Source organism: Rana temporaria, chromosome 10, assembly GCF_905171775.1.
Source record: "Rana temporaria chromosome 10, aRanTem1.1, whole genome shotgun sequence".
NCBI lineage: Eukaryota > Metazoa > Chordata > Amphibia > Anura > Ranidae > Rana > Rana temporaria.
The window spans coordinates 11,404,836-11,512,618 of record NC_053498.1 but is presented as its reverse complement, the minus strand read 5'-3'; the positions used below and the strand labels follow the sequence as shown (position 1 = coordinate 11,512,618).

Here is a 107,783-nt window from a genome sequence, read left to right as displayed (position 1 = left end):
AGAGTATCTATGCGACTGATTCATAGAATCAGTTACGCATAGTTAGCCCTTAGATCCGACAGGTGTAATTGTTTTACACTGTCAGATCTTAGGATGAAATACCGCGGCCGCCGCTGGGGGGAGTTTGCGTCGTAAACCAGCGTTGGGTATGCAAATTAGTAGTTACGGCGATCCACAACGGTTTATCGCGTTCGCTACGTCGCTGCTAGTCTAGTTTCCCGTCGCAAAGTTAGTCGTCGTTTTAGGTGCCCTAACTTTACACAGCACACGTATGTGCTGTATAAAGTATGGCTGTCGTTCCCGCGTCGAAATGTAAAAATGTTTCCTTCTTGCGTAAGACGTCCGGGAATACGGAAGTACGCTACGCACGTCGCCGTTCGAAAAAATGACGTCACTTCGCGCAAAGCACGGCGGGAAATTCAAAAGGGAGCATGCGCAGTAGGTCCGGCGCGGGAGCACGCCTAATTTAAATGGCACACGCCCCTTTGAATTACGCATAAGTTTTCACGCAAGTGCTTGGTGAATCAGGCACTTGTGCTGAAAACTTGCGGCGATACGTTACGCCGCCGCACTTCTACGTGAATCTGGCCCACAGTTAGTCAGGACAAAAACAAGACACAAGTCCACCTAGTTTAACCATAAAGTAAATAAAATAAATCGTACAATCCAATATACCCAATTTTATACCCACAGTTGATCCAGAGGAAGGCGAAAAACCCCATCAGAGCCATGATCCAATTTGCTATAGCAGGAAAAAAATTCCTTTCTGATCATTACTTTTCTTTAGATGCGGCATTCGTTATTTCGGATAATTCGTAACTTCAAATAAATTTGTATTCATTCCGTTCACCAACAGCCACATTTGAAAGGAAATTCCAATACCTACAATTTATTATTTAGTTATTATTAGTTAGTTATTATTTCGAATTTTCGAATTTTCCTTTCTTATTTTCAGATTTAGAATTTAAAAATTTACAAATTCCAAATTTCTGAATTCCAAATTTTAGAAGTTCCGAATTCCAAATTTACGAATATCAAAATTTTGAATTTTGGAAATTTTAGAATTCCGAATTTTGGGATTCTGAATTTACGAATGAAACGAAAACTAAAACAAACACATTTTTCGGCAGTGCACATGTCTACTCTCTAGCAATACACACCAAAACTGAGCATGTGCAGCTTGTCCCCAAGGCTCCGTTCTATCAGCAGGTAATTTGGGGACAGTGGAAGAAGGGGAGGTTAAGAGAATGACAGGATCAAACAGCCTCTTTACACAATACAGACGATTAACCCCTTAGGTTCCACAGTGAGAACAACAAGCATGCTTTTCTGCATATACAGACTGATTTTACTCTTGTGGGTTTGGTAACACTTTAACAGTCCCAGAAATGGGGTTGGCAGAAATTCTTATTGGCAGCCGTCATCCTAAACAACCACCTTAAAGCCTAAATATAAAAGGCACACATTATTGCTGTTCTGTATTCATAAATAAATCATTAAAGTGATCGTAAAGCTTTACATTTTTGTTTTTTTTTAAATAAAATAACAAACATGTTATACTTACCTGCTCTGTACATGTTTTTTTTCTTTTTGTTGTTTTTAATCTCTTTTTATTAACATTTTTTCCTCCATTACAATCACATCGTGAAACACACATAAAAATACCAAATACATACAACAATATCATTTTACAAAAAAAAAAAAAAAAAAGTAGCAAATTTCTCTTTCTCTTTCCTTTTCCTTTCTCCATCCCTTGGGCCAAACAAAATGTTTTTGCCCAGAGCAGCACCGATCCTCCGCTTCTTAATGCTCCTGGCTCCTCCCCTCCACCAAGTGCCCCAATAGAAAAGCCGCTTTCTATGGGGGAACTCTGCTGGCTCGACCCAAGCTGCCCAATCAGACAGTGTGGCCCAGCCCCGCCCCCCCCGGCACTCCCTTATCACAGATATTGATTGACAGCAGCGGGAGCCAATGGCTCCCTCTGCCATCAATCTGCCCAGTGAGGAGGGAGAGAGCGGAGAGTGTCACTGCTCTCATGCATAACGCTGGAGCAAAATCGGCTCATAACGCTGGAGCAAAACACAGAAGGATTTTTAACCACTTGCCGACTGCCTAACGTAGATATATGTCGGCAGAATGACACAGGCAAGCAAAGCGACGTACAGGTACGTTGCTTTGAATCTGCCGCCTAGCGTTCACGCGCCCGCTGCAAGTTCTGTGACCGTGCCCGCGGGACCCGTGGACTCGATGTCCGCCGGGTGTCCCGCGAACGTGTCACGGAGCGGCAGGACGGGGGGGATGCCTATGTAAACAAGGCATTTCCCTGTTTTGCCTAGTGACAGGACAGTGAACCACTGCTGCCTGTGATCGGGAGCAGTGATCGCTGTCATGTCATCCATCGGTAGCCCATCCCCACCACAGTTAGACTCACTCCCTAGGACACACTTAACCCCTTCTTCGCCCCCTAGTAGTATAAACCCCTTCCCTGCCAGTGTCATTTACACAATAAATCAGGGCATTTTTATAGCACTGATCGCTATATAAATGACAATGGTCGCAAAATAGTGTCAAAAGTGTCCGATGTGTCCATCGCAATATCGCAGTCATGATTAAAAAAAAAACGCTGATCACCGCCATTACTAGTAAAAAAATAAAATATTAATAATAATAATAATGCCATAAAACTATCCTCAATTTTGTAGACGCTATAACTTTTATTACCAAAAACAAGTAGAAGAATATGTATCGGCCTAAACTGAGGAAAAAAAATATATTTTTTTATATATATATTTTGGGGATATTTATTATAGCAAAAGGTAAAAAATATTGCTTTTTTATTCAAAATTGTCGCACTATTTTTGTTTATAGTACAAAAAATAAAAACCGCAGAGGTGATCAAATACCACCAAAAGAAAGCTCTATTTGTGGGGAAAAAAAGGACGCCAATTTTGTTTGGGTGTAACGTTGCACGAACGCACAATTGTCAGTTAAAGCGACGCAATCCCTGAATCGCAAAAAATGTCTTGGTCATTGGGCAGCCAATTCTTCTTGGGCTGAAGTGGTTAACTTAATACATAGAATGCATTAAAGGGGCTGTAAAGGTACAATTTTTTTTCCTAAATAGCTTCCTTTACCTTAGTGCATTCCTCCTTCACTTACCTCATCCTTCCATTTTGCTTTTAAATGTCCTTATTTCTTCTGAGAAATCCTCACTTCCTGTTCTTCTGTCTGTAACTCCACACAGTAATGCGAGGCTTTCTCCCTGGTGTGGAGAGTCGTACTCGCCCCCTCCCTTGGACCACTGGAGAGTCAGGACGCTCTCTACGTTGCAGATAGAGAAAGGAGCTGTGTGTTAGTGGGCGTCCTGACTCTCCTCACTATTTAGGAAAAAAAAAAATGTACCTCTGTACTAGACCCTTATCCTAAATAAGGGTCTTATATAAAAAGTACATACATTTTCAGCGCTCACAATAATACAAAACAATCAAATTAATACTTCAAAATAAACAAATTGATGAGTGAAAATAAATAAAACGTCCATGTAATGGTGAATGATGTGCTCCAATCAATAAAGTGCAATTGTGCTCCAAAATTGAAAGTGCGCCACACCCCCTCCTGTGTCCCCACTCACTGAGTAGAATGGACCCCTAGCTTTCCAGTGTAGGGGTCATTCAGGCTTAAAATGCTGGCCAGGTAAGGTAATTCACACCAGGATCAAGTGAAGATCTCCCTCAATCATAACGGTCATGAGTAGATGGTTTTACCAAAAATGAAATGAAAGAAGGGGACTGATAGTGAATTATAGTTTGGCAAGACTTTATTGCACAAACTTGGGGACACACAGAATAAAAGATTAAATCACGCATGGATTAGCAAAGAAAAGCAACAGGAAACGCTAGTGTGCATTCCACGACAACCGGATGTGACGTCGCTTGGACTTGAAACCGGAAATTACATCAACGCGTTTCGCCCTCCCACATAGCATCATCAAGGACCTAATTTCCGATTGGAAGAGCCGACTTTATATACAAGAAGACAGTCACCTCCCCCTTGTTTAGCCAATAGAAAGGATCATGGAAGCCATTTTGTCGGTTAGACAAGCATGTCTCCTACGCTGTATGGCTGATTCCCATAAGGGAAAATAGCGGCCATTGTAAAGGTTGGAAATCAATGTCTCTCACAATATAGCTATTTCCCATAGGTAAATGATGTTCAATGCAAAGGACGTCAATCCATATACAATACCAAATTACATAATTTATATCAATATCAAAAATGATTTAAACAAATATTATATATATATAAATAAATAAATATATGTGGTACCTTCCTACCCTTAAACTATATTAAAATAAAAAAAATAAAAATAATATATGTATATATATATATATATATATATATATATATATATATATATATATATATATATATATATATATATATATATATATATATACATATACACACACATATATATATATATATATATATATATATATATATATATATATATATATATATATATATAGGTTTTTTCACTGTTTTTCTCTCATTGAGTGCACTCAGCAGCTAAGGAAGTATTTGATTTTGTCAGTAATAGGATCATTGATGCAGATTAATTCTTTTCAATGGGAATTTAGATGTAAATCAAGAATTTAAGGTTTTGAAAAATGCCTTAGATAAGCAAATCAGAAACTGGTGGGATGTTTTAAACATTGGCCAAATATGTGAAGGATGGTATTACTCCCCAGGAAAATTAGATGGTCTATAGCTCCCAATGATGGCATGACAATCAAGGAATTGGAGGTTGAATGGTTCTCTTTTTTTAACCTCACTGAAAAAAGATTACTAGAATTTCTGATATTTCGGAAAGAAAATAAACTAAAGTTATTGGTAACCAATTTCAATACTATCAAAGCCAAAATAGCAGTTGATAGAAGAATAGAAGGATTATTTAAATACAAAGATACAATTAAGCATCTCCAAGATTTTGTGGAAAAAGTAGATAAGTAGATAAAGATAAAGAAACTCAAAAGAAAACGAGAAAAAAAATTACTACAAGGTCAATAAGGTGTACAAATGGTAGGGCGCCATTAAAATGGAAGGGTTTTCTCAAGCTTCCATGGAAGAATAAGAATCCACTTACCCCATCCCTAACCCAATCCCCAACCTGGCACCAGTGGGTCAAGGCCACAACAAAATCACTATGAGAAAAACAATGGTAGGCCCCAGGGCGACTCAAAATCTTATGGAGCACCCACCCACAATAGGTATGAATCCCTGTATCAAGAAGATTATTCTTCTCCTAGAGGTTACCATCATCGAGGTGGATATGGGGACAATAGAGGATGGGGAAATCCTGCTTGGACGCCACCCCAATCCTGACGGGGTTCCTCACTAGATGACAAAGAGGGTACCCAGGATACAACAACCATAGAGGGGATTTTCAGGGGAGGGGGGCATGGAGGCCCCCCACCGAGGGGGAAAGGAGCAACTTTCTTCAGGGGGAGAGGGAAAGGCCAATATCCCCAGGAGAATGGGGGAGGGGGATGAAGACCGGGGCACCCCCCAGACCATATGGGGAGGAAGCAAGAAAAGAAAGCCCAGAGGATGCAGAGGAAGGAAAAGGAAAAATAAAGCAAGAGACTTAATGCAAGGGATCTTTAACCTTAGTGACACCACGTTTACAGGAGATGAATTAAAAGTTTTAGAATTGGGCCTTAAGTATGCCCCAGACAAAAACCTCAATAGATTTTACGTTTTTATTGATCTCAGCATTTCAACAAGATCAGATTTCCTTTAGCACAGGAGCCTTCCTAATATGATCAGAACAATTTGAGGAACAATTGTATTTTTAATCCGAAAAATACCAACAATCATTTCTCAAAAGTCTTCAAAACCTTAGTTGAACAGGATCTTGAGAATTTACAAACAAAAACCTATGCTATTAGAGGGGCTGATAAAGGGTGTGGCTTGATTATTCTTAACAAATCAGATTATTTAGCTGAGTTAAAGAGATTAGTGGGTGATGTGGCAACATATGAAAAAATAAAAGGTGACCCAACAGTTAAATACAAGGCCAAGTTAAAATGATTGGTAAAAAAGATGAAGGTATTGTTAACAAAGGGGAAGCCAGATATTTAGTGCCCGATGCCCCTAGGGTTCCTGTTATTTACCAATTGCCCAAGGTTCACAAGAATCACTCCAACCCTCCCAACAGACCCATTGTTAGTGGAGTTGATTCTCTTTTTGCTAGAATAGGGGAGTACTTGGATCGTTTCTTACAGCCTTTGGCTCAAAAATGTCTGAAGGATAGTAGAAATCTAATGGAACTAATACAGGGATTTGAGGTTGATGAGGAGCATATGCTGGCCAGTATTGACGTCAACTCTTTATATACCAACATCAAACAGCAACATGCAATTGAAGCAGTTGTGTGGGCTCTTAACAGTACTAATATAAAGAAGAAACAAAAAGACTTTCCGGTCCAGTCTTTGGATTTGGCCATGAGCCACAATTTCTTCTGGCATGATAAACAGTTTTTTATACAAAAGAAAGGTGTGGCCATGGGGTCTAAATATGCCCCCTCAGTGGCAAATCTGTTTATGAGCCACTGGGAGAAGGAAGCTATTTTTTAATGATGCCATACCTCAACATTTTGATCATCTGTGTGGGCACACTGGATTCACTCTCACAATTTCTGGATGAAATTGGGAAAAATAGTTATGGGATTTCCTTTACAGCAACGTATGACCAGCAATGTATTCATTTTTTGGACCTTGTAATATTTAAAGAGAATCACCAATTGTTTACTAAAACCTATTTCAAGGAAGTTGACAGGGATGGCTACATCCCATTGGGAAGTTGTAGTGCAATTCCAAAAAGTCAACTGATAAGAGTAAGACGCAATTGTGTCAGGAAAGAGGATTATGATGTACAGGCCAATATTCTACTAGATAGATTTAAAGAAAAAGGTTACAACTCCAAAGATCTAGTAAAAACCAAGTTACCAGTTGGAGAAATGAGGAGAGAGGGCCTGTTTAAGAAGAAAGAGGTTAACAACAAAAAGGACTATGAAGTTGCTTTCATAACTAGTTTTACGCGTCAGCATAAACAAATGGAGAAAATCATTCACAGACATTGGCCCTCATTATTAAAAGAGAGTGATCTAAATAAAATGTTACCAGCAAGACCACAATTTATTTATACTAAGCCCCCTACTTTGCGGTTAAAATTATAGACCCACCCAAGCAGGTTTGTGCCTTCTTGGACCCAAGTGGGTTTTTATAGTTGTGGGAGGTGTGTGATGTGTAAAACTTCCAGACATAGGACAAGGAAGACCACACATTTCACCTCTCATACTTCTGGTGAGTACCACAAAATTAGGAAGTTTATCACTTGTGGGACCACGCATGTCACCTACCTTTTAACATGCCCATGTGGGTTACAGTATGTGGGCAGAACCAATAGAACATTAGGAGTCAGACTTTGTGAACAGGATTAGGAAAGGCTACAAGCACCACAGTTTGTCTAACCACTTTAGACTTCACCATGGGAGGGATCCGAGTGGATTGACATTCTGTGGTATAGAAGACAAAGTTGAAGGCAACTGGAGAGGAGGCAACCTGAAGAGGTCCATCTCTCAAAATGAGACTTGATGGATCCATCATCTAAGAACGATGAGTCCATTGGGATTAAATATTGAATTGGACCTAAATTGTTTTCTGTCTAATTGGTAAACCTACATGAAGATACATTTTATTTATTCATTTCATATTTTGATTTTCATTTATTTTAATTTTTATTTATATTTTGAGTTTATATTATTTTTTATTATTTTCTGTTGTATTTATGTCATTTTTTTATGTTTACGTTTTTTTTATATTTCACATTTAATATTTTTTTTTCACATATAATCATTTCATTGCGCTGAATTAAATTCTTATTGTATTTTTAATTTTAATATAGTTTAAGGGTAGGAAGGTACTACATATATTCATTTATACAATAATATTTTTTTAAATAATGTTTGATATTGATGTTAATGATGTAATTTAGTATTGTATATGGATTGCCATCCTTTGGATTGAACATCATTTACATATGGGAATTAGCTATATTGTGTGAGGCAATGGCCGCTAGCGTAGGAGACAGGTTTGTCTAATCGACAAAATGGCTGTCATTGATCCTTTCTATTGGCTGAACAAGAGGGAGGTGACTGTGTTCTTGTATATAAAGTCAGCTCTTCTAACCAGAAATTAGGTCCTTGATGGCGCCTTGTGGGAGGACGAAACGCGTTGACGTAATTTCCGGTTTCGAGTCCAAATGACGTCACTTCCGGTTGTCGGTGGAATGCACACTAGCTGCAACGTTTTCTGTTGCATTTCCTTGCTAATCCATGCGTGATTTTATCCTTTATTCATTAAGTACCTATTTAAGTTTGCGCAATAAAGTCTTGCCAAACTATACTTCCTTATCAGTCCCTTTCTTTCATTAAACTTTTGGTAAAACCATCTACACATGACCATTATGATTCAGGGAGATCTTCACTGGATCCTGGTGTAAATATATATATATATATATATATATATATATATATATATATATATATATATATATATATATAATATTTTTTTTCAAGGCTCTTATATAGATATTAATGGGGGACCCAGTGGCGGAATTATAGGGGCCCCTGTAGCCCCATTCACCTAGGGGTATACTTCAAGGGTGCCCTGGCTGGAAAAATATTGAGAAATACTGGCATAGAGAAACCGATCTCTCCATTTTTCTCCTGTAGCTGCTGAATGCCTGCAGGAGGGAGAGGGAGAGGAGGAGAAGCAGGGGAAATAGAGAAATCAGTTCCTTTATATGCAGCCACCCACTTGCGACCGGGTCCTGTTGTTCCACCACCGGGCTCGGAGAAAAGAGCACTGTCTGGGGGGTTAGGGGAGCCCTTCATGGTTTCTTGCATCTGGGCCCTAAAGGTTCTAGTTACACCACTGTTACAACAAAATTTAAAAAAAATTGTACTGTTTTTTTACCCCTAATTCATACCAGGCTCTTTAGATTTGGTATGAATTTTAAGGGGGGCAGAAAAAAAATGGTCTCCATTATTTAAAATCCATGGGCATCATGCCACTATGGTTCCCCTTCAGGCACTTGCTGTTATGGAGTGATAATGCTCCATCTCGGTCTCTTAATAGTGCCTTTATATAGTCACCCTTTCACATGGACTTCCATTGGAGACTAGGGATTAGATTTGAGTTTGTGGTGACACGTTGAGTCGGTGAGCTAAAGGGCCCGATCATTTAAAATTCACAGAAAATTCTGAAACATAAAACAAAATTCTGAATACGAATTGAACGAATTTAACGAAACAAAATGAAACAAAACAAATGCACGTGTCTAGTTATCATTTTATCCTCAATTTAAGTAATTGTAAAGTCTTGTTTTTTCCCCTATAAAAATAACAAAACATGTTACACTTATCTCCTCTGTGTAGTGGATTTGCTCAGAGCAGCCCGGATCCTCCTCTTCTCGGGTTCCTCTTCTGTGCTCCTGGCCCCTCCCTCCTGTTGAGTGCCCCCACAGCAAGCAGCTTGCTATGGGGGCACCCGAGCCGAGTCACAGCTCCCTGTGTCTTTTCAGACACGGAGCCCCTACCCGGCCCCCGCCTCCTCTCTCTTCTGATTGGCTAGCTGACTTTTATTGACAGCAGCGGCAGCCAATATCCGAGATTGCTAATTTAGGAATCAATATGATCACCTTAGGGCATGGGTCCTCAAACTACGGCCCTCCAGTTGTTCAGGAACTACAATTCCCATCATGCCTAGTCATGTCTGTGAATGTCAGAGTTTTACAATGCCTCATGTGACTTGTAGTTCCGCAAAAGCTGGAGGGCCGTAGTTTGAAAATCCCTGCCTTAGGGGATCACAAACTATTTTGTTCCCTATTGGAGCAAATTGGACCATGTTTTATGAGGGTTTTTTTGTTGTTGTCCTTATAATCATTTGTAAGTACAAAGGGCCAGATTCACAAAAGAGATACGATGGCGTATCTCCTGATACGCCGTCGTATCTCTGTGATCCGCCCGTCCTAACTATGCGGCTGATTCATAGAATCAGTTACGCATAGATAGCCCTATGATTCGACAGGTGTAATTGACTTACACTGTCGGATCTTAGGAATGCAATTCTATGCCGGCCGCTAGGTGGCGAGGCCATTGCGGTCGGAGTAGAATATGCAAATGACTACTTACGGCGATCCACGAACATCCGCGTTACCCGTCGCTCTAACTTTACATCGTTTCCGTCGGGATACGCGTCGTAAAATTAGGGCTGAGCCCTAGGTGTTCTAAGCCATGTTAAGTATGGCCGTCGTTCCCGCGTCGAAATTTAAAAAATCACGTCATTTGCGTAAGTCGTCTGTGAATGGCGCTGGACGCCATTAACGTTAACGTCTAAACAAATTACGTCCGTGCGACATCATTTAGCGCAATGCACGTCGGGTAATTTTCCCGACGGAGCATGCGCAGTACATTCGGCCCGCCCCATTTGAATTAGGCGGGCTTGCGCCGAGCGGATTTACGTTACACCGCTGCAAGTTTACAGGTAAGAGCTTTGTGAATCAGGCACTTACGCTGTAAACCTGCGGCGGTGTAACGTAAATGGGATACGTTACGTTGCCGTGTAGCAACGTAAATGTATCAGAATCTGGCCCAGAGTCCTCTATTTTTTTTTCAAATTTTTATTTATCTAATTATTTACTTCAATTGGTTGAACTTAATTGACTTGTGTATTTTTTTAAGCTGTCTAACCATGTAAATATTTAATTACAAGGCTCATAAATCAAGGGCATGCATGGGAGTTTTCTCATACTGTATATGGCTTAATTTATGTTATGTTATGTCATGTTAATAATGTGCATTACGTAAAGATTTGCATGGACAGAGGTGTGATGCTCATTTCCCTCCTTCCTTGTTCCACAGAGATGATAATTAATACTATTATTATATTAAGTGCTCTTTAGGACTACCTTTCCTGGAGGCAGCTTTGTTTTCAAACATACCTGTTTTAATTTCTGCCCTTTGCCGAAGGCAATAACTTATACATTTGACCTAAGTAATGAACGTCAACCCTTTTTATAGCACATAGCATAAAGGACAGCACATTCCCACTTTGGAGGCAACTGTGTCTTCCAAATATCAATTCATTTGCGCAAGCACAGTTGATAAGGATGAGACCCCTGACACAATTCTCAGGGCGAACCCCATTTCTGCCGTTTGACCCAAATCATGAAAGCGAAACACGCAGACCAGAGAAACAGTCTACATTCTTCACCCTTCCAACGTTCAGCAGAGAGAGCAAGGGGATAAGCATACTCATTGGTCAGTTCATATAGTTCAGTCCCTTATTACACGCCCCTGTGACGTCTATTCTTGTCATACTGCACACGTTTCAAAACTCTTTAACCACTTAACCCCCGGACCATATTGCTGCCCAAAGACCAGAGTACTTTTTGCGATTCGGGACTGCGTCGCTTTAACAGACAATTGCGCGGTCGTGCGACGTGGCTCCCGAACAAAATTGGCATCCTTTTTTTCCCACAAATAGAGCTTTCTTTTGGTGGTATTTGATCACCTCTGCGGTTTTTATTTTTTGCGCTATAAACAAAAATAGAGCGACAATTTTGAAAAAAATGAATATTTTTTACTTTTTGCCATAATAAATATCCCCCAAAAATATATAAAAAAACATATTTTTTCCTCAGTTTAGGCCGATACTTATTCTTCTACCTATTTTTCGTAAAAAAAAAACGCAATAAGCGTTTATTGATTGGTTTGCGCAAAAGTTATAGCGTTTACAAAATAGGGGGTATTTTTATGTCATTTTTATTAATATATTTTTTTTACTAGTAATGGCGGCGATCATCGATTTTTTCCGGTATTGCGACATTATGGCGGACACTTCGGACACTTTTGACACATTTTTGGGACCATTGGCATTTTTATAGCGATCAGTGCTATAAAAATGCATTGGATTACTATAAAAATGCCACTGGCAGTGAAGGGGTTAACACTAGGGGGCGGGGAAGGGGTTAAGTATGTCCCTTGTGTGTTCTTACTGTGGGGGGGGGGGGTGGATTCACTAGGGGAAACACTGATCCGGTGTTCATACGTTGTTTACACACACAGCTCCCGGTCCCCGCTCTGTAACGAGCGATCGCGTGTGCCCGGCGGCGATCGCGGCCGCCGGGCACACGCACGGAAGTCGGGGGCTGAAAGAGCCGACGTAGTATGACGTGCTCTCGCCCTGGAGAGCCAGCTTGCCAACGTAGAATGGCGGTGCGCGGTCGGCAAGCAGTTAATTAGCACAAATGTCCTCATGTCATACAGGCATCCATACTCAAGTTTTCAGGGGCTTTCTCTTCAAAGTCATATATGGACATTGGTGAAACAAGGAAGAAGGGGGAGGAGGGGTGGTTTGGAAGTGACGAGCTTGAGGAAGAATGACACCTGAATAGCTCTTTGTCTTCTTTCAAGCTGATATGTACTGTGTCTTTAAAACATTATCTGTTTCTTCATGTAAGGATAATAACAGTATTTTAGTATATACCCAAACAAAATAACTCTATATATATCTTATATAGATCAAGCAATAAAAGGAAATAAAACAAATAAACAATATAATGAAAGAAAGGCAACATTTGAGTAGCTCAGGAGAAAAGTAACCTAACACAAAAATATTAATTTTAGTACTTCCATCACACAGTCACTTTGATACTATATTAGTATTAGTATTACCAATCACAGCGCTGGAGTGGCGATATTTGGAAGACACGCCGAGGCAAGATGACATCTAGCTTGGCGTGGACCAGGTAAGTTCCATACACCCCGTTTTAAGGTAAGTATTTAATAATGAGCTAGTATGCAGTGCATACTAGCTCATTATGGCTTTTGCCTTATGCCCCGTACACACCATCACTTTATGTGATGAAAAAAAACGACGTTTTTAAAAACGTCACTTTAATTGACCGTGTGTGGGGGAAAACGTTGTTTTATGTCTTGTAAAAAACGACCAAAAAAAATTGAAGCATGCTTCAATTTTATGTGTCGTTTTACAAAACGTCGTTTTTTACTTCACAGAAATTGACCGTGTGTAGCAAAAAATGTCGTTTAAAAAGACGTTTTTACACCCGCACATGCCCAGAAGCGAGCTTCAATGGAAAAAGTGGTGAGAACGTAACCTCGCTTTGCTAGAACATTGTGAGAAAAACGATGGTGTGTAGGCAACTTCGTCTTTGAAAATTGAAGTTTCAAAAACGTAATTTTTTACTTCACAGAAAATGTCGTTTTTTTCATCACATAAAGTGATGGTGTGTACGGGGCATAAGAGGTGTAAAAAAAACGAAATAAAAAATTGCGGGTATGCAACTGCTTTAAGCCTCGGATTATTTTGCTGGTCAAAGACCAGGCCACTTTTTGCGATTCTGCACTGCGTCGCTTTAACTGACAATTGCGCGGTCGTACGACGTGGCTCCCAAACAAATTTGGCGTCCTTTTTTTCCCACAAATAGAGATTTCTTTTGGTGGTATTTGATCGCCTCTGCAGTTTTTAGTTTTTGCGCTATAAACAAAAATAGAGCGACAATTTTGAAAAAAAAACAATATTTTTTACTTTTTGATATAATAAATATCCCCCCAAAAAATATATATAAAAAAAAAATTTCCTCAGTTTAGGCCGATACGTATTCTTCTACATATTTGTGGTAAAAAAAAAAAAACGCAATAAGCGTATATTGATTGGTTTGCGCAAAAGTTATAGCGTCTACAAAATAGGGGAAAGAATTATGGCATTTTTATTATTTTTTTTTCCACTAGTAATGGCGGCGATCTGCGATTTTTATCGTGACTGCGACGTTATGGCGGACACACCGGACACTTTGACACATTTTTGGGACCATTGTCATTTTCACAGCGAACAGTGCTATAAAAATGCACTGATTACTGTGAAAATTACACTGGTGGCGAAGGGGTTAACCACTAGGGGGCGCTAAAGGGGTTAAGTGTGCCCTATGGAGTGATTCTAACTGTCTGGGGGATGGGCAATGTGTGACACGACACTGATCACCGTTCCCGATTACAGGAAGCTGTGTACACTGTCTTGTCACTAGGAAGACTGGGGAAATGCTTGTTTACATTAGCATTTCCCCCTTCTTCCTCACCGTGACACGATCGCAAACCTGGACCCGTGGTCGGAGTCACGGAGCTCCCGGCGGGCGGGCGAGCGCGCGGCCACAATGCCGGCTTCTTAAAGGGGACGTATATTTACGTCCTTCTGCCTTTTTTTTTGTCCTTACAATCATTTGTGAGTACAGAGTTATCCATATTGGGCCGGATTCAGATACGAGATACGACGGCGCAGTGCGGGCCGTCGTATCTATGCGACTGATTCAGAGAATCAGTTACGCATAGATTTCCCTAAGATCCGACCGGTGTAAGTGTCTTACACCGTCGTATCTTAGGCTGCATATTTACGCTGGCCGCTAGGTGGCGCTTCCGTATATTTCCGCGAGGAATATGCTAATTAGGTATATACGCCGATTCAGAAACGTACGTCCGGCCGGCGCATTTTTTTACGCCGTTTACGTTAGGCTTTTTTCGGCGTATAGTTACCCCTGCTATATGAGGCGTAGCTAATGTTAAGTATGGACGTCGTTCCCGCGCCGAGTTTTGAAAATTTTACGTCGTTCGCGAATAGGGCTGGACGTCATTTACGTTCACGTCGAAACCAATACGTCCTTGCGGCGTACTTTGGAGCACACTGCGCCGTTTGTGAAATACGTCAAATACGCGGGGTCACAGTTAATATGCATAAAACACGCCCACTTCATCCCCATTTGAATTAGGCGGGCTTACGCCGTACCAAATACGTTACCCCTCCGTAACTAAGGGCGCAAGTTCTTTCTGAATACGGAACTTGCGCCCACATTTACGGCGGCGTAATGTATCTGAGATACGTTACGCCGTCACATAGATAGACCATTCTATCTGAATCTGGCCCATTATGTTTTTTTTTTTTTTTTTTTTTTTTATTATTTACTTCTATTAGTTGAACTTAATGGACTTGTGTATTGTTTTTATTTTTAGGCTGTCTAACCATGTAAATATTTAATTACAAGGCTCATAAATCAAGGGCATGCATGGGAGTTTTCTCATTTATGGCTTAATTTATGTTACGTTATGATGTTAATAATGTGCATTAGGTCAAGATTTGCATGGACAAAGGCGTGATGCTCATTTCGCTCCTTCCTTGTTCCACAGAGATGATAATTAATACTATTATTATATTAAAGTTCTATTTAGGACTACATTTCCTGGAGGCAGCTTTGTTTACAAACATACCTGTTTTAATTTCTGCCCTTGCCGAAGGCAATAACTTATACATTTGACCTAAGTCATGAACATCAACCCTTTTTATAGCACATAGCATAAAGGACACCACATTCCCACTTTGGAGGCAACTGTGTCTTCCAAATATCAATTAATTTCCGCAAGCACAGTCACTTTGATACTATATTATCATAGACACCACAATAGCAAATATGTGTTGCTTTATATGTATATTGTTATACAAGAGCCCGGGGGCCATACTAAAATAATTTTATAAAACAAAATTCTGATTATAGTTTCAGTGTTCTGCATTTAAAAGTCAGAATTCTGAGGTTCAAAGTCAGATTTATGAGATTATATCTGTATATTAAAGGCAGGATTGCACTATCAGAGTTTCGAGAATAAAGTCAGAATTCTGAATTTCAAAGTCAGAGTTCTGAGAATAAAAATCAGAACAAAAAAAAATCAGGATTCTGAAAATCAAAAGTCAGAATTGTAAATTTCAAGATCAGAATTCTGAGATTAAAATCATAGATTATCATCATAGGTATATCATAAAATCGTAGATTAAAATCTCATTAAAATCACAAAAAATCTTTAAGATCTACAGTATATATTAAAGGCAGGATTGCAAGATCAACAACCAGAGTTCCAAGAATAAAGTCAGAATTCGGAATTTCAAAGTCAGAGTTCTGAGAATTAAAATCAGAACTAGAAAAAAAAAAAAACAGGATTCTGAAATCAAAAGTCAGAATTGTAAATTTCAAGATCAGAATTCTGATAGGTTCATAGATTATCATCATAGGTATATCATAAAATCGTAGATTAAAATCTCATTAAAATCACAAAAAATCTTTAAGATCTACAGTATATATTAAAGGCAGGATTGCAAGATCAACAACCAGAGTTCCAAGAATAAAGTCAGAATTCTGAATTTCAAAGTCAGGGTTCTGAGAATAAAAATCAGAACTCAAAAAATCAGGATTCTGAAATCAAAAGTCAGAATTGTAAATTTCAAGATCAGCATTCTGAGATTAAAAGTCGGATTTCTTAGATTAAAATCATAGCTTTATATCTATATATTAAAGTCAGGATTGCAAGATCAACAACTAGAGTTTCAAGAATAAAGTTAGAATTCTAAATTTCAAAGCCAGATTTCTGAGAATAAAAATCAGAAGTAAAAAAATAAATCAGGATTCCCAAATCAAAAGTCAGAATTGTAAATTTCAAGGTCAGATTTCTGAGATTAAAGTCATAGCTTTATATCTGTATATTAAGCCCTGGTTCACACTGGGCTGCGGGAGTGAAGCCGTGCGAGTTAAGCTGAACTCGCACGATTTCACTCCCGCCGGCAGTCCCGATTTCGGCCGCGATTTAAGAGACATCTGTGCAGGTTTCTGCACAGATGTCTATGTAAATCGCGGTCCGAAATCGCAAAAAGTAGTACAGGAACTACTTTTTGAAATCGGTACAGCGCCGCAGATGCGGCTTCGCACCGATTAGGACGATGTCATTGCCGACAATTGGCGGCAAATTCCGCCGATTTGAGATGCGATTTCACATGTGAAATCGCATCTCAAATCGAAGGAAATCGCACCCAGTGTGAACCTGGGCTCAAGGCAGGATTGCAAGATCAACAACCAGAGTTTCGAGAATAAAGTCAGAATTCTGAATTTCAAAGTCAGAGTTCTGAGAATAAAAATCAGAACTCAAAAAATCAGGATTCCCAAATCAAAAGTCAGAATTGTAAATTTCAAGGTCAGATTTCTGAAATTCAAATCATAGCTTTATATCTGTATATTAAAGGCAGGATTGCAAGATCAACAACCAGCGTTTTGAGAATAAAGTCAGAATTCTGAATAAAAATCAGAACTCAAAAAAAATCAGGATTCCGAAATCAAAAGTAGTGCCCCATACACGCAAGCGGAATTTCCGTCCAGCAAAAGTCTGACGTGAGCTTTTCATCTTAAATTCCAACCGTGTGTAGGCTCCATCAGACTTTTGCTGTCGGAATTTCCGCCAGCAAAAGTTTGAGAGAAGGTTCTCAATTTTTCCGATCGAAAAATCAGTTCGTCTGTATGGAATTCCGACAGGAGAAAAAAAATATGCATGCTCGGAAACAATTTGACGCATGCTCGGAAGCATTGAACTTCTTTTTCTCACCTCGTCATAGTGTTGTACGTCACTGCCTTCTTAACGCTTGAAAGTTCAGAGAACTTTTGTGTGACCGTGTGTATGCAGGCCAAGCTTGAGCGGAATTCCGTCAGAAAAACCATCCAACTTTTTTCCCAACGGAAATTCTGCTCATGTGTACAGTGCATAAGAATTGTAAATTTCAAGATCAGATTTCTGAGATTAAAAGACAGATTTCTGAGATTAAAATCATAGTTTTATATCTATATATTAAAAGCAGGATTGCAAGATCAACAACCAGCGTTTTGAGAATAAAGTCAGAATTCAGAATTCAGAGTTCAGAGTTCTGAGAATAAAAATCAGAAGTAAAAAAAAATCAGGGGGCCAGATTCACGAACAATTACGGCGGCGTAACGTATCCCCTTTACGTTACTCCGCCGCAAGTTTTCATCGTAAGTGCTTGATTGACAAAGCACTTGCGTGTAAACTTGCGGCGGCGTAGCGTAAAGCCGTCCGGCGCAAGCCCGCCTAATTCAAATGGGGCGTGTACCATTTAAATTAGGCGCGCTCCCGTGCCAGATACATAAACGGGTTGATTTAGTAAAGGCAAATACCGTATATACTCGAGTATAAGCCGAGTTTTTCAGCACATTTTTTGTGTGCTGAAAATGCCCCCCTCGGCTTATACTCGAGTCACTTTCCCAGAATTTGGGGACCCGGTACCAGCCGGCCATAGGTCCCCAAACTTGCCGCACATGTAGCCTCACTCTTCCTCTACAAGTGTGCAAAGTTTGTTGTCCGGGGGACCTACTGATGGGGAGCACCGATTTTTCAAACCCGGGCACCCCTTCTATAGACTCCCATGTTAAACAGTAATTTCTCCTGTGAATTTGGGGACCCGATATCGGCCGGTTGTAGGACCCCTGGACCCGGAACTTAGCACATATGTAGCCCCATTTCTCCGCTACAAGTATGCAAAGTTTGTTGTCTGGGGGACCTACGGCTGGTGAGCACCGGTTTTTCAAATCTGGGTACCCCTTCTATAGACTCCCATGTTAAGTCTAGTCATGGGCACAGTGAGGCATGGGCACAGTGAGGCATGGGCACAGTGAGGCATGGGCAAAGTAAGGCATGCGCATGAACACAGTGAGGCATGGACACAGTGAGACATGCAGATGGACACCCTAGGCTAAGGCCTCATACACACGACCGAACATGTCTGCTGAAACTGGTCCGCGGACCAGTTTCAGCGGACATGTTCGGTCATGTGTATGGCCGACCGGACAAATGTCCGGCGGATCGGACAGGTTTCCAGGGGACAAATGTTTCTTAGCATGCTAAGAAACATGTCCGCTGGAAGCCTGTCCGTCGGACATGTTCGGTCGTCTGTACGACTTACCGGACATGTCCGCTCGGCCGAAAGCCCCCTCGCATGCGTGGAAGCATTGACCTTCCAGGGTCGCGCACGTCGCTGCGTCATCGCCGCGGCCACGTCACCGCGTTTGTTTTCCGCTGGGATTTTGGTCTGATGGTGTGTACAGCCATCAGACCAAAATCCGGCAGCGGACATGTCCGATGAAAACGGTCCGCGGACCGTTTTCATCGGACAGATCCGCTGGTGTGTACGGGGCCTTAGACTCGAGTCAATACGTTTCCCCAGTTTTATGTGGTAAAATTAGGTGCCTCGGCTTATATTCGGGTCGGCTTATATTCGGGTATATACGGTAGACTGTACATTTTGCAAGTGAAGTTGTCCCAGAGCTTAGTAAATGAGGGGAAGCTCTGCTGACTTCCATCATCCAATCATGTGCAAAAGAAAACACCTTTTTTGTTGTTGTTTTTTGTTGTTTTCTTTGTAGATGATTGGGTATTTTTCACAAAGTGAAGCCTTTCTTCACTTACTAAGCTCTCGAATAACTGAAATTGCAGAGTATATCTATCGCAATTCATCTCGTACAAAAATAAAAACTTTGATTTCTCGTCTGGGAGGTTTTGGACGCTCCCAACTCTTATATATTCATTTATACGGTGTGCATAATTCATTATAGGTTGGAAAAATAAAGGGATGGTTTCAACTTCCTTGTTGTCTTCTTAAACCTGACGGATATTTGCATCTGTACCCTCACCCACCAGTGTCTAAACTCATATAATCAGGGCTTTTTTTCAGCGGGAACGCGGCGGAAACGCAGTTCCGGCACCTCCAGCACTGAATGTATGCAGTGGCAAGGGCTAGTGGGGTGTGCTGAAGGGTCCAATGGGGGGATCTATTGTTGCTGGTGGGGTTCTTATGTTGCTAGTGGGTCAATTGTTGCTGGGAGGGATCTACTGTTGAGGGAGGGGTCTATTGTTCCTGGCTGCTGGTGGGTCAACTGTTGCTAGGGGATCTATAGTTGAGGGAGGGGTCTTTTGTTGCTGGTGGGGGGTCTATTGTTCCTGGGGTAGATCTGTTGTTTCAAGGCAGTAATTTGTTGCAAGCAGTCTATCATTGCTGGGGGGATCTGTTATTGTTGGGGGGGGGGGAGTCTATTATTGCGGGGGGTCTATTTTTGCTTGTGAGGGGGGGGCGTTGCTGGGCTCCATTTTACTGCTTTTCTTATTATAATTGCCAAATTTCATACAGATTTTATACACAAAATGATACGTGGTTCTGTTATCTCAAAAATAGGTGGTACTGGGAGGTGGGATATGGGTGGAAACATCTGACGGTGCTTGGAGGTGGGTAGGGGGCAGAGACATCTGATGGTCCTTGGAGGAGGGTAGGGGCGGAGACATCTAATGGTCCTTGAAGGTGGGTAGGGGCAGAGACATCTGATGGTCCTTGGAGGTGGGTAGGGGCGGAGACATCTGATGGTCCTTGGAGGTGGGTAGGGGCGGAGACATCTGATGGTCCTTGGAGGTGGGTAGGGGCAGAGACATCTGATGGTCCTTGGAGGTGGGTAGGGGGCGGAGACATCTGATGGTCCTTGGAGGTGGGTAGGGGCAGAGACATCTGATGGTCCTTGGAGGTGGGTAGGGGCGGAGACATCTGATGGTCCTTGGAGGTGGGTAGGGGCAGAGACATCTGATGGTCCTTGGAGGTGGGTAGGGGGCGGAGACATCTGATGGTCCTTGGAGGTGGGTAGGGGCAGAGACATCTGATGGTCCTTGGAGGTGGGTAGGGGCGGAGACATCTGATGGTCCTTGGAGGTGGGTAGGGGCAGAGACATCTGATGGTCCTTGGGGGTGGGTAGGGGCAGAGACATCTGATGGTCCTTGGAGGTGGGTAGGGGCGGAGACATCTGATGGTCCTTGGAGGTGGGTAGGGGCAGAGACATCTGATGGTCCTTGGAGGTGGGTAGGGGCAGAGACATCTGATGGTCCTTGGAGGTGGGTAGGGGCGGAGACATCTGATGGTCCTTGGAGGTGGGTAGGGGCAGAGACATCTGATGGTCCTTGGAGGTGGGTAGGGGGCGGAGACATCTGATGGTCCTTGGAGGTGGGTAGGGGGCAGAGACATCTGATGGTCCTTGGAGGTGGGCAGAGGCGGAGACATCCAATGGTCCTTGGAGGTGGAAGGGGGAGGAGACAAGGGGTGGCTTGGGAGAGGGGAGTTCCTGTACCTATTCTGTGAGAAAAAAAGCCCTGCATATAATAGAAGCTCAACAGCCGATTTCGGGGAGTAGTGATGAAACGGACACACGTTGGACACACGTTGGACGGGATGATGGAGGATTTTCGAAGAGTCCTCTTCCTCCTTTGTTCTTTGGTGGTACCGGGTATATCTGAACTCTATGGGGAGACTTTAATAAAGCTTCTGCACCACTTTTCTGGCATCAATTGCTAATTAATACAATCCAAGAAACATCTGCAAAAGTTTTGGTTCTCGCAGTGACTTGTGCAACAAATTCAGGTAGTTCTAACTTCTTCCACTGCTACATTGTGCACATAGGGCCAGATTCACAAAAGAGATACGACGGCGTATCTCCTGATACGCCGTCGTATCTCTGAGATACGATTGTCGTATCTATGCGGCTGATTCATAGAATAAGGTTACGCATAGATAGCCCTAAGATCCAACAGGTGTAACTGTGTTACACCGTCGGATCTTAGGCTGCAATTCTAGGCCGGCCGCTAGGTGGGCGATTCCATTTCGGTCGGCGTAGAATATGCAAATGACTAGTTACGCCGATTCACGAACGTACGCTTTGCCCGTCCATCTAAATTTACGTAGTTTCCGTAGAGATGCGTCGCGTAAAACTAAGGGTGCCCTCTAGGTGGTGTAACCAATGTTAAGAATGGCCGTCGTTCCCGCGTGGAAATTTTAAATTTCACGTCGTTTGCCTAAGTCGTCCGTGAATGGCGCTAACGTCGAAACCAATGACCTCCTTGCGACGTCATTTAGCGCAATGCACGTCGGTAATTTTACGGACGGAGCATGCACAGTGGTGCCCGCCCCATTTGAATTAGTTTACAGGTAAGTGCTTTGTGAATCAGGCACTTACGCTGTAAACTTGCGGCGGTGTAACGTAAATGGGATACGTTACGCCGCCGCAGCACTAAATTCAAAATAAAATATAGACATGATGATAATGATAAGGCTGCACTGATAAGGTGGCACCAATGAGGTGGCATTGATGGGCACTGATATGCAGCTCTGATAGGTGGCGCTAATGGGCACTAATATGCAGCACTGATGGGCACTGAAAGGCAGCACTGATGGACACTCATAGGTGGCACTGCTGGGCATTGATAGGTGGTACTAATGGACACTGATAGATGGCACTGATAGGCATCACTGATGAGGAGGCACTGGCAGACATTACTGATAGACACTGAATGGCATAATTTGAGCACTACCTGGCATCGTTTATGGGCACTGATTGGCATCCCTGGTGGTCCTGGGTGGTATACCTGGTGGTCATCATTGGTGGGCATCCCTGGTGGTCCTGGTGGCATCCCTGGTGGTCCTGGGTGGCATACCTGGTGGTCATCATTGGTGGGCATCCCTGGTGGTCCTGGTGGCATCCCTGGTGGTCCTGGGTGGCATACCTGGTGGTCATCATTGGTGGTCATGCCTGGTGGTCCTGGTGGCATCCCTGGTGGTCCTGGTGGCATACCTGGTGGTCATCATTGATGGGCATGCCTGGTGGTCCTGGGTGGCACACCTGTTGGCCATCATTGGTGGTCATGCCTGGTGGTCCTGGGTGGGCATCCTTGGGGGGGGGGGCTGTGCAGATAAACAATCAGCACAGACCCCCCCTGTCAGGAGAGCAGCCGATTGGCTTTCCTCTACTCACTTCTGTCAGACGCGGAAGAGGAAAAAACGATGCACAGCTTTTCCTGTTTACACTGTGATCAGCTGTGATTGGACACAGCTGATCATGTGGTAAAAAGCCACCGATCGGTACGCCCCGCGCACCTGCGGGCACGCGATTGCGGCTCATCCTGCTGGATGTCATATATAACCCCCCGGCCAAAATGTAAAGAAAAATGTGTGTGAGGTTCCCCCCAAACGCTAGCCCTTTCCCCCCTTTCCTGACCTGCCGGGCTGCGTGCTCGGATAAGGGTCTGGTATGGATCTTGGGGAGACCCCCCCAAGTCATTTGTTTTTTGCGTGGGGGGTTTCCCTTAAGATCCATACCAGACCGAAGGGTCTGGTATCGTCTTTGGGGGGAATGACCATTGACACTGACAGAGTGTGTGGCTAGGAGAACCGATCAGCGGCATCTCCTCAAAGGGGGACATCTAGAAATGTAATCAGGGCATTGATCACCAGTGCCCTGATTACTGTATAGCAATTTAGTATCACCAATCAGTGCCCACCATTGCCCACCAGTGGCAGCAATCAGTGCCCACCACTGCCCACAAGTGCCACCAATCAGTGCCCATTAGCAATGCCAGTCAGTGCTGGCTGTCAGTGCTGCCTATCAGTGCTGCCCATCACTGCTGTCGATCATTGCCCATCAGTGTCGCCCATCAATGCCTATCAGTGCCTAACAGGGCCGTCTATCAGTGCCGCCTATCAGTGCTGCCTATCAATGCCCATCACTGCTGTTGATCATTGCCCATCAGTGTTGCCCATCAATGCCCATCAGTGCCGCCTATCAGTGCCCACCAGTGCTGCCTTTCAGTACTGCCTATCAGTGCCGCCTATCAGTCCCCACCTATCAGTGCCGCCGCTCATCAGTGCCGCCTATCAGTGCTCATCAGTGCCACCTATCAGTGCCCATAAGTGTGGCATATTAGTGCCTCCTCATCAGTGCCACCTAATCAGTGCCCATAAGTGCTCATCAGTGCCTAATCAGTGCCCATTAGTGCTCATCAGTGTCACCTATCAGTGCCCATAAGTGTGGCATATTAGTGCCTCCTCATCAGTGCCACCTAATCAGTGCCCATAAGTGCTCATCAGTGCCTAATCAGTGCCAATTAGTGCTCATCAGTGTCACCTATCAGTGCCCATAAGTGTGGCATATTAGTGCCTCCTCATCAGTGCCACCTAATCAGTGCCCATAAGTGCCACCTATTAGTGCTCATCAGTGCCACCTATCAGTGCCCATAAGTGTGGCATATTAGTGCCTCCTCATCAGTGCCACCTAATCAGTGTCCATAAGTGCTGCCTCTTAAGTGCCACCTCATTAATGCCCACCAGTTCAGCCTATCAGTGCCCATCAGTGCCACCTCATCAGCACACATCAGTGAAGGCGAAAATCTACTTAGTTTATTTAAATAATAAACATTAATTTTTCTTTTTTTTGTAAAAAATAAAAAACCCAGCAGTGAATTGATACCACCAAAAGAAAGCTCTATTTGTATGAAGAAAATGATCAAAAGTGTGTTTAGGTACAGTGTAGCACGACCGCGCAACTGTCATTCAAAGTGTGACAGCGCTGAAAAAATGGCCTGGGCAGGAAGTGTAAGTGCCCGGTAGACAAGCGGTTAATTAAAATCCATAAAGTCTTATCAGTGCTTATCACCATATTTGCAAAGTGTATTAAATGTTCTCCAAACTGTTTGGAACCAGAATACTCTCTGAGTAAGACACTTACTATTTGACTAATGATCGGCACAGATCGTGACGCCTTCCTGCTGCACTCCGCCCCTTGGTGTGGTACATAAATAGAGGACTTGGGAAATGAGTCGGCACTGGATGAAGATCTGGATCCTGGCATCATGGCAATGACTTTGGCAGCCCTGCTGGTGCTCTATGCACTAATACCTTCCGGTGAGTAAACTTTTCATCATCTAACCATTATTAATTTTGTCCAATGTATACTTTTTATTAATCGTACTTTAAAATGGCGATGTGAGACATAAACCATAATATACATGACATCTTTATTAAATACTGTATATGCTGTAAACATGTATTTATTTATTTATACATTTATTTAATGTCCTTTTATGCATTTTAAGATCACAGATTCAACATTGGTGATAATGTATGTTTAGATATTATTACTTTCTTTTTTTTTTTTTCGAATTTTTTAATTGTGTAATTCTTTAGTGCATCGGTGCATTTTTTTTTATTTAATATATTTTTTTAAATTTATGTATTTGTTTAAATAATTTTCATTATAAAGCCCAGTTTACATTAACTGATATGTATTCATTGGGTAGCTAATGAAAAACAATGACTGGGTATGTGGAGCATGCTGTTTAGTCCAGTGACTGAACGTACAATGTAGTTGTTTCTCAAAAAAAAAATGTTTTTTATTAAAACTAAGCTTCATAATTTGAGCAAAAAAAAAAAAAAAACGAACAATTTAACCTGTTGTTGGTGATCAATTTTAGGCACATTAAAGGAAATTAATAGTGGTTATGTTCATATTTTACTTATATATGATCAAGTCTAAGGCCCCGTACACACGGCCGAGGAACTCGACGTGCCAAACACATCGAGTTCCTCGGCCAGTTCAGCCCTGAAGCCGCCGAGGAGCTCGGCGGGCCGAGAGCTCCCATAGAACAACGAGGAAATAGAGAACATGTTCTCTATTTCCTCGTCGAGCTCCTCGTCGGCTTCCTCGGCCAAAAGTGTGCACACGGCCGGGTTTCTCGGCAGAATTCAGCCAGAAACTCGGTCGGAAGCTGAATTCTGCCGAGGAAACTGGTCGTGTGTACTGGGCCTAAGAGATTTCAGTTTTTTTTTTTTTAGATAAATATAATATATATATAATATATATATAAATATTAACAAAATAGAATAAATATTTCTATATTTAAGATTTTTTTTAATGATTTTTTATTTTAATTTTTTTTACTCTTTAGTACATCAGTGTATTTTTTATTTTTTATTCATGTATTTGTTTAGATGATTTTTATTATAAAGCCCGGTTTACATTAACTGATATTTATTCATTAGGTAACTAATGTAAAACAATGCTGTTTAGTGACTGAATGTAGTTGTTTCTCAAAAATATTTTGAAGTAAAACTAAGCTTCAAAATTTGAGCAAAAAAAAAAAAACAACAATTTAACCTGTTGTTGGTCATCAACTTATTTTAGGAAATGAATAGTGGTTATGTTCATATTTTACTTATATATGATCAAGGCTACGAAATTTCAGTTTATTTATTTTTTAGATAAATATAAAATATTATCTATCTAATCTATCTATCTATCTATCTATCTATCTATCTATCTATCTCTCTCTCTATCTATCTATCTATCTATCTCTCTCTCTCTCTCTCTCTCTCTCTCTCTCTCTCTCTCTCTCTCTCTCTCTCTCTCTATCTATCTATCTATCTATCTATCTATCTATCTATCTATCTATCTAATATTTTTGTTTATGACAAAAATAGTAACAAAATAAATATTTCTATATTTAAGTCTTTTTTTTTTACTACGATTTTTTTTTTAACTCTTTAGTACATCTTTTTTTTTAATTTATGTATTTGTTTAGATAATTTTCATTATAAAGCCCAATTTACATTAACTGATATGTATTCATTGGGCAGCTAATGAAAAACAATGACTGGGTATGTGGAGCATGCTGTTTAGTCCAGTGACTGAATGTACAATGTAGTTGTTTCTCAAAAATTATTTTTTTTTATTAAAACTAAGCTTCATAATTTGAGCAAAAAAAAAACAAAAAACAATTTAACCTGTTGCTGGTCATCAATTTATTTTAGGCACATTAAAGGAAATGAATAGTGGTTATGTTCATATTTTACTTATATATGATCAAGGCTACGAAATTTCAGTTGATTTTTTTTTTAGATAAATATAAAATATTATCTATCTAATCTATCTATCTATCCTATCTATCTATCTATCCTATCTATCTATCTATCTATCTATCTATCTATCTATCTATCTATCTATCTATCTATCTATCTAATCTATCTATCTATCCTATCTATCTATCTATCTATCTATCTATCTATCTATCTATCTATCTATCTATCTATCTAATATTTTTTGTTTATGACAAAAATAGTAACAAAATAAATGTTTCTATAATTGAGTAATTTTTTTTACTACGATTTTTTTTTAACTCTTTAGTACATCAGTGCATTTTTTTTTATTTGTGTATTTGTTTAGATAATTGTCATTATAAAGCCCAATTTACATTAACTGATATGTATTCATTGGTTAACTAATGAAAAACAATGACTGGGTATGTGGAGCATGCTGTTTTGTCCAGTGACTGAATGTAGTGGTTTCTCAAAAAAAAAAAATAAAAAAAAAAATTTAAAACTAAGGCCCTTTTCACACTACAAAATAAATCCGTTTTAATAATCCGTATTAAAATCCGTCAGATAATGTTAAAAAACTGAAGTTATACGTCCTTTATAAAATATCATTAAAATCTATGGGATTTTTTTATGTTCCGTAAAGATCCGTAATAGTCCATTATAACGTACGGACGTTAGTTATAACGGAATATGTGACGGGTCTTGCACTATTTTTTGTCCATTTTTTGTCCGTTGCAAGTAACGGATATATTAACGTCCGTTATATTTTAACATTGAAGTCTATGGCACATGGACGTTAGTAAATGTCTCCGTAAATGTCCGTTATGTTAACGGACGTTAATTTTACTGAGCATGCTCAGTAAAGACTTCTTGAGCTGGACTTCAAGAAAGGGTGAAATGGTTTTTATTAACGGACGTTAGAAAGGAATGATATAACGGATGTATACGGATATATACGGATAAACATTATCCGTTTTCAATAAAGGAAGAATGGTAAAATATTTATCCGTATGTATCCGTTATTAAATCCGTTAATAAATGTCCGTTAATAGGTGTAATACAGATATTATAAAACGGACATACAATCCATAGTGTGAAAGAAGCCTAAGCTTCATAATTTGAGCAAAAAAAAACAAAAAACAATTTAACCTGTTGTTGGTCATCAACTTATTTTAGGCACATTAAAGGAAATGAATAGTGGTTATGTTCATATTTTACTTATATATGATCAAGGCTACGAAATTTCAGTTGATTTTTTTTTTTAGATAAATATAAAATATTATCTATCTATCTATATAATAGTTTTGTTTATGACACAAATAGTAACAAAATAAATATTTCTATATTTAAGTCTTTTTTTTTACTACGATTTTTTTTTAACTCTTTAGTACATCTTTTTTTTTTATTTATGTATTTGTTTAGATAATTTTCGTTATAAAGCCCAATTTACATTAACTGATACTGTATGTATTCATTGGGTAGCCAATGTAAAACAATGACTGGGTATGTGAAGCATGCTGTTTAGTCCAGTGACTGAATGTACAATGTAGTTGTTTCTCAAAAAAAAATGTTTTTATTAAAACTATGCTTCATAATTTGATCAAAAAAAAAAAAGAACAACAATTTAACCTGATGTTTGTCATCAATTTTAGGCACATTAAAGGAAATGAATAGTGGTTATGTTCATATTTTACTTATATATGATCAAGGCTACGAAATTTCAGTTGATTTTTTTTTTTAGATAAATATAAAATATTATCTATCTATCTATCTATCTATCTATCTATCTATCTATCTATCTATCTATCTATCTATCTATCTATCTATCTATCTATCTATCTAATATTTTTGTTTATGACAAAAATAGTAACAAAATAAATATTTCTATATTTAAGTCTTTTTTTTTACTACAATTTTTTTTTTTAACTCTTTAGTACATCTTTTTTTTTTAATTTATGTATTTGTTTAGATAATTTTCATTATAAAGCCCAATTTACATTAACTGATATGTATTTATTGGGTAGCTAATGTAAAACAATGACTGGGTATGTGGAGCATGCTGTTTAGTCCAGTGACAGAATGTAGTGGTTTCTAAAAAAAATAATATATATATATATTAAATTAAAACTAAGCTTCATAATTTGAGCAAAAAAAAAAACAATTTAACCTGTTGCTGGTCATCAACTTATTTTAGGCACATTAAAGGAAATGAATAGTGGTTATGTTCATATTTTACTTATATATGATCAAGGCTACGAAATTTCAGTTGATTTTTTTTTTTAGATAAATATAAAATATTATCTATCTAATCTATCTATCTATCTATCTATCTATCTATCTATCTATCTATCTATCTATCTATATCTCTATCTACTATCTATCTATCTATCTATCTATCTATCTATCTATCTATCTATCTATCTATCTATCTATCTATATCTATCTATCTATCTCTATCTATCTATCTATCTATCTATCTATCTATCTATCTATCTATCTATCTATCTATCTATCTAATATTTTTGTTTATGACAAAAATAGTAACAAAATAAATATTTCTATATTTAAGTCTTTTTTTTTAACTCTTTAGTACATCTTTTTTTTTAATGTATGTATTTGTTTAGATAATTTTCATTATAAAGCCCAGTTTACATTAACTGATATGTATTTATTGGGTAGCTAATGTAAAACAATGACTGGGTATGTGGAGCATGCTGTTTAGTCCAGCGACTGAATGTACAATGTAGTTGTTTCTCAAAAATTATTTTTTTTTTATTAAAATTAAGCTTCATAATTTGTGCAAAAAAAAAAACAATTTAACCTGTTGTTGGTCATCAACTTATTTTAGGCACATTAAAGGAAATGAATAGTGGTTCATATTTTACTTATATATGATCAAGACTAAGACATTTCAGTTGATATATTTTTTTTCTTTTGTGTCAAATAAATATAAAATATTATATATTTTTTTTTATGCCAAACATAATATATAATTGTATATTAACAAAATAAAAAGAAATAGTTCTATATTTAAGTCATTTTTTTTTTACTACAATTATTTAGTTATTTTATTTATTTTTTACTCTTTAGTGCATCAGTAATATTCATTATAAAGCCCAGTTTACATTAACTGATATGTATTCATTGGGTAGCTAATGTAAAACAATGACTGGGTATGTGAAGCATGCTGTTTAGTCCAGTGACTGAATGTAGTTGTTTCTCAAAAATGTTTTTTTTTTTTAACTAAAACTAAGCTTCCTAATCTGAGCAAAAAAAAAAATAACAACAATTTAACCTGTGTGGTTTTTTTTTGTTTTGTTTTTTTAGATATTGTATATTTTTTTTTATGCCAAAATTATTAACAAAATCAAATACATAATTCTATATCTCAGTCTCTTTTTTTTTAACTACAATTTTTTATTTATTTTTTACTCTTTAGTAGGGTTGAGCGAACTCGAACTGTAATATATACACACACACACACAATTTTTTAGGAGTTCCATTTGGGGTTTTGGTGAGAGAGTAAAAAATAAATAAAAAATTGTAGTTAAAAAAAAGAGATTTAAATATAGAATTATGTATTTGATTTTGTTAATAATTTTGGCATAAAAAAAAATATATACAATATAAAAAAAAAAAAAAAAACACAGGTTAAATTGTTATTTTTTTTTTTGCTCAGATTAGGAAGCTTAGTTTTAGTTTTAAAAAAAAACATTTTTGAGAAACAACTACATTCAGTCACTGGACTAAACAAAAAGTAGAGGTCTAAACTGTCCCCTAATATCTCACTTTTAAAGGGGAGTTCCACCCACAATTTCACTTTTTAAATATAAATACCCCTGTAATACACAAGCTTAATGTATTCTAGTAAAGTTAGTCTGTAAACTAAGGTCTGTTTTGTTTGGTTGTTACAGCATTTAAATAGTTTATAATCTAGAAATAGACCGTGGCCATCTTAAGTGTGGGCATCATGAAGCCAGACTGTATGACTTCCTGGATTTCAGCTTTGCATATCTCGCACATGCTCAGTGCACAAGCAATGTAATAGGTTTCAGTCAGGTTTGCAAGGACTACTGGGAAACATGATGCCTATCCCAGAAACCCTTGCAAATAGCCTAGGCAAATAAGGAGGAGGAAGTAATGAAGGACTACAAAATAAAGGTATTTACAAGCAACAAATTAAATAAAAATTGTCCATTCTGAACACTATGAGATTAGGGCATGCAGCACAGACAAACATAAAAAAATGGGTGGAACTCCACTTTAAGACAGAGATTCCCCAGTCCCTTCTTGTGCAGCCAAACAGGGGGAATCTGTGCAGCACAGGGGGAATCTGTGCAGCACAGCGTGATTAGGGTGTGCCCAGGCACACCTGGCACACCCTGTGCGCAGCACACCTATGCTCCTGGAAGGTTTCATATTCAACAAAATCTTCAGCAGATGTTTTCTCTCATTACTAACAGTATAAATATACCTTTGACGTTCACAAATATTACAATCAGGGTTTGCTGGACTATTTTCAATAGACTGGACCTAATTGTGTCTACTTTTTGTTTTTCTTTTTTTTAGGGTTTTCAATCTCCTGCATCAAATGTATCGATTTGAGGGGAAACTACTGCTCAGGAGAAACGGTGACCTGCCCTTCAGGATATAGTTGTGCCACGGCACTGACTGAATCAACGCTAAGTACGGGAATTCTACTTATATTAAACCACGGGATTATTTTCTTTTACTTTTTTCTCATGCCATTCATTTCTTCCTCTTACCGAATGTTTTTAACCACTTCAGTACCGAGCATTTTCACCCCCTTCCTGCCCAGACCAATGTTTAGTTTTCAGCGCTGTCACACTTTAAATGACAATTGCGCGGTCGTGCGACGTGGCTCCCGAACAAAATTTACATCTTCCCCCCCCCCCAACAATAGAGCTTTCCTGATCACCTCTGCGGTTTTTATTTTTGCGCTGTAAACAAAGAAGAGCGACAATTTTGAAAAAAAAAACACAATGGGGCAGATCCACGTACAGCGGCGCATTATTCCGCCGGGCGTAGCGTACCTAAGATACACTACGCCGCCGTAACTTACTTTTTTTTTGAATCCTCAAAAAATCTGCGCCGTAAGTTATGGCGGCGTAGTGTATCTTTGGCGGCGTAAGGGCGCGCAATTCATATCGATGTGATGGGGGCGTGTTTTGTGTAAATACGTCGTGACCCAACGTAAACAACGGCCTTTTTTAACGGCTCGGAGGTGGGTAGGGGGTGGAATCAAGGAATGGTGCTCAGCGGTGGATAGGGGTGGAATGGTGCTCAGAGGTGGGTAGGGGGTGGAACCAAGGAATGGTGCTCAGAGGTGGGTAGGGGGTTAAACCAACGAATGGTGCTCAGAGGTGGGTAGGGGGTGGAACCAAGGAATGGTGCTCAGAGGTGGAACCAAGGAATGGTGCTCGGAAGTGGGTAGGGGGTGGAACCAAGGAATGGTGCTCGGAAGTGGGTAGGGGGTGGAACCAAGGAATGGTGCTTAGAGGTGGGTAGGGGATGGAACCAAGGAATGGTGCTTAGAGGTGGGTAGGGGATGGAACCAAGGAATGGTGCTCAGAGGTGGGTAGGGGTGGAACCAAGGAATGGTGCTCAGAGGTGGGTAGGGGGTGGAACCAAGGAATGGTGCTCAGAGGTGGGTAGGGGGTGGAACCAAGGAATGGTGCTCAGCGGTGGATAGGGGGTGCAACCAAGGAATGGCACTCGGAGGTGGGTAGGGGGTGGAATCAAGGAATGGTGCTCAGAGGTGGGTAGGGGTGGAATGGTGCTCAGAGGTGGGTAGGGGGTGGAACCAAGGAATGGTGCTCAGAGGTGGAACCAAGGAATGGTGCTCGGAAGTGGGTAGGGGGTGGAACCAAGGAATGGTGCTCAGAGGTGGGTAGGGGTGGAACCAAGGAATGGTGCTCAGAGGTGGGTAGGGGGTGGAACCAAGGAATGGTGCTCAGAGGTGGGTAGGGGGTGGAATCAAGGAATGGTGCTCAGCGGTGGATAGGGGTGGAATGGTGCTCAGAGGTGGGTAGGGGGTGGAACCAAGGAATGGTGCTCAGAGGTGGGTAGGGGGTTAAACCAACGAATGGTGCTCAGAGGTGGGTAGGGGTGGAACCAAGGAATGGTGCTCAGAGGTGGAACCAAGGAATGGTGCTCGGAAGTGGGTAGGGGGTGGAACCAAGGAATGGTGCTCGGAAGTGGGTAGGGGGTGGAACCAAGGAATGGTGCTTAGAGGTGGGTAGGGGATGGAACCAAGGAATGGTGCTTAGAGGTGGGTAGGGGATGGAACCAAGGAATGGTGCTCAGAGGTGGGTAGGGGGTGGAACCAAGGAATGGTGCTCAGAGGTGGGTAGGGGGTGGAACCAAGGAATGGTGCTCAGAGGTGGGTAGGGGGTGGAACCAAGGAATGGTGCTCAGAGGTGGGTAGGGGGTGGAACCAAGGAATGGTGCTCAGCGGTGGATAGGGGGTGCAACCAAGGAATGGCACTCGGAGGTGGGTAGGGGGTGGAATCAAGGAATGGTGCTCAGAGGTGGGTAGGGGTGGAATGGTGCTCAGAGGTGGGTAGGGGGTGGAACCAAGGAATGGTGCTCAGAGGTGGAACCAAGGAATGGTGCTCGGAAGTGGGTAGGGGGTGGAACCAAGGAATGGTGCTCAGAGGTGGGTAGGGGGTGGAACCAAGGAATGGTGCTCAGAGGTGGGTAGAGGGTGGAACCAAGGAATGGTGCTCAGAGGTGGAACCAAGGAATGGTGCTCGGAAGTGGGTAGGGGGTGGAACCAAGGAATGGTGCTCAGAGGTGGGTAGGGGGTGGAACCAAGGAATGGTGCTCAGCGGTGGATAGGGGGTGCAACCAAGGAATGGCGCTCGGAGGTGGGTAGGGGGTGGAATCAAGGAATGGTGCTCAGAGGTGGGTAGGGGGTGGAATGGTGCTCAGAGGTGGGTAGGGGGTGGAACCAAGGAATGGTGCTCAGAGGTGGAACCAAGGAATGGTGCTCGGAAGTGGGTAGGGGTGGAACCAAGGAATGGTGCTCAGAGGTGGGTAGGGGTGGAACCAAGGAATGGTGCTCAGAGGTGGGTAGAGGGTGGAACCAAGAAATGGTGCTCAGAGGTGGAACCAAGGAATGGTGCTCGGAAGTGGGTAGGGGGTGGAACCAAGGAATGGTGCTCGGAAGTGGGTAGGGGGTGGAACCAAAGAATGGTGCTCAGCGGTGGATAGGGGGTGCAACCAAGGAATGGCGCTCGGAGGTGGGTAGGGGGTGGAACCAAGGAATGGTGCTCAGAGGTGGGTAGGGGGTGGAACCAAGGAATGGTGCTCAGAGGTGGGTAGGGGGTGGAACCAAGGAATGGTGCTCAGAGGTGGGTAGGGGGTGGAACCAAGGAATGGTGCTCAGATGTGGGTAGGGGGTGGAACCAAGGAATGGTGCTCAGATGTGGGTAGGGGGTGGAACCAAGGAATGGTGCTCAGCGGTGGATAGGGGGTGCAACCAAGGAATGGCGCTCGGAGGTGGGTAGGGGGTGGACTCAAGGAATGGTGCTCAGAGGTGGGTAGGAGGTGGAATGGTGCTCAGAGGTGGGTAGGGGGTGGAACCAAGGAATGGTGCTCAGAGGTGGAACCAAGGAATGGTGCTCGGAAGTGGGTAGGGGTGGAACCAAGGAATGGTGCTCAGAGGTGGGTAGGGGTGGAACCAAGGAATGGTGCTCAGAGGTGGGTAGGGGGTGGAACCAAGGAATGGTGCTCAGAGGTGGGTAGAGGGTGGAACCAAGAAATGGTGCTCAGAGGTGGAACCAAGGAATGGTGCTCGGAAGTGGGTAGGGGGTGGAACCAAGGAATGGTGCTCGGAAGTGGGTAGGGGGTGGAACCAAAGAATGGTGCTCAGCGGTGGATAGGGGGTGCAACCAAGGAATGGCGCTCGGAGGTGGGTAGGGGGTGGAACCAAGGAATGGTGCTCAGAGGTGGGTAGGGGGTGGAACCAAGGAATGGTGCTCAGAGGTGGGTAGGGGGTGGAACCAAGGAATGGTGCTCAGAGGTGGGTAGGGGGTGGAACCAAGGAATGGTGCTCAGATGTGGGTAGGGGGTGGAACCAAGGAATGGTGCTCAGATGTGGGTAGGGGGTGGAACCAAGGAATGGTGCTCGGAGGTGGGTAGGGGGTGGAACCAAGGCATGGTGCTCAGAGGTGGGTAGGGGGTGCAACCAAGGAATGGCGCTCGGAAGTGGGTAGGGGTGGAACCAAGGAATGGTGCTCAGAGGTGGGTAGGGGGTGGAACCAAGGAATGGTGTTTAGAGGTGGACACAACAGGAGACTTGGAAGTAGGGAGTTCCTGAAACTAGAGAAAAAAAGCCCTGGGTAAACCCATTATAAAACCAACTTGTTAGAGGGAAAACGGCCCTTACATCGGTGGTCGAAGAGTAGAATGCCCCCTTACAGATAGCTAAAATTATTGTTTGTATCGTGCCAGTGACTCGTCAAGTAGGATGCCAGTTACCCACAGCTCAAGAAACCCCTAGATACCTCTGGAGGGACCTACGTTTCTATAGAACCCTAGTTGAGAACGGTTGCTGTAGAGAGTATTACTCTATGCGCCTTTCCTGGCAGATATATAAAAGGTTATTTAAAGGAAGTGTGGGGGATGGGTGGAGGAGCTGGGCGAGCTCATACAGTAATTAGATACTCCCAGAAAAAGGAGAGAGCTGTAATGTGTGAGGAGGGAGGGGACAGTGATTCGAATATTAGCCTTTTAAATTAGTCAGAAAGGAGTTTAGAGGATCATTGCAAGTCAATTAAAATCAAAATAAATCACTAAAATGTATACAGTAACATTTATAAACTATTTGTATGCAGCTTCCCCCGGAGTCACTGGGATGTCCATATTTGCGCGAGGATGTGTCCCCAATAACCAATGCGAGAAAACTGGAAGCGTAACATCTACAGACGCCAACGTCAGAACCGCAACTTTGTGCTGCGACTACGACAACTGTGAGACTCGCGTACCCACATGTAAGTACGTTTGTAGATGTCCTTTCTCATAGAAATGATTCATGTTTGTTAAAGTGGTTGTAAACCCCCCCACATACCATATGCCCAGTGGCGTGACTGGCCTCGGGTAATACACAGAGACTAAATAAATCATCCTACATAAGTTGTACCTGTTTATCTGCGGTCTTCTCTTCTCTACATCCGTTCAAAGTGCAGAATTTATAAGGCTTGTCTGAGCTGTTAAAAAAAACAGGGGGCGGAGAGCTGAAATGACAAACTGCAGAGCTCAGTGAGAGCCGATTGGAGGGAAAGGACACACCCACTTCACACAGAGCTAAAGCTGCAAATCAGCTGGAGGTCCCTCCGCTGTCACCTTTTTTTCTCTTGGCGTCAGGAAAACTTGTCAGCAGTGATGCCTCCTGATAGCAGAGGAAGGAGGCAGCAGGCAGATATTACACTGAGGCTCGGTTCACACCAGGGGCGGACTGACAACTCATGGGGCCCCCGGGCAAAAGGAGATTATGGGGCTACACAGTATAAACACACACACAGGGCCAGATTCACAAAGAGATACGACGGTGTATCTACAGATATCTACAGATACACCATCGTATCTCTGACTTACACTGGTCCTATCTATGCGCCTGATTCATAGAATCAGATACGCATAGATAGGGCTAGATCCGACAGTGTTACACTGTGTTACACTGTCGGATCTTTTTTTCAATTTAAAAATGGCGCCGGGGGCGTTCCCGCTGATTTACGATAAATAATATGTAAATCAGCGAGATACGCAAATTCACGAACGTACGCGGACCCGTCGCAGTGTTCTTACGTCGTTTCCGTAGCGGTTTTCCGTCGTATACTTACCCTTTCTTTTATCAGGCGCAGCCAATGTTAAGTATAGCCGACGTTCCCGCGTCGAATTTAAATTTTTTAACGTCGTTTGCGTAAGTCGTTCTCGAATACGGACGGACGTCGTTTACGTAAGCGTCGCAACCACTGACGTCCTAGCGACGTCAGTGGGAGCAATGCACGCCGGGAAATTTCGCGGACGGCGCCTGCGCATTTAAATCGACGCGGGAACGCGCCTGATTTAAATATGACACTCCCCCTAGCCGCGGAATTTGAATTCCGCTGGGGGATTTAGGATCCGCCGTCGCAAGTTTGGAGGTAAGTTGTTTGTGAATTAGCCACTTGCCTCCTAAACTTGCGGGAGCGGATCTTAAATCAGGTAGATCGAGCGGATCTATAGATCCGCTGAGCTACGTGAATCTGGCCCACAGAGTACACAGTATACATACACACATACAGTATACACACACACACATAGTATACATACACAGTATACACACACACTGTTATATCCTCTGTGTTGAGAGGGACACAAGACTCTGGGCTGGAACAATGGATGTTTATTCAGTACAGGCCGTACACTGGAACATGCATCTCAGGACATTACAGGTTATCTCTTTCTACATGTGCTCTCTCCAAGATGGCTACTATACCCCTTGACCCTTGTCATCACTGCTGGGTGGAGCCAGCCTTAAAGTGCCAGTACATGTGAAACCCTTCAGGTATAACACCTTCCATCCATCCCTAAAAAAACAAAAAAAAAACACAACAAAACAATAACAGGCACAAAACATTAACTGCTAACTGTCCAATAACAGTCCTCCAAACACAGGAGAATTACGGAACTTCAAGCTTGCGGGGTAAATATGTCATCGGATCACTTCCGTCGGCCCCGTCGAAAGTCTCGTAACCGCTCTTGCAACTGAAACCGGTCAGGAGGGCGACAGTGTCGCTGAGGCCGGGCATCCAGTGATTCGGGACCAGAGGATACAGGGCTGGCCGGAATGGGTACCGGCGGGGCCAAGAAGGGATCCCCCAGCTCAGAGGGTAAACAGACCTCCGGACCAGAGCTGGAGGGCTCTGTTGGAGTTGAGTTCAAAAGTTCAGAGTCCCCACAATCATCAGTCTCTGTGCATCCTGATTCGCTGGGAGCAGATCCTTGAGACACTGGTGGTTCAGCCGGCATCAGGGATTCGGGCAGTCGAGAACGAGGACGCAGTTGGTCCGCATGACGTCTGCAAATGGAACCATCTTCCAGGCGGACCTTGTACATCTTGGGTCCCAAGGTCTCTGCAATGACAGCAGGAAGCCAACGGGTGTTGGAAGCCCCATAAGATCGGGCCCATACCTTTTGTTGGGCTGTGAATCGGGGGAGCTCATTGTGTTTGACCATCTTGTCTTGGGACTGTAGTACATATTCCTGGACTGTTTGAGGGCGGAGCATATCCAAAACAGTCCATGGCTGCCGCCCCAGAAGGAGTTCTGCTGGAGTTTTCCCAGTGGTTGCATGTGGTGTGTTTCTGTAAGCAGAAAGGAAGGAGTCCAGCTGTTGGGGTGACAGGGACTGTTGTTTACTTGCAGCCACTGTAGCTTTGAAGTAGCGTTTAAAAGTCTGCACAAAGCGCTCTGCTTGACCATTTGTAGCCGGGTGGTAAGGTGCGGTCAACTTGTGCTTGATTCTGTGGGCAGTCAGGAAACGCTGAAACTCCTGACTGGTGAATTGTGCACCGTTGTCTGTGACGATTTCTCTGGGGTATCCAAACGTAGCAGCGAGATGTAACAGTATGGAAACCGTTGCCTTAGTCGTTGGCTGAGTAACAGGAATGACCTCAGGCCACTTTGAATGGGCGTCCACTATGATCAAGAAGGTGTGTCCTCTGATCGGGCCTGCAAAGTCCAAGTGTAGGCGAAACCAAGGAACCGTGGGCCAAGTCCAGGGCTGGATGCACCCTCGAGGAGGGTCTCTTGCCGTTTGTGCACATCCAGCACAAGCATTCACATATGTTGTGATATCTGAGTCTAGGTTTGGCCACCACACATAGCCTCTGGCCTTTTGTTTCATACGTGTGCTCCCGGGATGACCAGTATGTAGCAAGTCCAGAATGTGTCTCCGGAGGGTCTGTGGAATGATCACTCGGTCTCCCCATAAAACACAGTTGCCAGCCACAGTTAATTCCATACGCCTACGGAAAAAAGGTTCATACTCCTGTGTGACAGTTGCAGGCCAACCGGAACGTACCCAGGAGAGTATGGTTTTCAGAAAGGTATCCTTGGTTGTATGGGCTGCTATCTCCCCAGAAGACAAGAAGGACAGGCTGGTGTAACGACAACTCTTGACCGGTGGAGAAGAGTCCATGGACCTCCCTGTCAGTCGGGACATAGCGTCCGCATTAGCATTGGCATCATGACCACGATACTGAATTTTGTAGCTGTATGCCCCCAAGAATAGGGCATAGCGTTGGAGGCGGGCCGCAGTAGTCTGGGAGATGCCTTTGTCAGGGCTAAAGATCTGCAGGAGTGGTTTATGGTCCGTCAGTATGGTGAATTCCCTACCATATAGGTAAAGATGAAACTTCTTAATTGCCCATATCAGCGCAAGAGCCTCTTTGTCAATGTGTGAGTAATTGCTTTCTGCTTTTGTCAAAGACCTGGAGGCAAATGCCACTGGTTTTTCTGACCCATCTGGTAAGATGTGAGATAGTACCGCCCCCAGACCATAGGGTGAGGCATCACAAGCCAAGGTGAGAGGCTTCTGGAGGTCATAGTGCACGAGCATGCGTGACGCCAACAGCTTCCGCTTAGAAACTTCAAAAGCACGTTGGCATGCAGCCGACCAGTCCCATCTGGAGTGTTTCTCCAAAAGCTTGTTCAACGGAAACAAGGTGTGTGCCAGATCTGGCAGGAATTTGTGGTAATAGTTCAGCAAGCCAAGGTATGATCGCAGCTGCTGGACGTTGGTTGGGGCTGGAGCTTTGACTAAAGCATCAACCTTGGCTTCCGTGGTGTGTATACCTTCTGCATCCACAAGGTGGCCACAAAACTCCAATTTAGGCACCATGAATTGGCATTTTGCTAAGTTCACTTTCAGACCCTGTTCTTGGAGTCTCGCCAACACAAGCTCCACATTCTGCTTGTGTTCCTGGTCGGTCCGACCTGTAATGAGCATGTCATCTAGCAGGCACTGAGTAAAAGGAATGTCCGCCAAAATCTCGTCCATTTTTCGTTGCCAAATGGCTGGGGCAGAGGCTACCCCAAACACCATCCGATTATATTGATACAGTTCCTTGTGGGTGTTGATGGTCAGAAACTTGCGGGAAGAAGGATGGACCTCAAACTGTAAATATGCTTGTTTGAGATCAAGCTTGGTGAACTTTTGACCTCCTGCAAGAGAGGCAAAAATGTCATCTACTCTGGGTAGGGGATACTGGTCTATTTCCAGTTGAGAGTTCAGTGCCATGCGGAAATCGCCACAAATGCGCAAGTCCCCATTCGATTTCTTTACCGGTACAACTGGTGATGCCCACTCGCTGTGCTCTACCTTTGAGATGACACCTTGTTCCTCCAGCCGACTTAGTTCTGCTTCCACACCTGCTCGGAGTGCAAAAGGTACTGTCCGAGCTTTGAAGAACTTAGGCTGAGCGTTGGGTTTCAGCTTGAGTCTCACACAGTCATGCTTTATTTTTCCCAACTGGTCATCAAAAATCTTTGGGAACTGCTGCTTCAGGGACACCACCCATCCCTCATTATCTCCTAATGGAATTGTAACGGTGTTACAGGGACTTATGGCGATGTCTGGCATCCCAAAGTGAGCAATCCAGTCTCTCCCGAATAGAGGGGGTCCCCCATTTTCTAGGATATATAATGGCAGTCTCTTTATCTGACCCTTGTACAATACCTGTACTTTTGCGTAACCCAGTGGGTGGAGTATCTGCTTTGAGTATGTCTGCAGTTTGATTGGTGTTGGGCGGACAGTTTTTCGGGTCTGAAGTTGTCTCCATTGTTTCTGGGTGATAACTGAAACTGCTGCTCCTGTGTCTACATCCATCCTGAGTTTCTTTCCCTCAATGGTTACATCTACAGTCATTGCGGAGGGTGCTGAATGCATATGATGTATGTCTAACCTGTGGAGCACAGCCTCATCCTCTGACTCAGATGATGATGTATATCTTCCCACCATATATGTCTTAGTCTTCGGGTTCAGAGGTTGTTTATCTCGCACCTTCTTGCTACGGCAAACTCGTTTCAGATGGCCGGTCCTACCGCAATTATGACAGGTCTGATCCTTAAACCGGCAGACTTTGTAATCATGGTCTGTATTCCCACAATGGTAGCAAGCTGACCCCCGGCTTGGTGGGGGTCTGTATTTCCAGTTTGCAGCAGTTGGTTTGACTGCTGTTCTGAAAACTTCCTGCTTCACCTCTTCCCTTCTGCTCTGGGGGTTCAATTCCTCTGTATCTTTCACAGCCATTTCCATCACTGAAGCTATCTCAATTGCCTTTGTCAGGGTAAGGTCTTTCTCTGTTAACAGTCTCTTTTGTGTTGACTCACAATTCAGTCCCATGACAAACTTATCTCTCAGTGCAATAGGTAGGTAGTCCCCAAAAGAACAGGTCGAGGCTAGTCTGCGAAGGGCGAGCACATAAACTTTAATCTCTTCACCTGTCTGCTGCTGCCGCTGATAGAAGCGAAATCTTTCTGCAATCTCTAATGGTTTAGGCTGGAAGTGATCCTCTAGCAGTGTCAGCAGCTCTGCCAATGTCTTAGCTGCTGGTTTTACAGGGGAAAGCAGATCCCTCAGAGTGTCATATGTCTTGGCCCCAACCACTGTCAGAAACACTGCTACTTGCCTGTTGTCTGGGATGGCATTTGCACTGAAATACTGTTCCAGTCTCTCAACCCAGGAACTCCAGGATGTCTGTTCTCCATCAAACTCACTTAATGTCCCGATTAATGACATTTTCCTGCTGGGATCTGTGATTGCTTTAATCCAGGTGACAATCCACAATGTCTTTGTCTCTCTCTCAGACTGATAGACACTTTGTAAATCCCATCCTCGTCGCCACTGTTATATCCTCTGTGTTGAGAGAGACACAAGACTCTGGGCTGGAACAATGGATGTTTATTCAGTACAGGCTGTACACTGCAACATGCATCTCAGGACATTACAGGTTATCTCTTTCTACATGTGCTCTCTCCAAGATGGCTACTATACCCCTTGACCCTTGTCATCACTGCTGGGTGGAGCCAGCCTTAAAGTGCCAGTACATGTGAAACCCTTCAGGTATAACACACACATACAGTATACATACACAGTATACACACACACACACACATAGTATACATACACAGTATACACACACACACACATACAGTATACACACAAACACACACACACAGTATACACACACACACACAGTATACATACACAGTATACACACATACACCATACAGTATACATACACACACATATACAGTATACACACACAGCATACATACACACACACTGAAAAGGTACTGGAGAGACGGGGCAGCTATAATCTTGGGATTATGGGGCCACACTGTATAACCACACACACATACAGTATACATACACAGTATACACACACAGTATACAGACACAGTATACACACACACACAGTGTACACACACACAGTATACATACACAGTATATACACACACACATACAGTATACATACACAGTATACACACACACACACATAGTATACATACACAGTATACACACACACACACATACAGTATACACACAAACACACACACACAGTATACACACACACACACAGTATACATACACAGTATACACACATACACCATACAGTATACATACACACACATATACAGTATACACACACAGCATACATACACACACACTGAAAAGGTACTGGAGAGACGGGGCAGCTATAATCTTGGGATTATGGGGCCACACTGTATAACCACACACACATACAGTATACATACACAGTATACACACACAGTATACAGACACAGTATACACACACACACAGTGTACACACACACAGTATACATACACAGTATATACACACACACATACAGTATACACACACAGTATACACACACACACACAGTGTACACACACATACAGTATACATACACAGTATACACACACATACAGTATACATACACAGTATACACACACACATACAGTATACATGCACAGTATACACACACACATACAGTATACATGCACAGTATACACACACACATACAGTATACATACACAGTATACACACACACAGTATACATACACACACATACACAGTATACATACACAGTATACATACACACACACACACACACACACACACACACATACAGTATACATACACAGTTTACATACATAGTATACACACACATACAGTATACATACACAGTTTACATACACAGTATACACACACAGTATACACACACATACAGTATACATACACAGTATACATACACAGTTTACATACACAGTATACATACACCGTTTACATACACAGTATACATACACAGTTTACATACACAGTATACACACACAGTATACACACACACACACACACACACACACAATATACACACACAGCATACATACACACAGAATACACATACGCTGAAAAGGTACTGGAGAGGCGGGGCAGCTGTAATCTTGGGATTTTTGTAAAAACACAGATTTTTACATACTGTCCCTGGTTTTACTGAGGCTGGCAACCCTGATGGGGCCCCCTAGTGGCATGGGGACCTCGGGCAGTGCCTGAGTGCCCGAATGGTCAGTCCACCCCGGTTCACGTCCCGTGCATCCTGGTTTACCGTTTCAGGACCGATTTCAGCCGAAATTTTGGGCTGAATTCAGACCTGAAACGGACCAAAAGACGCACAGGGTTCCTTCGCAAATTCGCATCGGAGTGGCATCAGAGATATGTGAACCAGCTCCATAGGGTGACATTCTCCTGCAATTGCGTGTTTAATGCCGTGGATCCGCATCCAATTCGCAATAGTGTGAACCTGGCTTGAGTGCTCTGGATTGAGACAAGTAGACACTATAGGGGGGATGTGCTTTATTCATATTTCATGTCTGAGGATTACACAACCACTTTAAGTGTCGGTATATAACCCTTTCTACGGAATCCTTTTTCATTCTACAGAAGTTTCCAGCACTAATATATATATATAGAGAGAGAGAGAGAGAGAGAGAGAGAGAGAGAGAGGTGGAGAGGGAGATGGAGAGGGAGAGACATTGGGGTTATTAGACTCCAGCGATAGATGCGTTTTCCAGTGAGTACGCCAGTCCAGAACTGAATTTTTAAGGGCCTGGTAGCCCACTTTTATTTAAAAGCACAAAAGTTCAAATACATTAGCAGCCCTCGCAGGGGTTCCACCATTCCTGTATCTTGCCTCCTGGCTTTCATCCTTGCCATCCGACAGTTTCAGACCTTTAGCCTAGGCCTAAGTTTTCTCACAGAATAGGTACAGGAACTCCCCTCTCCCAAGCCACCGTCTCCGCCCCCTTCCACCTCCAAGGACCGTCAGATGTCTCCGCCTCTACCCACCTCCAAGGACCATCAGATGTCTCCGCCTCTACCCACCTCCAAGGACCATCAGATGTCTCCGCCCCTACCCACCTCCAAGGACCATCAGATGTCTCCGCCCCTACCCACCTCCAAGGACCATCAGATGTCTCCGCCTCTACCCACCTCCAAGAACCATCAGATGTCTCCGCCCCTACCCACCTCCAAGGACCATCAGATGTCTCCGTCTCTACCCACCTCCAAGAACCATCAGATGTCTCCGCCCCTACCCACCTCCAAGGACCATCAGATGTCTCCGCCTCTACCCACCTCCAAGGACCATCAGATGTCTCCGCCTCTACCCACCTCCAAGAACCATCAGATGTCTCCGCCCCTACCCACCTCCAAGGACCATCAGATGTCTCCGCCTCTACCCACCTCCAAGAACCATCAGATGTCTCCGCCCCTACCCACCTCCAAGGACCATCAGATGTCTCTGCCCCCCTACCCACCTCCAAGGACCGTCAGATGTCTCGGCCCCCTACCCACCTCCAAGGACCGTCAGATGTCTCCGCCCCTACCCACCTCCAAGGACCGTCAGATGTCTCCGCCCCCTACCCACCTCCAAGGACCGTCAGATGTCTCTGCCCCTACCCACCTCCAAGGACCGTCAGATGTCTCCGCCCCCTACCCACCTCCAAGCACCGTCAGATGTTTCCACCCCCTACCCACCTCCCAGTACCACCTATTTTTGAGAAAACAGAACCATGTATCATTTTGTGTATGAAATCTGTATGGAATTTGGCAATTATAATAAGAAAAGCAGTAAAATGGAGCCCAGCAACAACCCCCCCCCCCCCACAAGCAAAAATAGACCACCCCCCGCAATAATAGACCCCCCCCCCCCCAACAATAACAGATCCCCCCAGCAATGATAGACTGCTTGCAACAAATTACTGCCTTGAAACAACAGATCTACCCCAGGAACAATAGACCCCCCACCAGCAACAAAAGACCCCTCCCTCAACTATAGATCCCCCAGCAACAGTTGACCCACCAGCAGCCAACTAATAGACCCTCCAGCAGCCAGCAACAATAGACCCCTCCCTCAACAGTAGATCCCTCCCAGCAACAATTGACCCACTAGCAACATAAGAACCCCACCAACAACAATAGATCCCCCCCCATTGGACCCTTCAGCACACCCCACTAGCCCTCGCCACTGCATACATTCAGTGCTGGAGGCGCCGGAACTGCGTTTCCGCCGCGTTCCCGCTGAAAAAAAGCCCTGGGAACAAGTATTAAAAGTTGCTGGTGTTCAGCTGGAAATCTATATTATCATTTGTTGTCCTAAAAGTAAAGAAAAATTGTAATCATAGTAAAAAAAATATATACTTTTTTTTTATCTTCAGTGCCGGAACCGAGTTTTGTGCCGAATGGCCTGACGTGTAGCAGCTGTTCCACGATTTCTAGTGATGATTGTAGACCTTCCAGCACCCTGCAGTGTACCGGCAGCGAGACAAAATGTGGACGCCTGTCTTCGTCTATTGGAGGTATATTCAATCTCTGTATTGCGTCATATAGAAGCATTCCTCGACAGGGGGCACATTAACCACTTCAGCCCCGGAAGAATTTACCCCCCTTCCCGACCAGGCCCCTTTTTGCGATTCGGCCCTGCGTCGCTTTAACTGACAATTGCGCGGTCGTGCGACGTGGCTCCCAAACAAAATGGACGTACTTTTTTCCCCCTCCACAAATAGAGCTTTCTTTTGGTGGTATTTGATCTGCGGTTTTTATTTTTTTGCGCTATAAACAAAAAAATAGCGACGATTTTGAACAAAAAAAACAATGGGGCAGATTCACGTAGAAAGCTGTTACGCTGCGGCGGCGTAACGTATCCCATTTACGTTACACCGCCGCAAGTTTACAGCGTAGGTGCCTGATTCACAAAGCACTTACCTGTAAACTTGCGGCGGCGTAGCGTAAATCCGCTCGGCGCAAGCCCGCCTAATTCAAATGGGGCGGGCACCATTTAAATTAGGCGCGTTCCCGCGACGAACGTACTGGGCATGCTCCGTCCGTAGAACTACCCGACGTGCATTGCGCTAAATGACGTCGCAAGGACGTCATTGGTTTCGACGTTAACGTAAATGGCGTCCAGCGGCATCCACGGACGACTTACGCAAACGACGTGAAATTTAAAATTTTGACGCGGGAACGACGGCCATACTTAACATTGGTTAGACCACCTAGAGGGCATGCTTAGTTTTACGCGACGCATCTCTACGGAAACGACGTAAATTTAGATCGACGGGCAAAGCGGACGTTCGTGAATCGGCGTAACTAGTCATTTGCATATTCTACGCCGACCGCAATGTAATCGCCACCTAGTGGCCGGCCTAGAATTGCAGCCTAAGATCCGACGGTGTAACACAAGTTACACCTGTCGGATCTTAGGGCTATCTATGCGTAACCTGATTCTATGAATCAGGCGCATAGATGCGACGGGCGGATCACAGAGATACGACGGCGCATCAGGAGATACGCCGTCGTATCTCTTTTGTGAATCTGGCCCAATATTTTTTACTTTTTGCTATAATAAATATCCCCCAAAAAAGATATAAAAAAACGAAAAATTGCAATAGGCGCTTATTGATTGGTTTGCGCAAAAGTTATAGCGCCTACAAAATAAGGGATACATGTATGGCGTTTTTATTATTATTTGTTTTTTTACTAGTAATGGCGGCGACCTGCGATTTTTATCATGACTGTGACATTATGGCGGACACATCGGACACTTTTGACACTATTTTGGGGCCAAAGAGCGATCAGAGCTATAAAAATACACCGATTACTGTAAAAAATGTCACTGGCAGGGAAGGGGTTAACACTAGGGGGCGATCAATGGGTTAAATGTGTATCCTAGGGCAGTGATGGTGAACCTTGGCACCCCAGGTGTTTTGGAACTACATTTCCCATGATGCTCATGCACTCTGCAGTGTAGCGGAGCAGGGGTGGACTGACAACTCATGGGGCCCCCGGGCAATAGAAGATTATGGGGCCCCCCCGGGCTTACAGATAGTCACCATGCCAGGAGGCAGTGCAGAGGCGGGGCAGCTAAAATCTCGGGATTTTCACATCAAAAGCATGTCGGTTTCGGACATATCAGGGACAGATGTAAAAAAAAACATAGATTTTTACATACTGTCCCTTGGCCTGGCAACCCTGATGGGGCCCCCTAGTGGCATGGGGCCCTCGGCAGTGCCAGAGTGACTCAATGGTCAGTCCGCCCCTGTAGCGGAGCATCATGGGAAATGTAGTTCCAAAACATCTGGGGTGCCAAGGTTCACCATCACTGTCCTAGGGTGTGATTCTAACTGTAAGGGGAGGGGACTCACAAGGGGAGGAGACTGATTGGTGTTCCTCTGTTCTGGGAACACACCATTGGTCTCCTCTCACTTGACAGGACGTGGATCTGTGTGACAGACAATCGTGGGTGCCCGGTGGACATTGCGGCCTCCGGGCACGCGCATCGGCTCCCGAGTGATGCTGCGGAGGGCGTGTGTGCGTCTCCTAGAGGCTCGGGAAGTCAAAGACGTCATATGATGGCGGCCCGGAGGGACAAAGGGTTCCTGCCGCTGTCATATGACAATGGGGTGGTAGGGAAAGGGTTAAAGCGGAGTTCCACCCAAAGATGGAACTTCCACTTTTTGGAACTCCCCCCCCCCCCCACACCGGTGTCACATTTGGCACCTTTCAGGGAGAGGAGGGAGCAGATACCTGTGTAATACAGGGATTTACTTCCACTTCCTGGCATAGATCACCACGGTGATCGCGATGACCTACGCCACTTCCTGCGCCTACTCTGTCCTCCCCCCCTTCCCTCTTCTGGGACCAGTGAGGACACGCAGCGTGACTCGCGCATGCGCAGTAGGGAAGCAAGGCTTCACTTCCTGACTCCCTCACCGAGGATGGCGGCGGAGGCAGCCGAGAGCGACTGATCGTCTTCGGCTGCTGACATCGCGGGCGCCCTGGACAGGTAAGTGTCCATTTATTAAAAGTCAGCAGCTGCAGTATTTATAGCTGCTTGCTTTTAATATATATATATATACACACACAGTGGGGTGGATTCAGGTACGACTTGCGCCCTCTTACGGAGGCGCAGTGTACCGTTTTAACGCTGCGCCTCCGTAAATTACCTGCGCTGCGCTTCATTCATGAAGCAGTAGCTCCATAATTTGCGCGGGCGCTCCCTAAAACTGCCCGGCGTAAGGGCGCGTAATTTAAATGATCCCGTAGGGGGCGTGGATCATTTAAATTCGGTGCGTTCCCGCGCCGAACATAGTGCGCATGCTCCGTCGGGAAACTTTTCCGACGTGCATTGCGGCAAATGACGTCGCAAGGACGTCATTTGCTTTAACGTGAACGTAAATGGCGTCCAAACGCCATTCACGATTCACTTACGCAAACGACGTAATTTTCAAACAATCGCGACGCGGGAACGACGGGTAGACTTAGCATTGGCTGCCCCTGCTAATAGCAGGAGCAGCCTTACGCGGAACCCGACGAACGCAAACGACGTAAAATGCGTACGCGTAGGGTTGTGAATCGGCGTGAGTATGCATTTTGCATACTCTACGCTGACCACTACGGGAACGCCACCTAGCGGCCATCGTAAGAATGCAGCCTACGATACGGCGGCATAAGAGCCTTATGCCAGTCATATCATAGGCTGCAGTCGGCGTAACGAGCTTTCTGAATACAGAAAGGTCGTTTACGCCGGCGCAACTAAGCAATTGCGCTGCGTAACTATGGTTACGCAGACGCAATTGCTTACTGAATCCACCCCATTATATATATATATATATATATATATATATATATATATATATATATATATATATTTATATATTTATTATTATTATTATTATTATTATTATTATTATTTTTTTTTTTGTTTTTTTTTTTTTTTTTCTTTTTAGGTACTTATATGGCACCGTCAATTTACCCAGCACTTTACATGCAATGCCGTACTTATTTTTATTTTCCCATTTTCTTCTTATTCCCACAGGACATTTGTCCTCCTTTCTCGGCTGTGCCACGCCAAGCGTGTGTGACCTGCTCGGAAACCAGCAGACGACATTCGCCTCGGGTGTAGGGGTGCGCTTGAGAACCACTTGCACCAATGGCGGCTTTTATCACCACGGTTCATTTTATCTGTCCCCCCTCATTTTCCTCTTATTAAAAGTCTTGCTATAAAGTGTTTTTTTTTTTTTTTGTTTTGTTTTTATGTACACAAACATATTGGAATGTGAATATTTTACCATCAAAACTCAAAATTTGCTTGAAATAAAAAAAAAAATCCTTAAGCCCAACACAATTTTTCCAGTTCTGAATTTCAATGAATACCATATATGCTCGAGTATAAGCTGAGGCACCTAATTTTACCACACCTAATTACGCCGTCGTATCTTGGGGTGCATATTTACGCTGGCCGCTAGGGGCGCTTCCGTATATTTCCGCCTTGAATATGCAAATGAGCTAGATACGCCGATTCACAAACGTACTTGCGCCCCCCGGCGTATTTAAATACGCTGTTTCCGTAAGGCGTAGGACCGGCGTAACTTTACCCCCTCATAAAGCAGGGGTAAGTCATGTTAAGGTATGGACGTTGGAAACGTCGGAACCGCGTCGTATTTTACGTCGTTTGCGTAAGTCGTACGTGAATGGGGACGGGCGTAGGTTACGTTCACGTCGACTAAGCATTGAGCCGGCGTAACTTAGGGAGAGAATTTGACGTGATACTGAGCATGCGCGCGCATGCGCCGTTCGTTAGGCGCGTCATTTACGTGGGGTCACGATTCATTTCCATACAACACGCCCCCTACCAGCCTACTTTGAATTACGCGGGCTTACGCCGGCCCATTTACGCTACGCCGCCGTAATTATCTCTGGACCCATCTCTCTTGCTGTGAGGCCGAGTACTCACGACAGGACATGTCCGATGAAAACGGTCTGCAGACCGTTTCCATCGGACATGTCTGGCCGGGGACTGCCCGGGGACTTCTGTCCGATGGCTATACACACCATCGAACAGAAGACCGCGCGTAAACAATACGCGGGGCGTGTCCGCGGTGTCGCCGCGACAATGACGCGCCGGCGTGGGCGGCCCGCCTTGAAAATGCTTCCACGCATGCGTCGAAGTCATTCGACGCATGCGAGGGATGGCGGGCGGCAGGACATGTACGGTAGGTCTGTACAGACGACCGTACATGTCCGGGCGGACAGGTTTCCAGCGGACTGTTTTAAAGCAAGTCCAGGAAACAGTTGTCCGCTGGAAACCTGTCCGATCCGCCCGAAAATGGTCCGCTCGGGCCAACACACGGCCAAACATGTCTGCTGAAACTGGTCTGCGGACCAGTTTCAGCAGACATGTTTGGTCGTGAGTACGGGGCCTGAATGTTACAACTCCTCTGTTATTACAACTTATTGGTTCCCTCTAGTGGTGGATGAAGGAAATTACAGCCTCCATATCTGCTAAACCAGCTTTGTATATGTTATATATATATATATCAGGCGAAGTCCATTAGTCCAGTGCAGTGTTTCTCAACTCCAGTCCTCAAGGCGCACCAACAGGTCATGTTTTCAGGATTTCCCTCAGATGAAACGGCTGTGGTAATTACTAAGGCAGTGAAACTGATCAAATACCCTGTGCAAAATAATGGAAAGCCTGAAAACATGACCCGTTGGGGCGCCTTGAGGACTGGAGTTGAGAAACACTGGTCCGGTGAAATCTTCTGTGAACCCTTGTGGTGGTGCGCCACACAGCTGTTGTCATATTGAGAAGAAGCAACTGCGAAGGGACTGAAAGAGTTCAACAGCACTTAGATCACAGGTGTCAAACACAAGGCCGCGGGCCGAAACCGGCCCTCCAGGCCATTTCATGTGGCCCTCGCACCTCTCCTGCAGCTCCAGCCCTCCTCTGGTCCTCCTCCAAACCCTTACTTTCTGCTTTCAAGCAATGCAGCCATCTTCTTCCCAGCAGCAGCATACCAAAAATATGTAGAAGAATACATATTGGCCTAAACTGAAGAAAATAGTTTATTTTTCTAAATTTTGGGGATATTTATTATAGCAAAAAGTTAAAAAATATATATATTTATAGCACAAAAAATATGCTGCCCCCCTAAAAGTGCTGCCTGTGACATAAGGGGGATCGGGGGACTCAACTTCTGATGGTGGGGGGGGGCTCTTGACATTTAATGTAAGGGGAGGGGATGTGCTGGACACAGTGCCGGCCCAAGACATTGTGCTGCCTGGGACCAAGAATGAAATGCTGCCCCCCCCCCCCCACTCACGCCAACCAAAAGGCCCCCACATTCATTATTTTATATCATGATAACTAAAGGGGACCCGTCATGGCTCTATACATGTATAAAGGAGTATAAAGAGGACCTGTCATTACTCTTTACATGTAAAGGAATATCAAGAGGACCTGTCATGGCTCTATAAATGTATATAGGAGTATAAAGAGGACCTGTCATGGCTCTATACTTGTATAAAGAAGTATAAAGAGGACCTGTCATGGCTTTATACATGTATATAGAGGACCTGTCGAGACTCTTTACATGTAAAGGAATATAAAGAGGACCTGCCATGGCTCTATAAATGTATATAGGAGTATAAAGAGGACCTGTCGTGGCTCTATACATGTATATAGGAGTATAAAGAGGACCTGTCGTGGCTCTATACATGTATAAAGGAGTATAACGAGGGCCTGTCATGGCTCTATAGATGTATAAAGAGGACCTGCCATGGCTCTATACATGCATATAGGCGTATAAAAGGACCTGCCATGGCTCTATACATGTATCCAGGAGTATAAAGGGACCTGTGAATTGCCGGCGGCCACAATGTCTTTTGCGCAAACGAATCAATGTACGCTAATTGTGTTGTTTTTTTTTTTTTTGGTACCAAAAATATGTAGAAGAATACATATTGGCCTAAACTGAAGAAAATAGTTTATTTTTCTAAATTTTGGGGATATTTATTATAGCAAAAAGTTAAAAGAATATATATATTTATAGCACAAAAAATATGCTGCCCCCCTAAAATTGCTGCCTGGTGCCCATGGTACCACCCGGTCCCATCATAGGGCCGGCCCTGGCTGGACATCTAATCTTACAGATACAACCGGCCCTTTTGAGGGCAATCATAATGCTGATGCACAAATAAATATGTAGGGGTGAAAGTGAATCCAAATAAAACAAAATATATAATATATAGCAATAGCAATATGTACCAAAATATATATAGCAAACTATAACAGTAATATATACTGGTGCAATAGTGTAGGTATACGAACAGGTAAAATAAATAGCTGAGTGGGCTGCAATAGAAAAGTCCACTCCAAACACAAAAACGTGAGGGAACGCCACACGTGTAGATGAAGAACAGTAAAGTCTATTTAGTTAGTGATTCTAAAAGAAACCAAAATCCGGTGTTTAACCGCTTCCATACCAGGCACTTACGCACCTTCCTGCCCAAGACAATTTTCAGCTTTCAGCACTGTCGCACTTTGAATGACAATTGCGCGGTCGTGCTACACTGTACCCAAACAATTTTTTTATCATTTTGTTCCCACAAATAGAGCTTTCTTTTGGTGGTATTTGATCATCTCTGCGGTTTTTATTTTTTGCGCTATAAACAAAAGAAGAGCGACAATTAAAAAAAAAACACAATATTTTTTACTTTTTTATTTAATAAATATCACAATTTTTTTAAAAAAAACATTTTTTTTCCTCAGTTTAGGCCGATACGTATTCTTCTACATATTTTTGGTAAAAAAAAAACGCAATAATCATATATTGATTGGTTTGCGCAAAAGTTATAGCGTCTACAAAATAGGTTATAGATTTATGGCATTTTTATTTTATTATTTTTTTTACTAGTATTGGCGGCGATTTGCGATTTTTTTTACTGTCACCGTGACATTGCGGCGAACACATCGGACACTTTTGACACGTTTTTGGGACCATTCACATTTATACAGCGATTAATGCTATAAATATGCATTGATTACTGTGTAAATGTGACTGGCAGGGAAGGGGTTAACCACTAGGGGGCAAGGAAGGGGTTAATATGTTCCCTAGGATGTGTTATAACTGTAGGGGGGAGGGGACTCTCAAGGGGAGGAGACCGATGTGTGTTCCCCTGTACTGGGAACACACATTGGTCTCCTCACCGCTGACAGGAGGTGGATCTGTGTGTTTACACACACACATCCACACTCCTGCCGTGATTACCGACAATCGCGGGCACCCGGCGGCAATCGCGGCCGCCGGGCACCCGCGCCTGGTCACGAGCATCGCCGCGCGCGCGCCCTAGATCGCCGGGAACGCAGGACGTCATATGACGTCCACCCGGATCGAGAAGGGGTCCCTGCCGCCCTCATTTCACAATGAGGCGGTAGGGAAGTGGTTAAAACAGGCAGACTTCAGTGCAGACACCTCCTGTGGTACTAAATGCTCACCTCAGAGCTATAGCACGGATAGCCCAAAGTACCACAGGTGTATCCTCAAGGATGCGGCCAGGCTGATTATAGCTGGGAAAAGACTCCTCATCAAGCAGGCATGAAACAAGGAAAAAAATGCAAAGGAATAATAGCGTAATCCTGTGGGGGTGCTTCAAAAGAAGGATTGATATATCACATATACATGCACTCACATGGAGGCCATGGATAGTGGGCCTATCTCCACGAACGCCAACGGGCAGATTCATCAAAGGGATACGACGGCGGATCTCCTGAGTCCAGCCGGTTGGATCTATGAGACTGATTCATAAGAATCAGTTCCGCATAGATCTCCCTTACACCAGTCGGATCTTAGGCTGCAATCTCCCGCCGGCCGCTAGGTGTCGTTGCAGTTTTCTTACGCGTCGGATATGCAAATGAGGAGAACCGCCGATTCAAGACCGAACGCCCGCCCGTCGCTTTTTTTTTTTTACGTTGTTTGCGTTCGGCTTTTTCCGGCGGATAGTTACCCCTGCTATATGAGGGGTAGCTAATGTTAAGTATGGCCGTCGTTCCCGCGCCGAATACGGATAGCCGGACTTTACGTTGCCGCCGAAAACATTGACGTCCTAGCGACGTCATTTGGAGCATGTGCACTGGCAAATTTCGCCGTCGACGCATGCGCAGTTAAATCGGCGCGGGAACGCGCCTGATTTAAATTGTACACTCCCCCTAGCCACGGAATTTGAATTCCGCCGGGGGGAGTTACGATCCGACGGTGCAATTTTCGAGGTAAGTACTTGGTGAATCATGCACTAGCCTCGCTAAATTGGTCCGGCGGGTCGTAAATCAGATAGATTACGCGGATCTAAAGATCCGCTAATCTATCTGAATCTGGCCCCAAGTTCGTATCCTGATCCTGTCTGCGTACTGAAAGATCACTGGATATATGGACAGAGTCAATCCTCTAAAACTTCCACCTCCTATCTTGACCCGCGGTCTCCGATAGTACTCAGAATGTATGGGTGGAAGAAAGAAGAGGGAGACCCATTGTGCATACAAATTTATTACAAACTTAGGGCCAGATCCTCAAAAGGGATACGCCGGCGTATCTACTGATACGCCGTCGTATCCCTGTTTCTATCTTTGGAACTGATCCACAGAATCAGTTTCCAAGAGATAGACAGAAGGGGCCAGATTCACAAAGAGATACGACGGTGTATTATCTACAGATCCCCCATCGTATCTCTGACTTACACTGGTCCTATCTATGCGCCTGATTCATAGAATCAGATACGCATAGATAGGGCTAAGATCTGACAGTGTTACACTGTGTTACACTGTCGGATCTTTTTTTCAATTTAAAAATGGCGCCGGGGGCGTTCCTGCTGATTTACGATAAATAATATGTAAATCAGCGAGATACGCAAATTCACGAACGTACGCGGACCCGACGCAGTCTTCTTACGTCGTTTCCGTAGCGGTTTTCCGTCGTATACTTACCCCTTCTTTTATCAGGCGCAGCCAATGTTAACTATAGCCGGCGTTCCCGCGTCGAATTTGAATTTTCCTACGTCGTTTGCGTACGCCGATTCACGAACACGCGCATCGCAAGTCCCGCTCACGTCGCAACCACTGACGTCCTAGTGACGTCAGTGGGAGCAATGCACGCCGGGAAATTCCCCGGACGACGCATGCGCATTTAAATCGGCGCGGGAACGCGCCTGATTTAAATATGACACTCCCCTAGAATAAATAATATGTAAATCAGCGAGATACGCGAATTCACAAACGTTCGCGGACCCGACGCAGTCTTCTTACGACGTTTCCGTAGCGGCGTACCCGTCGTATACTTACCCCTTCTTTGATCAGGCGCAGCCAATGTTAAGTATAGCCGGCGTTCCCGCGTCGAATTTGAATTTTTTAACGTCGTTTGCATAAGTCGTTCTCGAATACGGACGGACGTCGTTTACGTAAGCGGCGAAACCACTGACGTCCTAGTGACGTCAGTGGGAGCAATGCACGCCGGGAAATTCCCCGGACGGCGCATGCGCATTTAAATCGACGCGGGAACGCGCCTGATTTAAATAGTACACTCCCCTAGCCGCGGAATTTGAATTCCGCCGGGGGATTTAGGATCCGCCGCCGCAAGTTTGGAGGTAAGTGGTTTGTGAATTAGCCACTTGCCTCCTAAACTTGCGGGAGCGGATCTTAATTCACGTAGATCGAGCGGATCTATAGATCCGCTGCGCTACGTGAATCTGGGCCTAAGAATCACTCGCATAGATACACGGGCCAAAAAAGAGAGATACGATGGAGTATCCTGAGATACTCCATCGTAACTTTACTCAGAATATGGCCCAGAGCCTCTAAAGCATTATTAAAAAAAAAAAAACATGTGCCTTTTTTGTTTTTGTTACTCAAAAATAGTTCTCATTCCTACCAAATAGAACTCACATTTCTTGTCTTTTAAACTTCTCTATTTTCATATTTCCAAACAAATCACTGACATTGATTGAAAGGATGACATTTTTGTTCCTCATACCATTAGTAACATTCACGCCCTCCTGACTTTACTGGAAATGGGCTCAGCGTTGACCTCCAACAGTAGTGACAAAGGTGACACCAGGACAGCACTTATTTTACAATGACACGGGTGGGAAGCAGTTAAAGTGATATTAAAGCTTCGATTTTTTTAAAATAACAAACATGTCATACTTACCTCCACTTTGCAGTTTGTTTTACACAGAGTGGCCCCGATCCTCCTCTTCTGGGGTCCCTTGGCGGCTCTCGCGGCTCCTCCCCCCCAAGCGCTAACCCCCTCTGGGAAGCGCTCTCCCGAGGGGGTTAGCTTGCGGGCGCGCTCCTGTGCCATACATAGCCGCCGACTGCATGACTCGGCCCCGCCCCCCCGGCGACCGCGTCATTGGATTTGATTGACAGCAGCGGGAGTCAATGGCTGCGCTGCTATTAATCTATCCAATAAAGAGCCGAGGGGGTTAGCTTGCGGGCGTGCTCCCGTGCTTAACCATCGGCGTCCATAGCCGCCGACTGCATGACTCGGCCGCGTCATTGGATTTGATTGACAGCAGCGGGAGCCAATGGCTGCTATCAATCTATCCAATGAGGAGCCGACAAGACCTGGGGAAAGCAACGCGGGAAAAACATAGGGACGGGGGAGTAAAAAAAGATCATAGGGATGGGGGAGTAAAAAAAGAACATAGGGACGGGGGAGTAAAAAAACATAGGGATGGGGGAGTAAAAAAAGAACATAGGGACGGGGGAGTAAAAAAACATAGGGACTGGGGAGTAAAAAAAGAACATAGGGACGGGGGAGTAAAAAACAATGGGACTGGGGAGTAAAAAAAACATAGGGACTGGGGAGTAAAAAAAAAAACATAGGGACGGGGGAATAAAAAAAAAATAGGGACGGGGCAATAAAAAAACAAACATAGGGACGGGGGAGTAAAAAAAACATAGGGACGGGGGAGTAAAAAAAAAACATAGGGACGGGGGAATAAAAAAAAAAATAGGGACGGGGGAGTAAAAAGAACATAGGGACGTGGGGAGGGGAGTAAGAAGGACACAGGGAAGGGGGATAAAAAGAACATGGGGGGGGGGTAAAAAAACATAGGGAGGGGCTGTAGGCTGTGTGTGCGGGGGGGTTGGGGGGGCCTTCATGGCCAGTTTGCTTGGGGCCCCCAAATTCCATCAAATGGCCCCAATTTCATCACAGATTATGCAGGCATGGTCCACTGTTGCCACTACAAGGAAACCCACCCTTGTGGTGGTAGTGCGCCACGCAGCTGTTGCCATGGTGAGAAGAAGCAACCGCAAAGGGACTGAAAGAGTTCAACAGCACTTAGATGCAATGAGGGATGAAAAAGGGTGAAAAAAAAAATGAGGTTTTGCATCTACCATACTCAAGAAATAGAACTTACAAGTCTATTCTAGTTTAGGATCAAAAAAATATCTATTAGAATATTTGACCTCACTGTTGGCTTCACACGTAGAAGCCCACACGTAGAAGAGCGGCGGCGTAACGTATCGTAGATACGTTACACCGCCGCACTTTTTCATCGCAAGTGCCTGATTCACCAAGCACTTGCGATGAAAACCTACGCCGGCGGCCTCCGGCGCAAGGCGGGCCAATTTAAATGGGCGTGTGCCATTTAAATTAGGCGCGCTCCCGCACCGGACCTACCGCGCATGCTCCCTTTCCGAACTCCCGCCGTGCATTGCGCGCCGTGACGTCATTTTTTCGAACGGCGACGCGCGTAGCGTAATTCCGTATTCCCGGACGGCTTACGCAAACGACGTTGATTTTTAAATTTCGACGCGGGAACGACGGCCATACTTTAGACAGCAATACTATTGCTGACTAAAGTTAGGGCACCAAAAAAAAACGACTAACTTTGCGACGGGAAACTAGACTAGCGGCGACGTAGCGAACGCGAAAATCCGTTGTGGATCCGCCGTAACTCCTAATTTGCATACCCGACGCTGGTTTACGACGCAAACTCCCCCCAGCGGCGGCCGCGGTATTGCATCCTAAGATCCGACAGTGTAAAACAATTACACCTGTCGGATCTTAGGGATATCTATGCGTAACTGATTCTATGAACCAGTCGCATTGATAGAAACAGAGATAAGACGGAGTATCAGGAGAAACGCCGTGGTATCTCTTTGGTGAATCTGGCCCGTAGTGATCTGCTTCTTGGCTTATCTCCAGGTTATAATAAGAATGTCACCTCTAGGTAGTGAAAAGTTTCCCATCCTATTTTATTGCATGACCACAATGTTACCCAAGGCAGCTAAGGAAGGTATTCCAGAAATGTTCTGACACCCATTTATTTCATTTCGCTTGATTCTAGGAAATGCTCTACCACTCCCTACCTGTCTGCCATATTATTAATAAAAACAAACTCAAAAAAACATTGTAAAAATGTCTAGGACGTATGTTATTCTATGTCCCCTATGTTCCACTAGCTGTCTTATGCCTCGTACACACGACCGTTTTTTCCGACGGGAAAACTGCCATGATTGCATTAGGTCGGGAAAACCGGCCGTGTGTATGCTCCACCAAAAAAATGAGAACTTGTTCTCTTTTTTGCCGCCACAATTCTCTGCGTTTTTTTTTTTGCTCGGCAGTTTTCCTATGGGAAACACTGCGGTGGAGCATAAACACGGCCGGTTTTCCCGACCAAAGCTGTCATGGCAGTTTTCACGTCGGGAAAACCGGGCGTGTGTACACGGGGAAAAGCAACCAAGCAGGTTCTCGGTTTTCCCGGCAGACTTTTGACCACCGGGAAAACCGATCATGTGTACGAGGCATAAGGGAGGATGATCTCTCTACACCAAGTTGATGAGGGGTGCTGTCCCGACGATATAATTGTAGCACGGCCCCCCTTGGGGACTGCTTGGATTTACCTGCTCATCTGCATCGCTATGACCCTGTGAACATTCCAACCCACCTGACACTCTGGGTTCAGACATCATTGCAACACCTTTGAGTAATAAGACAACACTCAATACGTTTCGTCAGGGGTTCACTCCAAGTGTAGCGCTTTAAGGACACCACCTCTCGCTTTTCTCAGTTTCAGGGCTGGTTTTGCCCACTTTTTTTTAAATTAAGGTTAAAAAAAAACAGAAGATTCCCTCGCAGGGGTATTCAGTATTTCAGTCTTTCTACCAAAGTGAATGATTTTTCAGCCCTCCTGGCTTGTAAAACGCTGATCTCCAACTCAGGCCTTGCGCTTTAGGGCCTTGGGTCTGTCTCCCACACACCCGGACACTCAGCACCTCCATGCATACAGCAAGTAGCCTCATGCTACACTGACTCTCACCTCTGTCTCCTAGGTGGCGCCCTACTGACTCCCATGCCCAGACCTCCTGTCTGCAGGGTGGAGTCGTCTCCAACTGGGAGCCTAGAGCCTTGGGCTGACTCATTAATGAACTGGCTGTGTATTAGACCTGGACCCTGACAGGGTACCGCCATGCTACAGTTTATACGCCGGTAAAGTTTACTGGAATACTTTGGTTAAGATATGGATGTACTAAGGATATAATGGTTCAACTGAGTTTCAGATAGCAACATAAACTCAGTTGAATGGTCAAATGCTTGGTAACGGGCAAATGCTTGGTATCGGTATTGGGACAACCGTATCTGAAAGGATAAGCAAAGTTGAGTATCAATTCTGACAATACTTCTTGAAAGAGAAACCCAGGCCGGCCTGTCTAACCTTTGGTCCTAATGAGAGATGAACCTAAACATGGATGCAGGGCCGTTTGAATAAATTTGGGGGCCCCAAGCAAAATGGGGGCCCCCAACCACCCCCCCCCCTGCACGCAAAGCCTACGTTAGCGCTACACTAATTTTTTACACCCATGTTCTTACTCCCCCCCCCCCTCCCTAGTCCCTATGTTTTTCTATTCTCACCTCCCCTTCTTCTCTGTAGGCTGCCACTGTAGCGTGGCCAAGCTCCTCTTCCTCCTGTCAGTCTGGTGTTCTATCATTATGGGTCCCCAGTTCCCAATCAGATAGTGCCCGGGCCGGGTACCGCGCGGCACAGGAGATTCAGTTTCCTGTGTTCCTGGCTGGACTGAAAGGAAGTGAGCACTCAGTGTGCACTTCCTGTCAGTCCGGCAGGGAACAGACAGGAGGAAGGAAGAGGAGCTGGGCCACAGCCTGGGAAGGGGAAGTTGGGAGCCCCAGGCAATTGTTTGTTTTGCCTGTCCTGTAGTGACGGGCCTGCATGGATGGTGTAAGGGCCCTCTACGTAGCAGTAACAGAATTTCTCCGCAGATCTTATGGTCTTCACCGGCAGTCGGAGCTCATTAATTGTATCCAATAAGGTGTAGCAACAGAGTGGTAGTATATCTTGTGATGACTGCAATTAAACATGTCTATGTAAAGTGTTCAAATAGAAATGCAGTGAAACGTTCCCGAAAGTAAAGCTGTCTGTGTACAGTGTCCCAGTAAAACAATGACCAAGCCGATTCAATGACTTCCGGATGAATGTACTGACTGTGGGTCGCTTGACATGATTTGCCCATTGTGAAGCATGAAACGTGGTTTGCTGTACGGTCGAGATGGTGCAGGTCAGATGTCTGATGAACACTAACAGCAGACAGCGTGGGATCCCCTTGCGGTCGAGTAGGAATGTTGTACCCCGCGTGGTAGGCCGTGACCTGGCTCAACATGCACGGAGAGATGCTTCATACACAAGGCCCAGGAGGAAGAGAGCTTGGGGCGGGTATCTGGTTTCTTTTATAGCTCTTCCCAGCAATCTCCCTGATGGTAGCAAAGATCCCTGGCATATGTGTTCCGGCGTATAGTCATGCAAGGGAACAGCCATCTGGTGAAACTATAATCCCTTTTGGTTGGGCTCACAAATATGATGTCAGTTTAATAATGCTGGGCACTAGAGGGATAATGTGATATATGGATAGGGCAGGGAATATCAATTTGTCGAAATTGTAGTCCATAATGCTACATAACTCCTGGTGTTCCACTCTTCTTCCAATAAATTGACCCACTGCACTGCCCCCTGAGCCCACCCAGTTGTGTGACAATAGCAAATTAGTATTTTCTATTGTCTTCCTGCTTCTCCTGATAGGACTCGATTGGCCGAGAGGAGAAGCGATCGTATTGGCCGGCACCGGTGATGGGGAGGATATATGGGGAGATCCGGGAGATGGCCGCCATCATAAGAGCATCGGAGAAATCTCTCTTCTCTGCATCGCTATCAAAAGCCCAACCGTGTGAGTAACACCCACCGGGGGGGGGGGGGTGGGTGGGCAACAGGGAACTGTTGAGTGCTCTATGTACCGTATTTATCGCGGTATAACGCGCTCCCGCGTATAGCGCGCACCCCTAAAGTGGCCCCCAATCCTGTGGAAAAAAAGTTTTTTTGTTTTTTTGTACTTACAGTTTTGGTGTCTAAGCTGCAATTTTTCGTCCATCGGCGGCCTCGGCGGGTCCGGCGTCCTTCTGCGGCTTCGGGTGTCCTCTTCGGCGGGTCCGGCGTTCGTCTTCGGCGGGTTGGGTGTCCTCTTTGGCGGGTCGGGTGTCCTCTTCGGCGGGTCCGGCGTCCTTCTGCGGTGTCCTCGCGTCCTCCCCGCTCGTTTCCCGCGCCGAGTTTGAATACTGCGCCGACATATACCGAGCGCAGTACACTCGTGTATCGTCGGGCAGGCTCGGCAACTGTCGCGCTGACGTCCTGTACGCTCAGGACGTCAGTGCGAGAGGCGCCGAGACTGCCCGAAGATACACGAGTGTACTGCGCTCGGTATATGCCGGCGCAGTATTCAAACTCGTGGCGGGAAAGCGGGTATCGGCGTATATCGCACACCCACGATTTTGCACTGATTTTCAGGGCAAAATAGTGCGCGGTATACGCCGATAAATACGGTAGTTCAATTAACTTTCTGTCAGAGTGTAACTGCCTGTCCATAGTGGAGGTACAGGCAGACAGCTACACAACCAGTCCGCAGGACCGTGGCATAACAAAAATATAAATTATAAATGCATATTTGTTTTACCTGCAAAAAATGTGCATTTATTTTAATTTTTTTTTTTTTTTTCGTAAAAGTGAACTTAGCCTTTAAGAAAACTATTGCATCCACCACATCTCAGGACTAGTAGCTGCAATGTATTATATATTTGTTCTTGGATTTGGATACACTAAATAATACTAATTAAATAAATAATACAATAAATACAATTAAAGGAATGCTAAAATACCATTGGTTATATACACTTTAAGAAGCCTTCGGTAGTAATACAGGTTGATAAATCAGGTCTATGCCTAAAGCATTATTAAAAAAAAATAAAGCATGTGCCCTATTTAAAAAAAAAAAAAAAAAGTTCACATTCCTACCAAATAAAACTCGAATTTCTTGTCTTTAGACTCCCATATTTGCATATTGCATTTTTTTAATGGATGACATTTTAGTTTCCTCATACCATTAGTATTATTCACGCCCTCCAGATTTCAGTTAAAATAGGCTCAGCGTTGACCGAGGCGACACCAGGACAGCACACGTTGAGGATGGACGGCCTGCTAAGCTTTCTCTGCCTGCTTTGTGCCCTCGTAACACCAGGTATGTCTAATCTCAGCAGGGGATAGATTTTGAACTACATCTATCTACTATCTCTGTGGACTGAGAAGGTCCACTTCCCGTCATATTTGATATGCCTCGTACACACGACCGGGATTCTAGACGGGAATATATCCATTGGAAATCCCGGGGGGGAAAACCGAGAACCTGCTCGGTAACTTTTCCCCCGTAAACACGAGAGGTTTTCCCATCTAGAAAACTCCCATGAGAGCTTTGGTCGGGAATCCCGACCGAGGGGCATATCCACAAAGTAATTTCAAAATTCCTGCGTCGTATCGTTGTTTTGAATCCTCAAAACAAGATACAACGGCATCTCGGGTCGATCCGACCCGAGATGCTTTGTACGCCGTCGGATCTAAGCTGCAATTTTTTCCGCGGCCACTAGGTGGCGTTCCCGTTGAAATCCGCGTCTAGTATGCAAATTTGCTATTTACGACGATCCACAAACGTACGTCCTGCCGGCGCTTTTTGTTACGTCGTTTGAGTTCGGCTTTTTCCGGCATATAGTTAAAGCTGCTATATGGTGGTGTACTCAATGTTAAGTATGGCCGTCCTTCCCGCCTACAATTTTGATTTTTTTTACGTCGTTTGCGTAAGTCGTTCGCAAATAGGAATTTGCGTAGAATGACGTCACCGTCGTAAGCATTGGCAGGTTCCGGTTTAATTTCGAGCATGCGCACTGGGATACCCCAGGGACGGCGCATGCGCAGTTAAAAAAAACGTTGTTTACGTCGGGTCACAACGTATTAACATAAAACACGCCCCCATCACAGCCATTTGAATTCCGCGCCCTTACGCTGCGATAGATACACTACGCCGCCGTAACTTATGGCGCGGATTCGTTGTAGATTGCATTTAAAAAAGATAAGTTACGGCGGCGTAGCGTATCTTAGATACGCTGCGCCCGGCGCAGATGTACCAGGATCTGCCCCCATGTGTATGCTCCATCGCAGTATTTCCCATAGGAAAACTGCCAAAAACTGCCGGGAAAAAGTCAGCTGGGAATCCCAGCGGGGAAAAAGGGGGCAGATTCTCTTTTTTTGTCCGGTGGTTTTTGGGCAGTTTTCCCACCGGAAAAACGGCGAGGAGCATACACACGGACGGGATTCCCTGTCAAAAGCTCTCCTCGCAGTTTTCCTGTCGGGAAACCTGGCCGTGTGTACGAGGCTTCAGGTGTTGGTGGTTGGATCACCAGGCAATATATTACGGGCCAGATTCACGTAGCTCAGCGGATCTATAGATCCGCTCGATCTACGTGAATTAAGATCCGCTCCCGCAAGTTTAGGAGGCAAGTGGCTAATTCACAAACCACTTACCTCCAAACTTGCGACGGCGGATCCTAAATCCCCCGGTGGAATTCAAATTCCGCGGCTAGGGGAGTGTACTACTTAAATCAGGCGCGTTCCCGCGCCGATTTAAATGCGCATGCGCCGTCCGGGGAATTTCCCGGTGTGCATTGCTCCCACTGACGTCACTAGGACGTCAGTGGTTTCGACGTGAGCGGGACTTGCGACGTGCGTGTTCGTGAATCGGCGTACGCAAACGACGTTGGAAAAATCAAATTCGACGCGGGAACGCCAGCTATACTTAACATTGGCTGCGCCTGCTAAAAACAGGGGTAAGTATACGACGGGAAAACCGCTACGGAAACGACGTAAGAACACTGCGACGGGTCCGCGTACGTTTGTGAATTTGCGTATCTCGCTGATTTACATATTATTTATCGTAAATCAGCGGGAACGCCCCCGGCGCCATTTTTAAATTGAAAAAAAGATCCGACAGTGTAACACAGTGTAACACTGTCGGATCTTAGCCCTATCTATGCGTAACTGGTTCTATGAATCAGGCGCATAGATAGGACCAGTGTAAGTCAGAGATACGATGGTGTATCTGTAGATAATACACCGTCGTATCTCTTTGTGAATCTGGCCCTACATCTTTATTCTTGGGTTTAGTGGTTAGCACGTCTGCCTTGCAGCCCTGGGGTTATGTTGTTCAATCCTAGCTAGGATTACAGTAAATTTGTTCTACGTTTGCTTACATACTCAAAAAACATGCTGGTAGGCTAATTGCCTCCTGTGTAAATTGTCCCTCGTATGTGAGCGAGAGAAACCTTAGATTGTAAGCTATTTGAGGTCATGGACTGGAGAATGTACAATATTTAAAATGCTGCGTGAATTGATGGCGCCATTTAAATACCTGTAATAAATAAAATTTTACAATAAATGGAAGTTAGTGTTCATGCAAGGGGTTCTGTCCGTCATACAATATTCACTCTTATATTCTAATATATTTTTCAGGTCATTCTCTTTCATGCATCTCATGTATGGGACTAGATTCCTGCACGGGACCTTCTGAGACATGTATGCCTAATTACAGTTGCGGCGTGGCCTATAGAGAGACCACGGAAGGTAAGTCTTGCAAAATTTTTATGGAGTACAATTAATTTAATGAGGACTCCAACCAAAGCAAATAATTCTAAGTAGAGCGAGTAAATTTCTCTAAAGGGTTTGTGAGGTTTCCCTGATTCTTGAAGGCTGTAATGTCTTGGCCAAGAATGTGTTGTGGTGGCTTTAGGTTGTCTAGTATGTATAGTCTTGTCTTGTATGTATGATTCTTGAAGGCTATATTGTCTTGGCCAAGAATGTGTTGTGGTGGCTTTAGGTTCTCTAGTTTGTATAGTCTTGTACAGGGCTTTTTTTCTCAGAGAAAAGGTGCGGATACTCACCTGCCCCTCCAAGGCCACGCCCCCTCCCTGCCCCGTAGAACCGCCCATCACCACCCCCTAGAACCACGCCTTTAGAAGAAGCGAAGCCCGGTTTAGCAAAGAGACAGCCCAGTCCAGTCCAGCAGGGACAGCCTAGTCCAGCAAAGAGACTGGTCAGCCAAGTCCAGCAAAGAGACCGCCCAGCCCAGTCCAGGAAAGAGACCGCCCAGCCCAGTCCAGCAAAGAAACCGCCCAGCCCAGTCCAGGAAAGAGACCGCCCAGTCCAGCAAAGAGACCGCCCAGCCCAGTCCAGCAAAGAGACCGCCCAGCCCAGTCCAGCAAAGAAACCGCCCAGCCCAGTCCAGGAAAGAGACCGCCCAGCCCAGTCCAGCAAAGAGACCGCCCAGCCCAGTCCAGCAAAGAAACCGCCCAGCCCAGCAAAGAGACTGCCCAGCCCAGTCCAGCAAAGAGACCGCCCAGTCCAGCAAAGAGACCGCCCAGCCCAGTCCAGAAAGAGACAGCCCAGTCCAGAAAGAGACAGCTCAGCCCAGCCCAGCAAAGAGACCTCCCAGCCCAGCAAAGAGACCGCCCAGCCCAGCAAAGAGACCGCCCAGGCCAGCCCAGTAAAGAGACCGCCCAGCCCAGCCCAGCAAAGAGACTGCCCTGCTTAGTCCAGAAAAGAGACTGCCCTGCTTAGTCCAGCAAAGAGACTGCCCTGCTTAGTCCAGCAAAGAGACTGCCCTGCTTAGTCCAGCAAAGAGACCGCCCTGCTTAGTCCAGCAAAGAGACCGCCCTGCTTAGTCCAGCAAAGAGACCGGCCTGCTTAGTCCAGCAAAGAGACCGCCCTGCTTAGTCCAGCAAAGAGACTGCCCAGTCCAGCAAAGAGACAGCCCAACAAAGAGACAGCCCAGCCCAGTCCACCAAAGAGACAGCCCAGCTCAGTCCAGCAAACAGACAGCCCAGCTTAGTCCCGCAAAGAGACAGCTTAGTCCAGCAAGAGATCGCCCAGCTTAGCAAAGAGACCACCTAGCTTAGTCCAGCGAAGAGACCGCCAAGGCCAGCCCAGCCCACAGACCACCCAGCCCAGTCCACAGACCACCCAGCCCAGTCCACAGCACAACCCCATTAGCAGCATTTTGCTCACAGTCACAATAGTAACAGACCAGATTACATGACATGAGGGAGGCTAGTGGGGAGGAGGACCGCCTGGCTACCTACCTGATCCACGATCAGATAGCGTGACACACGGCGCCAAACCGATTTCCTGGACAGCACTGAGAGGCGGGGTAGAGCCGCGGAGTACACTCCACCTTCCGCTCTCACATGCAGCTATTCGATCCCTCCGGGCAGTGGCAGTGCACAGCAGGTTACATACTGTAGGAGGAGGAGGAGCCGGGGCTACACAGGATACGGGTGGAGTGCTCTGGCAGGGATTCCCCCGCGTTTGATTCCTCCGTGGGCAGCAGGGCAGGGCGCAGGCTATACAATAAGGAGGAGAGGAGGGAAATGAATGCTCTGGCAAAAGGTGGCGGAACTGCGTTCCGGTGCGTTCCGCCAGAAAAAAAGCCCTGGTCTTGTATGTATGATTCTTGAAGAAAACAATACATTTCCATCCAAAGTTACGGACTCTTAAGCCCCATACACACGACCGGGTTTCCCGGCGGGAAAACTGCCCAAAAGCGCCAGACAAAAAAAGAGAATCTGCTCTCTTTTTTTCCCACCGGGATCCCTGGCTGAATTTTTCCCGCCGTGTGTACGAGAAAACTGTCAGTTTTTGGCAGTTTTCCCATCGGAAAAACTCAGATGGAGCATACACACGGCCGGGAAAACCCGCTTGTGTGTACGGGAGAGCAGGTTCTAGATTTTCCCGTCTGGATTTCCGACGGACCTTGACCCGTCGGGAATCCCGACAGTGTGTAACAGGGCATTATGGAAATGCACCACCTCCCCAATAGTAAATCATTGTACACAAATATATAGAAATGGGAGTTTTAAGGTGCAGAAATTATTCTACGTAACACATAATAAATATCAAAATGTTTATTATATAATGTTTTTGTTTCTAGATTAATATATTGCAGCTATATAAATGCTACTGTATTAATTATTGTGCAGGGGGAGTCATCAATAAAGGCTATATACAGTCATGTGTGCCGACCAGCAAGTGTAATAAAGTGGGCAGCATCAGCTATACCGGCGGCACAATGAAGATGGGGATTTCATGCTGCAACACTGATAACTGCACTGCAACTCTACCCCAATGTAAGTTCCTTTATTTTATCATTACTGGGCCAGATTCAGGTACCGCTGCGCACTTCTTACGGAGGCGCAGCGTCCCGTTTTTGCCCTGCGCCCCCGCAAATTATCTGCGCTACGCTTCATTCACGAAGCAGTAGCCACGTAATTTGCGTGGGCGCTCTTCAAAAATGCCCGGCGTAAGGGCGCGTAATTTAAATGATCCCGTAGGGGGCGTGGATCATTAAAATTAGGCGCGTTCCCGCGCCGAACGTAGTGCGCATGCTCCGTCGGGAAACTTTCCCGACGTGCATTGCGGCAAATGACGTCGCAAGGACGTCATTTGCTTCAAAGTGAACGTGAATGGCGTCCAGCGCCATTCACGATTCACTTACGCAAACAACGTAAAATTTAAACTTTGCGACGCGGGAACGACGGGTATACGTAGCATTGGCTGCCCCTGCTAATATCAGGAGCAGCCTTACGCGAAACCCGAAGAACGGAAACGACGTAAACTGCGTACGCAGGGCTCGTGTAGGGTAGTGAATCGGCGTTAGTATGCAATTTGCATACTATACGCTGACCACTACGGGAACGCCCCCTAGCGGCCATCGTAAGAATGCAGCCTACGATATGACTGGCATAAGAGCCTTATGCCAGTCATATCTTAGGCTGCAGTCGGCGTAACGAGGTTCCTGAATCAGGAGCATTCGAAACGCCGGCGCAAGTAAGCAATTGCGCTGCATAACTATGGTTACGCAGACGCAATTGCTTCTTGAATCTGGGCCAGGGTTTTTATGTTCTCATTCACAAAATAGTAACATATTCACAATATTATTACTTTTAAAGTCACATATTTATATCCCCATTGCGCATTCAATTTCACCTCTATGCATAAAAGTGTATCAATTCTTCAAAATGAAGTAAATTAAACCTTTCATATAAATAAAATTTCATAAGTAGTATAAAAAAATCTAAATGATTGGGTGCAGTCAATCCCCAAGTTTCCAGGTATCTGTAAAAAACTTTAATTGTTCTTGTTGTTGTTCATAAATAAAACTATTACAGAGATAAAGAGTAGGACAGAGCTTTCGGTATTTGCAATATAGCACTGTAGGTGAACAAATACATAAAAAAATAATATATTTATATTTTTATATATTTATAAATCCTCTTTGTATAAATATATGAATCGGGATGCGCTTATAAGGCTCCAATAGTCCCATTTTCTTGCCCCCCCCCCCCCCCCATATGCAATTACACTCTTCACCTGCTCTGGGACATACGATAAATAGCAGCTAGACTCAAAATCAGATTACTGCAGCAGATCAGGCAGCGATTGCAATTGGTTGCCAGAGGTTACAGCGTATCATTACTGCTCCCTAACTGGTTGCTAGAGGTTACATCACATCATTTCTGCTTACTGATTGGCTGCTAGAGGTTACTGCATATCCTTACTGCTCACTCATTGGTTGCTAGAGGTTAAGGTGGGAATCTCTCCATAAAGGGGCCCCTGAACTGGAGGTTGGAATCTCTCTATAGAGGGGCCCCTGGACTGGAGGTGGTAATCTCTTTATGAAGGGACCCCTGGACTGAAGGTAGCATTCTCTCTATGGAGGATCTCCATAGAGAGACTGCTACCTCCAGTCCAGGGGCCCCTCCAAAAGGAGAGGGGGTCCTCTATAAAGAGACTACTATCTCCAGTCTAGGAGCCCCTCTATAGAAAGACTGCTACCTCCAGTCCAGGGGCCCCTCCAAAAGGAGAGGGGGTCCTCTATAAAGAGACTACTATCTCCAGTCTAGGAGCCCCTCTATAGAAAGACTGCTACCTCCAGTCTAGGGGCCCCTCCATAAGGAGACTTCTACCTCCAGTTCAGGGGCCAGGGGTCCTCTATAGAGAGACTAATATCTCCAGTCTAGGAGCCCCTCTATAGAAAGACTGCTACCTCCAGTCCAGGGGCCCCTCCATAAGGAGACTTCTACCTCCAGTTCAGGGGCTGGGGGTCCTCTATAGAGAGACTAATATCTCCAGTCTAGAAGCCCCTCTATAGAAAGACTGCTACCTCCAGTCCAGGGGCCTCTCCATAAGGAGACTTCCACCTCCAGTTCAGGGGCCGGGGGTCCTCTATAGAGAGACTACTATCTCCAGTCTAGAAGCCCCTCTATAGAAAGACTGCTACCTCCAGTCCAGGGGCCTCTCCATAAGGAGACTTCCACCTCCAGTTCAGGGGCCGGGGGTCCTCTATAGAGAGACTACTATCTCCAGTCTATGGGTTAAGGTGCCCGCTCGGTGTGTGTCCTGTATGTGGTCTCACCTGATTTGATTCAGTTGAGCCCGATCCGGCTCTCCCATCCTGCACCTCCTCCACAGCGGGCAGGCGGGCAGGCGCCAGTCAGGTCTGTCAGTGTAGCCACTCCCAAATGCTACTAAAATATTAATAAGACTTTAAAATTGTCTTTGAAGAATACTTTTGTATTATACTTATGTTTTTTTTTTTAAAACTAACATTAATATGTTCTAACAGTGCCAGCCACCAGTTCCCAGGCCAATGGACTTGTTTGCCCATCATGCCGATCGCAGGTCTTGTGTGATCAACAGGCGAATATACAATGTACTGGCAGTGAGCAAACTTGTGTTTTTCAACCTTCCTCATCAGGTATTTCAACATTATTTTATGTTTGTATGTATTTATTTACTTTAATTAAAAGGTATTTGACATGAAAATACATTCTCAACCACATCAAAATTATAGGTAGATTCAGTAAGAGTTAGGCCGGCTTATCAGTAGATAAGCCGACCTAACTCAGAATCTACGCCGACCTATGTTTAAGCGTATGCTCAAACAGAGATACGCTTAAACATATCTAAGATACGACGGCTTGCGTCGTCGTATCTTAGGTTGCAATATTTCGGATGGCCGCTATGTGGCGCTTCCATTGCGGTTGGCGTAGAATATGTAAATGAGTTGATACGCCGATTCACGAACGTACGTCCGGCCCCTGCAGTCGATTTACGCCATTTCCGTAAGGCATTAGCAGGCCTAAAGTTGTTCCATCTATTAGGTGGAATAACAATGTTAAAGTATGGCCGCCGTTCCCGCTGCGAGATCCGCAAATCGGGATTTACGTCGTTTACGCCCACGTTGAAATCAATAGGACCGTGCGGCGTACTTAGCCGCAATGCACACTGGGAAATGTAGGCGGACGGCGCATGCGCCGTTCCAAAAAAACGTCAAAAACGTGAGGTCAATCCTCATTACCATAAAACACGCCCCCTCCAAGACATTTAAATTTGGCGCCCTTACACCCGCCCGCTTTAGGCTACACCGCCGTATATTAGCAGGCAAGTACATTGAGAATCATGTACTTGCCTAGCTAACTTACGGCGGCGTAGCCTAAACAGGCTACGCTACGCCGCCGCAAGTTTGCACCCAGGTACCTGAATCTACCTATTAGTCTTTAACCCTTTGCAGTGATAGAGATGCACGAGGCTGCCATCTTTGTTTTGGAAATAACTAATTGATCCGAAAAAAACAAAAACAAGTGAAACGAAAACGAATTATTCGGCAGTGCACATGTCTCGTAATTATACAAAAATATCCATACCTGGAATTCTTCATTACCGGTGATTTTACGTGTTACCTGAAATTGTTTCTAAATTTCTGAGATTTGTTTGTTTTCTTCAGGAACTGTGATGGGCTGCGCAACTTCAACCCTTTGTGACGTGGGAGACTATTCCTACGGATCTGGAAGTAACTCTGTAGTAATACAATTTCTTTGTTTCCCTGCAACCAGCAGCACTGCAACAGGTAAGAAAAAGACTATTTAGTTGTGCTTACGAAGGTTCCGATGTGCGGAGATCACGGTATATCTCGTAGTAGTTAGTTGCATTCAACTGGACTTGAGTAACTCTATAGATGTTTTGTAACCAGGGGAGGGCTGGGCCAGGGGGCAGGGTGGCAATTGCCTCCCAGGCCGCTCTAATTTATGTACAAAACGTCCGGCAGCCGCTGCCCACTACCATTCTCTTTTTTATTCTGCTCTAGGAAGTCGGGCCGGGGGCACGGCCACAGCGGCTGACCACCAGCTGTTGCATTCCGGGAGTTGTAGTTCACGCTCAAGCTCTCGGTGGGTGGAAATCAGAGCAGCGCAGTGGAAACTACAACTCCCTGGGCCTGGATTCTTGGAAGCAGGCAGAGGCAGTGCGTGCCAGGGAGTCGGGACGCATGGCTGCAGGGCTGGGCGCTGGCTGCAACTTGACCCCAGGACCAGGAGCATTACCCCCCCCCCAGGAGGCCGTCCCCCCATACATGCCCCAGTGATCAGGCTGCATTGATGGGCACTGGAGTTGGCAGCACTGATGGACACTGGTGAGGCTGCATTGAAAAAACAGGTGGGCCATGCAGAGGCGTACTAAGTGGGGGGCGGGCTGCACCAGGGTGCCACACACTGGGGAGTCTCAGGCCGGTGCAGAGGTGCAGTTGTGGAGAGGGGTACACAGTGGTAACAAAGAGATATTGAAGGATGCAGAAGTATGCAGGGGGCACAGTGGGGTGTTTTTACATTTTAACGTGGGGGGTGCCAAATGCTCTAGGAACGCCCCTGGGGCCATGGATGGTGAGCTGATTCGGCAGTTCAATGGGCCACTTGACTGGACTTTCCCCCCAGGCCTAAGGCTGCCAGCCCTCCCCTGTAACTGATTCAGGCAGCCCCTTCAGGACATACCCCAGCCTCAGTTTCCTTCAAAGGCGTGCGCAGAGGGTATGCCATGTGTGCCTGGGCACACCCGAATCACAATGTCCATAAAGGGAGCAGGGGTACCGCCCCCCAATCAATGCGCCCGGCCCCTAATCTACATGCTGGGCGCCAGACGCATGGATTAAAATTAATATTCGCTATTGTCTTCCTGGTTCTCCTCCCAGCCAATCAGGAAGCGGGTCCTGAGACCCCATTGGCTGAGAGGAGAAGCACGGGCTTCCATTCTCCTTCCTCCCACGTCATCCAGGCGCGCCTGACACTTTGGCTCAGCTCGGCTGGTTCTTCACAGCGGCTTCCCCTGCATCTCCTCCTCGGCGGCCAATAGGATCGCGTTTCTCCTCTCGGCCAATCGGGTGACGAGTCTCAGGACCTGCTTCCTGATTGGCCGGGAGGAGAATCGGGAAGATAATAGCGAATATTAATTTGTTTTTGTCACACGAGTGGGTGGGCTCGGGGCGCAGTGCTCTGCGCCCCAAGCCAATACTTTTTGAAGCCAATAAGAGCCTTCGGCTCTAATCACGTACTTCTAAAAAAAATTAAAAACATTGGAATCCATACGTCCGGTGCCCTGCATGTAGATTAGGGGCCGGGCGCATGGATAAGGGGGCGGTGCCCCTTCTGGAGAGGCCAACAATGACTGTACGTAGTGATTAGGGCACACAACTGGGTGAACTTGGGGCACAGTGCCCTGCGCCCCCCGAGCCCACCCTTTTTGAAGCCTATTAGAGACTCTGCTGAAAAAAATACATAAAAAGAGTAGGAGTCCGTGTGCCCGGCGCCCCGCATGTGTCATGAGGAGCTGGACACATGGATTAGGGGGGCGGTGCCCCTGCGCCCTGCATTATGGATCGCCACTGCCCACAACAGTAAAATCAGTCTGTATTTACAGTAAAGCATGCTGGTTATACTCACTGTGCAACCTAAGGGGTTAATCCTGTGCATTGTAAAAAAACGGCTGTTTGATCCTGTCTTCTCTGACCCTCCCCTTCTTCCACTGTCCCCAATCCATCTGCTGATATAACAGAGCCTTAGGGACAAGCTGCACATGCTCAGTTTAGTGTGAATTGCTTAAGAGTTTTTTTTTTTCTTGGGTGGATGTGTGCGACCAGCACAGGGCCAATCAGCACTGTCCAGACAGAGAGTCAGGGGTCCTGCAACCTCATAGGACAGTCAGAGGAGAGAAAAAAAATCTCATAACAGCTTTAACCAGACACTGATAGAAGTCACAAGACTGCTATATACTGCTGATGAGAAAAAGTATTTAGCAGTTTATATTTACTAAAAATAATTGCATTCCCATGTTCTGTGTACTGTAGGAGACCAGATATAGTAAATGCAGGGTCCTGGGTTTAGTAACACTTTAAATGTGTTTTTTTTTTTTTTCAAATACAAGCAGGGCCGCCAACAGGAATTATGAGGCCCCTTACACAGCTTCAGGCATGGGCCCCCTAAAAAGGGGGGGGGGGGGTTGCCCTGGGGACCTCTGGGCCCCTTACAAAAAAAAAGGAATAGATATATAAAAAATATATAAAAATAAAGGGGGGGTTGCCATCCGGGGCCCTGGGGATATATGGGCCCTTTAATAAAAACAAAACAAAAAATATATATATAAAAAAATTATAAAAAATAAATAAAAAAAGGGGGGGTTGCCATCCAGGACCCTGGGGACCTCTGGGCCCTTTAATAAAAACAAAACAAAAAATATATATATATAAAAAAAATTATAAAAAATAAATAAAACAAGGGGGGTTGCCATCCAGGACCCTGGGGACCTCTGGGCCCTTTAATAAAAACAAAACAAAAAATATATATAAAACAAATTATAAAAAATAAATAAAAAAAGGGGGGTTGCCATCCAGGGCCATGGGGATATCTGGGCCCTTTAATAAAAACAAAACAAAAAATATATATAAAAAAAATTATAAAAAATAAATAAAACAAGGGGGGTTGCCATCCAGGACCCGGGGACCTCTGGGCCCTTTAATAAAAACAAAACAAAAAAATATATATAAAATAATATATATTTTTTTTATATAAAAAAAGGGGGGGGGGTGCTATCCAGGGCCATGGGGATATCTGGGCCCTTTAATAAAAACAAAACAAAAAATATATATAAAAAAAATTTAAAAAAATTAATAAAAAAAGGGGGGTTGCCATCCAGGACCCTGGGGACCTCTGGGCCCTTTAATAAAAACAAAACAAAAAATATAAATATATAAAAAAAATTATAAAAAAATAAATAAATAAAGGGGGGGTTGCCATCCAGGGCCCTGGGGACCTCTGGGCCCTTTAATAAAAACAAAACAAAAACAAATATAAAAAAATTATAAAAAAAAAAGGAGGCATGCCACCTTCGGGCCCTTACAGGTGTACTGCCTGTTAGTGTTGAGCAGAATATGCCATATTCGATTTCGCGATATATCTCGAATATATATTCGAATATTCGAGATATATTCGCTAAATTCGAATATTCGTGATATTTTATCGAAATTAAATGATTGCGATTTTTCGCTATTGCGAATGCGAAAATAATTGCGATTTTTTGATAACTGCGGTAGGAGCACTCTGATTGGCTCAGAATATTCGTGATATTTTATCGAAATATCGCAACATGCGAATGCGATATTTACTGCGCAATTTCGACAAATGCTGTAGGAGCGCTCTGATTGGCTCAGAATATTCGTGATATTTTATCGAAATATCGCAACATGCGAATGCGATATTTACTGCGCAATTTCGACAAATGCTGTAGGAGCACTCTGATTGGCTCAGAATATTCGTGATATTTTACAATACAAAATAATTGCGAATATTCGACAAATGCTGTAGGAGCACTCTGATTGGCTCAGAATATTCGTGATATTTTACAATACAAAATAATTGCGAAATTTCGATAACTGCGGTAGGAGCACTCTGATTGGCTCAGAATATTCTTGATATTTTACAATACAAAATAATTGCGAATATTCGGCAAATGCGGAAGGAGCACTCTGATTGGCTCAGAATATTCTTGATATTTTACAATACAAAATAATTGCGAATATTCGGCAAATGCGGAAGGAGCACTCTGATTGGCTCAGAATATTCGTGATATTTTACAATACAAAATAATTGCGAATATTCGGCAAATGCGGAAGGAGCACTCTGATTGGCTCAGAATATTCTTGATATTTTACAATAGAAAATAAAAAGTGTTTTGCATTGGTGGTGATTCTTTACTCTATCCATCTGTCACAGCCGTTTGTCAATCAAACACCTTAAAGATTGAACACGTTCATGCTGCATGCTTTGGACTTTTTTTCACTTCACATATCAAAGACATTTTTATGAAAGATTATTTTTCTATTATTGGGACTATATTTCTTTATATATTCGTTTCACTGTGTATTTCACAAGTTATTTGCGCTTGCTTATTTTATAATTTGCCCACATGTCTTGTCACTAGACATATTTTTTATTCTTGTAGAGCGACTCCATTTTCTGTCTTGTATTAATTTATGTTGTATAACATTTTTGAGTTGCTGCTGTATTCTCCCCTTTTTTTAAGGTATGCGCAATTTTTTCCTTCTTACAAAAAAAAAATAATATCAAACATACAAATATTCATAACAGAAACATACACAAAGCCCCCCCCCCCCTTTTGCATCAGAGACAATCAGAGTTCTCCTACCACAGTTATCGAAAATTCGCAATCATTTTCGCATTCGCAATAGCGAAAAATCGCAATTTTTTTTTTTCAATTTGGCAACATAAAAGGATCGCCTCAGCTTAGCTACTCGGCCCAGGGTCTCTAATCATACCAGCAATGCTTTTAGACGTCGATAGGATGTGATCTGTTTTAAAAATCAAATTGAAAAAATGCGAATATTCGGAATTGCGAATATTCACCGCGAAATTCGAAATATAGCGCGATTTCTCGAATATGCTATATTCGAGTCGAATATTCGCAATGCGAATATTCGTGAGCAACACTACTGCCTGTACCCCCCCTGATGGTGGCCCTGAATACAAGCAGTGTAAGCACTTGAATTGTACCGGTTATCAGCCTTATACTGGGAGAAGGTGAATAAATAAGGAGCCAATCAGATGCACTGCAGTGCAAAGGACCTGCTGAAAGGAGGAGAGAGCAGAGTGACAGAGAGTTGAGCTTATCAGTTGTCAGTTTTGAAGTTGATCTTTAATGTGATTGTTTTTTTATTTTAGGCACCTCATGTGTTGTCTGCCAAGCCAGCGACTCCATAACATGTACCTCCTCATTAAGTGTAATCCCTCCAAATTCCAAATGTGCATCCGCTTACGTGATAACCACCACAAGTAAGAAACTTCTTCTTTTTTTTGGTTCGCTCTCATCTGTAAACTTCCCCGCTTCTGCGCACACATCTAACAATCAGGAGGGGCTAAATAACAATCTCTGAATATTATTTTTTCAGCTGCATAATGATAACTCTAATGTTTGTTTTCTACTCCAGGGTTAGGGTTTAGGGTTAGGGTTTAGGGTTAGGGTTAGAGGGTTAGGGTTATGTTTAGGGGTTAGAGGGTTAGGGTTAGGGTTTAGGGTTAGGGTTTAGGGTTAGGGTTAGGGATAGGGTTAGGGTTAGAGGGTTAGGGTTAGGGTTTAGGGTTAGGGTTAGGGATAGGGATAGGGTTAGGGTTAGAGGGTTAGGGTTAGGGTTTAGGGTTAGGGTTTAGGGTTAGGGTTAGGGATAGGGTTAGGGTTAGAGGGTTAGGGTTAGGGTTATGGTTAGGGTTAGGGTTAGAGGGTTAGGGTTATGGATAGGGGTTAGATGGTTAGGGTTAGGGTTTAGGGTTATGGTTAGGGTTAGGGTTAGAGGGTTAGGGTTAGGGATAGGGGTTAGAGGGTTAGGGTTAGGGTTAGAGGGTTAGGGTTTAGGGTTTAGGGTTATGGTTAGGGTTTAGGGTTAGAGGGTTAGGGTTAGGGTTTAGGGTTAGGGATTAGGGTTGGGGCTAGGGTTAGGGGTTAGAGTTAGGGTTTCCCATTGAAGAATATGGCTAGGACTCAGGAATTGGAACAGGGACCTCCCCCCAAAGGTCAAAGGTCAGAAGGCGGGTTCCCAGAGGTCAAAGGTCACAGGGCATGGCTGACCCACCCCCACCAAAGTGTACCGCCTACCCCAACTAAGTCGGGTTTAGTTTAGGCCGATACGTATTCTTCTACATATTTTTGGTAAAAAAAACGCAATAAGCATTTATTGATTGGTTTGCGCAAAAGTGATAGCGCCTACAAAATAGGGGATAGAATTACGGAATTTTTTATTAAAAACTTTTTTTATTAGTAATGGCGGTGATCTGCCATTTCTATCGTGGCTGCGACATTATGGCGGACACTTTTGATGCTATTTTGGGACCATTTACTGTATACTGTATACAGCGATCAGTGCTATAAAATGCACTGATTACTGTGTAAATGACACTGGCAGGGAAGGGGTTAACCACTAGGGGGACGAGGAAGGGGTTCAGTGTGTCTTAAGGAGTGATTCTAACTGTGTGGGGGTGGGGCTTAATGTGACACGACACTGATCACTGCTCCCAATGACAGGGAGCAGTCGATCAGTGTCCTGTCACTAGGCAGAACAGGGAGATGCCCTTGTTTACACAGGCATCCCCTCGTTCTGCCGCTCCGTGACACGATCGCAGGACACCAGCGGACATCGAGTCACAGCGGCAAAAAGGGACATATATATATATATATTTGCCTGTCCGTGCCATTCTGCCAGGGTAAAAGTGTGTGCACATGCTCAGTTTGGTGTGTATTGCTTGATTTTTTTTTTTCTTGGGAGAGGCACAGGGCCAATCAGCACTGTCCAGACAGAGGGTCAGTAGGGTGACCACATTTCCAAACTGTCATTCAGGGACACCCCCCTCCTTCACAAAAAATTGCAAATTTTAAAGGCTTATATGCAAGTAATTTGCCATAATAGGGGTACGGGGGTACGGGTACTGCCTTAGGGGACATTGATCAATGCAAAAAAATGTTTTAAAAAAAATATATAGTGCCTGGGGGGTCCCCTTAGTCTGCCTGTAAAGTGGCGCATGTGTACCATGTATAGAACATGCTGCAGCAAAAAAAAAATTCTAAAGAAAAAACAAAAAACTAGTCAAATCACATTTAAATTGACTCACAGTTGCAATTGCTGGCACCCGGCTATTGAAAAAAAAAAAGCATAAAAAAAACCTGTAGTGCCCCCCCCCCAGTCCATACCAGAACTCTCGGTCTCTACCCCCCAAACGCAAAGCACCTTGTCCTCATCTTACCCTGGCCAGTGGCCAGTGGTTGTGGTGGCATGCAAGCGGAGTGGTTATCAGAGTCTGGAAGCCCCCAAAAGGTCTGAAATGGACAAGGGGAGGGGGACCCCTTCCATTTTGCTTTTAAATGTCCTTATTTCTTCTGAGAAATCCTCACTTCCTGTTCTTCTGTCTGTAACTCCACACAGTAATGCGAGGCTTTTTCCCTGGTGTGGAGAAAGCCTCTTGAGGGGGGCGAGCGGGCAAGTCAGGACACTCTCTACTTTGCAGATAGAGAAAGGAGCTGTTTGTTAGTGGGCATCCTGACTCTCCTGCTCGCCCCCTCAAGAGGCTTTCTCCACACTAGGGAGAAAGCCTTGTATTACTGTGTGGAGTTACAGACAGAAGAACAGGAAGTGAGGAAATAAGGACATTTGAAAGCAAAATGGAAGGATGAGGTAAGTGAAGGAGGACTGCACTAAGGTAAAGGAAGATATTTAGGGAAACATTTTTTTTCCTTTACAACCCCTTTAAGAAGAAGAGGAGGACCTGGTTTTTTTTTTTAAAGCCAAACCCTTAATACTACTTTAAGCAACTTTGGAGGACCTTAAGGCTTGTGGTGTTTTCTTTCAATGTTTTAGAGAACTTTTATAAATTTTTCAGATGGAGTGAAGTCATACCAAGTCATCCGATCTTGGTCTCCTGTAAGCAAGTGTAACATCGCTGGTTCCATGACTGTGGGTGGCACCAAGTTATCGATGGGTATAAGTTGCTGTGATGGAGATGGCTGTACTCCATCAATACCAGATTGTAAGTAAATCTTCCCTTTCCTACTCAGTTGTCCTGGTTTATCTACTACAGAAACATATATAGGTGGATTCAGAAAGACTTAGGCTGGCGTATCAGTAGATACGCCAGCCTAAGTCTGAATGTGCACCGGCGCTAATTTAAGCGTATTCTGGAAACCAGATACGCTTAAATTAGGCTAAGATACGAGCGGCGTAAGTGTCTTAAAGTGTATCCTAAAGTGTAATTTTTAGGCTGACCGCTAGGTGGCGCTTCCATTGTGGTCGGCGTATAATATGTAAATCAATAGATACGCCTATTCACGAACGTATGTCCGGCCGACGCAGTACAGATACGCCGTTTATGTAACGCATTATCAGGCCTAAAGTTATTCCATCAAATAGCTGGAATAGTAATGTTAAGTATGGCCGCCGTTCCCGCGTCGAAATTCGAAAATTTTACGTCGTTTGCGTAAGTCGTCCGTGAATAGGGATTTACGTCATTTACGTCCACGTCGAAACCAATAGGACCGTGCGGCGTACTTTGACGCAATGCACATTGGGATATGTAGGCGGACGGCGCATGCGCCGTTCGTAAAATACGTCAATCACGTAAGGTCACCCCCCCATTACCATAAAACACGCCCCCATAGCTAAATTTGAATTAGGCACCATTACGCACGCCCGATTTACGCGACGCCGCCGTAACTTAGCAGGCAAGTACTTTGTGAATACAGTACTTGCCTTGCAAACTTATGGCGGCGTAGTGTAAATGCCATACGCTACGCCGCCGCAACTATGCGCCCGCCATCCTGAATCCAGCTAATAGAAAGAAAAGGAGGGCACACCGACCTCGTGCATTACCAACGATAACATTTTATAAAAAATTTAACAACAAGAGTAAAGCGTCGTACACACGACTGAATTTCCATCGGACAATTCCGTGGATTTTTGTCCGAAGGGCGTTGTCCGTGAACTTGTTCTGCATACAGTCAGCAGAACATTTCCAGCCAACATTCACGAAACTACGTGGTTTGTCAGCTCTTTACCGCCACCCTTTGGGCAACTTCTGCTAATGTTGTTTGATTGGTTTGGAGCATGCGTGTTTGTATTTGGATTTTAGTCCGACGGATTTGTGTACATTTGTTGTCGGAAATTCCGATGGAGCGCACAGACGGTCGGATTGTCCAATAAAACACGACGTCCGTCGGACCGTTATTGTCGGAAAATCCGATCGTGTGTATGGGCTTTACTACTACTGTGGCTCTGATGAAGGGGCCCGAAGAGTGAGGCCCCGTACACACGACCGAGTGTGCGCCAGAAACTCGATCGGAGCCGTATTCTGCCGAGGAAACCGGTCGTGTGTACACTTTTGGCCGAGGAAACCGACGAGGAACTCGTCGAACCAAATAGAGAACATGTTCTATATTTCCTCGTTAGTCAATGGGGAAACTTGGCTAGCCGAGATCCTCGGCGGCTTCACAAGGAACTCGATGAGCAAAACGATGTGTTTTGCTCGTCGAGTTTCTCGGACGTGTGTACGTCCTTGGGTGGTTCAGTGGATACACAGTTGACTACAAGCTAAGACTTAATCCTTGGGTGGTTCAGTGGATACACAGTTGACTACAAGCTAAGACTTAATCCTTGGGTGTTTCAGTGGATACACAGTTGACTACAAGCTAAGACTTAATCCTTGGGTGGTTCAGTGGATACACAGTTGACTACAAGCTAAGACTTAATCCTTGGGTGGTTCAGTGGATACACAGTTGACTACAAGCTAAGACTTAATCCTTGGGTGTTTCAGTGGATACACAGTTGACTACAAGCTAAGACTTAATCCTTGGGTGGTTCAGTGGATACACAGTTGACTACAAGCTAAGACTTAATCCTTGGGTGGTTCAGTGGATACACAGTTGGCTATAAACTAGGATTTAATCCTTGGGTGACTCAGTGGATACACAGTTGACAACAAGCTAAGACTTAATCCTTGGGTGGTTCAGTGGATACACAGTTGACTACAAGCTAAGACATAATCCTTGGGTGGTTCAGTGGATACACAGTTGACTACAAGCTAAGACTTAATCCTTGGGTGGTTCAGTGGATACACAGTTGACAACAAGCTAAGACTTAATCCTTGGGTGGTTCAGTGGATACACAGTTGACTACAAGCTAAGACTTAATCCTTGGGTGGTTCAGTGGATACACAATTGGCTATAATCTAGGATTTAATCCTTGGGTGACTCAGTGGATACACAGTTGACTACAAGCTAAGACTTAATCATTGGGTGGTTCAGTGGATACACAGTTGACTACAAGCTAAGACTTAATCCTTGGGTGGTTCAGTGGATACACAGTTGACTACAAGCTAAGACTTAAATCTTTGGGTGGTTCAGTGGATACACAGTTGGCTATAAGCTAGGATTTAATCCTTGGGTGGTTCAGTGGATACACAGTTGACTACAAGCTAAGACATAATCCTTGGGTGGTTCAGTGGATACACAGTTGACTACAAGCTAAGACTTAATCCTTGGGTGGTTCAGTGGATACACAGTTGGCTATAATCTAGGATTTAATCCTTGGGTGACTCAGTGGATACACAGTTGACTACAAGCTAAGACTTAATCCTTGGGTGGTTCAGTGGATACACAGTTGGCTATAAACTAGGATTTAATCCTTGGGTGACTCAGTGGATACACAGTTGACTACAAGCTAAGACTTAATCCTTGGGTGGTTCAGTGGATACACAGTTGACTACAAGCTAAGACTTAATCCTTGGGTGGTTCAGTGGATACACAGTTGACTACAAGCTAAGACTTAATCCTTGGGTGTTTCAGTGGATACACAGTTGACTACAAGCTAAGACTTAATCCTTGGGTGTTTCAGTGGATACACAGTTGACTACAAGCTAAGACTTAATCCTTGGGTGTTTCAGTGGATACACAGTTGACTACAAGCTAAGACTTAATCCTTGGGTGGTTCAGTGGATACACAGTTGACTACAATCTAAGACTTAATCCTTGGGGGGCTCAGTGGATACACAGTTGACTACAAGCTGAGGCCCCGTACACACGACCGAGTTTCTCGGCAGAATTCAGCCAGAAACTCGATCGGAGCCGTATTCTGCCGAGAAACCCGGCCGTGTGTACACTTTTGGCCGAGGAAACCGACCAGGAACTCGTCGAGCCAAATAGAGAACATGTTCTCTATTTCCTCGTTAGTCAATGAGGAAACTTGGCTCGCCGAGATCCTCGGCGGCTTCACAAGGAACTCGACGAGCAAAACGATGTGTTTTGCCCGTCGAGTTTCTCGGACGTGTGTACGGGGCCTGAGACTTGACAGGCTGTGAGGTGGGTGGCGGAGCCGATGGGCAGAGAGTCGCTGATTGCCGCCATTACTGGTAAAAAGAAATGTCCCCGGATTTCATTTAAAAAATCTGGTCACCTTACCCTTTCTAGAATGACAACAGTGCTCCTCCATTAGCTCATTAGGTTTATTTATCTGAGTATGTTTGTATATTTCAACAGCAACATCTACGAGCACAGTATCAAATGGTGTGCAATGCAAAACATGTGCATCTTCGAGCTCCGGCTCCTGTGAGACTGCGACCACCATGACCTGCACCGGACAAGAGAACCTGTGTATGACCTATGCGCAGACAACCACAACTGGTAATTTCATACACTTTTGATAACACCTTACATTTTGCAGTTTCATGATGCAAATGTGTCTTGTCCTAGTATATTGACCTCGGACATCACTCAGCCCCTACCTTCCCATGTGACAGTGTTGGTGCTTGCTGATTGGCCCAGTGCTGTCACATAGAGGTGGACAGAGAGTCCTTGTGTAAGCTCCAACCAGAATTAACTTCAAGCTTACACAGGACCAGGGGAGGACTTGGATAGTGAGTGTTTCCTAGGCAGAACAAATGATATACACTACATTACCAAAAGTATTGGGACGCCTGCCTTTACACGCACATGAACTTTAATGGCATCCCAGTCTTAGTCTGTAGGGTTCAATATTGAGTTGGCCCCGCCTTTTGCCGCTATAACAGCTTCAACTCTTCTGGGAAGGCCATCCACAAGGTTTAGGAGTGTGTCTATGGGAATGTTTGGTCAGACACTGATGTTAGATGAGAAGGCCTTGCATGCAGTCTCGGCTCTAATTACTCCTAAATGTGTTCTAGCGGGTTTAGGTCAGGACTCTGTGCAGGCCAGTCGAGTTCCTCCACCCCAAACTCGTTCATTCATGTCTTAATGGACCTTGCTTTATGCACTGGTCCAAATCATTTGGTTGAGGGGGGATTTTGGTGTGGGGTTGTTTTTCAGGGGTTGGGCTTGGCCCCTTTAGTTCCAGTGAGGGGAACGCTTAAGGCATCAGCATACCAAGACATTTTGGACAATTGAGAAAAATGTAAATTAGGAAAGTTTAACCACTTAAACACTAAACCTTTTTCTGACATTTGTTGTTTTCAAGTAAAAATTGTTTTTTTTTTTGCTAGAAAATGACTTATAACCCCCAAACATTATATATCTATCTATATAGATATATATATCTATATCTATATCTATATATATATATATATATATATATATATATATATATATATATATATATATATATATATATATACAGGTCATTCTCAAAAAATTAGCATATTGTGATAAAGTTCATTATTTTCTGTAATGTACTGATAAACATTAGACTTTCATATATTTTAGATTCATTACACACAACTGAAGTAGTTCAAGCCTTTTATTGTTTTAATATTGATGATTTTGGCATACAGCTCATGAAAACCCAAAATTCCTATCTCAAAAAAATAGCATATTTCATCCGACCAATAAAAGAAAAGTGTTTTTAATAAAAAAAAAAAGTCAACCTTCAAATAATTCTGTTCAGTTATGCACCCAATACTTGGTCGGGAATCCTTTTGCAGAAATGACTGCTTCAATGCGGCGTGGCATGGAGGCAATCAGCCTGTGGCACTGCTGAGGTGTTATGGAGGCCCAGGATGCTTCGGTAGCGGCCTTAAGCTCATCCAGAGTGTTGGGTCTTGCGTCTCTCAACTTTCTCTTTCCCAATATCCCACAGATTCTCTATGGGGTTCAGGTCAGGAGAGTTGGCAGGCCAATTGAGCACAGTAATACCATGGTCAGTAAACCATTTACCAGTGGTTGTGGCACTGTGAGCAGGTGCCAGGTCGTGCTGAAAAATGAAATCTTCATCTCCATAAAGCTTTTCAGCAGATGGAAGCATGAAGTGCTCCAAAATCTCCTGATAGCTAGCTGCATTCACCCTGCCCTTGATAAAACACAGTGGACCAACACCAGCAGCTGACATGGCACCCCAGACCATCACTGACTGTGGGTACTTGACACTGGACTTCAGGCATTTTGGCATTTCCCTCTCCCCAGTCTTCCTCCAGACTCTGGCACCTTGATTACCGAATGACATGCAAAATTTGCTTTCATCCGAAAAAAGTACTTTAGACCACTGAGCAACAGTCCAGTGTTGCTTCTCTGTAGCCCAGGTCAGGCGCTTCTGCCGCTGTTTCTGGTTCAAAAGTGGCTTGACCTGGGGAATGCGGCACCTGTAGCCCATTTCCTGCACACGCCTGTACACGGTGGCTCTGGATGTTTCTACTCCAGACTCAGTCCACTGCTTCCGCAGGTCCCCCAAGGTCTGGAATCGGTCCTTCTCCACAATCTTTCTCAGGGTCCGGTCACCTCTTCTCGTTGTGCAGCGTTTTCTGCCACACTTTTTCCTTCCCACAGACTTCCCACTGAGGTGCCTTGATACAGCACTCTGGGAACAGCCTATTCTTTCAGAAATGTCTTTCTGTGTCTTACCCTCTTGCTTGAGGGTGTCAATGATGGCCTTCTGGACAGCAGTCAGGTCGGCAGTCTTACCCATGATTGGGGTTTGGAGTAATGAACCAGGCTGGGAGTTTTTAAAAGCCTCAGGAATCTTTTGCAGGTGTTTAGAGTTAATTAGTTGATTCAGATGATTAGGTTAAGAGCTCGTTTAGAGAACCTTTTCATGATATGCTAATTTTTTGAGATAGGAATTTTGGGTTTTCATGAGCTGTATGCCAAAATCATCAATATTAAAACAATAAAAAGGCTTGAACTACTTCAGTTGTGTGTAATGAATCTAAAATATATGAACGTCTAATGTTTATCAGTACATTACAGAAAATAATGAACTTTATCACAATATGCTAATCTTTTGAGAATGACCTGTATATAGATATATAGATATAGATATATATATATCTATATAGATATATAGATATATCTATATAGATATATATAGATAAATATATATATATATATTAGGGCTGTGCGTTAAACGCGATATTAACGGCGTTAACGCAAACCCATGTTAACGCCGTCAATATTTTTATCGCGCGATTAACGCAGGAGCCCTCGGGGTGGACGTGCAGAGTGTGCAGCGGCGCGGCGCGGCTTACCTTCTCGCTGGATTCACAGGCAAGTTACTCACCTTGTCCCTGGATCCAGCGATGCCACCCCGCTGTGTGATCGAGCGGGTCCTCCTCGCTTGGCGGGTCCTCCTCGCTCGGCGGGTCCTCCTCGCTCGATTCACAGTGCCTGTGTGCCGCCGATCTCCGTTCCCTGCGACGTTACGACGCACGGGGGCGGAGAACGGCGCCAAATTCAAAAAAGTAAACAAACACAATACACACAGTATACTGTATGTAAAAAATACACACCCCCCTTGTCCCTAGTGGTCTGCCCAGTGTCCTACATGTACATTTATATAATAAAAACTATTCTTTCTGCCTGAAAAACTGTAGATTGTCCAAAAGTGTCCCTTTATGTCAAAAATGGTTTTAGATCAGCTAGAAAACAGCGATCATAAATTATAATCACTTGCAGAATTGTGCGATATTTGTGGGGAAATTCGTCATAAAATAGATAGATTAATCATTAATGCGACATTAATGCGATTAATCGCGATTAAATATTTTAATCGTTTGACAGCACTAATATATATATATATATATATATATATATGTGTGTATTTATATATAGAGATAGATATAGATATAGATATAGAATACATTTATGTATATATATATATATATATATATATATATATATATATATATATATATATATATAAAAAACATTTTTTAGTAGAGACTCAATTTTTTATGTGAAAGACTTTAGGTTGCGAGAATCGTGATCTTTATTCTTAGCAAAACAATTGTGATTCTCATATCGGGCAGAATCGTGCAGCTCTAGTGTATAGACATAAATTAGGTGTGGTCCACTGCTGTCACCATCAGGAAACCCACCCTGAGAAATGCCATGTAGCCGTCGTTGGAGTGTATATAGACGGGAGGCGGTTGTAGCGAGGCTGCAGGAGATCAGCAACACTGATGTAACAAATGGTTAAAATAAAGAAGTAAAAATGTTTTTATTTGAATAAATGTCAACTGTATAGGATACGCTTCAACAAAACTGATGTCTTTCATCTAAGACCCCATTCACACCTAGGCGTTTTTACGCCTGTAGCGCTACGCCGCTGCCGCCAGAGGGCTGGAAACAGATGTCCCTCTATGAAGATGGTTCACATCTCCACGCCGAACGCCGGACGCCTGTCGCCTGCCGCGTGAAAAAAGGTCCCGGACCTTTTTTTCAGGCGTCTTCGAGCGTTCGGCTAGGAGATGGCAATCATCTCCATAGAGGGGGTCATCTTGGGGCACATCTAGGCGGACAATACCGGCGTTTTGTCGCCGCAAATTGTGGTACAAAACGCTGCTATTTTTACCGCGATTTGCGGCGACAAAACGCCGCGATTTCGTCCGCCTAGATGTGAATGCAGCCTTAGGGTTACATCTACTTTAATGAAAGTCAAGAGTTAACTGTCACTTGTGTTAAAATTCTCTTCCTGCAGGAAGCATCTCTTCTACTTCATCGGTTCGAGGATGCGGTACGAAATCCCTGTGTGATGCTCAAAACCCTTCCATTACTATGAATTATAAGACTGTTGTAAATAACTTCATTTGTGAAAACTATCCTAGCAATGGGGGAAACGTCATTACTGCTCCAAGCACCGGGGGAGTCGCTTTTCTTCTCTTTTCCACCCTCACCGCCATGCTTATCCTCCACCAGTTTAATAGGGATGCCTAAACATCTTGGGACGCCAGCTTGTGAAAACAGGAACGGTCATTGGAGGATGAATTCAGGGAAACAATAAATGTATATTGCTAGGGCTGAAAGTTCAAAGTCAAACTGGCCTTAAATTAGACATGTGCAGACTGGAATATTTCGTTTCGTTTTTTCGTTTTCGTTTGGAAAATAAATTTATTTAGTTACTCCCGAAAATCGTTTTGATTTACTTCGTTTTTCTTTGGGGAATAGCTTTCGTCCGAAAATCCAATAATACTTGGTTTCTGTCGAATGGGCAAAAGAATATTCGCCGGAACGTCGAATCTTTTTGGTTTCTGTAGAATGGTCAAACGAATATTCGACAGAACGTCGAATCTTTACGTCGAATCGTACATTTCCTATCGAATATTCCGCCTACAAGAATTCTAATGTTGTATGACTAGTAATAATGTCGAATCTATTCTCTATAATGTCGAATCTATTCTCTATAATGTCGAATCTATTCTCTATAATGTCGAATCTATTCTCTATAATGTCGAATCTATTCTCTATAATGTCGAATCTATTTTCTCATAAATCGAAATCTATTCTCTGTAATGTCGAATCTATTATTTCTATAGTGTCGAATCTTTTCTCTATAATGTCGAATCTTTTCTCTATGATGTCGAATCTTTTCCCTATAATGTCGAATCTCTCTATATCGAATTTTTACCGCAACGAAAACGAAAATAAAGCATTTTTTATGTCGGATCTTTCGGTTTTCGCTTCTTGCACTTTCGTTATCGTTTGTTAAAACGATAACGAAAAAACCTGATTTTCGGACGAAAATGCATTCTAACGAAAACGAATGCACATGTCTATTAAATATCTTGTTCATGCATGCCGTGTTCTGTATGGGTGTAACACTTCCATTTATCCCAGTACTCCCCCCCCCCTCCTGACAATGCATTTAAGCAGAAATTTCGACCTTACTTATATATTCACATGCTAGTGCTTTCCTATACAGTGGAACCTCGGTTTACGAGGAAATACGGTTAACGATCATTTTGAAAGATGAGCAACCTGTTTTTTTTTTCTTATTCTGACTCGGTTTGCGATGTTGTCCTCGCAGAGTGAGCAGAATTCAAGCTAATGGGGTGTGCAGTACCGCATTTGGCCTGAGGCGCGGGGGCGCCGGAGCTGAGTGGAGCCGAACTTAATTTCCGAGCCTTTCCGAGGTCAGCCGAGCTGTCCTCTGGCCTTTTCGAGTGTTTCCGAGGCTCTCTGGCGCCACCCCACCTCTGGCCCCATGCGGTATTGCATGCAATTGAAGACAATGTGGAACAAATTATTTTAGTTTCCATTGACTTCTATGGGGAAACTCGCTTTGATATGCGAGTACTTTGGATTACGAGTCCTGGAACAGATTATGCTCGTAATCCATGGTTCCACTGTAGTTGTTATTACAATAATATTACGATTTACAGACTAGCCACTAGAGGGAACTCTGTATTCAATCTAGCCTATACCAGGCCTTTTCTGGAACTTTTTGTTCACAAGTTTAAATTTTGTATTTTTTGCTAGAAAATTACTAACCTACAAAATGTTAAATATATACTTTTTATTTTATTTTTTTGTTCAAGTATTTTATTGAGAATAATACAGTACACAGTATCAGTCAATAACATTTGTAAAAGTACAATATATGCATATATGGAAAATAAAGCTTTTCAGTAGTTAGAGAAATGGTCTATGTTATTTTCTATTTAGTTATATAATATAGAGTGTATCTTGAGGGATACATCTCCGATTTATAACAAACATATATTATAAACAAAGAACAATCAAAAACCTGAATTATATAAAGTAAATTCAAAACTGTGGTCTAGGGGAGATAAGGGGACAGATCCACGAAGCGTTTACACTGGCGTATCTATTGATACGCCGCGTAACTTCTAGTTTGCTCCGGCGTATCTTTGTTTTGTATCCACAAAACAAGATACGCCTGAAGCTGGGCTAGATACGACTGGCGTACGTCTTAGTACACCGTCGGATCTAAGGTGCATATTTACGCTGGCCGCTAGGTGGCGTTTCCGTTGATTTCCGCATCAAGTATGCAAATTAGCTAGATACGGCGACCCACAAACGTACGTCCGGCCGGCGCTTTTTTTTTTTACGTCGTTTCCGTATAGGCTTTTTTCGGCGTATAGTTACCCCTGCGTATCCTATGTTAAGTATGGATGTCGTTCCCGCGTCGAATTTTGAAAATTTTACGTCGTTTGCGTAAGTCGTTCGCGCATAGGGCTTTGCGTAGAATGACGTTCACGTCGTAAGCATTGGCTTGTTGCGGGTTAATTTCGAGCATGCGCACTGGGATACCCCCACGGACGGCGCATGCGCCGTTCAGAAAAAAAACGTCATTTACGTCGGGTCAAGACGTATTACCATAAAACACGCCCCCATCTCATCCATTTGAATTGCGCGCCTTTACGCCAACACAGTTACACTACGCCGCCGTAACTTACAGCGCAAATTCTTTGAGAATACGGAAAATACGCTGTAAGTTACGGCGGCGTAGTGTAACTGTGTTGGCGTAAAGAAGCGCCGCGCTTCGTGGATCTGGCCCCAGGTATCTAATATGTTCATATGATGGTTATCTATTGGGTAGTTGGGCAAAGCTCCCAACTGTCCCTGATTTCGAGGGACTGTCCCTGATTTGGAGCAATGTCCCTCTGTCCTTCTTTCCTCCTCATTTGTCCCTCATTTTGGTCTGATCTATATAGATGTATATAAAATCCACTTTTTTTTTCCCTAGGGCTAAACCTTTCATCTGATTTCTAAATTGCTGTATTTGCTAATTCGAAAAGCCAATATAAAGGAATAGTAGTGGTAAAAAAAAGCACTTCTTGGTTTAACCAATGTTGGCCCGGATTCACATACATCGGCGCATATTTATGCCGGCGTAGCTTATCGAATATATGCTACGCCGGCGCAGCGCAGAGAGGCAAGCACAGTATTCACAAAGCACTTGCTCCCACTCGCTCTCAAATCTACGCTGGGTTTCCTCTGCGTAAGCCAGCGTAAGTGGAAGTGGACGTGAGCCATGCTAATGAGGCGTGACCCCATGCAAATGATGGGCCAATCGCCATAGAAGTACTTAAAACCAGCGGCGCATGCGCCGTCCCGTGGTCGCATCCCAGTGCGCATGCTCAGAATCACGTTGAAACATCAGCCGAAGATACGTCGAATCACTGCCTACGACGTGAACGTAACCTACGCCCAGCCCTATTCACGTACAACGTAAACGACGTAAAATACGACGGCTCTGTTCCCTGGTCCATACCTTTGCATGAGTTGCGCCTCCTATATGGGGAATAACTTTACGCCGGACATACGACTTACGCAAACCGCGTATATTATGCGCGGGGGGGGACTACGTTTGTGAATCTGCGTATCTCCCTCATTTGCATATGTGCTTAGAAAATCAATGGGAGCGGAAAATGCGCCCAGCGTAAATATGCGCCCACGATACAGCGGCGTAGGCAAGTTACGTCGGTCGTAGGAAGCCTATTTTTAGGCGTATCTCAGATTGTGGGCACGGCGCACAGATACGACGGCGCATAGTTACACTTCCGCGGAATATCTCGAGATACGGCGGCGTAAGTGCTTTGTGAATCCGGGCCCTTGTTTTTTGTAAAATTCTCCTTTAAGGGGGCGTGGTAAGGGGCGTGTCCTATGCCTACATACTTTTGCTGATAGGTGTCCCTCATTCCCATCTCAAAAAGTTGGGAGGTATGGTTGGGGGAGGTATGAGCCCCTGCCAGGGCTAGGATCCAACTATGTGGCCCAGCCATAGGCGTGTGCAGCCTATTGCATTAGGGTGTGCACCCCAAAGCTCAAACAGACAAAAGTATTGGGACACCTGCATTTACACATACACAAACTTTAATGGCATCCTAGTCTTAGTCAATAGGGGTTAAAATTGACTTGGCCCACCCTTTGCAGCTATAACAGCTTCAACCCCTTTACATTACACAGCACCCTGCACCACTGGACCCCTTTACATTACACAACACCACTGGACCCCTTTACATTACACAGCACCCTGCACCACTGGACCCCTTTACATTACACAGCACCCTGCACCACTGGACCCCCTTACATTACACAGCACCCTGCACCTCTGGATCCCCTTTACATTACACAGCACCCTGCACCTCTGGATCCCCTTTACATTATACAGTCCCCCTCGCCACAGACCCCCTTCAGCACAGACGCCAACTTCAGAACAGACCTCCCCCTTCAGCAAAGACCTCACAATTAAGAACATCTAAAAAGACAAGCCAGGGTAAGTATTCATATGGATTGGTTGGCTTTTTTTTTTTGGCGCATCATTTGCCCATTGCCTGCCCTGCACAGTGCTGTCTCACTCACTGCAGTGCTCACCTGAGTCACCTCACCTCAAACTAGCAGCAGGCTGCAGCCATTCGTCTGCCGCTCTCCAGGCTCCAGTCCGCTGCTTCCATTCCAAGGGAGAGAGAGGCCAGAGGGGGTGCGGAGTGCAGATGTAGATCACTCTGCCAGTGCCTGTGGGGACCTGCTGCCGGAACTATAGAAGCTGCATCGGCAAATGCAGCTGGCTTACTCCGCAGCTGAGGTCCTAGTTCCCTGCTCAAACACCTCAAGCACAGCTGACTTTTGAACCATTGTGGATCATTTAGGGATGTGTCAATACCAGTAATCACCTTTAGTACCATAGAGGGATATTCTATTACATTAAAACCATGTTTATTTGTCAGCTCACATCGTCCCCTTAGTGGCACTGTGTATTTTGTATGTAGGCATTTTAGGTGTCTCTTCCTCTTTTAAGCATGTCTCCTGATGTCGCACGGCATCTTCCAATCCCAGAAGCCGCCATTTTTGGGGAAATGCTTCAGGTGGAGTGCACGTGTGGCGTCATCACAGCAGGTTGGACGGGTAACATAGCGGCCAAACAAACTGTTTGCTCTTTTTGTGTCTTTGCGTCTCATTTTAAATGTATTTTATTTTTTTCTAATAAAACATTTTAGCCGATTCACACTATGAGTCTTCTCCCTGTTCATGTTCCACATATTCTCCCGTGTTGAGTGGCATTCATCAATAGAATGGGTTACTGTGAAGATGCATTCATGTAGAGTCTGTTTGAATGTGGCTCACTTCCATGGAGTTTGATTACATGCTGTGTTTGATCTCTGTAATCGGGATCTATCACATCTGGTAAGAGGCCATCTGTTCACATTTGATGAGCTCCTTTGTCAGCACTGGAACACCTTTAAAGTGATTTTGATTGTGAAGCACTGAGCACTTTATCACAGTGATTTTTGTGATGGACTATTTTTAGTTTATTGATTAAGATTTATTTATTTATTTATACATATTGTTTGTTTGCATTTACAACACCAGCACTAGCACTTTACTTTTTGAATGTCACTATAGTGTGTTCAGTTAATTTGTATACTGTTCATGTGGTTTTTATATCATTCACATGATTTAAAGGAACAGCACACCTGTCTTGCATTTAAAGGGGGGTAGCCTATGCAAGGGTAAACCAATGAGAAAGGAGTTGCAGTAGTTGAGGTGGGAGATAACCAGGGAGTGAACCAGGGACTTTGTTGTGTCATTGATCAGAAAAGGGGCATATTTTAGAGATGTTGCGGAGGTTGAGGCGGCAAGATTTTGACAGTGATTGGACGTGGGGCAGAAAGGATCATTCAGAGTCCAGGATTACGCCTAGAACCTTGGCATGTGGGCACGGGCTAAGAGTTGTACTATCGATCTTGACAGAGAGATAAGGAGAAGCTCTGGGGGATGAAATATTATGAGCTCGGTTTTGGATAGATTGAGTTTGAAGAAGTGGTGTGACATCCAGGCTGATATGTCTGTTAGTAAATTGTGATACGTGAGGAGACTGAAGGAGTGAGCTGAGGGGTAAATAAATAAATGTGGGTTCATCAGCATAGAGATGGTATTGGAAGCCATGGGAGGCTATCAGCTGATCCAGGGAGGAGGTGTAGATCAAGAATAGGAGGAGTCAAAGAACAGAACCTTACGGGACCCCAACAGGGAAAAGAAGAGAAGAAGGAGGATCTTCTGGTAGCCTTTAAAGTGGACCTCTCCACTTTAAAGTCTAATCTTCACACTAGAAACTTGCAGATTTATGACTAAGCCCTGGATCAGATGATACGTGTTAGAAGAGGAACATAGTCTGGCGGATTGCATAAAGCTAGTTGACCAAAAACGCTCCTCAAGTGGTTTTGCAGCTTGTGTACATGTTTCCAGTTGGATCTGAGATGCAGATGAACCATATTGAGATATTCCATCCACCATCAGTGGTGTATCCATAGTCCACTGGAATAATACCTATCACTGGGTATCTTTGCATTGAGGAGTGCTAGGGGACACCAGATGATGTAAGTATTAGGCTGGGTTCACACCGTAGCATGAAGCGGCTCACAGCAGGGGTCCGGTGCATCTCCTTTCATCGTTTCAGCACATTTTTTTGCTGAGTTTGGACCTGAAACGGACCAGAAGATGCACAGGACTCCTGTGCATATCGCACCGCATCCGCTCCGGAGATGTGTGAACCGGCTCCATAGGGAGCCAGTCACAATCTCCTGACATGCGAATTGGATGCAGTGAAAACCCACATCCACATCCAATTCACACTAGTGTGAACCCAGCCTAAGACATCTGCAATCATTTTTTTTTATGAATCGAAATTTGGATGAAAGTTTTTTTTATTTGGATATATCTAAGATTTCAAATCACAATAGTAATGCAGTTTCAAAGACTCTGAAATAAATTTAAACAAAACAAAAAAAACGTAATGAGATAATGAATTTGAATTAGAAAAATCTAATTTGAATCTATTCAAACATCTTATTTCAATTGTATGCCTTACTGTATTTATTGCAATATGTTTCCATTTCAAATTTCAACTTAATTTTCCAATTTAAATTTCAACTTAATTTTCCAATTTGAATTTCAACTTAATTTTCAAATTTGTATTTCAAATTCATTTTCAAATTTGAATTTAAAATACATTTTCAAATTTGAATTTAAAATACATTTTCAAATTTGAATTCATTTTCAATTTTGAATTTGAATTCATTTTCAATTTTGAATTTGAATTCATTTTCAAATTTAAATTTGAATTAATTTTCAAATTCAGATTCAAATTAATTTTCAAAATCGAATATGGATTCAAGTTTGATATGCAAACATATTGCAATAAGTACAGAAATGTTTAAAAGTGAAATAAGACGAGGATAAAAATAGAAAAGAATAGAATATAAAAAAAAATAGAATAGAACGAATACAGCCATCTTCCGAAATTTGAATAGAATATATTAGCCAAATCCCAGCATACGTAATGAATATATGAAACAAAACCAAATATACAAAACTAATTCCGAAAATGATGAATGAAGAATATCCCTCTTGATTCGGCGATGGGCACGAGAGCCTCAGCTGTCCCAGGGCATTCGTTTTGAAAAGAATGGAACCATAAAGCCATTGTAAAGAAGAAAAGGACCTTCCCCAAATTCGGAAGAGCATAATTGTCTAAAATGTTTTCCTAAACTGCAGCATTAACAGGACTATTCGCTGTAAACTCCTGAACTCAAACATTTGGAGGGACATATAAAAAGAATTGGTCTTTTTATGTATGATAAGGGTGACACATTTATATAGTAATGTATTAACATTCCATATTATTTTATTGCTTACAACTGAATGTCATGTTACAAATCTCTGCATTTTTTCAGCCTGCCGGCATCCAGTCGACCAGGTATAATGTGATCTGTTTTCAGATTTATTTTCAGGTTTTAATAAACTTGTAAATGTTGCAAAGTTTCTTGCCCTTTATTATTGTATGACTGCAATGTTACCTGAGGCTGCCAAGACCGGTAATTCAGAGATTTTATTGCCACTCATGTATTTCATATTGTTTGCTTCCAGGAAATGTACTACCTATCCCTGGCTGTCTGCCATATTAATAAAAACAGAACAAATGTGTTTCCAGTTAGATCTGAGATGCAGATAAACCCTATTGAGTAGGGATGAGCCGAACACACCCCGTTCGGTTTGCACCAGAACCTGCGAACAGACCAAAAGTTTGTGTGAACTTTAGAACCCCATTAAAGTCTACGGCCCGGATTCAGAAAGGAGATACGACGGCGTATCTCCGGATACGCCGTCGTATCTCTGAGTCCGGCCAGTCGTAACCATGCGACTGATTCAGAGAATCAGTTACGCATAGATTTCCCTAAGATCCGACCGGCGTAAGTATCTTACACCATCGTATCTTAGGCTGCATATTTACGCTGGCCGCTAGGTGGTGCTTCCGTATAGTTACTCGATTAATATGCTAATTAGGTAGATACGCCGATTCAGAAACGCCTTTAAAGTGGACCTCTCCACTTTAAAGTCTAATCTTCACACTAGAAACTTGCAGATTTATGACTAAGCCCTGGATCAGATGATACGTGTTAGAAGAGGAACATAGTCTGGCGGAATGCATAAAGCTAGTTGACCAAAAACGCTCCTCAAGTGGTTTTGCAGCTTGTGTACATGTTTCCAGTTGGATCTGAGATGCAGATAAACCCTATTGAGATATTCCATCCACCATCAGTGGTGTATCCATAGTCCACTGGAATAATACCTATCACTGGGTATCTTTGCATTAAGGAGTGCTAGGGGACACCAGATGATATAAGTATTAGGCTGGCTTCACATCGTAGCATGAAGCGGCTCACAGCAGGGGTCCGGTGCATCTCCATTCACCGTTTCAGCACATTTTTTTGCTGAGTTTGGACCTGAAACGGACCAGAAGATGTACAGGACTCCTGTGCATATCGCACCGCATCCGCTCCGGAGATGTGTGAACCGGCTCCATAGGGAGCCAGTCACAATCTCCTGACATGCGAATTGGATGCAGTGAAAACCCACATCCACATCCAATTCACACTAGTGTGAACCCAGCCTAAGACATCTGCAATAAGTTTTTTTTATGAATCGAAATTTGGATGAAAGTTTTTTTTATTTGGATATATCTAAGATTTCAAATCACAATAGTAATGCAGTTTCAAAGACTCTGAAATAAATTTAAACAAAACAAAAAAAACGTAATGAGATAATGAATTTGAATTAGAAAAATCTAATTTGAATCTATTCAAACATCTTATTTCAATTGTATGCCTTACTGTATTTATTGCAATATGTTTCCATTTCAAATTTCAACTTAATTTTCCAATTTAAATTTCAACTTAATTTTCCAATTTGAATTTCAACTTAATTTTCAAATTTGTATTTCAAATTCATTTTCAAATTTTAATTTAAAATACATTTTCAAATTTTAATTTAAAATACATTTTCAAATTTGAATTCATTTTCAATTTTGAATTTGAATTCATTTTCAATTTTGAATTTGAATTCATTTTCAAATTTAAATTTGAATTCATTTTCAAATTCAGATTCAAATTCATTTTCAAAATCGAATATGGATTCATGTTTGATATGCAAACATATTGCAATAAGTACAGAAATGTTTAAAAGTGAAATAAGACGAGGATAAAAATAGAAAAGAATAGAATATATAAAAAAAATAGAATAGAACGAATACAGCCATCTTCCGAAATTTGAATAGAATATATTAGCCAAATCCCAGCATACGTAATGAATATATGAAACAAAACCAAATATACAAAACTAATTCCGAAAATGATGAATGAAGAATATCCCTCTTGATTTGGCGATGGGCACGAGAGCCTCAGCTGTCCCAGGGCATTCGTTTTGAAAAGAATGGAACCATAAAGCCATTGTAAAGAAGAAAAGGACCTTCCCCAAATTCGGAAGAGCATAATTGTCTAAAATGTTTTCCTAAACTGCAGCATTAACAGAACTATTTGCTGTAAACTCCTGAACTCAAACATTTGGAGGGACATATAAAAATAATTGGTCTTTTTTATGTATGATAAGGGTGACACATTAACATAGTAATTTATTAACATTCCATATTATTTTATTGGTTACAACTCAATGTCATGTTACAAAGCTCTGTATTTTTTCAGCCTGCCGGCATCCAGTCGACCAGGTATAATGTGATCTGTTTTCAGATTTATTTTCAGGTTTTAATAAGGGTGTCACTTGTAGATGTTGCAAAGTTTCTTGCCCTTTATTATTGTATGACTGCAATGTTACCTGAGGCTGCCAAGACCGGTAATTCAGAGATTTTATTGCCACTCATGTATTTCATATTGTTTGCTTCCAGGAAATGTACTACCTATCCCTGGCTGTCTGCCATATTAATAAAAACAGAACAAATGTATTTCCAGTTAGATCTGAGATGCAGATAAACCCTATTGAGTAGGGATGAGCCGAACACACCCCGTTCGGTTTGCACCAGAACCTGCGAACAGACCAAAAGTTTGTGTGAACTTTAGAACCCCATTAAAGTCTATGGCCCGGATTCAGAAAGGAGATACGACGGCGTATCTCCGGATACGCCGTCGTATCTCTGAGTCCGGCCAGTCGTAACCATGCGACTGATTCAGAGAATCAGTTACGCATAGATTTCCCTAAGATCCGACCGGCGTAAGTATCTTACACCGTCGTATCTTAGGCTGCATATTTACGCTGGCCGCTAGGTGGTGCTTCCGTATAGTTACTTGATTAATATGCTAATTAGGTAGATACGCCGATTCAGAAACGTACGTCCGGCCGGTGCATTTTTTTACGTTAGGCTTTTTCCGGCATAAAGTTACCCCTGCTATATGAGGCGTAGCTAATGTTAAGTATGGACGTCGTTCCCGCGTCGAGTTTTTAAAATTTTTCGTAGTTTGCGTAAGTCGTTCGCGAATAGGGCTGTACGTAAGTTACGTTCACGTCTAAAGCAATGACGACTTGCGGCGTAATTTCAAGCATGCGCACTGGGATTCTTTCACGAAAGGCGCATGCGCCGTTCGTAAAATACATCAAATACGTGGGGTCACAGTGAATTTACATAAAACACGCCCACATCATCCCCATTTGAATTAGGCGGGCTTACGCCGCCACACATACGTTACGCCGCCGTAACTAAGGGCGCAAGTTCTTTCTGCATACGGAACTTGCGCCCTAAGTTACGGCAGCGTACCGTATATGTGATACATTACACCGCACCGACAGATACGGCAATGTATCTGAATCCGGCCCTATGGGACTCGAACATTTGAAATCTAAAGTGCTAATTTTAAAGGCTAATATGCAAGTTATTGTCCTAACAAGTGTTTGGGGACCTGAGTCCTGCCCCAGGGGACATGTATCAATGCAAAAAAAACGTTTTAAAAACAGCAGTTTTTTCGGGAGCAGTGAATTTAATAATGCTTAAAGTGAAACACATTTTTTTTATTGGAAATAGTCCTTTAAATTTTGTACCTAGCGGGGGGTGTATAGTATGCCTGTGAAGCAGCGCATGTTTCCCGTGCTTAGAACTGTCCCTGCACAAAGTGTAATTTCTGAAGGAAAAAAAGTCATTTAACCACTTCCGGACCGCCGCATGTACATTTACGTCGGCAGAATGGCACAGACAGGCACATTGGCGTACCTGTACGTCCCTGCCTAGACGTGGGTCGGGGGTCCGATCGGGACCCCCCCGTACATGCGGCGGTTCCCGTGGCTTCAGGAGCGATCCGGGACGAGGGCGCGGCTATTCGTTTCTAGCCGCCTCCTCGCGATCGCTCCTCGGAGCTGAAGAACGGGGAGAGCCGTATGTAAACACGGCTTCCCCGTGCTTCACTGTGGCGGCTGCATCGATCGAGTGATCCCTTTTATAGGGAGACTCGATCGATAACGTCAGACCTACAGCCACACCCCCCTACAGTTGTAAACACACACTAGGCGAACCCCAACTCCTACAGCGCCCCCTGTGGTTAACTCCCAAACTGCAACTGTCATTTTCACAATAAACAATGCAATTTAAATGCATTTTTTGCTGTGAAAATGACAATGGTCCCAAAAATGTGTCAAAATTGTCCGAAGTGTCCGCCATAATGTCGCAGTCACGGAAAAAAATCGCTGATCGCCGCCATTAGTAGTAAAAAAAATAATAATAAAACTATCCCCTATTTTGTAAACGCTATACATTTTGCGCAAACCAATCGATAAACGCTTATTGCGATTTTTTTTACCAAAAATAGGTAGAAGAATACGTATCGGCCTAAACTGAGAATTTTTTTTTTTTTTTTATATCTTTTTGGGGGATATTTATTATAGCAAAAAGTAAAAAATATTTAGTTTTTTTCAAAATTGTCGCTCTATTTTTGTTTATAGCGCAAAAAATAAAAACCGCAGAGATGATCAAATACCACCAAAAGAAAGCTCTATTTGTGGGGAAAAAAGGACGCCATCTTTGTTTGGGAGCCATGTCGTACGACCGCGCAATTGTCAGTTAAAGCGACGCAGTGCCGAATCGCAAAAAGGGGCAAGGTCCGGGTCTTAAGTGGTTAAATCGTTCAGGAGAGGTTGGAAAAACATCCCGTGTACATGAAGCCTAAATCTGTACAATGGGGCAAAACCGAAAGGACGACTGAAGTTCAGCTTTAATATTTGTCAGAAGTTTTAAAGTTCAGATTGCTTTTCTTTTATTCCGTCCACACCTCTGATAAATGTGTAACTGGAACAATATCTAGCTAATGTTTACAAGGAAGGACTCAAGTCTCCATTAATGTTCCACTTACTTACAGTTGATACAGAATACGCGGTCAAGACATGATGAAACCGTACGTGACGCTACTCTGTGTTCTCTCCTTCTTTGCAAAATCAGGTTAGTCCAATGTCTGCGCTGAAGGGAGATCATCAGGGCAGGACCCAGGGGTGGGCAGAAGAGGTGACCACTTATGCCGTGTACACACGACCAGTTTTTCCGTTGGAATAAACTCTGACGGGTTTTTCTGACGGAATTCCGCTCAAGCTGTCTTGAATACCCACGGACACAGCAAATTCCGACCGTCAAAAACGCCGTGACGTACAACACTATGACGAGCCTAGAAAAGTTCAATGCTTCCGAGCATGCGTCAAATTGTTTCGGAGCATGCGTGTTGTTTTCTCCGTCGGAATTCCATACAGACGAACGGAATTTCCGTCGGGAAAATAGAGAACTTTAGGTAGATTCAGGTAGAGTTAGGCCGACTTATCAGTAGATAAGTCGACCTAACTCAGAATCTACGCCGACTTATGTTTAAGCGTATGCTTAAACAGAGATACGCTTAAACATATCTAAGATAGGACGGCTTGCGCCGTCCTATCTTATATTGCAATATTTTGGATGGCCGCTAGGTGGCGCTTCCATTGCGGTCGGCGTAGAATATGTAAATGAGTTGATACGCCAATTCACGAATGTACGCCTGGCCGCCGCAGTCGATTTACGCCATTTTCGTAAGGCATTAGCAGGCCTAAAGTTATTCCATCTATTAGGTGGAATAACAATGTTAAAGTATGGCCGCCGTTCCCGCCGCGAGATTCAAATTTTTTACGTCGTTTGCGTAAGTCGTCCGCGAATCGGGATTTACGTTGTTTATGTCAATAGGCCCGTGCGGCGTACTTAGCCGCAATGCACACTGGGACATGTAGGCGCCCGGCGCATGTGCAGTTAAAAAAAAACGTAAAAAACGTGAGGTCAAGCCTCATTACCATAAAACATGCCCCCTCCAACACATTTGAATTCGGCACCCTTACGCACGCCCGCTTTAGGCTACGCCGCCGTATATTAGCAGGCAAGTACATTGAGAATCATGTACTTGCCTAGCTAACTTACGGCAGCGTAGCCTAAACACGCTAAGCTACGCCGCCGTAACTTTAGTCCTATTTACCTGAATCTACCTACATGTCTAAGTTCTAAGATGAAAAATTTCCGTCTTGTTTTTTTCCAACGAAAATTCCGACCGTGTGTACGCGCATTACAGCTCTATAATGGAAGGGGTGGGGGGCAAAAATAAATGTTGTACACTCAAGCCCTGTACACACGATCGGATATCTGATGGAATCTAATCCGATGGATTTTTTCGTCGGATATAGCCGATGAAGCTGACTTTCATCAGTCTTGCCTACACACCATCAGTCAAAAATCGACTTGATTCTGAGCATGCATGGATTTTTGACCGATGAACTTCCACACAGACGATCGTTTTTTTTCTATCGTTTTTTTATCCATAGGAAAAATTTAAAACATGTTCTATTTTTTTTCACTGATGGAAAACAAACCGATGGGGCCCACACACGATCGGTTTGTCCGATAAAAACGATCCATCGGTCTGTTTTCATCAGACAAACTGATCGTGTGTACAGGGCTTTAGTAGACATCTACAATTTGTTTATTTTCAAATAGAAACTTTTGCTATTTGGAGATTCAGATGTATTCAATCATAACAAAACAAATTGTCCAAATTTAAATTAAAAAATGAATTTTAATTTGAAAATGAATTAGAACTAGAAAATGCATTTCCTGCAGAAAATGTGTGGGAATGCTGAATAGCTGAATCGGTAAAGCTAACTGGATGAATAGCTTAAATACATAAGAAAAAGTTGAAGAAATGAGAATAGTTGGAAAAGAAGGGAAGGTGAATTGTTGGCTTTAAAAGTTAGCAAAAAATAAGCCCAATACTAACTCTGTTTAATTGATAACATTTTCTGAAAAGATCACTAAACTTAAACAGCTTTTTTTACAAAAACTGTAAAAGATATCAAACTGAAAAGATATGTCTGGATAGCTGAATATTTTGCGAACATTTTAAAGTTGGTTTGGCGTCTGCAGGTGAAAGTATGAAGGAGCTGACACTTTTGGTAGGGGAAGAAGATTTTAAGGATTTGAAGCATGCTCTCATTGACTTCAAAGTTAAAAAAAAAGTGTTAAAAAGCTTAATATTTTAAAAAGTAGAAATAGTAGAAAAAATTGAAGAAGTCCCATCATTAACCGAAAGAGCTGAACATTTTAAACGTTTATTAATTTTAACAACTTAAGGACCGGACCATCATGCTGCTAAATGACCCAAGGGGTTTTTACAATTCGGCACTGCGTCGCTTTAACAGACAATTACGCGGTCGTGCGACGTGGCTCCCAAACAAAATTGGCGTCCTTTTTTCCCCACAAAAAGAGCTTTCTTTTGGTGGTATTTGATCACCTCTGCGGTTTTTATTTTTTGCGCTATAAACAAAAATAGAGCGACAATTTTGAAAAAAATGCAATATTTTTTACTTTTTGCTATAATAAATATCCCCCAAAAACATATATAAAAATATATTTTTTCCTCTGTTTAGGCCGATACATATTCTTCTACATATTTTTGGTAAAAAAAATCGCAATAAGCGTTTGTCGATTGGTTTGCGCAAAATTTATAGTGTTTACAAAATAGGGGATAGTTTTATTATTTTATTTTTTTTTACTACTAATGGCGGCGATCAGTGATTTTTTTCGTGACTGCGACATTATGGCGGACACTTCGGACACTTTTGACACATTTTTGGGACCATTGTCATTTTCACAGCAAAAAATGCACATAAATTGCATTGTTTATTGTGAAAATGACAGTTGCAGTTTGGGAGTTAACCACAGGGGGCGCTGAAGGAGTTAGGGTTCACCTAGTGTGTGTTTACAACTGTAGGGGGGTGTGGCTGTAGGTCTGACGTCATCGATCGAGTCTCCCTATAAAAGGGATCACTCGATCGATGCAGCCGCCACAGTGAAGCACGTGGAAGCCGTGTTTACAGCTCCGGGAGTGATCGCGAGGGGGCGGCTAGAAACGAATAGCCGCGCCCTCGTTCCGGATCGCTCGCCGCGGGAATCCAACCGCCGCATGTAGCAGGGGGGGTCCCAATCGGACCCCCGACCCGCGTCTAGGCAGGGACGTACAGGTACGCCAATGTGCCTGTACGTGCCATTCTGCTGACGTACATATACATGCGGCGGTCCAGAAGTGGTTAATAGGTGAAAGTATGCAGAAGTTATGTAGAGCCAAAAAACGTACGGAATAAAATTTAAATTAAAACTAGAGAATGCATTTCCTGCAGGAAATGCGTGGGAATGCTGAATAGCTGAATGAATAGCTTAAATCCATAAGAAAAAGTTGAAGAAGTGAGAATAGTTGGAAAAGTAGGAAAGCTGACACTAAACTGAATTGTTGGCTTTTAAGGTTGCAAAGAATAAGCCCATTTTCTGAAATGATCACAAAACTTAAACAGCTTTTTCACAAAAACTGTAAAATATATATCTGGATAGCTGAATATTTTAAAGTTTGTTTGGCGTCTGTAGGTGAAAGTATGAAGGAGCTGAAACTTTTGGGAGCGGAAGAAGATTTTAAGGATTTGAAGCATGCTCTCATTGACTTTAATGTTAAAAAAAGTGTTAAAAACGTAATATTTTAAAAAGTATAAATTGTAAAAAAAAAAATAATAAGTCCCATCATTAGCTATAAGAGCTGAACATTTTAAAAGTTGAATGGTTTTAATAGCTGAAAGTATGCAGAAGGTACGCAGAGCCAAAAAAATTACGGAATAAATTTAAATTAAAGATAAATAAAAAAAACGAATAACAATAGTGGGACTGCTGAAGCATTCCCACTAATTAAAATTTAAATTAAAATGAAAGGGGCCAGATTCAGATAGGTCAGCAGATCTTTAGATCCGCGTAACCTATCTGTTTTACGTTACGCCGCCGCAAGTTTTTGAGGCAAGTGCTTTATTCAGAAAGCACTTGCCTCTAAAGTTGCGGCGGCGTATCGTAAATCCCCCTGGCGGAATTCAAATTCCGCGGCTAGGGGGCGTGTAAAATTTAAATCAGGCGCGTCCCTGCGCCGTCCGCTAAATTTCCCAGCGTGCATTGCTCCAAATGACGTCGCTAGGACGTCATTGGTTTCGACGTGAGCGTAAATTACGTCCATCCGTATTCGCGAACGACTTACGCAAACGACGTAAAAAATTCAAAATTCGACCCGGGAACGACGGCCATACTTAACATAGAATACGCCGCATATAGCAGGGGTAACTATACGCCGGAAATAGCCGAACGCAAACGACGTAAAAAAAATGCGCCGGGCGGTCGTTCGTTTCTGAATCGGCGTAACTCCTCATTTGCATATTCCTCGCGTATACAAACGGAAGCGCCACCTAGCGGCCAGCGGGAGATTGCAGCCTAAGATCCAACGGTGTAAGTCACCGAGCCATCATCTCCTCTCACTCGGCTGTCACATCACACACGCACAGTCCCGCCTCCGCCATCGGCATTGGACCATTTCCTGTGACAGACAGAACACTGGTCCAATGCTGGTGGCGGAGGCGGGACTGTGCGTGTGTGACGTGACAGCCGAGTGAGAGCCGAGAGGAGATGACGGCTCGGTGATTTTCTGCATTTTGCCATCCCCCCTCCTTCCCCTTCGAGTAATGCTATCGGTATACGCCGATTAATACGGTAACTCAATGAATGAATCCAAAATGAAACACATTTTTCCGTTGTGAACATCTCTAATACTTAGGTGTTTTGTTTTGCGCACCACCGCGGGTTTAAAAATATATTATACATTTATATGTTTTGTGTTCTTCCTGCAGGTCTCTCCCTCTCCTGCACGGTCTGTCTGGTGCAAGGTGCAACTTTCTGCACAGGGAACAATGTGACGTGTGCCTCGGGAAGGGTATGTGTGTCTACCCACACAGTAAGCATGGAAGGTATGCTACCTGCCGGTCAATGATCTTTTCTGAGCAAATACTTTACCTATGGGAAGTGTACTTAGACCTTCTGTTTGTATCACTAACAGACCAGATTCACGGTGACTCTTTGGCTACTATGGGTGCTTTGTAGGTTCAGTTTCACTGACACGGCTCAATCTAAGAAACCATTAGGAGCCACAAAATACGGGCAGAGAGCTAAAACCTTCTGTGAGCCTACCTTATGGAAGACCATCATTAGTCAGAGACTGCAACCAGAAACTGTAGAGGCAATGAACACTTTGGTCAGTGTTATTTTAATATACAAGAGGACAGCGGCCATGCGTTCTGGTTCCCCTATATACTGCTGGTCGGGGGGGGGGACAAATGCTTCTGGTTTCTGGTTTGAGGACAAAATGTTCGACCTTAACGATCAGTGGGAGGAAAGCATTTCCCACCATCTGTGGTCAGTGGTAAGAAAAAATGCCCAATGTCTGTCATCAGTGGGAGAAAAAAAGAATTGGTGATTACTGGGGTAAAATGTGAGACAATGGTATCTAGTAAGGAAATGAGGGAACATGCTCAGTGAGGTGCAAGGGAGGAGCAGAGATGCTCAGTGAAAAAAATAGGGGCAATGGTGCTCAGTGGTGAAACAGGAAGGGGTTAAGGGATGGACAAGGGGGAGGTAAAGGGTTGTGGGATGGGTAAGGGGTTGTGGGATGGACAAGGGGCATTGGGGTAGACTAAGGGGCAGTGCAGAGACAATAGAGTGTACAGGGGGCAGTGGGGGTACAAAGGGGTAGTGGAGGGGACAGGTGAGCAGTGAGGCTCAATGGTGGGACAGAGGGGTGGTGAAGTGGACAGGAGTGGTGGGGGATAGTGGGCTAGACAAAGAGGTAGTGGATGGGGACATTAGAGTGGCAGGGGTTTAGTCAAGTGCACAGGTGAGCTGGGTGTATAGTGGGGTGCACTGGGAGGGCATTGGAGTGTATAAGGGAACAGTGGGGTGGACAGGGGGGGAAGTCAAGTGCACAGAAGGCGAGAGATTGGAGAGATTGAGAGTGAACATTAGAGTGGGCAGGGTTGTAGTCAATGGTTGGGTGTATGGTGTGGTACACAGGGAGGCAGTAGGGTACATGGGGACAGTGGGTTGCAGGTGGAGAGTAGGGGGTGGAACAGTGGGAAATGGGGACAATAGGGTGGACATTAGCGTAGTGGGGTTTACAGCGGAGTAGAAAGGTGAGGAGTCAGGGGACAAGGAGGTTGTGAGGTGCAAGGGGGAACAGTAGGGTGGATATGGGCACACAGAGGGGCAGTGGGTTGCACAAGGCAGTAGTGGGTTTAACAACAGAAAATGGGGACATTGGGGTACACAGGAACAGTAGGGTGGACATGGGGGTAGTGGGGTGTATGGGGGAGTAGTCAGGTGCACAGGGGGGTAGGGAGGTGGACAATGAGGGAACGGGGGGGTTGTAATGTGCAAAGGGGGACAGTAGGGTGGATGGGGGCAGTGGGGTGCAGAGGGGAGTGGGTGGCACAGGGGAGCAGTGGGTTGAACAGGGGGGCATTGGGGTACACAGGGACAGTAGGGTGGGCATGGGAGTAGTGGGGTGTATGGGGGAGTAGTCAGGTGCACATGGTGGCAGGGAGGTGGACAGTGAGGGGTCAGGGGGTTGTGAGGTGCAAGGGGAACAGTAGGGTGGATGGGGGCACATGGAGTGGCAGTGGGTTGCACAGAGGAGTAGTGGGTTTAACAGGGGAAAATAGGGACATTGGGGTACACAGGGACAGTAGGGTGGACATGGGGGTAGTGGGGTGTATGGCGGAGTAGTCAGGTTGACAATGAGGGAACAGGGGGGTTGTGTTGTGCAAAGGGGGACAGTAGGGTGGATGGGGCAGTGGGGTGCAGAGGGGAGTGAGTTGTACAGGGGGATATTGGGGTATAAGGGAACAGTGGGGTGTACAGTGAGGTGGATAGTGGGGTGTATAGTAAGGGGACAGTGGGGTGTACAGTGAGGTGGGTAGTGGGGTGTACAGTGAGGTGGGTAGTGGGGTGTACAGTGAGGTGGGTAGTGGGGTGTATAGTAAGGGGACAGTGGGGTGTACAGGGAGGTGGGTAGTGGGGTGTACAGTGAGGTGGGTAGTGGGGTGTACAGTGAGGTGGGTAGTGGGGTGTATAGTAAGGGGACAGTGGGGTGTACAGGGAGGTGGGTAGTGGGGTGTACAGTGAGGTGGGTAGTGGGGTGTACAGTGAGGTGGGTAGTGGGGTGTATAGTAAGGGGACAGTGGGGTGTACAGGGAGGTGGGTAGTGGGGTGTACAGTGAGGTGGGTAGTAGGGTGTAGAGTGAGGTAGGTAGTGGGGTCTACAGTAAAGTAGGTAGTAGGGTGTAGAGTGAGGGGACAGTGGAGTGTACAGGGAGGTGGGTAGTAGGGTGTAGTGTGAGGGGACAGTGGGGTGTACAGGGAGGTGGGTAGTGGGGTGTACAGTGAGGTAGGTAGTAGGGTGTACAGTGAGGTGGGT

At 44.1% G+C, this 107,783-nt stretch overlaps 3 protein-coding genes across 3 annotated transcripts in view; all 3 read left to right on the top strand.

The window, feature by feature from the left end:
• The first annotated feature begins 24,618 nt into the window (after positions 1-24,618).
• Positions 24,619-49,330, top strand: LOC120916316 (phospholipase A2 inhibitor and Ly6/PLAUR domain-containing protein-like). Its single transcript, XM_040327222.1, has 5 exons — positions 24,619-24,725; positions 31,266-31,382; positions 35,558-35,713; positions 45,483-45,623; positions 49,142-49,330. The coding sequence occupies exons 1-5, from the start codon at positions 24,674-24,676 to the stop codon at positions 49,327-49,329; spliced, it is 654 nt and encodes a 217-aa protein (XP_040183156.1). The 5' UTR covers positions 24,619-24,673; the 3' UTR covers position 49,330.
• Positions 49,331-62,578: 13,248 nt separating this feature from the next.
• On the top strand, positions 62,579-87,779 carry LOC120916315 (urokinase plasminogen activator surface receptor-like). The gene is made up of 9 exons (XM_040327221.1): positions 62,579-62,686; positions 65,005-65,115; positions 67,527-67,673; positions 70,172-70,303; positions 71,333-71,455; positions 76,608-76,718; positions 79,311-79,457; positions 82,957-83,100; positions 87,359-87,779. Exons 1-9 carry the CDS (start codon positions 62,635-62,637, stop codon positions 87,592-87,594), a joined length of 1,203 nt encoding a protein of 400 aa, XP_040183155.1. The 5' UTR covers positions 62,579-62,634; the 3' UTR covers positions 87,595-87,779.
• Positions 87,780-100,255: 12,476 nt separating this feature from the next.
• The window catches only part of LOC120915985 (phospholipase A2 inhibitor subunit gamma B-like), a 12,770-nt gene continuing 5,242 nt past the window's right edge, over positions 100,256-107,783 (top strand). Inside the window, exons 1-2 of the mRNA XM_040326827.1 lie at positions 100,256-100,393; positions 105,166-105,282. Of these exons, the coding sequence (XP_040182761.1) occupies positions 100,339-100,393; positions 105,166-105,282 (172 nt within the window). The 5' untranslated portion in view covers positions 100,256-100,338. The remainder of the gene's footprint in view (positions 100,394-105,165; positions 105,283-107,783) is intronic.

Bases quoted from the DNA above. Each gene is read 5' to 3' on its own strand.
- LOC120916315 (XM_040327221.1), top strand. From the start codon at position 62,635: ATGGACGGCCTGCTAAGCTTTCTCTGCCTGCTTTGTGCCCTCGTAACA. The intron at 71,456-76,607 runs GTAAGAAAAAGA...TTTTTATTTTAG, and splicing joins AACCAGCAGCACTGCAACAG to GCACCTCATGTGTTGTCTGC. The intron at 76,719-79,310 runs GTAAGAAACTTC...TAAATTTTTCAG, and splicing joins TTACGTGATAACCACCACAA to ATGGAGTGAAGTCATACCAA.
- LOC120916316 (XM_040327222.1), top strand. From the start codon at position 24,674: ATGGCAATGACTTTGGCAGCCCTGCTGGTGCTCTATGCACTAATACCT. The intron at 24,726-31,265 runs GTGAGTAAACTT...TCTTTTTTTTAG, and splicing joins CTATGCACTAATACCTTCCG to GGTTTTCAATCTCCTGCATC. The intron at 35,714-45,482 runs GTAAGTACGTTT...TTTTATCTTCAG, and splicing joins TGAGACTCGCGTACCCACAT to TGCCGGAACCGAGTTTTGTG.